Here is a 125,041-nt window from a genome sequence, read left to right on the forward strand (position 1 = left end):
GGTTCACCTTCTCCTTACTGCGCGTAAGCCACGTCCAGCTCCTCGCTGCACTCTGGATTTCCCTTCTCCGCGGCACTTACCGTGGTGCTGTGTGCAACTCGGCGCCTAGAAGCGACCGCCAATGCTTTCACAGCGGGCTGCAAGGGAACCAAGGAGCAGCACAAGCAGCAGTGCTTCAGCTTGCTCCTTCCGACTGCTAAGGGCACTTGGGAGGGCAAGCGAGAGTCAACCACCTTCCTCTCCTAGTAGCCTGTAACGTGGTGCACACAAGCACGGGACGAGTGCTGCTTCGTTCACCGCCCTCGCCCACGCCTGGCGCTGCTTTCACTTGCCGGCGGCCAGAAGCCGCTGCAAGGGCGCCACACAACCACAAGTGCGCCGGCAGCCAAGAGCTAGAGAACGCTGCTTCTGCCCAAGCCCGCCTAGGGCGTGCACCTTTGTTCTCAGAGCTCCGTGCAACAGTCTGCCTCTCTCGCAGTTCGAATGGAAAACGAAAGCTTTTCGCCTACCCCCTTCACAGAGATCCGTTGCCAGGACGAGAATGCCTTGTGGCCGGAGCTCCCCCCCGCCGCGAGGAAGCTGCTATTAGCACCGCGTTGCAGGGACACGTCTCGCTTCTTGACTACGTGCTCAGCGCTCTCCGAATTCGCCGCTAGCTCCACGGTCTTTCTCAGCTGCAAGTAGCAGCGCTCACAGTACATAGAGCTTCGCAAGGACCGAAGACCCGGAGGGAAGTATCGCACACGAAAATGTGCCAGGATAGAGACGTTCTACACTGAGTAGAGACACAGACAGACAGAGAGTTCTACACTGCCCCTTCTCGTCGGCCATCTTGTGCTCTGCTGCCTCTGCTGTGACGAATAGGTCCTTGAAAGGCGAGCGACAGCGGCTCTCCAGGCACTGAAAAGTCTAGTCCCTAGGGACTTTTCGATGTAAAACTTTTTCCACCTCCAAAAATACATGGGTAAGTCCTAAAAGTTTTGGTTTTCTTAAGAATAGTTTCGCCCAAGTTTTGCTGTTCTAAACACCCATGGTTTCAGTCTTCACTTAACTGCTTGTTTCTGTCTTTTTGGCTAGTGGCAATCTAATTCTAAGGTAACTAGATGTGTTGGAAATCCATAAATTACATCTCAAGTTAGATGGGAAAATTGGCTCGGAAGAAAATGGAATTGAGAATTTGGAAAGAATCCAGAGTGAGCTGATGTCACAATCCGAGATTCCCTTGGGTTCCAAATCCTTTCATTTGTGTTTTTGTGGGCTTTTTGAAGGCGGTGTACAGTTGAAGCCATGATTTAGCTGCGGTGAGACCTGCTCTGCTGTAAAAGCATTATTTTCTCAGTGAGCATGGACAACAGTTAGAGTGTCGTCTTTTAAGATTCCCTGCACTCCACTTATGGTGGCAAAAGCAGTGCCTTGACTGTAATCATAAAAGTGATTACAGCTTCATTGCTTTGACATCATGTAGGATGCTTCCTCCATCTGCTGTGGTCAGCATTAAGTAACAGATTTCTCAGTTTCTAGGAAGAGTCTAGCAAACAATCACCTTGCTCCTTCTCTTGCATTTATTCATCACTGCTATGCTGCTATACAGACAGGTAGTCTGTTTATGATTCAACAATTCAATGGGACATCAAGTAAATAACAAAGCAAAACTAACTACCGAAAGCACTATAAGGGCCAGAGATTAGCTTGGATCAAAACAGGTATTCTCCTAGCATTGTTTACAAACGAGTCAGCATGTGAAACAGAAGGCACAATGTAGTTTGTGCCTTGTTTTGGGCATGCCCGGAAGAAGGAAATTCTGATTTCACATACGGGAAAAGAAATGTTGACATTTGAATGAGATTGTTCATACCCCAGTAAAGGTTGCTTTGAAAGGTTGTGGAAGTCCTGTTAGGAAACATGGCTTTACAAGTCCTTTCCACCAGGAGACAACAGCTGCAGAACATCTGGGTGTGCCAGTGTTGAGAGCACCAGCAAAGATCAAAGTGGAGAAGTTGGTGAACAATGGCAGTGGCCTGGCGGAGGGCAAGTGGGGTGCTGGCTGTGGGACCAGGGGAGTCCTGACTGATTTAGGAGGCGTGTGATGGTCTGTGCCAGCAAGCAGAATAGTGCTGTGGCCTTGGCACACTGCTAATACTGGAATTCAGTGGGGTCACTGGGCAGGCTGAGTGTGTGAGCTGCTGGAGGGACCCAGGTTGCCCACATGTAAACATCCAGTCTCACTCTTGCCAGCCACAGAAAGGAGCAGGATGTGGCTGCTGGCGATGCCTGTCACGTATATGTAGTGTATATGTGTGCTATCCCAGCCTGCTGGGAACGCTTCTTCTTTGGGACTGCTTGGGCTGAGGGAGAGAAAGCAGTGGTAGTTTCTGAGGTTTCGAGTTTGCTCGAGTTTCTCAGGCTGTTTCTGGAGCCACCCAGAGTTCTCTTCCTTGAAGCATTTCAAGTCCTGCTAATTTTCAAAATTCAAACAGACACAGCCCTAAGCTAGTTGATCTGACTTCAGAGCTATTCTTACGCTGAGCTGTTGGATGATCTGATCTCCTGAGATGTCTTCCATCTCAGTTTATGACCTGGTTCTTGTGAAAAGTAGGATCTTTTAGCCTGGAGAAGAGAGGTTTCTGGAGAGACAGTATTGTGGCCTTTGAATATGTAAAGAGGGTATAAGACAAATGGAGAAAGACTTTTTAGGAAAGTTTGCAGAGACAGGATAAGGGGCCATGCTTTCAAACTGAGACTAGGTTTAGATTGGCTAAAAGGAAAAACTTTTCTACAATGAAGCTGGTGAGACACTCAAACGGGTGTTCCAGAGAAGTTGTGGATGCCCCATCATTGAGAGTGCTCCTTATCAGTTTGGATAGTCTTGAGCAATTTGATCTACTGTAAGATCTACCTGGCAAGGAAGTTGGACTACATGATCTTTAATCACAGACTGTTGTATGATTCCGTGGAAGACAGAATGCAGTAAAGTTCATATTTCAGATTTTGGCGCAGACATATTTATTTTTTCTCACTTTATGCATCATTGCAATGACAACTTGTTAGCTTCTGAAATGATTAGCTGAGATTGATTTCCTTCCTTAGTTTCATTTTCTCTGTTATTCCTTCACTCTTGGACTTTTTTTTTCACTAGATTCCCTCTTTCAGTAAACTGCCCTTAAGTATCACTTTGCTCCCCACCTGGCTTTTTTTTTTTTTTTTCAATGACACCTTTTCACTGGTTCGTTTTGGGCCTTTGCTGCTTGAAGTCCAGCAGCCTCCTTGTCTGAGCATTACGGAGCTTTCTTTACAGCTTCATCACTATGCAAAAAGCCATAAATTACTGTGTTCCATCTCACATACCATCAAGTATCACACTAATATTCCCTCTGCTGAATAGCTGGTTGGTTTACATAGACCAGCCAAATACCAGGAAATCCAGATGGCAGCAAGAATCTTGTAGACTACTCCCGCTGTTCATTTAAATTCTGGAGAAGTCACGTGAGGTATCACATTCTCTTGAAAGAAGTGTCTATCATCTCGGACATTCTAGAATGGGCTATTAATATTGTCATGAGTTTCTGGCTAGACTTTTTAGTATGCAAATTCAAATTCAAATGATCTGAAATGATAGAACTTCAAGAAATTTTTTTTCCCAGAATCGAAGTATGATGGAGTTCCATAGGGAGAATCTTAATCTTAGTTATTTTATTCCATCTCACATCATGGCTGGGGGAAGGGAGAAGGGAGTATCTTTGGGGGACAATGGGTTCCGGTGTAGTCAGTAAGCTGGGCAGAGGAGCCATCAGGTATTTTCTGTTGTTGGGCGGGGGGGGGGGGGGGGGGATTCGTGTGAACTCTTCCTTTCTTGTACCCTGCCACTAGTATTGTTGCTAAAATTGTTTGTTTTCTCATCCAAGTGACAAAATCAGCACACTTAATGAGGGATGAAGAGGGAGCAGCGACCTCAGAACAGGAGGAAGAAGAAGCAGAGCCTGCTGTCCTCCAGAAGAAAAAAACACTACCAGCCAATTTTGCATCATCTGTGAACTTCCTGGGCGTGTACTCTATCCCCTTGTCCAGAACACTGAGCAAGATATTAAACAGGACTGGGCCCAAGACTGAGCCTTGGGGACCAGCTGGATGAACTCTATTTCCCACCACTCTGTGGGCCTGGCCATCACCCAGTTTGTCACCCAGCAAACAGCCCACCCATGCAAACCATAAGCAGACAGTTTCTTCAGGAGAATGATGTGAGACTCATTGCAAAAAGGATCAGGGAGATGCCTAGGAAGAGTCTCAGGTGAATCCAGGAGACTATAGTGGAGGACTATTCAGTTTTCCAATCAATTTGCTTAAAAAACTCTACAAAACCGTAATAAACAAACAAACAAACAAACAAACAAAAAAAGCAGACCAAACAAACACACAGAACCCCCCAACCAATAATCCCCAAAGAGACAAAAAAAGCCCCCAAAAAAGCCCACCAAAAAACCCACCCAAAACTGAAAAAAAACCCCAAACCCAACACAAAAAATCAGGGTGAAGGTTTTTAGTAACTTTAAAAATAACAAAACAAAACAAAACAAAAAAAACCCCAGAAAGTCACATTTCTAAAGGTGCTGTCCCAGCCTCTTCTCTCAGCAGGGAGGACATCCTGAAGTGGAGCCAGTTGGAAGAAAGCGGGACAGGGCAGCACCTGGGCCATTGTCTCAGGACGGCCCTGTGGCTGCCCCATTGCCAAAACCTGGACACATAAATCAAACACAGGTATGCACATGTGCTTAGACACAGCAAAAATTATATTTGTCTGAAAAGAATACTGGTCCATTTCTATCACTGGAAAGAGCATAATGCCTCGTCTCAGCTTTCTTTTCAGTCATTACAAATGTTTCGAAAATAAAGGAGTGCAGAAAATGGAAATATCCAAGATCAACATGAGGACCAGTAACAAAGATTCCATTTTTGAAACTGCATTGGGAATCCTCTGCAGAAATTGACTCAGAGCTCTAAGATTTACAAAAAAGACCAAGAGGACTGGAGTCAATACAACACAGTGTCTGGAGACTTCAGCTGGTTACCTTGATTTCTCAAATATGATGGAGAAAGCACCTTAGCAACTACAGCTGCCAGTTCTCTCAGGGCCCTGACATGCCTCTGGGTGGGTCCCATGGTCTTGTATGCTCAGGTTCCTCAAGTGGTCTGAAAGCTGACCTGCTACTATGGGTTAGAATCAAGTCCACCAGTCCAATAACCTGAGAGATGTGGAAATAGTGACTGGCAGTAAAAATTGAGACCAACACTTGTTGAGTACCTCAGCCTTCTCCTTGTCTGTTGTCACTAGTCCTGTCTGGCTTATGGGGGTGGGGGGGGGGGGGGGAATAGGGGAGGTGTGATAGGTTTCTTTTCATCTTCCTTTTCCCACTGAAATACCCGTAGGTGCCTTTATTATTCTTAGTTTTGGCATGCTTTTCCAAATTCAGCTTCAACTGAGCCTTAGCTATACTGATCCCATCCTCACACACTCATGTGTTACCACTGTATTTTTCCCATGATTTGTCTCGCTGTGTATTGTCTGCATATTACCTACTTGCATCACATCTATTAATTTTCAATAACCTTCTGGCTTTAACTTGTTTTCAAAAAAAACCCTTTTTGAACCTTTCCACCTCAGAAATTCACCTGGGAAACCCCAAATCCCCAAAATTCACCCCGAAGTCCCCCCTGGGACGCTCAGCACTCACCTGGCAACTCCCAAAAGCCCACAAATTCACCCCAAAATTCACGGGGGACCCCCAAATCCCAGGGCTTCACCCCAAAATCCCACCTGCAACCCCCAAAACCCCTCAAATCACCCCCAAGACCCAGTCCCCCCAACACCTCCCAAATTCACTCCAAAATGTCTCCAATCCCCCTCAAAACCCTCCCAGATACCCCCAAATCCACCAAATTCACTCCCAGACCCATCTGGGACTCCCAAAAATCACCAAAATTCCCCGGAAAATCCACCTGCATCCCCCCAAATTCATCCCAAAATTCTCCCACGACTTCCAAATGCTCACCTGGATACCCCAAAATCGACAGAATTCACCCCAAAATACGTCTGGCATTCCCAAAACTCACCTGAGAACCCTAAAATTCACACGTATACCCTAAAATTCACCAAATTCACCCCAAAATTCCCCTGAGATCCCTAGAATTCCACAAATTCCCCCTAAAATTCAACTGGGACTCCCCACATTCCACAAATTCACCCCAAACCTCGCTACCCGGGATCCCCCAAAATTCCACAAATTCTCCCCCAAAATCAACCTGGGACCCCTCAAAACTCACCTGGATCTCCCCAAATCCCCGCCCCGCCCCGCCCCCCCCAATTCACCTGGGCACTCCCAAATCCCCAGAATTCAACCCAAAATTCACCTGGGACCCCAAAAACCTCCAAATTCGCTCCAAAATGATTGGCAACTTTACACACTCCATTTTCCCACAAAAGGATCTAGAGCCCTGTGCGCTTCGTATACAAACTAAATGCAAAAAAACTTTCTATTCATTCTCAGCAAAAAGACTTCCTATTCCTCCTTCTTTTGGACAAAACTGCCTTCACTTTCAAACTTATTCTCTTGCTCACTTACCTGCATAATGCTTAGTCCCTGTTCTGCATGCTCATTTTCTTCACTTTTACAAGGAATCCTCTCCTCATCTTCTTCTTCCTCTGCTTCTTCCATTTCCTGTGCCAAGATCACCCGTTTCTCTGTTAGATTTCTTTCTCCAGCTGATTTTTTGACAACTGTCCCTATCTTCTGGCACCGCTCGCTCGAGAGAGGCGATTGTCCCGCTCTGCTCTGGGCTGGGACTGCGCTCTCTTCAAGCCCTGGGGGCAATTTTGGATGCCACAGCGTCAGAAAGACCTCAGGCTATTGGAGAAATGTCCAAAGGAGGGACACAGGGATAGCGAAGAGGCTGGAGGGAAAGCCATACAAAGAGTGGCTCAGGGCATTTGGTTCAGCTGCAGAGAGGACACTGAGCTCACACCTCACTTGGGACCTCTCAGCTCCTCCCAAGGGCAGCACAGGGACAGCTTTGCTCTCTGCTCTCTGCGACCAGGGACAGGAGCCAAGGGAATGCCAGGAGCTGTGTCAGGGGACGATTAGGCTGGCTATCAGGGAAAGGTTTTTTTCCTCAGAGGCTGGTCGGGCACTGAATAGGTTCTCCAGGCAATGGGCACAGCCCCAAGGCTGCCAGAGATCCAGGAGCGTTTGGCCAATGCTCTCAGGGATGCAGAGGGTGGGACTGTTGGAGTGTCTGTGCAGGGCCAGGAGTTGGACTTTGACGATCCCTAGGGGTCCCTTCCGACTCAGGAAACTCTTACCATTTTCCCCTCTTTCCTCTCCTTGCACAATGCTCTCAGCTTACTGTTCCACCGCATGCTCCACTTCTGAAACCTCCGCTACTTCTTTCCAGTTCAAGCACAGTTCTACTGGTTACAATCCAAAGATAGACAGATTGAAAAACAACCAAAAAGAAACACCTGTTTGGAATGTCGTGGTCTTATCTGCATCTCCAGCTATGAAGTCGATTGTGCCTTGCAAGTTCTAAAACTTGCAAAACAACAACAACAAAAAACACCCACCACACCGTTTTAACATAGGGATTTGCCTTCTTCTAAGAAATCCATATCCCTTCTCAAAATGGATCTATTTCAGGAAGAGATCATCTTGAATAGATCACTTACTACCTAAAGAACCTGGAACACTCAAATCCGTAATGATAAGCCTGTTACCTTGTCGTTTTCTGTTCCAAAGGCAAATGCATTTGCTCAAGTGCCGTTTGTAACAAGGACAGAGCTCAAAGTGTGGCTCTGAGAAATGTTTTGGTTTCCCTCTCCTATCTCCATCAAAAGCACTTTCTTCAATGGCTGAAACAATACTTGATACAGTCTGAATTTTAAAGGTCATGAAAATTTTCTCCAAAGTGAAAAATTAATATAGCAGTCAGGTTTGAAACCAACGGGAATTTTTGTTTTACCTGTTTGAAGATTCCCTTCACACTAAAATGCTGGCTGATGGATACCTAGAAGAAATCAATTCCCACAAAATGCTTCTGGGTAAGCCATTACGTCATCCATTACAATTTGCTTCAGTGTCCCGTTCCTGTCCAATTGAAGGTCCCTGTTTAAGAGACTCAAGTGCGGAGAGAAATAAAATTAAATATGACTACAGTGCCTTTAAATCGAAATCGAACTTCCTGATCAATCTCATAAAACCTTTAGGCTAAATGTTGCCATTGATCTGTTTCTACTGAACACAATCACGTCCTGGCTTGTTAGAGATTAGTTCATTACAAAGAAAGAAACGCAGAGAAGTTAAAATATTTCCAAAGAAGCATTTGACATCCTTCCTTTTGGATGGGGAACCACACCAACACTGCTTACATAAGAGGTCAAATGACTGTCTTCCATGTTAGTTCTGCACTGTGCTCAGCGGAGCCTTTCTGGTTTATTTGCCTTTGACTTGGACATAAAGCTGAGTCTTGATTCAAGAAAAATCAATATTCACACTTGTTTTCATTTACACGGACATTGGCTTGGTCTCCTAAACAAAGAGAATGATGGGGAATTTTTGTACGAGTTCAGATAGGTAACATTCTCTTTCCGCAACCTGGCATTGTATTTTCACTTGGTCTGTTACCTCTGGCTTTGTTTTAACGGCTCAAATTATTAGGAAGAGTATCAAACCTCCAGCTCTAACCACAGTCCCACTGCGAGGTGTGTGAAGGTATGTGCATCTGCCCCTCAGGTCCACACTGCTCTTCTAATGTGCCTCTGATCGAGCAGGTAGGAAAGACCTCCTGGGTGTGTGAACAGTGCTGCTTCCTCTACGGCTTCAGAGCTGCTGCTAAGATCTTCAGGAAGGAGAGCGGTATTGTACCCATTTTTAGATGGTTTTCAAAGTTGCCGGTGCTTGGCTGTCTTAAACGTCTGAGTTCCTAGAACTTTGAATGAGATCAAATCTATGAGTGAAGAGATGATGGTGCAGACCAACTTCTGATTCCGGTGATCCAAGAATCTGCACTACTACTTTTACCTTCTGAATAAGGCATGGATGTGACGGTATGCACAGTAATACTGATGTGCTATGGTTTTTGAATGATAGCAGTCTTCCTTTGTCCCATTCCTAAACCGTGGGCATTATTTGCCTTAACCTTGTTCAGTAGGGACATTATTCTATATTCTTACATGAAGTGAAAAGCACTCTTTTTCCATACCTTCACACAACAGCATTAAAACAAGGCCTAAGTAGTACAACCAATGTTCAAAGATGCTCTACCTTTTAAGTTTACAAAACATACCAAATTCATACCTTGTTCTAAGTTGATCTCAAGAAGAAAGGGTGTTCTCCAAATACTCCTTCAGCTCTTCCTCACAGCTCACCGTTTGCCTTTTTTCTAAGATTGTATCCAGATCACTTTCATCATCTAAGGCCACATAAAAAAGCTAGTAAAAATGGTTTCGTAGATACTAAAATCTCCCCAGCTCTTTAGGATTCAAGGAAGTTAATTATGCACATATCTTCTACACCCAGAAGAGAAAGCTACCTCAGCAAAACTCATCGCCTATGAAAATCTTCCTAGATAATGAACACCTCTGACACTGCCACCCCAAGTTGGTGTTCTGAAACAATGAGAACCTCACATCCAATCAGACTCTAGACCTGCACAAGATCTCGTCATAGCAACTTGCAGCCACTTTCTACAGAAAGCAGCAGTGATCTCTATCGCTGTTGCCATACCAACAATAAGACAGGACTGTCCATTCAGCGTGAATCAAGCAGTTAGCAAAAATGCACCTGACAGAATGAAACTGAAGAGGAGAAATTCCCATCTAAAAGTCAAAGATTACATTTTTAATTTTATAGCAGGTATTTTGAATTTCAGAGGGCTCTTTGCATTAAGAAGTCCTGTCTTTATAGCACACCCTTGTTTTTATGTTTCTACCTGGATTATGGCCATTTAGCCGTCTCCTTCAAATCACTCCAAAGAAAAACATTCAAGTGAACAAGTTCTTTCTAAACTGCTGGAAGGTGAAATGAATGAGTAAGAGGATATGTAACATGATAAAAGGCTGCCTGGAATTTTACGACTGGTATCCAACATGGCGTCTTCTATCTGGAGAGTAAAAAAAAATCAGTCTCCAAGTAAACTGGTAAGAATGCGGATTCTCAAAACTTCTGTTTATTCTGGCACCATAAAGCACCAAATCACATTCTATAATTTATCCCTTTAGAAACAACTGCCCGACTTTTTTTATGTATAGAAAAGATTGGAAGACATTTGGGAGATCATTTCCAGCTCTTCCTGAAGTCTGATCTTAAGCAGACTGGGCCATACGTCATTCATCGCTATCCTATGTATTTCAGATAGAAATGATCATAAAAATACAATCTATTTCTATTACAAATAATAAACACAAGAATTATGAACACTTCCACATGAAACTCTTCCACACCAAACTGTTTCTCTGGAGTGTTTTGTCACACTATGGACCTCTTTCTAAGGTGACATCAATAGCCTACCACGCAGAAGGCATTGCAGGTGGGAGCACAGGAAGAACAGACTAATCCCAAGGAGTGATGAAGATATATGTCATCAAATAAAAGAAACGTACATCCACGTGCTCCACTTCTTCTTCAAACCTACATTTTCGTTTCTCAGTCATCTGAAGCATGTTGGAGTGCACAACTTCAGCATCTTCTGCTGTGCAAATGTTCACATCCAACAGGGTCATCTGAAGGAAAAGAAGAACAAATTATTGACATGCACAGAAGAAATACTGTGTGGCTTTCAGAGAGCCTGGCTAAACGTAGTGTTTCTTTTCTTGTGATGGACAGAGATAGATTCAGCCTCCCACATGCCATATTAGATTACTAAACAATACCATCTGGTTGGACACAAAGGGAGAAATTGAGGCAGAGGTGGAATTTCTTTCCCAAGATAAGACAGATTTAGCACAAGGGCTGAGGCTCCTTGCATCTTCCACATTCATGTAGGACAGCACTCCCTTCATTACTGGCATTTGTTACGGCTTTTCCACATTTCAAGCACAAATACCAACTACTACTGTGAAACCAAACGGATGGCTTACTTTTTGAACAGAGTAAGGCGGAGGTTAAAAAGGAATTCCACTTGTTATCTCACTGTCTGGTGCATCTTTACTCTCTCTAATGACACATTGGACCACGGCTATCACAGCCAAAAGCTGTGGCACTCAACTTGCACATCTGCCCTTTCTCCTGACATTTGCCCTCGACCAGCTCATACTGGATGCTCATTTTCTCCACGCACTCCACATTAGGGCTGTCTGAATGATACGGAACAGACCACAGTCAAAATTCCCATCTTTCACAGTGCAGTGTGACATGGAAACATGACAGAGGCCATGTGCTGAATCTCAGCACACGGAACAGATGCCAGCAGTGCCTACAGACACCAGACATTACCAGCCAAAGAAATCAAGACATTTTCATACACAGCTGTTTATCATTATGCTTCAAAGTAGCAAGGTACTTAACAATCGCTACCAACTTCTTTGCTACCATACAGGCTACAAACATCCCAACTGGATGTGCTCTGGAGCAAGAGAAGGCAGACACAGAGCGGGAAGGCATGCTGCAAGGACACAGAGAAAGGAAGTATCTCCAATACTTCCCCTCTTCTTCTCATACTTCCCCTCTTCTTCTCCAGGAGTTAAAAAGGAGTATTTTTGTATGACTGAGAAGGGATCCACGTCAAAATTAACATTTGATTTCCCCCAGATTCATTCTAACCGAGCCAGTTCCTGCTAGATCTCCCCATGCACAGGTGTTTGTACTGGCCAAAGGAAAGCCATGCCACAGGCAGCTTCTTTGGCTCTTACTGCCACCTCCAAGCAACTGAGAAGGTATGTGGCAACACACGGAACAAAGAATAGAGCAAACATGCACTCTCAAAGCAACCGTCTGCCTCATCGTTGCCCAGGAGAAAAGAAAATATTGCTTGAATTCCAGACTGTTCTTAGGATTTCCCGACCTACCTAGACTTTTGTTTCAATTCTCCAGAGTTCTGCACCATTCGTTTCCATCAGATTTGGCACGTGTTGGAGGCAACAGGGTGCTATCAAAGCAGGAAACAAGAGTCAGGTATCCTAAAATACAAACCAGTCAGTACTTCAAATATAAAATTATGAATCCGAATATCCATACTACTGGGCGTTCTTTTATTTACAGCCATCTTGGCAATGAAAATAAACCTGAGATTGTTGTTGTTCAAGGCCAACTGTTTACTGCCCGATAAGGAACTAACTGTCATCTACCTGGTTCCTACATCCACCGTAAAAAACCTCCCTGTAAAGATCGTAATGCATTGCACCCACACCAATGTGTCTTGTGTTCAGGATGGATATTCAAACGTAGCAACGTTAGATTTCTATCCAGACTCCTCTCTTCATTTATTCCGCAAATAAAATCCCACGCCATGGAGAAAAAAATGCCTTGACAAAAACACCAAGTTCTAGCTCTCCACCCCTCTTTGCCCATTTCTGCTATGTTTCGAGATTTACTTCTGCATTCCTCCATTTTTAGAGCCTGATCGCCACCTATTAAGTGTAGCTGGGGCACTGAAAATCAAGAATGCATTTTTTCCATTCAAAAGAGCTGTACAGAAATAGATGTAGACCCTGCCTTACTGCTGCATTTAGCAATCACACATTGACAGGAAGCAAAGTGCATTTTGTAGCCAAGTCCTTCATTAACTCCAGCAACAATTGTTTTCCTTTATGCTATACCCTCTTTTGCCATACCCGATATATTGCAAAACCTTCAGTCTCTCTTCACTGAGTACCATCTGCTCCTTTATCAACTTTTCCATTTCCATATTCACAGTTGGGGGATTCTGTATTTCTTCACTTGCCATAAATTCTCTGCAGGATGGAAAGTAGATATGTAGAATGGAATCACATGATATATGTGATATCATACGTGGTATCACGTAGAAAGAAAAAATGATCAAGTATTACTTTGATAGAAACCAAAAGTGAACACTAGCCTCTTGGTGTTGCTCATTGTCCAAAAGAAGACTGCCAAATTTCTGACCTGAAACTCTGAACTCCACACTTCTTTTGCATGAGCTTCCAGTCCCTTGCCATTTCAGTTGATGCCATTTTTCTTTCTCAAGCTCTGATTTCATTCGATTCAAGAGTAGCTTGGCAGTTGCCCTCTCATTATCCAGCAGTGCTCCGTTTATATTCTGTGTATTAAAAAACAAAACCAGAAGTAGAAGCAGCATACAACATGCAAAAACAAACCAAAAATTGTCTCTTCTACAGAAAATGAGGGGAGAAAAGAACACAAATGATAACCAATACCCTGCCAAGTAGAAATTTCTTCTATATTTCAGTGATTGATAGGCAGAAAAAAGGAATTTCATCTGGGGAAAGAAAGACATTCTAGGAATATTCAGACTGCTATCTTGCCCCAGGTAAAACATTTACCATGGCCTTAGCGTTAATGAGCTTGTGAACATCAGCTGCCAAGAGGAAGGACATTTCCTCCAGTTTCACACAATACTTGGTCAGTACATCTGCTATCTGTGCAATCAAAGAATACAGAAAAGCAACAACAATGAAAAGTAGAACTCAAATATCAATTTCCCAAGTTAAAATCTACATGAACAAGACAATTTTTCCATTCAAGTGAATTCGATTTAATTAATTCATTAACTACATAAGTAGCATTCTCACGTTCAAGAGTAGAATTCAAAGAATCGACGTTGCTTCTTCTGAGACATTGAAGCCTGAGTAGATCCCAACTTCAAATCTAGTAGGACGGCATGAAAGCAATACCTGCTACATTTAGTACATGTAAACTACAAAGAACATCTAGAACAGCTCTAAAAGATGCACAAACCCATGAACTTTGAAGGAGACGCTAGCAAGAAATGTGGAAATAGGCTTTATCTGCCCAGTGCTTTTCCCAAAAGCACGGGCACTCCTTGGCGTCAGTGAGAGTCTCTGTCTCATTACTCAGCAGCTGGCTTAGGGTAAAAAAGGATGCATGCAGTCACTTCATTCCTGTTCATGACATAAACTTACTGCATCATCATGGAAGCCATTTACTTGGAAATATAGCCTAAAAAATAGGTGTCAGACTGGGTACATATCTAGATTGCTATGAGCAAAACCAATTTCTTTTTAACAGGAAAGCCATACAATATGCCTGCCATGGCAAATATTAGTCTACTAGCCCTGCACTTCAACGGGCAGTGAGCAGTTCATGACACCAAGTTTACGTTTGGCAAGGAGACAGTCTATTTATTACAAGCCCCTAGTTCTAGAACCAAGAATTCAGGAGTTGCTCATTCCCAAGGAAAATCTGTCCATTTCATACCTTTGGGGTTTTATGCTTCTGTTCTTTACCTGTCTTGAGTGTGGCTTTCTTGTGAAGTCACTGATGGGTGTTTTTCCAACACATTTCTGCTGATTACATGGTAATTGCATGGCATCAGCAGACATCTCTGAATGTCTCTTGAAAGTATGCTTTTTACTCTTCCTAGAGGACCTTGTCTTCTTCTTTCCTTCACCCAAAAGGTGGGCTAAGTGAGCCTTCAAAGAACCATCATCTCAACAATTAGAATTCTTTCAAACCTACTGAATGGAGAACAGCGACAAAAAAATTTTAAAAAGACTAGTACGCGAAAGACAGCAGAAGAGAAAGGTAAAATAATGAATCCTACATGCCACGTGCATAACTCTCTTCATTCAAGGCTATTTTCAAAATGAGAAAAAAAAAAAAAAAAAAGATCATCTTTTCCTCAGAGAGGAAAAGTGGAGTAACTGGATTGTGTTGCCTTGCCTACAGTTACCAGAAAAGTCAACAGCTGAGTTGAAAACTCCTGAAGCTGGCTAACTACACCTCTAAATGTTTTACTACTGTGTTATGATTCTGTCTTCAGTTAATAGAACCCGATATACAACAAAGAGATGGGAGCACATGGAGATGCATTGGAGAGCCTACGCTGGAGGTAACACATTCATTTTTTACTCAAACAAATCCAAATTAGAAATGTTGAAAATTACCTGGGGCCATTTCAACAGCCAGCAAACTGACTAACACAACCAATCTTTGGCTTCTATTCAATCCTTTGCTTGTTTTACCTGGACCTTGAAGATCTGTCTGCAGCCTTCCTCTCTGCAAATATATCACACTCGTCCTATTGAGAACCCATGGCTCATCACAGCTGCTTCGCCACGCCTGCTTCCAGAAGAACTGGCAACTACAAGCTGGGAGCCAAGAGATACAACACTTCACTTGGAAAAGGGCCTTCCATGAATCCTAGAATCCCAGAATGGTTTGGACTGGAAGCGACCTTAGAGACAAATTATCTTCTTCCCACATCCTGACACGGGCAGGGACACTTTTCCACTAGTCCAGGTTGCTCCATGTCCGCTCCAGCCTGGCCCTGGACGCTTCCTGCCATGGGGCTCCTACACAGCCTCTTTGAGCAACATGTGCCAGGCCTCAGCACCCACCCAAGGAAGAATTCCTTTCCAATATCCCATCTACCCCAGCCCTCTGGCAGTTTGATGCTATTCCCCCTTGTCCTGCGAGTCCAGACCCTTTTCCAAAGTCCCTCCCCAGCTATCTTGGAGCCCCAGCAGGCACTGCAAGGGGCTCGAAGATCGATCTCCCTGGAGCCCTCTGTTCTCCAGATTGGACACCCTCAGCTCTCCCAGACTGTCCTAGAGCAAAGAAGCTCCACCTTTCAAAGCACCTTAGACGCCTCCTACCGGCCAAACTCGATGGCAACGCTGGCCTTCCGGGCCCTACGGATATCGCTTCCGGTGTCGCTCGGAGTCACTCCCGGCTCTCTTCCCGCCCCCCATGGGGCCCTCAGGCGATGCCGCTCCTACGCCACTCCTGCCGCTGTCAGACCAACGGGGGGGCGGGGGGCCAGCCCAGCCTCATCCACAAACCACACTGTCCTCGGCGGCTGCTGCGGGCTCATGGCGGCCCACACACCCGGAAGCAGAGCTCCGAACACAGAGGATCATAGCCCCACATTTGTGTTCGTCTCTGCACAAGGCAGGCCAGTCTTGCCATGCCCGGACTTTTCAGTTCAGCACGAGAATGAGAATACACCTGCGCCATGGGGGAGGAAACCTCTAAAGACTCCCTCATACGTGGTCGCTCAACTTAATGCCTAGGCACTTGCCATTCCTAAGGCTACACTAAAGCCTTTTTTACCTTGCGGGTAAGAAATGCCATTGTTCTGGTGTGCAGCTAAAGGCGCAGCACAGGCAGGCCAGGGCAAAAGCTGGGGCAGTGCCCATCCTCACTCCTTCGCTGTGCTGTACTCCATGCAGCTAGAGCGAAGCGAGAAGGACGCGAGGAAGAAAAAGGCGTTCTTAAAGTAGCACCCTGGCAGCAGCCCTGAAAGGGCGCATAACACACGGCGTCTCGCTGCCCTCCGTTCTACATCCTCGCGGCTCCCTTTGCCGACTTGCAAAAGTTGCTACCAGAGCAGAGGCGGCCAGATTGAAGAGGCAGTGCCTAGGTTCACCTTCTCCTTACTGCACGTAAGCCACGTCCAGCTCCTCGCTGCACTCTGGATTTCCCTTCTCCGAGGCACTTACCGTGGTGCTGTGTGCAACTCATCGCCTAGAAGCGACCGCCAATGCTTTCACAGCGGGCTGCAAGGGAACCAAGGAGCAGCACAAGCAGCAGTGCTTCAGCTTGCTCCTTCCGACTGCTAAGGGCACTTGGGAAGGCAAGCGAGAGTCAACCACCTCCCTCTCCTAGTAGCCTGTAACGTGGTGCACACAAGCACGGGACTTGTGCCTCCTCGTTCACCGCCCTCGCCCACGCCTGGCGCCGCTTTCACTTGCAGGCGGCCAGAAGCCGCTGCAGGGGCGCCCCACAGCCAGCAGTGTGCCGGCAGCCAAGAGCTAGAGAACGCTGCTTCTGCCCAAGCCCGCCTAGGGCGTGCACCTTTGTTCTCAGAGCTCCGTGCAACAGTCTGCCTGTCTCGCAGTTCGAATGGAAAACGAAAGCTTTTCGCCTACGCCCTTCACAGAGATCCGTTGCCAGGACGAGAATGTCTTGTGGCCGGAGCTCGCTCCCGCCGCGAGGAAGCTGCTCTTAGCACCGCATTGCAGGGACACGTCTCGCTTCTTGACTACGTGCTCAGCGCTCTCCGAATTCGCTGCTGTATCCGCAGTCCTTCTCGTCTATAAGTAGCAGCGCTCGCAGTACATAGAGCTTCTCAAGGACCGAAGACCTGGAGGGAGATTGTAGGAATCTCCGCTTTGGGACGGTCGGGACAAACTCAGGCGCTCCTTGTATTCTGGTCTTAAAGTTTGCAGTTTATTTCGTAGGGCGTGGGTATATGTAAGCCCCTTCTAAGAACTGCAGCCGCAGCTCAGAGCAGGGTGGAGAGAGATACAGTGAGAGTAAGAGAAAAGTACTTAAGGATGCAAGAACGAAGAAAGTAAGTGCCTAAGAAAGTAATAACATAAGAGAGTAAGAGCATAATAGTGATTTTCCCCTTTAGAATACATTAAATCTTCTTTTATGTTGAATATTCTAATTTCCACTAACCAATCTAATACAAGATACAAATTCTCTAACATTTGCCTGCAAGCTGTAGGAATCACTATATTAGCATGTTTTACTGCTTTTCTTATATCTAAATTTTATCTGGGACTCTTCCTGCCATGCCTAGGGAGGATGTCTGTTTGCTCTTTGGTATTTGCAGCATCTAACTTTATCTAAACAAAGGGGCCTTCAGGCATTCAGTTGCTTTCAGACACACAGTCGAAAATTGCTACCATTTCTATTTCGCTTATATTTTCCATATTCTCAAAGTATTTTGCTAAGCACTCGTATTTATAAGGTTTCCCTAATTCATCCTTCCCAACAGGACATGTTCCCAAGACAGAAACACGTTCTTCATTCCCCGTTCTCGTCGGTCAGCTTGTGCTGCTTTGAGGAAATCCTTCCTTGAAAGTCTAGCAAGCGCTTCTCTGCTGGTGCATTGCGCCGAGTGGGAGCTCGTAGGTACTTTGGACTCCAAGCAGCAGTGAGAGGCCATGCTTTTACATAGAGCTGAGGCAAAGGCATGCATGGAAGCGCTGCAGAGCTTAACCTCCTCGTTTGACCATACTTCTGTCCGGACCGCAGAGAGCGAAGAACAAAGCCTCAGAACAGCAGGCTTGCAAGCTCAGTGCAGTCCATAGCAGACAACCAGCCAAAAATCTCCTTCACAATTACTTGCAACTCTTGATGTTCTTATTGCTTGGAGAAGGAACGCACAGCCGTTGCAGCCCGTGGCAAAACCAGGGGCAATGCGCTTCCTTTCACTTTCAGTGTGATGTAGTCCAAACAGCTTGGGCTATGCGAGAGGGAGGCGACGAAGCAGAAGGCTTTCGTAAAGCACCCCTTCTGTCAGCAGCCCTAAAATGGCTCACAACATACTGCGTCTCGCTGCCCTCCATTTTGCATTCTCGCAGCTCCGTGGCGGACTTGCGGAATTTGCTAGCAGGGAAAAAAGCGGGGTCAGAAGGAAGAGCCTGGCTGAGCTGCACCTTCTTGTTATTGCATGTAAGCTGCCTCCTGCTCCTTGCTGTCTCCTGTATTTCCCTTCTCCGCGGCATTTACCACGGTGCTCTCTGCAACTCGAAGCCTAGAGATGGCTGCAAATGTTTCCACAGAGGGCTGGAAGAGAACTAAGGAGCAGCCAGCTACTTCTTGTAGCCTGTAACGTTGTGCACAATAGCACACTCTTTTATCTGTTCATTTATTGCCTTTGGGAATGTATCGCACTTTCATTTTCCAGAGGCGACTATTGGTGAAGGGGTCTCCCAGAGCAGTGTGCTAGTAGCTTAGCTCTTGAGCACCACTGCTTCTGCCGAAGCACGCCTGGGGCGTGCACATTTCTTCTCACCACTCCGTACAACATTCTTCCTCTTTTCTATTGGGAATCTAAAAGGAAAGCTTTTCTCCTACGCCTGCATAGATAACTGTGTCAGGACGAGAAACATTTTAGCCGGACCTTGCCCCTGACGCAATATCTTTTGGACTATGAGAAAAGAAGGAGAGCATTTTTTGCATGTAGAGCTGAGGAAAATCCGTGCTCAGAGATCTGCACTTAAACTCATGAAACCTGCCAAAATTTCCAGGATTTCTGGGAAAAACTTCAGGAAAAATGCAGTCTAAAAACCAGGAAAATCCCCAAAACTTCTCACTAAAACTAGGAAATATCCCCTAAACATCTTATGGAAAATGTCCTGTAAAATCCTAAAATGTGCACTAAAACGCCAAAACATCTACCAGAATTCCAGCTATTTCTGGGAAATATCTCAGGAAAGAACTCCTTAAAAATCCACGCGAAAATATCCGTTAAAGTCCGACAAATGATAATTGGGATCCCGTAAACCCGCACTGAAACGTGCCAAACCTGTGAAAATTCCTGGGATTCCTGGGAAGAATGGAATTTTGACAGGTTTGTAGTGTTTCAGTGCAGAGTTTAGGACTTTTAAGATCATTTTTAGTGCGATTTTTGGGCACTTTTTTGGGCATTTTTAAGTCACATTTCCCCCAGATTTTTTGCCCACCCATTTTCCCGTTCTTTTTTCCACAGAAATCCTTCAAATCTTGCTGGAGTTTGGGCAATTTTTGTGGTTTTTGCTTAGATTTTAGGGTTTTTGGCCATTTTTAGTGTGATTTTTAGGGGATTAATGTGTTTTTTCATGTAAATTTTCAGGGATTTTTCTAATTTTTTAGGCTGAATTTTCCCCGATGTTTTCCCAGAAATGACTGGAATTTTGGGATTTTTATGGTGTTTAAGTCCAGTCTTCGGATGTTTCAGTGCAGTTTTTCTGTGTCCGGTGACTGATTCTAGGACATTTAGGGGGATTTTGGGGATTTCTTTTTGATATATTAGTGTGGATTATTAAGGAGTTCTTTCCTGAGATATTTCCCTGAAATCCTTGGTAATTTGGTAGATTCTGGGTGTTTTAGTGCAGATTTTAGGATTTTTATAGCCAATTTTAGTATGATCGTTGGGAGGTTTTGGCCATTCAAGATGCGATTTACAACAGATATTTTTCCCAGCCTTTTTCCCGGTATTTTCCTCAGAAATCCCTGGAATTCCCTGGAATTTGGCTGGTTTTGGGACTTTTTGTGTGTGTGTGTGTGTGCATGCACGTGCAAATTTTAGGAAATTTTGTCCATTTTTAGTGCAACTTTTAGGAGATTTTTGCATTTCTTACTGCAAATTTTTCAGGATTTTTCTGGTTTTCCAGGCTGAATTTTTCCTGATGTTTTTCCCAGAAATTTTCCAAATTTTGGCAGGTTTGGAGTGTTTAAGTGCAGATTTTAGGACTTTTTGGGCCATTTTTTGTGTGATTTTTTTCCTTTTTTGGGGCCATTTTAATTCGGATTTCCTCTGGATATTTTGCCCACCCAATTTCCTGTTTCTCTTTTCCTCAGAAACCCCCCAAATCTCTGAGGATTTTGGGGAAATTTTTGTTTTTTTAGTACAGATTTTAGGAGTGTTTTGGCCATTTTTAGTGCGATTTTTAGGGGATTTTTGCATTTCTTAGTGTGAAATTTTTGGGATTTTTCTTGATTTTTGGGCTGAATTTTTCCTGATGTTTTTCCCAGAAATCATCCGAATTTTGGAAGGTTTGGGTTGTTTCAGTACAGATTTCGATCTGCAGTGATGGATTTGAGGACTTTTTTGGGGGATTTTTTGGGCTATTTTAGCGTGGATTTGTAAGGAGTTCTTTCCTGAGATATTTCCCAGGAATCCTCGGAACTTTGATAGATTTATGGGTGTTTTAATGCAGATTTAGGATTTTTGAGGCCACTGTTACTGAGACTTTAAGGAGATTTTTGTGTTTCTTAGTGTGAATTTTTGGGGATTTTTTTGGGGTTTTTAGGCTGAATTTTTTGTGATGAAAAAATGATCAAACTCCATAGAATTCCTAAATGATATCCAGATATTTTGTGATATTTTCACAGGAACAAAACTGCTTTGTGCTTCCAAACCATGTGTGAATGGTCATAATGGTAATAAACTAAGGCTATTGGAAAAGAATTTACACCCAGGGTGTTCTTAGAGCAGGGTTGACAGCCTAAGAGACCATTTTTACTCAGCTGGCAAGGCAAAATGTCTATGGCCATGCGTCTTAATTAGCACCTGAGCTGGCAGAGACGTAGGCTGTTGTAATGTCAATAACTGAGCTCTGATGTGTAATCACAAAGTAATTTGGCATAGCTGGGCACTGTTACTCCAGAAACGCTCACTCCATGTTCGTTCTGATCTCTTGCAAGTCTTCTCATGTTAATGGTTTTCAGTGTATTTTAGGTGGCCGTAAAGAAAGTGAGTCTCCGAAAACAGTCCCAAAATGAACTGATCTTCAATGAAGTCCTAGTTGTAAGGGACAATAAACACCCCAGTAGTGTTAACTATTTAGACAGGTGTCTTGGTTTGAAAGACAGGTATTTGCTAAAAGAGACAGGGGCCTCTTTTTGAAAAGGAGAATATAACCACCCCCCCCTTCACTTTACTATGATTTTGAAATTAAAGGGCTCTCGGGGGAAGATATGGGGGTAGGAATACCAGTTCTTTACTGATATAGATATAACAAGGGAAACAAAACACAACAACAATAACTGCGAGATCAACAACAACAGAGCAGAAAACCCAGTAAACAGTTGTCTCGGTTGTGGAAACCTTTCCTCTGTTGCGCTGCCGGCCAACTCTCGGTGAGCAGGGAGGAGATGCAGTAGTTCCACGTGTCTGGAGAGACGCGTGAGTGGGTCCCAGATGGGAAAGGGCAGAGGGGAGACGCTGCTCACGGATCCCGATGCTCCAAAAGGATGTGCTGAAGTCAGCAGGAGATGCAGGAGAGAAGACAGCATCCAAAGAGGGAGATTGCGGGATCCCACAGCGAAGGAAGCCAGCTGCCCCGAGTCAGGATGGCAGAGCAATGTTTCTAGCGACCGTCCTTCTCCAAGCCAGACGAGCAAGAGAGACAGAGCCCCAAAGAACAGGCCCCTACCCCCCTCTCCCCCCCCCTGCGAGAGAAACGGTTACCTTAGCTATCTGAGCTTGGGTGTAGCCCAAAATACTTAGCATAACAATGGGGAAAATTCCACAGAAAGAAAAGGGAAAACTTCAGCCCCCACCAACAGGTAAGTAGTTCTAGTATTATTGCATGAATGTTCATTTATATTCTACAAGACAAAGGTTAATAAAAAACCTCTTCGGATATTGCTGGAGAATTGAACTTTTTGCTTTTATTTGTCTATTTGTATACAATATATGGGAAGACAGTGAATTTTGTTTGCGTTAATCTTTTCTAGCATGCATTGTTGGAAGTCTGTTTTGAAAAACCTGGGTCAGCCCTATCTGACTAAAATAACAGCCCTTAAGTTCACTACTTTCATGTGGTTTTGTTGGTTTGGTGTTGGTTCGGGTTTTTCTTTTTTTAAGGAGAATGTATTTTCTGTGTTTTATTATAAGTGCTGATAAATTATAATAGAAATTATTTCCCTGCATTTTTCACTTTCTTGCCATCTAAGACATCTCAGTTTTCATGGATAGGCCTTTCTCATTAGACTGCACAGATTCCAAGTAGTGCATACCTAGAAGGAATGCCTCTTCCTTTTATTCCATTCCTGGAAAAAGGAATAAACTGTAGTGTTTTCCTAAGGTAATTTAGCTATGCACATTCATCTCCATGCTATTGTTTCCTTCTTTCAGCTACATTGTTGGGGATGAACTCTGGATAATTATGGAATACATGGATGGAATGGGTGCTTCTGATTGTTTGGGCATGCAGGTACTTCTAGACAGGTGGTAAGAACAGGAGTGATTTCATGTTCAGAGCTTTGTTTCTGTGTTGCTTTGATAATATGAAGATGCAAGAGTGTCTTAGGTGGAGGGCTGGCCAATACAACTGTTGTGGTGCTCTCTTTTTAAAAAAAAATTATTTACTTTTCTCAGCTTTGCCTCTTTGAGCATTTTCCTGGAGCCTGTCTCTATTGCATTCCTTACCTGTAAAAACAAACATGCTGGTAGCAGAATTTTAAGCTAACAGCAAACGATTGTTAGTCACCTGGATAGAGAGAGCCCATGCCCTGCAGCAGTGATCATTCTCTCTGTGTTTGCAGGGGACAGTCTGTTACAACAATTGACATTTCTCTTTCAAGGGGTAATATGTCTTCACCTAGAAAGATACTGCTCTAGTACTGCTGAAGCAGCAGACTCTTCCTTCTTGAAAACACTACGTACTGCCACTACTCAGCTTTCATCTGGAACTGAGGTCCTTTCTTGGTGATGAAATCAGGTCATTAATTTTTACCCTCCCGTTTGTTTTTTATCTATCAGTGCCTGCAAGCACTAAATTCCCTTCACTCCAACCTCGTGATGCATAGAGATGTAAAAAGTGAAAACATTCTTGTCGGAATGAATGGATCTGTCAAGCTGGGTAGGTATTCTTGGTCAGGCACAGCATTCCTGGGATGTGGGGTGTGGGACTGCTTAAGACTGACCACCAGTTCCCCAAGAATGATGTCTGTGGGAGTGCACAGAGCACTGCTGCAAGCTATGAGTGCGGCTGCCCTGTGCAGAGAGGTCTTGAGAGAAACAAGGTATCAAGAGTGGCTTTGGTTTGTGTGAGACCTTTCCAGAGGGTAGGAGTTAAAGTCTTAAACTTCAAGTGAATAAAAGCCACTGAGTGAAATGTGGAGGTTTCTGGAAGTGATCGATTCCATACACTCACAGTTACCACCCTGAGGAAACAGAGCATGGCTGCTTTTCCAGCTAGATTCAACACCACATTCTCATTCTTTAACTTCGTTTCTTAATTCAAGCTGGCTTTAACAGCACTGGGTTTCCTCCTCAGCCGATTCTGGCCTCTGTGCTCAGATGACTTCTGAGCAGAGCAAGCGGAGTTAGATGGTTAGGACGGCTCACTAGATGGCACCAGAATATGTGAATAAGGATGCATATGGGACCAAAGTAGATATTTGATCCCTTGGCATTGTGGTGATAGAAATGCTGCAAGGTGAGCCACCTTACTCAAAGGAAATTCTTCTCAAGGTAAGGTGCAAATACTAGCAGATGTTACTGTCTCTCTAATCTGTCCCATGCTCTGTCTCCCATTAGACTAAATCACATTCACGTCAGCTTCACTAGTTCAACCAAGGCCCATCTACCAAAAATTGTCCTTGGAGCAAATCAGCATCTGGGGTAGTTTTGGTTGCATCAGTGGGAGAACCTCAGGAGTGTCACATTCCAGTTAAAAAATGTCTCATTTTGGCCTTCAGTGATGCTTCAAATTTCTCTTGCATTTTTTGAACTGTTTTTGAGTTTTGTCTCTGACAAGAAATGTTCAGTGGTAAGTTTTTTGAACTGGATAATTTGTATGAAAAGCATTTCAACCGCATCTGCAGGCACGGAACCCTTTTCAGTCTTGCACCAGTGCCAATTACCTGAGTCTTTTAGGAAGTTCCTCTGGTTCTAGGAATGCCTTAATTTTTCATTACCAAATCCTTTTCTAAAAGTATGTTTTAGCACAGGGATTAGCTTCATAAATGCATTCACTTGAGTATTAAAAGTAGCAGAGAGTTACCGAAGGGATATTAACTAGAGAGTTACCATATTCCTTTTTCTGATTAGACCATTTAAAGTTTTTCTTTGACCATGGAAATGAAGCTGATTGAGAATTTGGAGTCTGATGAAAGACAGTTGCAAGTGGCTCCTGTCTGCCTGAGTAGCCATTTTCATCATAAAATATTTGTGGATGTAACTAATGTGTCTGTGTTGAACTGAGGTTCCAAATGTTTCTCTTCCTTTAAGAAGGAATAAGTTGATGGATTTCCTTTTTGACATCTGGTTACCATTTTTAGCAAAAAATTTGACAACCTTTTTTCAGGGAAGCTGTGCTTTAGAGACGAGTGAGCACTTCAGAGATGAATTGTATGCAACAACGCCTGGAAATAATGTGGTTAGACCAAATTAATGCTTTAAAAGAGCCTGCAAAGCCTGTAAAGTCAATCCTCAGGGCATGAAAATGTGCTTTTGGCTGACATAGTTCCTACTAAGTGGGTCAGCCCATGAAATCAGCTGACAAGGCAAGATAATTTGCATATCAGAATAGCTGTGTCTGCTATTTTGTAGGCTCTTTTTGTTCGTGCAGAAAAATCATCTCTAACCCTCTGATGGGGAAGAAATTGCCACTGGAGGCTGGAGCTTAAGAAATGGGGTCTGTGTGAGCACTTAGGGATACGAAAGAATCAGGAGGAGTCTTGTGCTTTCTTTTTCTCTAAGCCGGGAATCTCATAGCTAAGAGAGCTACCAAAGCTGTAGAATGCTGAGCAACTGTCTGCTGTGTTCCTGTTCTGAACTGCTGCGTGCAGACTGATGAGGACTCTCAACGGTCTGCTGAGCAACTTCTGCAGGTACAATGTGAGGCAGCTGCAAGTGAAACAGGCGTCCAATGGATCTGTTTTCTCATCAGCAAAACTCAAAGCCATTAGATGGATTCCACTCATATTAATGCCCAGTCTGGGTGGTTTTCAAGAGAAAACTGAGTAGAATCATAGAATACTTTGAGTTGGAAGAGACCTTTAAAGGTCATGTAATCCAACTTCCCCACTATGAGCAGGGACATCTGGAAGTAGATTAGGTTGCTCAGAGCCCTGTCGGACCTGACCTTGAATGTTTCCAGGGATGGGGCACCTAGGACGTCTCTGGATCACTGCTTCCCATTTTTCTTCACTCTTCTTATAAACAGTTTCTTCCTTAGACCTAATCCGAACAGATCCTCTCTTGATTTAAAAGCATTTCCCATTTTTCATAGGCCCTGATAAAAAATGTGTCCCCATCTTTCTTAGAATGCTTTTGAAGCATTGAAAGGTCTCAGTAAGGTCTCCCCAGGGCCTTCTGCACACTGAACCACCCCAAGTCTTGCAGCCTTTCCTCAAAGGAGAAGTGTTCCATCCTCTAATCATTTCTGTGGTCCTGTTCTGTGTTTTGGTAGCATGTTCAGTTTTCCCTGGTGTCTAAAGAGCTGCAGTAGGATGATCCCAGGTACGGAGGGCTGAAATGGTGCTGGTGGGGAAGGAACCCAACAAAGCCATCTCAGCCAAGCAATCCAAGACTTGGCTGTGGGAAGGGGTTGTTGAGGGGCTTTGAGCATCAGAGGGGCCTCAGCTTGTTCATCCCCACTCTCAGAGGTTTCTCACACGAAAGCCACATTTTTTGAGGTTTCTGCCACCAAAACAGGGAAAGATGAGTGGGACTTGTCAGAGCCCTTGTTGCTGCCTGGCACAGTTGAGTAGATGAGAACTGCTGCAGGGCTGCTGCCAGGTTTTGTGACAGATTGGGAGCTGCAGAATATGCCACTTGGCTGTTCCTGCTATGAAGGTGCCAGCCAGTACAGGAGGTACAGGGGATGCAAAGGTAGATGTTGCTCTCCCTGCAAGCCAGAGCTGAGTCCATTAGTGCTCTACCACTTGTCTCCCTGCTCTTACTGCTAAAATCTTCAGTGGTCTTCAGATGAAGACGTGGGCCCAGATCGTACTGGGATGAACAATTCTTAGCTGTCCTCAAGTTTATTGAAAAACAGCTTATGCGCCTCATCTTTTTTGACAATTAAAATAGCCCATGCCAAAGAGGACCCCTAAGTCAATATTTTGTGTTTCCTGAAAGTGGAAAATTCCTGGACTGCAAGCAGCATTCTCAAAGTCTTGGCAGGGCAAACACTGTGTCAAGCTAGAGACACCTAGATAAATGGATTTATAGAATTATGAGCCAAGTATTCCAGGTACTGGACATATGATAGCAAGGTACATTAAGATGGAGGTGCAGATAGTTCCTTCAGACCTATTTCTGTATCTTTCTGGTATCTTGCAGAATAGTGCTTGAGACCATGAGGAAATGAGTTTGGAAAGTCGTGGTTCATTTGTTTTCTTTTCCTTTGGGCAGCATCCATTTTTACTCTCAGCCAAACTTCTCTTCAGCCTCACCCCTCTAAATATTGCAGCAAGACAGGTGAGGGAGGACAGCAGATGCAACAGTGATGGAACTGCTTTGTCCAGTGCCAGTGATGAGTGGCTCTCAGAGTAAAAACTATTTAAAACCTCAATTCCTTCCTTCTCACCCTGTGATTAAGTTGTACATTCACTCTTTAATTGTCACTTGTTTCTTAAAGATGCAAAGTCCCATTTTGTTGCTGTTGGGGCAGACACAACATACAAAAGGACACACTACATCTCAGAAGGCTAAAATCCCGTTTATTACAACAGCCAGCTGTCTTTTATACACTCTATAAAGTTTACACTTTGTTCATTGGTTACAATAGATCAACATAACATTCATTGGTGTAAAACCATCTCCACCTCTGTTTTTCACAAAACCTTTCTAAAACTACTTTTCCCAACTGACACCACCTGCCTTAGTCCACTCGTGTGTTGGTCACCCAACTAGCTGGTGAGGCGGGGGAAGCGACAAGAGTGGCCCTCTCCCAGAGTTTCTTGGAACCCTGGATGAGGGTAAGGCACTGAGCCTTAGTAGCGATTGTCAGTGTTGGGAAGAAGTAAAGAGTCGAGAGGGTCCTTTCAGGGTTCCAAGGGTTTATTGGAGGAATGGGTAGGGGGACAACTGGAGTCAAGGGGTGAATACTGAGAAAGGCGAAAAGAATAGCTCCACACGATCTTAAATACCTCCCCCGTGGGAGGATACCATACATAGACCAATAGGGAGAACTTAGGGGTGTAACAATGGGAGGGACTTCAGATACAATAAACCAATGGGAGAAAACATAGGCGGGGTTCAATATACAGCATTCAAGCATATAACACAGAACATGTAACTGACTTAGAACTTTCCAGAACAACAGGCATGGCCAGGGGGGATTGACAACTGAGTGGGCTTGGGCTAAGGTGATCGACAGGGAAAGGTCTGGAAGAAAAGGCAGGGTTTAGGGGTAATTGACACAACTAAGGCATGAAGGGGCAACCTGGAACAGACCAAAAAAGAGGGGTGCAACACAGGGAGAAACCATTCTTAACGAAAGGGGAGAACAAAGCTATAACAAGGGGAAATAGCAAACCACAACACCCAGCTGCATGTTTTTTCTTCCTTATCTTCTTCTCTTCTCAGTCTCCATACCAACGACCTTGGTAAAATTATTTTCAGAAGTAAACCTTATCAATTAACTCCCTCTGGCTCACAGACCAGTTGTAAGCCCTCTCCACAACCCCCCCTTTTTAAAATTTATTATAAATGAGAGACAAAAGTGTCTATATTCAGCAAAATTTAGATTGTTTTATTTGATATAGAAAGAGCAAGCAGCGTGCTGGGGAACGTGAGGGGTCACCACCCACTCCACGTTCCACTGAACCTCGGTTTGCAGCCTCTTCTTATACTGTGGTTACTCGTTGTTCACAAATTCACAAAGGTTTTGGGCGATAATCAGTCACAGATAGCCATCTGATCCTTGTAGATGAGCACCAGGGAAGTTCTGGAGGTCTGGTCTTTGTAGATAACCACCAGAGAAGTTCTGGGAGTCTGGTTTTTGGGATAGGCAGTATTGATCAGACAAAGGCAGGAAGGGCTTTTTGGGAAGTCCGATTTTGCAAGCTGGTAGCCGATACAACTTATTTGAAAAACATAACATATTATAATGTAACATAATACAACATAATATAATATAACATAACATAACAAGGTGATTTTAAACAGAATTATTTAATCATATAATTTCCTTTATCTAGTGTCCATGCTTCACTTTAGAGCTTAGTATTCTGGTTTATACAAACCCTAATGCTTTTGTGATTAACACGAATCTTTTATCAATTGTCACAATTTCCCCACTTCTCTTTTTTATTCCATTGATTCGTGTTCTGGTTTCAAATTTTGTCAGTACTTCTTGTACTAGATTTAATACATCTACTGCCACTAATTTTGTTGCTTTCTCAGGGTCTATTGGTATTGTAGCAACTTGCATTCCTTGAACCACCGACTGGATTAGTTGAATGAAGCATGGGACAAGGGATGAACAGTAGTCTTAATAATGCACATGTTAACATAAACCTTAATTTTTTCTACCAAGCTCCCCCTAACAGGTTATTTCACTAATTATTATTAAGCATAGAGTTCCAGGTTTGTACAGGTACATGGGCTATTCGTTTTATTTTTTTCTTTTGCAATTTTAGTAATTACTTTACTATTATCATTAATTTCTAAGCAGCATTCAGAATTATTAAACTTCTTATACATTCCTTTTCGATATCTTTGTTTGATTTCACTGTAACAACTGTTTTGGCCTTAATTCTTCTCTTCCTACTTCCTTGGCCATTGTTCAGTCATCTGCATTCCTCTACAGATTTAATAGTGAGTTAAGTTCAGTAGTAATTTCTTAATTTTACAAATAAATTTTTTCCCATGGTGGGTAAGTCCCGTTAGCTGAGTTGTTGTTTTATTTTTTCATACAAGTTAAAATTTCCCCCACGGTTTGTTCTTGTTTCTTTGAATATTTTAGTTATAATTTTTTTTTATAAATTCCTTCTTGTAGTGATCTTGCACTCCTTTCTGATCTGAATATCCCTACATACCTTCTTTTGTGAAGCAGAGGTATGTCTCTCCTACTGGACAACTTTGGCATGCTGATGGAGCCCACCCTCCTTTTCCTAAATTTGTGGCTACCCAGTAACTTCTTCCCATAATAGTGCAAGTTTCTAAGCTGTGTTTATTATAGCAGGCCAAATTGATATGTGTATGGAAGGCAAGGGTGGATACCATGCATCTGCTGTAACCTAATTGTCTGGTAACACTTGGAACAAGCCTCAGCACTATTTCCTTTTATCATTAGCAATAGGATGACTCCCATGACCATTTTCATCCCTCTGCCTCCCTCAAGGCCTACAGGGTTGCTTCCAGTAGCCGAGGTTTGTTTAATCTTCTCAGCAGCAGGGAATATGTCCTGGGGTCTTCCACTTTGTTTTTCTCTTTTGGTAGTGTTTTTTAATTTTGTTCCAGCTTTTAGCTTTAACATTCTAGTACGAGGTACAGCAGTAACAGCACGGTATACGCAACCCTTTCCGGCACTTTCTTGCCAATACTTCTGCTCTGGCTCTCTTCTTTTTCCTTATTTCATTCTCAAATAACTCCCACCAGTTATGATCATTAATTTCAACTTCTCCTTGTGCTGATAGGGTATTAAGTACCTTAATAGTTTCTTTACATTAATTTCTTTTACACTGGACACATAATGCTAATGGGGGATACCCACCATAGGAATGACACCACTACAACTTAGTACAATATGGACTTTTTTTTTATTTTTTTTTTTTTTAATGAACAGGCTACAATCACACCTCTTTTGGTGACTTAAAAGACTGCATTAATTCTTCTAGGGCTTGTCCAAAGAGATTGGGGGATTCTGTGAAGCCCTGAGGCAATACTGTCCAATCCAGTTGTTGTTTTCTGCCCTTATCAGGATCTTTCCATTCAAAGGCAAAGTAATCTCTACTTTTTTCCTCTAATGGGCATGCCCAGAAGGCATCTTTTAGATCTATTACACTATACCAAGTGTAGTCAGGGGACAACTGGTTTAAAAGAGTGTAAGGGTTTGCTACTACGGGAAATTTGGTAACAGTTCGCTGATTTATAGCCCTCGAATCCTGTACCAATCTGTAATTCCTGTCTGTCTTTCTGACGGGCAGAATAGGAGTATTATGTGAGGACATACATGGTTCTAAAGCCCCCTGTTGCAAAAGGTTTTCTATGAGAGGCTTAAGGCCCCGTCTCCCTTCCAGTGATATTGGATATTGATGAACTCGGATAGGTAAATCGGGATCAGTGATTTTCACTTTGATAGGTTTCATTTTTAACTTCCTGTCTTGGCTTAATTTTGACTTTCCCGGACAACGCACCAAATTAATGTCTTGAGTTTGAGTTGCCAATTTGAATAAACTTATTTTTCTTGTTGTGAGACAGAACCAGGAGCAAAAGAGCAAGGCAGGCCTAAAACTTGAGAGAGTATAAAAGAAAATTTATTAACTACACAAACAAAAAGAGAGGGAAAAAAAAATTTCAGAATAAGATTTTTTTAGATCACTCCTTCCCTCCCTCTCCCAATCTTCATAACAACAAAACAAACATATAACAAATACTTCAGTCAGTGCCCAATGTAGTCTTTCTCAGTTCACTCCTGGAGAGAGAAGCTTCTTCTTGTTGAAGTTGTAGGGATTTTTCCTACAAGAAGGAAAAAAACCAGTTCTCTTGTGGTTTTATCTTTCACGATTTGCATCCGCCCGGGAACCTGCAACCGTGACGCTCCTCCCAACTCTACAGCCGTCCCAAAGCTGTAGATGTGGGCCATGTCTGCTCCATGGGGTATTACTTTTAAGAATGAAATGTTCAACCGCAAAGATTCTCTCTGTCTCCTTTTTCTCTGCTCAGGCTTCATCTTCAGAAAACCAAAATCCCCTTCTTTTCTCAGGACAGAAATTCTCAACACAGGTGCTCTTTAGTCAAATCATCTATTAAATGGAACATTTCCATCCCCCCATGTCTCTTTCCATGGTTTATAGGAATATTCAGTACATCAGTTCATTCCTACAATTTCACAAAAAGATTTTCAGCCATTTCAGCATCTTCTCATTCTCCTTCCATCTTAAAACCTTAGCTCTTACATCACTGACTTTAGAAATCTTCTTATTCCCTTTCATATTCAAAGGAAAGGCTGGAGGCTTTGCAAATCTTATCTGAACACTAAAGAGTTAAAGTTTAACACAACTACAAGAGTTGGGCCAGGCTCAGGCCGCGCTGGGGGGGCAGCTGAGATGTCAATCAGCCTTTCTGGGGCTGGGCTGCAGCCCCACACTGCTCATGGCCACCCGGGCAGGCCCGGCCCGTCCGGCAGCAGCAAGAGTCGGCCTCCCCCCACACCAGAGCCGCAGGCCCGTGGAGGAGGAAGCTGTGAAGGTCTTATCACACAACTTTTTCTCCCTCCGGCCATTGGGTCCCCCTCGTTGGCAAACGGGGCCCAAGCGGCCTCCCGAGCCTCCCCCCCCCCCCGCATGGGGGAGGGGGAAGCTCGGGTTGATGTTACCTGCTCAGCCGCCGGAAAACAAAGAGAGTCAGTTCTGGATTACCTTCCTCAAAATGAGTGTTCACGGAGCGAACTAACTTTCTCCAATTGGCTGTTGCAGGTATCCCAACCCCCACAGAGGAAATTCCCTTAGGAAGAATCTTCTTCCTAAGTCAACCTATCACACTTCCTTATTTCTCCAGGGGTGTACCACACCTTAGGGCGTATTTGCTCCTCGTCCTTTTGGGTTAAAGCAAAAATTTTAAGCTGCTTTTGGGATACTTCAATTTTCAAATTCAATGCTATTATTAAATTCCTCTCCAATAAATTATTTTCTGCCTCTGGCAGTAACAGCAGATTTTTTAATTCCATTTTGGTTTGGGTCTCAATTTGCACAATTTTAATAATAGAGACCCGAAATGGTTCATCTTTTGCTCCAACTACAAGTGCTCTTTTTCTACTAGGTTTACACTCTTTTGGTAGGTGTTTAATTGTGGATTTTTCGGCTCCTGTATTTACTAAAAATTCCACCTCTTTTCCTTGGGGACCAACCCTTAATTTTATCAAGGGCTCTTTGGATAGTATGGTCCTTAATGCATACAGCCCCTGACACCCCTATTCATCCTCCTGGAACATTTTTTCATCCCGTATCCGTTTTTTATAATTTTTCTTTATATGACCTTTCTTGTTACAATAAAAGCAGGTTCGCCTTGGTGAATTATTTCCTGCTTCATTTCTTTGTTTTGGTGGGGGTTTTCGTGGTTTCCCTCCTCTCTGGTGATACTATCTCTCCTGGTATTCCTTTGACTGGAGCGAGTTCTTAGAGCTATGGGAGTACCAGGAGGAGAAGTGGGTGCGTGGGGGGGTCCCCTGTATTTTCTGTATTATACGGAGGTGGGAGATTATCGAGGGGTTCCTAGGTAACCTCTTTTTTTTTTTTTTTTTTTATCTTCATCCTCTTTTTCTTTTAAAGTATATATCAAGGATGGCTTGGACTATGCTGCTCACAGGGCAGCATACTCACATTCCTCTCTGTTAAATGGCTCTTTATGAGCCACATATGTGTTTAATGCCTGACAAACCCAACCCTCAAATGATCCGAACATGGGCCAGTATAGGTTATCTTTATGGATCATTTCTCTGGTCCATTCCACCATGCAATATTGAATCAATTTTTCTTTACTTTTTCCTCTGTATACCGCCCCTGTGTCCCAACATCTTAATATTACTCCCAAAGGGCTGCCTGGTGGCGTTTTTGGCAACCTACTTGTTTCGTCTTTATTTTCCCAGTCTCCTTGTGGACCAAATGAACTTGAACCTTTTTGTGGGTCCCTGGGACTCAGAATCTTACTCCCTCTTTGTCCCATTTTTACCTCAAGGGACCGTCTTCAGGTGTTTGTACTCCCCGATGTGTTCCGCCTGAACCCCCACCTCTCCTTGTGTCAGGATGGACTGGAACCTGCCTCTACCTGGGCTGGGATGGGAAAAGCAGCTTTTCCCTTCTCCCTCCGTGACTGGTGTGTTGCAATCTGCTTTTCTTTTCCCCCCCTCCCCCTTCCCGGGTCCTGCCTTTGCCTGGACTAGGATGGGAAGGACCTAGCCTCTACCTGGGCTAGGATGGGAAGGACCTAGCCTCTACCTGGGCTAGGACAAGTAAAGCAGTCTCTCCCTTTGTGCTCACTCGCTTCGTCCGGTCACCGGCCAGGTCCCTCGCGGGATGCTGGAAATGCGGATAGAAGGACTCCGCTCTCGCTTCGCAGCAAAGGCCACGTCCCATTCAGGCAAGCACACAGTCATTCCCACCAAACCAGACAGATACTTACAGTTCGATGCTCCTGTCTGGGTCTTCGTGCACGAGAATTACAGGTGATTTTGCCGCGGTCTTCCGGGGAGATTTTCCTTGCTCAGTCTATATAGTGCGGTACGTCGATGGGTCCCGAGAATCACTGACGAACCGGGGCCACAGTAGTGGGGCGCCTCCCCGAAATTGCAGTGCCTCTCAGGGCTCCAAGGACATCCCGGGTTTCGGCACCAAATTGTTATAAATGAGAGACAAAAGTGTCTATACTCAGCAAAATTTAGATTGTTTTATTTGATATAGAAAGAGCAAGCAGCGTGCTGGGGAACGTGAGGGGTCACCGCCCACTCCACACTCCCCAGCGCGCTGCTTGCTCTTTCTGTATCAAATAAAACAATCTAAATTTTGCTGAATATCGAGACTTTTGTCTCTCATTTATAACAAATTTAAACCAAGAAAGCAGCTGCTAAGGACTTTTCAGGGCCCTTCAGGAACACAGCTGCTAAAAATTTTTCAGGGCTCTTGCAAAAATCAAGACAGCAGGGGGACAAAACAATACCTCAGTTTGCAAGGAAACTATTCAGTAACTCCCATCTTCAAATTTAAAATATTCCTGTAAACTGACTCACTGCGATCTGACAAGCCCATACAATACATACTCTCAAAACCCTGGATCCATAACCATGAGCTAAAAACAAAAGTTACATTAACAAGACACGTAGAAAATGGATTTTCAAATACTCTTACAGACTCCGCAATCTCTTGATGACACATTTGTGGCAGAATGATACCTTCACTTTTAGTAAAGTAAATTTTCCTCCACATAGAGTTACACTTTGTGGCCTATAGACCAAGTCATCTGTCCATTCACCAATTAGAACTAAGCAGCATCCACTCAACTTCACAACTCGTTTCCGCTATCATAATGGGCAACCAACCTAGTTGCTTAAGGTATGGACTTTTATCTACTAGTTCAACACCCTTATGTAAAAGCAATACCTCTCCCCTAGGTACATTAAATTCCTCTATGTTGGGGCAGTAAATGCTATGTGAAAGGAAATGGTACAAGATACATTACTCAGTACTGCCAACTTCTCTGTAGAGGAGTACAAAGAACTAAAGCAAAGGTAACATCCACCAATTTAAATTTATGTTTTCAGCATGAGTCAATATCCCCATTTACTTTGCCCTAAATGATCATCTGCACAGTGTGTTCTTTAAGAGTCCATGCTTCAATCCACCTGGTGGCCAGTGTCTCCCACACATTCTGCTTCGGTTATGAGACCATCCATCCTGTTCCAAGTATGGCTTAATACAGTGAGCAGCAACCCAACAAGGGCCATTCTTTGTCAAAATGCAAACATCACTCTTCCCCATGTTATTAATTCCACTGGGCCAGTCCACATTCCAGTAATTAAATCCTTAACCCATACCTTAACATCCTTATGAAAATTTGGCTGCTTAGAATTTGAAGAAGAGAAACAATGTAATAAAGGAGACGACTGTGAATCAGGTGAAGGATGCAAGAAGTTTAACACATAAGCAGTTTTATCCAATCTCACTTAAGGTGGTTCCCCTTGCATTCTCTGTTTTTGTCTTTGAATCTGGAGCTTCAAAACACCATGAGCACATTCAATATTTGCTTGGCCTGTTGGAGTATGGTGGATACCGGTAAAATGTTCAACAACTCAGGCATGAAAAAATGTTTGCAATTTCTGTGAAACATATGCTGGGCTGTTATCTGTTTTTATATGCAAGGGAACATCTACAATCGAAAAAGCATGGCAAAAATGACAAATAGCATCTTAAGCTATTTCACCGGCAAATGCTGATGCAACGATAGCATGAGAAAAAGTATCAACTTGAACATGAACGTACTTTAAACAAACAAATTCAGGCATTTTTGTAACGTCAGTTTGCCATTCTTGCAAAGGGAGTAAACTCCTAGGATTGGTACCATAATATTGCAAAATATGGGTCACATGACAATCAGGAGAAGAAGAAATAACTGATTTTTCCCCTGAAAGGGAATATCCCTGGTTAAAGTCAAAATAGAGTAAAAAAGCAAATGATATGTTATTTGGCCTGTAAAATAAGACAAAGCAGATGGTTTTGAAAACCACATTTGAAATACCATAACAATGTCTGCAGGCTTTGATGATGATGTCTGCAGAAAAGTTCATAAAATCCTGGAGCTGTTTTCTGGGATGTGAAAGATAAAAATATCCACTCTGCGGTTTATAAAGATAAACTGCAGTTTATCTTCCCACTCATTATTCCATTGACACAATATTCCACATGGTACTTCATGATCTTTTAAGAGAAATAAGTACACCCTAACAGAAGGATCTATCCTGTTAACAAATTTGCATGTCAAAGCTAGTTCAATTTCTTCTAAGGCCTTTTCTGCTACAACAGTCAAATATCTCTTATCAGTAAAAGAAGTAGTTCCTCATAGTAATTCAAATAAAGGTTGCATTTGATTATTAGTTATCCCTAAATATGATTAATCCAACCTATTGCACCAATCAATGTCTATGCATCAGTAACAGTTTTAACTTCAATTTGACAGGTTGAGACACAATCTGAGTATTGGTTATTATCAACCCCAAATATTTCCAAGGCATTAGCTGCTGTACTTTCTCTGGGGCAAAAATTAAGCCAAAAATCCTCAAATTTATAACAGCACATTGTTCAAGAGCTGACAATTGTTGTCCATTTTTGGATGCCAACAAGATATCATCCATATAATGATAGCAATAGCAATTGCTAAATTGCTCATGCACCTTTGATAAGGCCTGCATCACAAACCATTGACAAATAGCTGGAGGATTTTTCATTCCCTGGGGTAGAATTTTCCACTGATATCTTTTGCTAGGTCCAGCATGATTTAAAGAAGGCACAGTAAAAGCAAATTTTTCCTTATCTTGTTTAGCCAATGGAATAGTAAAAAGCAATCTTTTAAATCAATGATAATTATTTTCCATCCCTATGGAATCATTGTAGGTGTGGGAAGACCTGGTTGTAAAGTTCCCATCATGGCCATCACAGTATTTATCTGCCGTAAATCATGCAAAAGTCTCCATTTTCCTGATTTCTTTTTTATCACAGAAACGGGGGTGTGGAGACCTTGAAAGGCATTCCCCAGTTAGGGAATGCGAGAGGCCTCTCTCAGCTGCCCTCTCTGATAGCAAACCCTGTTCTATCAGGCCAAAGCAACCCCTGTTCTGTTCCCTGGGTCAGCCCCATGCCCTCTCTGTCCCTCAGTCTTTCAGTCACTCCCACCCTGTTTCCCTGTTGGCTCATTGCCCTAACCCTGTGTCACCCCCATGTCCCCTGGTAATTGGTCTCTATTACTTCTCCCCCTGCCCTGCTCATCCCATGTACTTAACTAGACCCTCAGACCAAGCTTTTGCCTTTGCCTCTGAACCCTGAGAAGACTGTGCACGCGCTAAAATAAATATCTCTGCGAAACACCTGCAACGGCCCTTCCTGCTTCTTTACCTGCATCCATTTCAACAACTAACCAGACCACAACACAGGGGTATTCCAAAGGCTGAATGAATCTTCAATACGTCCAGCTTGCAGCTGTTCTGCTACTGAATTTTGGAGGGCAATAAGCTTTTCAATAGGGAGGGGTTATGATCAATCCAGACAGGTTTATCTGTTAACCATGTCAAGGTCACAACTGGACACATAACTGGACACTTAAGGCCCTGCAGCACAGTGGACCTTACTAAAAGCCCATAGTGATTTTTGCACCCCATTGAGATAAACAATTTCGTCCCCATAAATTATACAGGGCAGTGGTAACATAAGGCCTAATGTTAGCTTGTTGGCCATCAGGATGTTTCACGTTAATTACAATAGCAGATAGACCACCTACAGTTGCACCACCCAACCCTATGACTCCAAAATCTGCTTGAGTGAGGGGCCCCGATGAAGGCCAAATAAGCTGTGAAATGATAGTCACATCTACTCCCGTGTCAAGCAAACCTGTGATAATTATGGTCTCTGGATGATGTCCCTTGGCTGTGGCAATGCATTGTTCTTCCAGATGATGATCTGTCACTATTTGAGTCCAAAATACCAGAGGTGCTCCTGTAGGTCCAAAACCTCCTGTGCCACAACTCTGATCCACTGCATTGGGAACACAACTTACAAAAGGAGTAAGTTGCGCAATACAAGTTCCTTTTTAAATAACAACAAAAGAGTCACTAACTGATACCATAGCATAAATTTGTCGCAGATAATCAGGATCAATAACACCTAAATGGAAATTAATACCCCGAATACTGCTACTAGATCTTCCTACTAAAAGAGCACTCAAATCCTGTCCTATAGGACCCTAGGCACCAAGGGACACCTTAGATATTTGTTTTGTCAAAATAGTCACTGTGTCTGCGACAAGTATATCAATCCCTGTGGAGCCTCTCGTGGCTCCTGAATATTGTTCGCAAATGGTTGACGTCGCAGGGCTGAAATGATTAGTGGCTGATTGTCGTGGTATTTGTGTCCCCACATGCCCCCTCACATTCTTATTGCCATTTGCCAACAGTTGCTGTCCATTCACATGATATTTTGATTTGCATGAATTACTAAAATGTCTAAATCTACCATAACAATTACAAATCACTTTATTGTCTCGGTTTATCTTAGGCTATACCATTTGCTCATAATTGCATGGGCACTGTGCCATCAAATGCCCTGACTCTCCACAAGTAAAGCATTTCTGTGAAGGTCTTAGGACCGCTGCCAAAGCAGCCATCTTATGTGTAACGGTGCCAACTTTCGAGCAAGCAGTTAGAATATCAGCTAATGAGCGACCTCCTGGCCTATAAATCCTGGTTAGTAAAAGATCCAGCACCCAGTGAAGCACCAACCCCCAGAGCACTATGAGGGTTGTGCTAGGGCAAGTGCATGGCCTCCAAAGCCTGCCTGTCTCCAGGTGTTCTGAAATACACTATATTGTACTGGTTGAAACAAAATCATAGCAAATACATAATTAAATTACCTTAATAAATTTGTGAAGCAAAACGCAAGCAAACAAAATAATTAACACAATATTGTCTGCCCATGCTGTGAAATTTGATGTACCAGTTATAGCTAAATTTCAAATAACTGTAGTAGATAAAACTCAAGATTACAGAACCTAGATAATTGCTCTTCAGTCTGGACTTGAAGATTAATTGCCCTTCTACTAGCATGTAAGTAAAACATTTCCAAAAAAAAGATTCCCGGAACTAAAGGAACATAAGCATTATCCACCTATAAATATTTTTAAATAAAAGTTTCTAAATAACCTAATAAAAAACCCATTATCAATTTAGCATAACTCTATATGGTAAATTTTATCAGCATTTTTGTTAAAGAAAGTAGATCTTCCCATGTTACATACACACAGATAACTTTAAATCTCTCCAGTAACTCCTAGTAAAATCACAATTCACCAAAAAGACAAGGTCAACTATAACAAACATATTTCAATGTGTCTTTTAGACAGTCCAATAACGGTACATCATAAGTTCAGCAAACAGAGCTGGTTGGCTGCTCTCCAGCAGGTGCCGGGGGGTGAAAGAGCAGAGGGAGGGAAGAGGGGGGTGTGGGGGGGAAGGCCATACTGCACTAGGGGAAACCGAGTGGCGCAGGCCTCTGGGGGAGGCAAAAGAGCTCTGACGGGTCAGGGGGACCTCCCAACCCAGGCGACCAACACAGTTATATGGGTTTTTTTTGTTTTTTCCCCTTTCTTCGTCCAGTAAACACCAGCAACTCAACTGTTTTAGCTGTATTGGCACTTTGCTTTCCGTCAGATTGTGAACTGTCCTTCTCATTGTAGTTTTATCTCTCATTATCCGTAGGCAGAGGAAAAATTTATGATTTTGTGAAAACAAGTGGTGTTACGCAGAGGGCCTCTATGAGATAGGTGGTAGCAACCGCAGCAGCCACTACAACTTCTCAATCAGCTTCTAATTGCAGCAATAAATTTTTAAGTAGCTAGTTAGTGATTTTGTGGCTATTTTGTCTCCCTTTGTAGCTGCCACCCGTATACTCGCCCTACCTACGTTTGGACAAAAAAAACAGTTTGTAGCAACAAAGTTGCAATGTCTATTTATCGTATTATATCAAACTTCTGCAGCTCTTCTCCCCTTTAGATATCACATCCCGTAATCTTTTTCTTCAATGTCTTTCCAAGCACTAAAGGTAGTGCTTGTGTCAGTTTTAAAGTCATGTGACACGGTTCAAAATAACTTGCTACAGAGGGCATGGTCACTGGTTTCAACATCTCTTCTTTCCAATAAAGCTTTCCATGTCGACAGGACAATACTTTCTTCACATAATAAATTACTTCCCATTTTATCCCAGCAGCTCACCTATACTCCAAATGCCAAAGTCGATTAGGTCCTGACCTGCTGCTGGCCACCCTCAGTGCAGCCATCCTGCAATCCAATTACAAATCATGTCCGGTGTTACCAGATGTCGTTGTTGGGGCAGATGTGACATATGAAAGGATGCACTACATCTCAGAAGGCTAAAATCCCATTTATTACAATAGATCAACATAACTAACGTTCATTGGTGTAAAACCATCTCCACCTCTGTTTTTCACAAAACTTTTCTAAAACTACTTTTCCCAGCTGCAGGTATTTTCTTCCTTATCTCTTCTCTTCTCTTCTCTTCTCTTCTCTTCTCTTCTCTTCTCTTCTCTTCTCTTCTCTTCTCTTCTCTTCTCTTCTCTTCTCTTCTCTTCTCTTCTCTTCTCTTCTCTTCTCTTCTCTTCTCTTCTCTTCTCTTCTCTTCTCTTCTCTTCTCTTCTCTTCTCTTCTCTTCTCTTCTCTTCTCTTCTCTTCTCTTCTCTTCTCTTCTCTTCTCTTCTCTTCTCTTCTCTTCTCTTCTCTTCTCTTCTCTCTCCATACCAATGGCCTTGGTAAAATTACTTTCAGAAGTAAACCTTAACAATTAACACCCTCTGGCTCACAGACCAGCTGTAAGCCCTCTCCACACCATCTATAGGGGTCTTTGGTATGGTTTGGGATTGGAGAAGGGTCTCTTTTATTCCTAAACTCCAGGCTGCATTGCTTTTGGAATATAGTCCACTGGATGGTTTTTGCCCAGTCATGGTCCTCCTAGATAAGGAAAAAAGCACATACACGTTTGCCTTTCCAACCAGACAGGAATGAAGAGCAGGGCAGACAAAATATCATGTGGAGATGCAGGCTTTCAGCTGTAGCTCTGGAGGATTTCAGTTCTCAACTATTGGATTTGTAATCCTAATATTTGTAATCCTAATCTCTTTGCCTGGATAAGAGTCTTACTCAAATGAAAAAGCAGCAAGATCAGTCAGTGCACTCTGAAAGGGCCCATCTGATGCAAAGCTGTCATGGGAAATGTGAGGTGAGAGCAGGCCTAACCATGGACAGCGCTGAGCCCCAGCAGACCCCTGGCAGAGCATAGAGCAGCCTCAGCATTCACAGCCTGGAAGAAGGAGTTTGTAGCAGCAAGCAGCAGCGACCAGCCCAGGATGCTTGCCTCTTCCTGGGACCAGACTATTCATCCTGTATCAGAGCCAAACCGGCAGTGGGCTGCTCCCAAGAGGAATCATAGCCATGCGTAGCCATGCTGTGAACTGCACAGCCTGGTGGGATTGGCCAAGTTGAGTCTGTGCAGGCATAGAGAAGCACCAAAGAGAGGGAAGTGGTGGTGTCACTGCTGAGGAGGCTACAGAAAAGTAGAACTGACCAACTGAATTAGAAATAAAGGACTTAAAATACCTGGGTTGCTTTCTCACTTCCAGGATGACTCCACAATGAGAGGGAGGAACACATCTGTGAGAAGCCATCACCTGCAGGACAAGGAAGAGTCTTTTGCCAAGACTTAAAGAAGAATTTTGGGGCTAACAGGACTTCAAGATGCAATAGTGAAATTAATGAGTTTTACTATCTGCTTTTGTCATAAACTTATAGTCATGTGCCATATTCCAGATGTCACCTGCCTTGTTTTTTTACCATTTGTTTTCTTTGTTTTACTTAATTTACATAATTATGTTTTGGATAATGAATCTAAGAGGGTTTGGATTGGTTATCTTTTATAATGTGTTTTTATGTTTTATAATATGTTTCTATATTTATAATATATAATGGTTTTTATATGGTTTACTATGGTTTTTATTTGTTTTATTACGTTTCATGTTTTTTGTTAGTTAAACCCAAATTTGTTTGCTTCCTTCATGTTCCAAATGCAGCATTGACTTGTGTTGTGGTTTGATTTTTTTCCCTTTTCTTTCTGTGGAATTTTTCCCATTTTTATGATAAGAATTTGCAGCTACACCCTGGCTCAGAGAGCTAGTAACAGTTTCTCTCGAAGGGGGTGAAGATAGGAGGAACACCGGAAAGGAAGAGGTGGGGGCAGCTGCCTGCTCTCGCTCTCTTGCTTGCTCGTGGAGTCGGAAGAAGGTGGCTGGTGCTGCTACCTAGCACCCTGCCCGCAATCCCAACGCTGGGAGCCACGTTTTCCTGCTGCTAGACATCGCACTTTTGTCTTCCCGCTTCATCCTAATACTCTCTGAGCACCACGACTGACACCGTGAGGGGGGGGAGTCGCTCCTCCATCCCTCTCACCCCTGGGCCGCAGCAGCCATCACTCCAGCCCTCTTCGACTGCGCAGGACCTGCCTTGCCCACAGCACCGGTAACTGAAGGCAGGGAGAGGGAGTTTGCGGCCAAAAAGGACTGGAACTGAGTTATACTCTTCTGTTTTGTTGTCAATTTTTATAGCTGTTGTTGTTTTTTTGTTGTTTCCCTTGTTAGATATATTAGTAAAGAACTATTATTCCTATCCCCATATCTTTTGCCTGAGAGCTCCTGATTCCAAAACTATAATAATTGGAAGGGAGGGGGTTGCACTCTCCATCTCAGGGAAGGGGCTCTTGCCTTTTCTTATCAAATACCTGTCTTTCAAACCAAGACAACTTGGAAAAAACCCAGGTGCTCACTTTCTTCTCTTTGGAAAGAACCCAGCCCCTCTCTCAGTAGGTGAGGAGTGTGAAGGTGGATCCTTCTTCCTCCAACCTGTGGGATTTTGCAATTTATTCCTATGAATCCCAAAACATAAGCTTGAAACTGCAGTCCCCTTCAAGCCCCTTCAAGGACTGACCCAGGTTTAACTTGCTGTTACATGCAAGCTGCTTTGCTTTCCAGTCCAAATAGAAACATTTCCTTCATTTTGCTCTTTCGAGTCCTTTTGCCATGGGGTTCCCTGGGAGCGGATGCCAGGGTCTTGCCTAGTTTATTTTACCACCCTGTTCTGCTCCCTGTATTCCCTGTGGTGCTGCAGCCCCTGCTTCTGTGGCTCTCCTCACTCCTGGGAATCTGACTAGCAGCACATGACCCTCAGGTTTCAGCCCTCTGAAGACAAGCAGTAGGTTTTAGTCCAGCAAGACAGAATGAGTCAGCCCCAGATCCCATTGCACCATCTGTGGTGGAATGTTGGAAATGAAATAACTTTCCAAATTAATGGTTTTAATTAACTTCTTGATTAATTGTTCTAATAACCATAAGTAGTGTATTTGTCTTTAGCAATTTTCCATTTTAGCCAGCATGTACCTAGGACTTTTTTATGGACCTGTTATATTGTTGTGTGATTATTAGCTTCCCAAAAGTTTTAAAGTTTTGATAAACTAACCCAAATAAGCTTCAATGAACAAAACCCTGGAGGGTTCAAGGCTGGACATCTGGAATCTAGAATTTATAGCCCTCCAAGGACATGATGAAGCAAACAGAAGATAAAGAAGAGACTAACAAAGATGATTTAACATGTGCTGGAGACTCCCTGCCTGGGAAAAAGATAATAAAAACACTAAAAGATGTGGACAAATTAGCATGAGAAGTGATAAATCAATAAGCAATAGAAGATAGAAGAATAATCAATGCAAAAATTTAGGTAATTTAGAACCAAAGAACATTAACTTCTGTGGACACACACATTTAGAGAGCTAGGAAATTACAGTTTGAGAATTTTTTCTCAGGCCGAAACTTCTCCTGCCTCTCAAGTCCATTCCCAGACTGATAAGCTGATTGTGGCTTCAGTTAGGGAGGAACTCTCCCAGGATGATAGTATGGTCAAAACAGAATGGAATCTGGTGAAAAACAGAATGGAATTCATAATAAAAAAAACCCACTTGGTTTTCTTCCCGTGGGACACATCCTGAGGTATGGTCTCATGGATGTTTTTCCCAGTTGTCCAATGAGCAACTCTCCTGTCTTAGCTCCACGTAATATGCTTTAAATACAGGCTGTCCATTCAGTAAAGTTGGCCTTTTTTCTCTAAAGAGGTCCATGTGTGTTGCTGTTCTTGCTGTCTCTCCCTCTCTCTCTCTCTAGCGCAGTAACCACAAACTTCTTTGCTAAAAATGTATAAATAACTGAAAAGTTTTTAAAGTCACACACATCTAGGTGAAGCACCTGGTCTGAAATAAACGAATGCCTACTCCCTAATACTACAAAAAGTGTTAGAGAGTTTCATTCATCTTGATGTTTTTGGCAACATAGTGGCAAGTCTCTGGGAATCAGCGGGCAGCAAAACTCCAGAAACTGTCAGTGAGCAAGAGCTGGAGTGACTGCGGGAACAGGACAACGGGCATTTCAGCAGGAATGATGGCAAAGTGAGCAACATCCTCATGCATACACAGACCAGACCTGTCAGACTATTCTTCCTCCTGGGGGTTCCTTCCATGGTGTGTAAGCTCCCAAATGCATCTTTTTTACCCAAGAAGGTTTAGAAATGGGATTCAGAGTGCTTACAGCCATCTGCCACGAAAAACAGGAAAATCATCCCTATTACATGCAAAGACAAAATGCAGAGTCCAGGCTGGCACAGCTGACACAAAAGGCTGGCAACAAGCCAAGGCTCAAAGCCTGGCTGGGGACACGTTGGTGCTCGGCTCTCCTGTGAAAAAGAACCAAACATCAGTGACCTTTGATGTTTTATTTTGGCTTGTTTTTGGCTTTTGGTATCTGTCTTCCCATAGGAAAGAGGATCTGGGGTTCCAGGTTTCTCAGCTGTTCAAGCCTGAAGTGTGAAATAAAAACTACTACTTAGAACATTTCCAACACTTGCACCTGCAGGTGATTCTGGGCTCAGAAGGGCAGGCTCAGTTCAGTAAAGCTGTAAAGGCAGCCACTGCAATGAAAAGTTCTTGAGCAGTTCACCAGCCTCCATCCTGTGGCTGCCTCTGCCAAGAAATGTAGACAAACATTTCCAAGTCCAAGTAGTGAGTGTTTCTAAGGAATAATTTTCTTCATGATTGGTCATTTAGGTCACACCTACATAGGCACTGATACTCAACCTAAGAAAGCAAAGGGATAGAGAACTATTCTTACTAGATCCAGAAAGCACAGGGTTAAACGTCATCTAAAGGAAAGGTAAATATTGGATCTGTCATGGGCTTGTGTTTTTGTTTGGTTTTTTAAAATATTTTTGGGAGGTTTTTTGTTTTGGTATTGGTTTTGTTTGTAAAATTTTATTTTATGGGGTATGCTTTTTGTTTTGTTTTTAATTACCTGTGACTTCCCAGTTTAAAAACAAAAAGAATAGACAAAGATCTAGGCCTTTGCTATTTGTCTAGTTTTGAAGCCATGCTAGCATTTTTAATGGCTCTACACAAGTTTTTTCCAAGCTGAAGAGTTCTCCAGCCTCAGGATCACCAGTGATTAGTGCATGAGTCCACCAAGAGCAGTGGAGAGAGATCACCTGGTCCAACTCCGATTGTGAAAGCTGGGAGTTTGCATATTGTCATAATGCAAATAATCTCTATGTGTCAGACTGAAGGAAGAGTTCTAAAGAACTGCTTGATTAGATCAGGAACTTTCAAATTCTTTGACTCTACAGCCACAGCTTTTCCCACTTACTAATGATTATTAATTAATGTAGCTGGACATCAGAAAATGCCCCAAAGCACTCCACAGAACCAATGGAGGACGCACTGTTGGCATTCTATAGCTCTACAGCTCACATTTGAAGTATACTTTTCTGGCAAGTATCCAAAAAAATGCAAAATCACTTTCTTTATAAATCTTCCACATGACTTTTCCTCAGGATACCAAACATCTAACAGCAACAAGAGGCAGAAATAGTACTTACAATTCTGTAATGCCTTCTAACACCATATCTAAAATTCCAGTTTCAAGGGAAATGATGCCCAGAATCCTAGGAATATTCCAACAATGCACTTATTGCTCTTCACCACAATATAAATGCGTGAACCTATGTCACAGGTTTTGTAAATAAACGCACACCAAAAATAATTGAAGGGTATAAGACATTGAATTGGAACATATATTTTCCAAACAAAACTCCCTGAAATTGTGGATGGCAAAAAAAAAAAAATTCTTATGGACACTGGGAAAACACACTTAACGAAAAGTTTCCTTGCAGACGTGACTGCTGCCGGTACCAGCTCCTGCTCCAGCCGGGCAGTAGCACCAAAGGCGGCCAGAGGAGCTGGCGCCCCTCTCGCCCCGCCCCGCCCCACCCCGCCGCGGCCGCGCTCCCTCCCCGGGGCCGCCTCTCCCTCCCCCCCGACCTCGGGACCGTCCCTGCCCTGCCTTCGTCCGGGCCCACCCACCTTTTTCTTCCCTCCGCCCGGCCCTGGGCCTGCGCCCCGCCGGCGGCAGCGACGTGGTGCTGTGCAGTGACGGAGGCGCAGCCATGTGGGTGGTGGCACTGGCGGTGCTGCTGGCGGCTGCGGGGGCTCAGTACGAGCGCTACAGCTTCCGCAGCTTCCCGCGGGACGAGCTGATGCCGCTGGAGTCGGCCTATCGCTACGGGCTGGACCAGTACAGCACCGAGAATTGGCCCGAGAGCGTCAGTTACCTGGAGGTCAGCATGCGGCTGTACCGCCTGCTGCGCGACAGCGAGGCGTTCTGCCACCGCAACTGCAGCACGGCCGGGCAGCCGCTCTCCGCACCCCCCGCGTCCGCCGGCGCGGCGCTGGAGGAGCTGCGCTTCCTGTCTGGGGTGCTACGGCGGGCGCAGTGCCTACGGCGGTGCAAACAGGGGCTGCCCGCCTTCCGACAGGCGCAGCCCGGCCGCGACCTGCTCGAGAAGTTCCAGCGCCGCGAACCCTACAAGTACCTGCAGTTCGCTTACTTCAAGGTGAGTCCGTTCCCACCATCCCTCCCCCGCCTCCGGTGCTTCTCCTCTCCCCCGCCTCCCCCCTCCGCTCCTTGATTCCTCCTTTCTCTTCCCATCTCTCTGCCCTGCCTCCGCTTCCCCTGCTTCTGTCGCAGGCTGCGCTCCCCAAAGTCACGCCTGGTGCGGGTGCCCTCCTCCAGCCATGCCAAGCGCGCCTGTCAGTGTCGTGGTGGAGGGAGACAGCATGATGTGTCCCTGCACATGGCGTGTCCCAAGACAGTCTCGAGAGACCCCAAATGCATCGTGCGCCCAAATGCTAGAAAAACCTTTTGTTATGCCGACTTCTCACCTAGCCCTCGGAGCAAGTTACTCTACGCCACAGTCTCATTCCCCATCACCTCCTCCACACCAGTTGTCATCTACCTCACCTCCATTTCTTCACTGCCCCGTGGTAGGTCCTTTCCCCCCTAGGCTGCCAACCCTACACTTCGTAATGCTCTCCTTGACAAGTTGTTTCCTCCCACTTCTGTAACCCACAGTGGGATTCATGTATGCCTTGTCTTTCCCCCTGCTTACCCACATACCATCCAGATTGCTCTTCACTCGTTTTTGACAATTCATCCAGCATGTCCCCTAGAATCAGCCCTTCCAGTTCTTCCTAGACATCTGGCCATTGGACACTGTCTCTGTGTCCAATAGCTGTGTCATTCCTGCCCCTCTCATCTTTCCATCTACCTTGTTTTCTAATCTTCTCTGGAACCTTTTTCAGACTCTTCATGTCACAGCTCTGCTATTGCAAACGATCTTTACTACTTCTCCTTCAGCGTGTCCACCTTCTTCACTTGCTCGTTTCTGGTCCATTTCTATCAAGTGCAGCAGCCCCCAGTCTGTGACTTGCAGATGGCCTCATGCTTGGAAAACTCCCGTTTCATTACAGCTGTGAGAGGGAAGGAAGCAAAAATTGACTGCTGAAGTGGGGCACTATAATGCAAGCCCTGGAATGGTATTTACCTTTTCCTCTTGTGTCAGCAAAGACTGGGAACACACTCTTCTCTTGAAAGATTTCATCCTGTTTTTCTAGCTTCTTGTCATTCTTCTGTCAAGGATCTAATTGATTATTTTCTCCCTTCTCATCTTCACTTTCTGTTCTCTATATCTAGGTCCATCTCTCCTGCCATCCCTTCAAATTCTGCAGTTATTTGCATTTGAAATAAACAGGGCCTCTCTGTGGGAGAGGCCTTTAGGTATTTTGCCTTTAGTGTCTGTTTATATTGTGTTTCATACCAGATTTGTAGTCCAGCTCTGAGCCCTTATCTCTCTCGGTGAATTCTCAATAGGCCTTCTAGAGCTACAAACTACTTCATCCAAAGGACTTTTTCCTGGCTGATGGTTTCTGTGAAAGAGGAAGAAGCAAGAGGGAAATGCTTTATGTAATTTTTTAGAGTGACAATGTGTGTATTCAAATTTTTCCACAGAGAAATTTGCCACGTTATAAGATTCTGGGAGTAGCTGTTCCTGCGCTGCTGCTTGCTCCTCTGGAGGGAGCTTTCTCAGAGCCGTTGAGTTCACTTAGGAGAGTGTTTCTACAAAATCTTTTTAAATTTTTTTACTAAGAGGTGAAAATTGAAACCAAGAGTGAATCATGGACCTGAGTACCAGTGAGAACTTGTCAGCCTAACAAAGAAGCAGGGTTACAGCTATAGCAAAAAGAAACCAGGCATTTGACATAGCGCAGCTGAGATTTCCCTTTGCATTTAGCACGGTCTGGGCTGACTGGAAACACGTAGTTTTGGGACAACCCAAATTGGCAGAGTTCCAATGCTCTGGGTGTTACACTCCTAGCGGCACAGCAGCACTGGGTGGGTCGAAGGCTTGCTTCTGTGCAGCCGTTTCTCAGGTTCCTTTCCGAAATAAAAGGGCACCTTTTACGGATGGAAGCAGAAGGGTGCATGTGCACACGTGCCTATGATTCTTGCTTGTTGTTTCAAACGTGCACTGCCAGAAGCTATTTCACATGTGAGGTGGAATTCTGTGTCGCCTGTCCATCAATACACTGAAAGGGCTGATGTGGATTGTGGCCTAGAAAAAGGATTTTAATGTTTCACAAATACCCCATACTTTTGCTTTCTCTCTCACTCTTCCTAAATATGTGCAGATATACTATATAACTTACGAAAATATACATGCGTGTGTATATATATACAATTTTTTAAAATCATAGATAGCATGCACACAGAAGTGCATATGTGTTTGGTACATGCTGTTGTAAATGAGAAGTATACACTTCACAAAGTATATCTAATAGAGATTAAAGTTAGTGTAAAAATGGGCACAGAAAATTGCTTTAGGACACAATTTTTGACCAAGTCTCTGCAAATATAAACATATAAATATATAAACAGTGGTGACTCAATATCCATAGATTAGCATCAATACTTGCTGTGAGATTAATCCCTCTCAGGAACCCTGGTATAGACTTTTGCCTTGTCAGCTCTATGAACAGGGGATGGCAAGGAAAAAAAACCTCATCTTTTTGATTTACAACAAACATCTGCTATCTGCAAAAATAATAGACTTCTAAAGTTAAAATAAAATTGTTCATAGTCATGCAGCTAGGAGTAAAACTGAGAATTATATCAGTTTTACTGTACCATTGTATCTACTGAGACTGTGCTCTTGGTATAAGCAAATTTATGAATATGCAGGAAAATTAACTGTGAATGTTTGAACTGTATTGTTTTTTGTTTTTTTTTTTTTTCTCCAGTTAATCTTTTTTAACACCTTCTTTTCCCTATCCCTGTTTAGGCTAATAATCTTCCAAAAGCTGTTGCAGCAGCTCACACATTTCTTCTGAAGCATCCAGATGATGAAATGATGCAAAGAAATATGGCCTACTATAAGAGCATACCTGATGCTGAGGAGCATATTAAAGACTTGGAGACGAAGCCTTATGAGGTATGCTTACTCAGGAGAGTCTGCTGTTTTGGAACTGTTCTATTACTCCTCTTATTGGGTGAGATTCAGGAATCTCATTTGCTTATATGTTCTCAGTTCTTAATCTCCCTCTTCCTGTTATCTCAGTCATCTTTGTTCTGCCTTCTTGATGCATTCAAGTAATTATTACCTCTCCTGCACTTCATTGTTCCATAAATGAGTCACAGCAAATCAGACAGTGCCATGCCTGAAAGCTGCTACATGCAGATCACTGCTAGAGCTAAGCAGGTGTGTAGTTATCCAAATTCATGAGTACTGTAGTGGCACAGCTGAAAATAGCTCAGACATTTGGCTTTAAGATTCCATTGAAAATCTCTGTCACAGCCTGTGCTTTAGACTCGCACTGTTACTTCTCTCCAGCAGGCTTTTCTTTTGATTGGAAATGGAATTACATACTCTGCTCTCTAGGAAATACCGGTTAAAATTCGTTAGTCTCCAGTATTTGTTGTCCTCACAGCATCTGGAGAGCAGCTCATAGAGTCATCCAGAAATGTGGAGACATCATTTACTGTATTTGAGTTTACGTAACACTTCTCGTGGTCCAGTTACTGTGGATTCATTCCTGCCAATTTTTCAGAATCTCTTTGTCAGGGCTGTGAGAGCATACAATGGTGACAATTGGTGGACGTCCATCTCGGACATGGAACTAGCTCTTCCTGATTTCTTCAAAGCCTATGATGACTGCATAGCAGCCTGTGAAGGCTCGCGAGAGATCACAGATTTTAAAGACTTCTATCTTTCCGTTGCAGGTGAGTGGTTAGTAATGAAGGAAAGATGTTCCCAAACCATTTCAGTTTATTCATAGGATTGGTTACCCAAGTCCTGTTCCTCAATTTAGGCCAGTAGGCGTTTATGAGATTCAAAACTGCTTGAGTTTGGGTTTACTTTTTTGCTCTCTTCAGTAACATAAATGAGGTCTATCAGGAAATTGGAGCAGAGATCTTACATTAGCATGGAAGTTCTGTGTCAGAGTAAAATAGATGTGTAAATAACAACTGCTCTATCTGGGTAGCAGTGGTCATCCAGCCAGGTCTCTTGACCATCATTTCAGTATCAGGTTGGCCACCTTTGAATTCTGTGGTTAGCCTGCCTTTGAAGTCAGCTCTGTGGTTTGTGTAGGTCTGGTGATCTGTATCTCCTTTCTCATAAACGACAAGGTTCTGTTGGCTATTTTTAATCTTTCTTACATTAGAGTTTCACTAGTAGGTAACATCTATATTTTTTGTGTATAGCAAAAAAACCCCAAAACATTGCTTTGCAAAGGAAATGGGATATCAGCTTTTTTTGATTGGTGTCAAAATGGCGCATACACATTTCCTATGCTCTTTGGCAGCAAAAGAAACAAATAATTTCTCCAGTGCTCTGACAACTCAGTATGGTTGACAATATTTTTTGTGGAGAACACCTACATGTTTTCTCAATAAACCTAGAAATTCTCTTGCATTTTTTATGTTCTAAGTTACGCTAAGGAAAAGCATTCCACCTTTTGTCGTAAAGCCATAATACGTCTTGGTGAGGGGAAGCTTTTGTGAAGTATGTTTATACATGAGCAGCTTCAGTTTCTCATGATGTGCAGCTGGTATTCACTAATACAGCTGATATGGAATAACTATTGCAGGCTATTCCTCAAGCCTGACTTGCTCTTGAGCAAAACAGGCAGGTATCTAGGATAGCAAATACAGAGTAAAGAGCAAATCACAGGCAGTAAAGCAAGGAACACGAACTTTCTTCCCCAGTGGGTCAGAGCTCTGATGTCAGGACAATTCCTAAGCCACTGTAAAGAATAGTGTCTATGCTCAGCCGTGATTGACACTTACTATCACCCTCCCTCTTCCTCCTTGGAAGGAAAGGACAATTCCCAGCAGTAGTGATGGGAAAGAAAGGTAGGAATTACTGCGTGATGTCACCATGGCCACATTAATGCATTTCAAGTATTTTGCTCTTGAGATAAGAACATTCAAATTTATTTGCACTGCCTGGGCTGAACTGTGCTCGTATTCCAGGGAGAAATATTCTGCCTCCAAGGATCTGCAGGAGGCAGATGTACATGCTTACATATGCTGCTCTTATAAAAGATAGGTCTAGTAATTTCATTTGGCCAGTTGTTTTTAGTTAGTTTCAGGAGCTATTTTTAGTTAACCTCAGTGTTAACCTCTTCATGTTAGGAGTTGTCAGTGATGAAAAGTGTTCTTTTGTCTTGGTCAGAAATTTGCTGCACAACCTTTACTTTCTTTCACCTGTCAAATGTGCCTAACAGGGAAACTAAGACTTTAAAATATTTTTTTACGTCCTGTTGATGAATGCGATGTATCCATAAAATGCTTGAAATTTTTTGCTGGAAGGTTTTCTTGAAATGTGTTTTCTTGAATATAAAATTCCTGTAGTCCTATATTGCATTCTATATAGCGATTTTTAGACTGGGTAAGCTTGTGAACTTATATGTTCCTGGCATATTCTACTCTTTCTTCTCTCTTAAAGCGTCCAAACTGATCCCATAACACAGCCATCTCTGGAAGTTTATTTTGCAATCGCCTGCTGTATCTGTCTGTGACACAGTTATACTCAGCAGCATGGGGACATTATTTGTACAATAATGTAATGAAATTGCAGAGGCTTGCAAAATTTAGAAAAGAAAGCACTGTTAAGTTTACAGCTAGGAAATAATGCAATGCTGTGTAATACTATGAAAAACCGACCACCACATGCTGCCTGTAGGTATCAATAAAATCTAAGTGCTCAGTTCTCTGGAATTCCAGCTCTGATGCCTTAAAAGTCAGCCACACAGATTTTCACAGAAGGACCTAGTACCAACACTTGCTTCCTACTTCAGATGTAGTTGTAGATTCTCAGTACTTCCAAGCAGGAAGATCCAGAAGCGCATTATAAGGCCAAATTTTAATGGGTGACTAATGGGAGGTATTACAACAGTTCACTCTGTGTTTTCCATACCCTCTGTTACTGTTTACTTCCTTCCAGATCATTATATTGAAGTCCTTGCATGCAAAGTGCAGTGTGAGAGCAATCTGACACCCATTATAGGAGGCTTTGTCGTTGAAAAATTTGTGGCCACCATGTACCATTACTTGCAGTTTGCATATTATAAAAGTAAGTAGTAATTTATTGTGCTTAAATAATGCTGATGTTGGATGATGTGGGACAGATTCTATTCATAATATTTTCCCTCTAATTTTATGCTTTAGAATGTAAGTAGTGGCCTCCAGAATCTGCTTTTTAAACTGTTCTGGGACAGAAAATCTAAGTTTCCTCGTGTCTTTTGCTCCCTGTTATCACTGTAGTTAACAAACATGGGACAGAATTTCTTCCACAAAAAACCTACAGTGTATTTCATACTATTTGCTTTTTTCTAGTGGATTTTTATAATCTTGTTAGAATGGAGCTAAATGGGTTTTGAAGGGAGGGGACCACTTAACAGAAATGATAGTGTTCGGTGCTCAGTGATGACATATTTGATAGGTAAATTAATCAGTGAAAGTTGTGGTTTCTTGAGGAGCTACTTGCGCTGTAAAGAACAGTTTTAGCTCTTACAGCTGTTCCTGCAGGCTCCAATATCAAAGGGAAAGCACATCAGCCATGTAGCATCAAGCCATTAATGACTCTTGCTTGTATTGTTTGGCTACACACTTTACACCTTGACTCTTCCCTCTTTATCAATCCTAGTACAGATAAGTAGGGAGGGGATTAATATATTTTTGTTTATTTTTTAAATAAATGTCCCAGTGTGTACCACCAAGCTGTGTGGTGATACTGGGATACCTGGGAGGAACATTTGGTTACGATTTTCATAGAAAACCATCAGAGGTTGATGCTGAGTTGATTTTTGAATCATGGCCTTATGTGTTTCAGAACACAAAAATAGCATATTGTTTCTGGAGAGCAAATTTTTTTTCTCTATGCAGCTGGTGAGGAGGTAGAGTATGGGCTCTGTTTCCATTTGAGTTTTCCAGAGCTTTGATAATAGTAGGAATTTCTTCATTTACCTTACCTGGACTTTTTTGGTGTGTGTTTATTAAATAGTGAATGACATGAAGAATGCAGCTTGTTGTGCTGCTAGTTACCTTCTGTTCGATGAGAAAGATGAAGTAATGAAACAGAACATGGTCTATTACCAGTACCACAAAGACAAATGGGGACTTAAAGAGGAAGATTTTCAGCCCAGATCGGTAGGTGAATGACTTAAAATGCCTTCTAGACACATTCAGATATTTCTCTTAAACTCAGTGAGAAAATGTAGGATATCTGCTGTTTCTGGAGTTTAACATGCTCTGTTTTACTAAAATTATATAGGAAGTTGTACACAGAAGTGTAGTGTGTTATGTAAACAGTGGATGTCTTTATAACTCTTTCTGTTGAAATATACTACGATAGCATATAATATATGATAAGTCAACTCATGCTGGTACTTCTCTGACCATTAAACATATTTATATCTTTATGTACCTCTATAAATAAAGCAGCTGGTCCCTGAAATCTCTGATGATGAAATCTCTGAGTGACATTCAGGCTTTTGTGAACCATTATTTGCCAACACATAGTTTCCCACTTGCTTGTTATTTCAGATTCTGTGGGCATTGGAATGTGTCTGAATATGGTTACTCCAGATAAACTGACTTTCCACTTACTCCATTTAGAACACAGTTGGTGGATGAGGATGGAAAAAGGCTCAGGACTGTATTGCATCTAATTATCTAAATTCAAATGCTTGCTGCAAAGAAGACACCAGTCCGTCCAGTAACAATTGTTGTCTGGCTTTGGAAAACTATTTTAAAAATAGGTTTCCACGCTGTTCTTAAATTTCCATGTCCAAGGAAATTTTACAGCCTGGACTGTGACATCAAATTGGATTTTCCGATGTTTCTTGTTACCAGGATTTAAGTCATACAGCTAAATTGTGATGCTTAGTGACTTCTTAGGCATCAGTCATATGGGCTGTACAACTAATTAGTCATTAGCAATACTTGTTCCACAAATTGAATTTAATGCCTTCTGGTCTGCTTCTTAGAGCACACACTTTATTGGCACAGTGGGAACCCAGGCCTGCCCTGCAGGGCCAACTGAGACAAAAGGCAGCAAAAATACATTTGGTTTTTTCAGGCAGCAGCAGCAAGCCTGAGCTCACAGCAGAAGGGGACTGCTCTTTTCCCACTGCTTTTGAGTGCAGAATGGTGCTTTATAACCATATTGGAGACAATGTTTCATGGTAGTGGGAGTGAGGGATAGCAACAGTGGGAAACTGCAAAATGCAGACAGATTTGGCATACATGTGCAGAGAGGGCAAAACAACGGCCCTACACATGCACTCTGAATGTTTCATTGATAACTTCTGGAGCTGGGGACTACAGATAATTTGATTTTAAAATGCAAAATATTAAATGCACACAGCTGTATTTTCTTGTTCTTTGATCAATGTAGCTATCAACAGAAGTTGCTTGCCGTCCTAATCACTTGCCTTGAATATCATAATGCTTCTGGTTTACTTTCAAGAAGTGGTAATGAGGTGACAGCAACATTTGGCTCTGGCACTAACCTTTAGATGTTCTTGTGAAAGAAAGAGTCTCCTGTTTTCTTCCCCAAAATGAGTTAAATGGAACAATAAAAATAGATGAAAGTTGGTACTCACAAATATGAGAGAGTGAGACTGAGCTACCCTCTGCTGTCCGGGCACATAGCCGGGAAGTGAGGAAAGACAGGTGAGTGACCTCGCAGAGTTTCCCTAGCGCAGGCTCAGGCTGGGATGTTGAGTCATTATCATGCAAAACTGCTCAGTGTGTTTCTTTCCCAGAACTGACTGCTGCCATATGCCAGCACAGGGAGACAGAGGCTTTCTCCTGTCCAAAGCCTACTGGAATGCAGGCACAGGCTGCTGCTTAGACCTGGCAGTCTCATTCCTTATTCTCAGATTCGCCAGTGCTTTGAAACATGAGAAAGAGGAGACTACTTTGTTCTTGCAGTGGGGGAGCCTGTGCTTAGGAAGATCTACAGAAGAGTTTGGAATATGCTGTTTGCTGTTTCCTTTCTCAAACACTGTGAACCCTGCCTGGGATCTACCTTTATTAGGTCTGGGTCTGACTTCACTAGAGTAGTTTCAGGAGGCATGTGATGACACTGCCCTGTCTTGCTACCCTAAAGTAACAGAAATTTGGGTTTTTTTTGGTAGGAGGCAATTCGATACCACAACGTTACTACACTCCAGCTGGAAATATATGAATTTGCAAAGGAACATCTGGAGGATGATGATGAGGTGAGTTTTCTAGAAATGAAGTCATGGTAAAAAAGCAACAATCATGTTTAAAGTGAAGATGATACATAGCTGTAATTCCAGGATTTAACTAATATGGAAAAATCTTCTTGTAACCACGACTGATTTATAATAAATTTTTGTTTGGTAATTGGAATATAAGAATAAACTCAAAGAACATAATGTACCATTAAAAAAAAACATGGATAGAATTAGCATGAAGGTAAATATATAACGCACTGAGCTGACAGTTTTCGAGTTGTAACACCAGGGAGCAGAGAAATGGTGTATATATATTTAAACCAAATGTTTTTCTGGGTTTGGTGTTTTGAGGGGGCCGAGTGTTGTCAATTTTTTTTTTAAATGTTGTTTAAATTAGATTTAAAGGTCCTTATGATTTTGTCCAGAAGTAACCACCTAAATTGTAGTTTTTGTCCAAAGGAAGTCTTGTTGTCTGTTATTTTTTTCTGCTGGCATTTTGATCACCCAGTTGTGCTTTTTAAATGGTTGGAATTCATGGTCAAATAGCATATAATGACTACTGTTTACACTGGAAAATATTTTAAAGGGATTTTTTATTTTGGTGCAAGAAAAGAAGTTTAATGGTTGAAAGGGTGTTTCCTTCCACAACTGAAATTAAAGTATAATTCATGGGAGGTTTTGGATTGCCTTTTGCTTTCATTTAGAAGTTTAAAAAAATCTTCAAATGGTGAAATGTTACTGGCATTAACAAAGAAAGAGCTTTGCTTAGTTGTGACATGAAGCAAGGGTACCTGTAATGAGCACTGCCAAGGTCTTTCTTAGTTAGGAAAGACGAAGATGGTTTAAGTTAAAAAAATGAAAACACCTTTACAATTTTTGTTATCCAACACGTAGGGAGAGAGAATATTTTACAGCAGAGAAGCAATGTCTGTGCTGCCTTCAGTATTCTTGTGATCTGAAAACAACTCTATTTGAAATTCCATTGCAAGGTTACCAGACTTCAGGAAGACTTTCCATTCTGATAAAACCCCCTGAAAGTCAGTTTAATAAGCTTGCTTTAAGGTTGAGCTTAGATGAGGACTAGTCTGTATGGATTTTCATCAAGGTGTGAAATACTTGAGCACTTTTCATACTCCTTGTTGATTTGTGCTTTGACCATGATGTTTTCCTGTGTTAGGCATCAATTTAGTTTGTACTTTTTTTCTTCTTTCCTATCTGCTGCTTCAAAACACAGGGATGAGTAATTAAAGAGAGGGTGAAGAATAAACCATTTTGAGGGTTTTCCCCATATGTTTAAGAAGAAAGGGTTATAGAACACTCCAACCCTCTACACTGTGTGTAGAATAAACAAGCATTAATTTGGTGGTATTCATTCCTGTAGCCCCTTTCACCAGGGCTATGACAAATGACCTTGCAATCTGCAGGAGGGTGGTGCAGTGTAAACTGCAGTTAAATTTTTGGGCTGACAAGGAAGTCACATTACACTGGATTATATGTTTGGATTAAACAACCAAAATTACTGGGCCTGCTTATGCCACAGATATCCCTACCTCACACTCTCTTTGTATTAGGAAAGTTACCATTCTTCTTCTCAGGGGAAAAGCTGAACAGCTTCTGTGCCCTCCCTTGCTAGGGCCCAAACACCTGTGAGGGATGGAGGCTGTCCATGCCTCTGGCTTTTGGTAGTGAACTCATAAATCGCTGGCTACCAGAACTTGTCTTTGGCTGCAAGAGACTTCCAGTTAGTACAGACAGAGCAGGAATAGCACAAAGGTAAAACCACGACCTTGCAGTTTCTGCTCTATGGGCAGGATCTGGTAGTATAAGTGGAATTTTTTATTTTGTTTAGTATTTCTTCTGGCACAGATAGAAAAGTTTGTTCGATAGGAATGTTGAAAACTGATTAATACCCTGGATAAGGTATTGCAGTAGAAACTTTATTAAAAATTGTTGAGGATGGAGGCAAGCTCTCTTCTAAGTGCACTCTGTTTATTTAAACCATGTACTTCTTGGGCCATAGGCCATACCTTATTTGAGTTTCTGTTCTCCGTGTTTGCTTTTTGTGAAATTGTTTGTGGGCTAGTAAGATAGCCCACAAGATAATCTGCAGGGAAAAAAAAGTCTTTTTTCCTTGATGGAAGCAAAAGGATTGATGTGGCAAGAAGATCCCTTCCTATGTGAGTGCCATTATTTTCAAGTGGAGAATCTCATTTTATCCAGACTTTTCCATGGTCCCATATCCCAGATCAACCATGTGTCTTTCTAAATCCCATTAGCAAAGCAAGTGAAAACATTTGGCTTCTCCAGGAATACATAGCAGTAATTGCAGGGGCTGGAACAGGCGGTAATGATTTTTGCATATGTTACTACAAGAAATACTGTTCTGCTTGTGTTACTCTATCAATATTTTTCCACAAGGAAATGAAAAACTCTTAATTCAAACATTTAACACAGTAGAGATGACAGAATATTAGTGTCAGCTAGCTACAAATTGCTTTTAAGAAAAAGTAATCATTCTTAAATATCCTTGCAGTTTTCCACAGGGAAGTTAAAAGAACGTTACAGTGTTGTCATCTTAGTTGGCCATGGACAGACAGGCTTCTTGATTTCTGTTCAGATCAAAGCTATCATGGATACAGCTCCTGGTACTGCACAGATTTAAGTGGCAAACTGAAATGCTTTTAAGAGCCAGACATGCTGTTAGTGTAGATGTAACTCCAGCACCACAGTAATTGTATGAGACGTGATTTTGGCCCATAAAATCAGTGTTCTTGTGGAATTTTTTTTGGAGGGTGATAGCTACTTAGCTGTTCTAAATTCCATCAGAACCACAAGTATTTGGCGAGGATGAGCCTACAATGTGATTTTTCTTTCAGTACTTAATCAGTAGGTTGGCAGCATTGACCCACTTTTTTGGACACCTTTTTTTTTATTTGTATATAGTGTGTGTTCCATTTGCGTGAAATTAAAATGCTCTGTGTTTCATCACATCCATGTAATGCAAAGAAGAATAAGTACTGAACTAATGTGACTGGTGGAAAGAGGACATATGGAATAGCATCAAAACACAAGGGCCCCAGTGGAGTACTGATAGCAAATAGAAATCTGAATTCAGCCTATTTTTCTGTTTGGGAATTGCTAACAATGTACTTAGAGCTTTATTAACTCATTCCTTGGATATATTCAAATGATTTACACAAGTGTGCTTGTAACAGCAAGTTGTAAGTGGAGACGTGTAAACTCTGCCCTGCCTGTGACCTCAGACCAGCACAGCTCCAACAGCACAGCTGCCCTGAGAAGAGCTGGTGGCAGCTGTTTCAAAGAGAGTTGCCAGCTAATGGGCAGTGTTGTGGTCCCTGTTCAACATACACTTTTTTAAAGAAAAAAGAAGATGAGGGATTTTTTTCCGTCATAATTTTCTAGTGGAGATTCTTTCCATATGGCTGGGTCTTTCTGCTTTCTCCTCTTGCTTTTACACCACTGGATGTGTGTTTTGGTCAAAGGTGTTCTTCCTCCCATTAAAGCCACTTCTTATGGGAAGCTTCCAGTATGGTTGGGCTTAAATGTTAGGATGGCCCTAAGCTGCAGGTATTGGCATTAGGAAGAACTTCTACTGCCCAGATTCTCTTAATCTTCTGCATGCAGCATAAAGCAGGCAAGAGAGCATAAGTACATAAGTAGAGCTCAGAAACAAGGCCACTGGAAGGCTTCTGCTTTCAGTGTAATTGGAACAATTGGGTTGACTGATGTTTTATAGGCACTATAAATTATAATGTTAAAAGGAAAGCACATTTATTGGTTTACTGTAAAATACTACTGTAAAAACTGCAGTGTACTGTAATCTCCCCTAATATTTGGGAAAGGAACAGTTAAAGGTTCAGAATAAATTGTTAAAAAGAAATGGAAAAAAATTTGAGAATGTAGTTAATAGTCATGTAAAAACCAACTAAGCTCTCTTAATACTGAAAAAAAAAGCCCAAAAGCATGTGGCAGTTGGTTACACTGTGGACTAAGTATCTGAAAAAGAAATAAGTTAAGGGACAAATAATTTTTCTGCAAAAAGAATTGAGGGATTTTCTTTTTTTTTCCCCAGCTAGAATGTCAGGAATGTCCAGCCTGGACTGTACAGCTTATGGAAGTTCTGACAGGGCTTTGAGGAGTTTAACAGTGAACTCTCAGGTTTTAACTGAAGGTTAGATCAAGAAACTCTCTTGGTCGAAGGCTGAATAAACCTTTCAGGCTGAGCCACTCATTGACACATGCCTTACTGTTACGCTGATATAATGTTTTTCCCCTCCAAAACATTGCTGGCCAGTGGGCTGTGTGGTAAGTATGTGCAGGCTCTGTTAGGTCCATGGAGCAAATGTCCTCCACAGTCAGCTGTATCAAACCTTTGTCTTCACTCTTGCAAGGTGATTATTTGTTCTTGAACAAAATCTGCTGGTTTTCATAACCTAATCCTTGTGGCTACTCTCATTACTTACTAGGGCAATTACAGGACAGTAATTAATTATAGGGCAGCTAACTCCTCACCTAGAGGCCACCCTTCTCACAACCCAATCACCTAGACCCAGTGCATGAAGGAATCAAAACTGTTGCTCTCACTGTTGAACAAATACCAGTCATTGAGATCTTTGAACTTCAGCAAAATTTGAATTTTGGTCCTGAAGGACAACCGAGGGACATTTTGTGAGATAAATATTTTCCTTCTAAGTCATAGATTATAAGGAAACAAAGATCCAGCCAGTTCTTCACTCTCCGTGTGTTGTCTCTTAAGGCTGTTTGTTGGATGAGTTTGAATAAAAGCTGTTTCCTATTAATTGACTGATAATCACACATAAAAGCATGTCCAGAATAATAATTTTCTGTGGATCTTAATTCATTCTAGAACACTATCTTTTATTATCTTCTCTGTTGCTTCCCTGAAGATAGGGTTTGTTGCTTCCCTGAAGAAGGAATATCCTACTGCAATACATACAGAATCCCTATAGGAGAGGCCATCAGCAGATCTGCATTGGAAAGTATGGGTTATTATAAGAAAGCTAGTGGTTTCCCATAACTTTTCCAGTCCATACTGAGAAAGGGCAGAACAGATTATAGGGGAGGCAAGGACTCATGAATGATTCATGCTTGCAGTTGCAGAAGGCAATCATTGCAAGCAATGGCAAGGTGTCTGGGTCTGTCAGTGAGCAGTGTAACTGCTGCTTGCTACTGTTTTTAAATTATGTCTTGAAAGAAAAGTTGGTGCTGGACCATCAGCCTCAAGTGTGCCATTGCAGAGACAGGTACTTGTAGCTCTTCCTTCTTGCTGTTTTGTTTTAATAGTTGGCTAGGAGTCTCCAAAGTGCAGTTTCAAAGTACAGTTTCTCTAAAAAAGTTGTTTTGTGAGTGTGAATGCGACATTTAATGTTGCATAAGGAAGGGCCTTGCCCAATGTATATCATGGTCTTGGACACTCAGTACACTGAGGTACTAAGTGAGGAGTTTTGCATTCTTCTCCTTTTTAGGTCTTTTTTTTTCCTCCAATGCTCTAGCTTCTCTTTTGCTTATGCCTCAGTCTCACTAGCCTGGGTTAGTTTATTCAGAATTAACCAAGTACGCTGTTTTAAAATTATTTTTTAATTATAATTAGCCTACTCACATACCCTCTTTACCCTCTGTAAAACCTTCTTAATTACTGTGGCATAAAATTTGTTCTTTCTGTCTGTGCCTCTGTTCAGTTGTTAATCTATGCCAAGAGTGCTCACTTTCCATATCTAGCAGATAATTAGATGTTCCAGTTGGACAGATCAGCTTCTCTGATTCCTCCTACCACTCACACCAGTCTGGGAACATTCCCCTTTTTCTGCTTGATATCACACCTTCCATATTTCAGGTTATACTTGTTCCATCTTTTCCCATACATCCTTGGTCTGTCAGTCCCACATTGCACTGGCCGTCCCTGAACTAGGAGAGGGAAGAGGTTGGTAGGGAGATTGTGGGGGCCCCAGGGCTGCTCAGTCTGTACCTGGCAAACCTGGAGGACATGACTGTGGACCAACGGCCAGGCACGGAGGAAATGCTTCCCTGCAGGTGATCAAGCAGCTCACTAGTGTGTACTTTCCACTTGTTGGCTGCCTAACTATCACACACAGTTGCTCTGGCAGCAAACCCTTCTCTTCCGAAGAATACCCAGACTTCTTGTCCTGTTTTCCTACCTAGCAGCCAGATGGCTTCATCGCCCTTTGGGCCCTGGATTGCTCAGTATGATTTACATCAGCACTGGGCTGGAGCAATGCATTTATGTTACCTGCATTGGAGCTGGTGGCCGTTGTGCCCTCGAGTAGCTGGCAGTGGAAAGAATTTTGGGTTTGCAGCCGACTTTGCATGGAAAATTGGATGTTTTTTCTGTAAAGGTAGGGAGGAGCCAAAGAGCACAGCCTGTGACCGGAAGGGACTCTGCCTCACTGAGGGAGTAAATCATATCAAAGACTCATTTCAGACTCCAGGTCTGCAGGCATAGATCAGCACGAAGTTACTAGGTGTCAGCAGACAGAAGGCTTTTTTCCATGGAATGACCACCTGTGGAATATGTACTGAGTTCAGCCATGCTAAATGTCTGGTGTGAAGTGAGTGCTAATGGGACAAGGACATTGATCAGCCTGGTCACAGCTGCCAGTGTGACAATGTGATCGCCTCCTCTGAGGCAGCGTTATCACCTTTTCATTGGGCTGCCAACCACTGTACAACTTCAAAATATTTTACATTTCGATGATGAAGGCACAGGCAAAAATATTTTAACGGGGGTTTTGTTTGTCATTAATCTAGAGATTTTGCCTTTTCCAAAATAACCAACATCCAGGCAATTATTCAGTTGTATTCAGTTATATCAGCATATTTTATGTATATTGTTTCAGCAACTGTTTTTATATTTTTTGGCATATTTCAGCCTCTCTTATTCCTAAGTACATCTAATCAGACTACAACAGCTTCTGCAATGCTTTCCTTTAGAGCTCAGTTTCAGACACTAGAGATTTCAGGTTTGTTTGGGTTTTTTTTCCTAATACTGTTGCGTTTAAATATCCTATTTCATTTCTTACATGTTTCTGGATTTGAAAACATACCAGAAATTAAAAACTTGAATTTTGTCTGTATGTTGTGTGTCTTCTGAAAAGTTCTATCTTAGTGATGAGTGTGACAATAATATGAATTTGGATACTTAAATATTTTTAACAAATTCAGAGCACAACAAATTGCCATCCTTCAGGACTTGCCAAAATCACTTCATAGTTGCAAAATCTCAGTGGTCTTTTGACATGGAACTGTGAAGTAGGGAACAAGAACAGCAGTTATTTCAGCCAGCTTTCCTCCTGCTTTTATTTTTGTTTGCTTAGTTTCATTATTTCTCTCACGGTTAATCATACTTCTTAAAAGTGTGATGTTATTACTTTTTAATCACAATATCCGTAATACTATTATCTTATTCAAAATAGGAAAAAATTCCTCTTATTGTTTTCATTGACAGAGTTTTAATTCCCTTTTCTCAACACAATAGAAAATGGTAAAATTTCGAGTCTCAGAATGTTTCTAGAAGATGTTGTCTTTCTAAGGAATGCCTATTTAGACAACAATGTGCTAAAAATGTAATTGGGATTGTAAACATCAATTCAACAGACTTAGAAGCTTAATGCAGTTCACAGAGACTTGGAATGGGTGGTGAAGGAAAGAAGGAAAATAAACCTCCAAACAAGGGTGACTTGCTTTCAACGTAACTGGTAGAAGTTCTCATTATTTTACATATGAGAGTGAGTATGATCAAGTTTTCCAGCAGAAAATGACAATTATTTTTGGAAAAAAACTAAGTCACATCTTAAGACTTTTTTAGACCATAGGTTTATGTCAAGAAAGAAAGGACGGGTTTAAAGAAAACAGAGTTAAATTAAGAGTTTATCAGAACATTGTAGTTACTAGAGTAAAAGGTTGGAAATGTGGCATTTGAGCATCTGCATCTTTCTACTTTAAGTTGTATCAAAAAGTGAGTATAGGCATAGGTAATCCCACAGGGTCTCCCCTCTCAGGCAGTGTTTCTGAACTGTGCATGGAAGGCAAACCAGAAAATACTGGTGTTTCTGAGGATGCCAGCAGATGGGCTGCTACAGTTAGTTTTGAGTAGCTTTGAGCTGCTGTTGGACATGTGCTGTTGACTACCTGCTTTTCACCACTGAAGTTGTTACCTTGTGCTGAAAGTGATCACAGAAGGTTTTTAGCTCAGTTACTATAGTTTATTTGACAAAACAGTAAGTTCCAGCCAGTGGAGCTGTATCATGCCAGAGTACTCAGGCTTGACTGCAGGAAGACATTTTACTAAGGTATAAGACACAGAACTACATTAGAAATCGTTTAAATAAAGTTGGATTGCTACATTGTGTTGGTGCCCTGTGTTGGCAGAGTGGAGCTTGTAAATTTTCTAGTCTGAATCTAAATCCAGTATATTTGTTTCCAGTATGGAAAACATTCTAGTATCTCTGGTTCTTCACATTGTTGCTGCATTGAAGCATGGCTTGTGTAGATCTGTGGTTGAAAACGGAGAAGGGTGTTGAAGGGTGTGACAGGGGACATAAACAGTTAAGGAAGACATACAAAGTCAAAGTTCTGGTTCTACAAAATGCTTTGGCTTTGAATTTTGAAGCTTTCTAAATTTTTTAAATGTTTTATGGTGTTCTAACAACTTCCTAACTTAACAGATGCTTTAAACATTTATTCCTCTCTAAGTTTGAGGATTCCATTGTCTATTTAAGTACCTGTAAAAGTACAAGAGCATTTACTGTGAAGTGTATAACATTTTCTCCTTTAAGGTCTGTGTCGCTAAAAGTCTTGTGCTAAGTCTGTATGGGCCATTTATCTGCATTGTATAGATTTGTTATACTAGTGTCTGCATGAGGGTGTTAAAAATATCCCAACACCTATTATTGCAGTTTATTTTTTTATTAAAATAGCAGAAATTTCCCACCATTTTTGGGGGGTTAATTTTGTTCTGTTAAATTTAATCATTTCTAGGGTGAAGTTGTGGAATTCCTTGATGAGCTGTTAGAAGTGGAGGAAAAGAAGGAATCCTGATGAGTAAAACTACTACAAAGTATTTTACAGAAGTGAAGATTCACCATTTCTCCTTACTATTGTTTTTGATCACCTGTAGTTCCAGTTAGATATAATTTAAAGGTGCTTCTTTAAGCTGCATCTTTTATCCCAAGATCCACTCCTGAAAGGTCACTTCTGTGCTGCACTGGCTTTTCTGTGAGCGTGGCTTTTCACTGTGCAGAACTGGTTCACATGAGTTTCCTTCTTGAGCTTTCTTTCCCTTCTACAAACACAACAAAACAGACTATTTCTGTTTCCTAGCACGGCACTAAGGCTCCTCATTTCGGTGCTGTTCTACTAAGTTGTAGCAGTACAGCTAAATTCTCAAGAACCTTTGTCAGATTATGAGCTATGGAAGACATAACAGTTCCCCTTTCTGAGCTATGAATTGTATTATTTATTTATGTCTTTTTATATGATGGTGAATAAAGTGATAATGAATCCCAGTGCACCTGAAAGATATTAAGATATTAAATGTACCTGAAAGATATTAAGGTACATTTAAATAGCTGAAATAAGGTTATTAACAAACACAACTAATGATCTTGTAAACATTGCTTAAAGAATTATGAAAGCAGCATTGATCTTTCTTGAAAGCTAAATTAAATTCCACTGTGTGAAACTGAGAATAAAAATAATTTTTTTCTTCCTACTAGTTCTTACTCTTTCTGTTGAAACAGCCTGTGGTCCCTGTTGATATGGGGCCAGTCTTGTACGAAATACTGGTGATTGATGTATTTAGTATTCTCTTCGGTTAAAAAAAATTTCGTGTTTTTTTTCTGCCTAGTGGGACTATCTGCATGGTTTTCATCCAAAGGTAAGTACAGGTGGAAACTGAGGTGATTTTCAGTGGAATAATGAAAAATATTTACATGTGAATTCCTGTCCTTTTGATGAACTGTACAGCAGATGATACAGATGTACAAATGGTACAGACCAAATAAAGGTGTGATGGAGAAAAGTAATGAATTAGTGCCTAAGTCTACTGAAGAGCAAAAATCCCCTTGAACTCAGAGAAGGATCCAGGATTTCATCTTCTGCTTTCCTCTTTTGTTTTCAAGGATCAAGTCCTGCAAGTGGTTTCATCCTGCTTGCATCAAGAGGAGATAAGCATTCAGTACATATGAGCATCCAGATGAGCATTCACCTATGATGGAACTGTAATTCAGCTGAATGGAAGTGAATTAGAAACCCTTAATCTGCTTGGAGTTTTTAAAAAGGCAAAACGTGATCTACATTAGCTTGCCAAGTTGTTGCTGCTATAGTTTATCTAAGTTGTAGTAGTCTACACTGTTGAATATCTATAGGGAATAAGAAGGAGAATCCATAGGATGAGGTTGCAGTGTCCTTCAGCATATGAAATATTTGAATTTGAGTGTGAAAGATGTGGAAGATGAGATTGTCTTTTGTAACTGCTTTAATATAAATCACAACTAATCCACTGAAGTTGATAGGCAGACTGTTTTAATCTCAAAATGAAAATCTAGAGAGCCTTTTAACTTTAGGAGATTTGCCCAGCTCAGCTTGTGGTAAGGAGACCAGAATCTGTTTTGCTGTGTGCCTTGAGCTGACAGAGGGTTGTGTGTATCACATTTCCTCATGGTTTTGTTCTACACAGTATTTGCACTCCGTTCATTGTAATTTTATGTAAGAATTGAAATTTGCTTTTGAAAGTTGTTTACAAGCAGTTGATTGTAAACCATCATTTCACCCCATGAAATACATGTACTATCCTACTGGGGTAGCTTCTCCAATTTATCCTTAGTTTTCTCTTGTTGGAGGTATGTATATGCTCAAAGGAGAGGTTACTGCTCTGGAGTCCCCTTTTGTCCTTTTGCCTTCCAGCCTGAATGGACAACTACAGATTTTGTCCTCAAGAGCTCAGCCAGTGATGAGGGGAGACCTCATTGCAGTCTATAACTTCCTTGTGAGGGGGAAAAGGATGGGCAGGTGCTGATCTCTGCTCTGTGGTGACCAGTCACAGGAGCCAGGGGAATGGCCTAGAGCTGTGTCAGGGAAGATTTAGGCTGGATATAAGAAAAAGATTCTTCACCCAGAGGGTGGTTGGGCACTGGAACAGGCTCCCCAGGGAAGTGGTCACAGCACCAAGTTTGACAGTTCACAAGCATTGGGACAATGCTATCATGCACATGGTGTAACTCCTGGGGTGTCCTGTGCAGGGCCAGGAGTTGGACTCCATGATCCTTGTGGGTCCCTTGCACCTCCTAATATTGTGTGATTTTATGATAGTCAATAGCTTCATCTTTGATACTCTAGTATTCAAATCCAGAAATCTCACCATTAAAAGGTGTGGAGCTGGCTGGAGATTACCTTTGTTTTACAGCATTTTTAGTTCACCTTTTTGCTATCACCATTTACCAAACTGACTTCAGAGCTCTGCCAAGCTCTGGCTGTTGCCTGGCTGTTTGTTTCTGTGATGCTCTGTGGTGCCTCAGCTGCTGTGTGCTGTTTGTAGGTACTGCCGTGCAAAGCCTCAAAGGCTCCAAGAGTGATGGTTGTAATTCAGGTTCCTGAGCCCAAGGTGTTCCATGACTGTACATCCTGTGTGGAAATACCATGTGCATAAAGCTCCTAATCAGATGTTGCCTGTTGGTGGAACAAGTAGTGTAGACTGCAGTAGGTACTGCGAGATGAGAGAAAATAAGTTCCAAGACCTCTTTGTTCTGCACCCAGAATTATTTCTCTCCAGTTAAAGAACTCCATTCTCCATTCCAGCACTATTTGTCTGAGATTCCTATTATGTTTTTTAAAGAGCAAAGAACATGGTAAAACACTGCCATATTTTCACTCCACCAGTAAAAAGTAAGTACCAGAGTTACCTGATTCGTGATTTGACTTCAACGGATTACAGTGGGTATATGTTTGGTGCCTATGAACCCTGATTTTTCCTCTTCATTGAACAGTTTTTCAATGGTTATTGCAAGTCTCTCAGGTATTATCAATTTTCTGGCAAGCTTGTGGTTTGGTCTTCAAGTCTTCCTTAGCTTTTCACATTCACTCATTTCCTCACCTCTTGATCTTGCAGATAAATTCCCCTCCCATTGTGCCTTCTCAGGTGGGGATTTCATGGTTTACTGAGATGTCCATTAGCCAATGGTTTGTTTTTCTTACGCTTCGTTAGAGTAAGTCTGATGTCCATTACCATTCGATTTAACTTGAGGAGGCAACTGATACTCTTGTGGCCTCATGAGATGGCACCATGATCCCTTTTTCATTTTGTTTGAGTGCTGGATTTCTTTTTCTGTCTTTCTTAATTTGCACTTTACATTCCAAGCCAGTTCCATCTTAATAAGTACAAGTAGTTCTCAAACCCTTGTTCTTTTCTAATGAGAAATAGCTCCTCTTCCAGTTCTTCAGTATTTATTGTGGCTTTTTTCAGCATTCTCAGGTTCTTGTAACTGATTTTTCCTGCTGCTATTGTTAAATGCCAACATTTACATATGACTGTAATAGCTTAGTGTCTTTTTTTCCACTTCTCTGATCCTGCCAGCTCTTTTTGGGAGGCAGTAGGAATATTCCTGCCTCCCTTCTGCCACCCCAAATTCCTGCAGTTGTGAGTTGTCTGCCTCAGATGTTAGCAGCTTGTGCCTAACCTGGTGGGATATTTAGATTTGTCTCCACTTTTGGCAAGATTTACAGTATGATGCTGATGGTCGTGGGAGCATCATCTTGTTGAACACACCATGTTCATGTGACAGGTTTGAATGCAGCATTGGTATGTGTCTCTGTCCACTTTGTTGGTAGTATTGCAAATTGTAGAGCTGTACAGCTACACTTCCTAATAAGTATTCACATTTCTAAAGCAAAGCTGGCTATTCTCTAGCTGCTGTTGGCCTCTGATGCTCTGTCAGTGCTCACAAGCAAGTCTGCAATAACTTGATCTGCATGTTGTTCCATCACCACTTAGAGGCGAATAGTGGGTGAAGTCCGTCTGGCAGATTTGTAGCACGGGGGCTACATGCATGTGAGTCCTGAGCTTGTTTTCTTGTTGAATGGGGTCCTACATTATGGGGAACTGCTTGGAAGCTGAAGATTTAAACTGAGTCAGAAACAGTGTCACACTGAAGTGGATATTTGTTAGGTGAAAAACACCTAAACACCTGACTGCTGGCTGTCAGGACAGTCTTTTATGTAAGAACTAAAGCTTGGGTAAGGGTAAGGGCTTAGGTTGAAAATCAGTGAATTTCACAGACTCTGCTGAGAATATAATCCTTTTCAAATTAATGCTTACTCTTACTATGGCAATTCTTCTTATTATCCTTGTGAATTCATCCTCACAAATGGCAACATTCATTAAAAAAAGGTAGGATAGTAGTGATTGTTCTCCTCAAAGCTTAGTTTTGCTGCCATAAAAGAGCATTTCAGGCTGCATACTTCTGTGCCTTGGCAATTCCAATTGTCAATAAAATCGACTATGAAAAAACATTCTTTTAGAATTATCAGTTCTGGCAAATTCAATGGGAATACAAATGTCCTGCTGGGCCCTTTCATTTGCTGTAGCAATCCTGCAAGCAGACCTTCGTTACTTCTGTTGACAAGGTGTTGTATTGCACTGTTAGTTTGGTAAGTACAACTGTTCATGGTTGTTATGGTTCCGTTGTCCCGTATCGGTCTGTGACATGGTCGAATCTTTCCTTTCACCCCGTCCTGTCTGCGGCGTCCCACTCTCTCTCTCACCCTCTCTCTCTCTCTCTCTCTCTCTCTTTCTTTATTACCTTGTTAAGGCTCATAAATACTAAAAGCAAATTCAAATTGCTCAATTTTCCAGAGCTTTACTGCTTTGGAATGCTAGAATATAAACCCAGAAGATAGTCAGTTGTTCTTAATTCACCTGAAGAGCCCATCCAACCAATGAGGTGTCATTTCTCCATACTTTCTGGACAAGCTATCCCCCTGAAAATCTGATAGCATGTCCTGCTTTACAAAGTTCTTTCTCAGTAGACTGTTGAAATCAATACCCACCATTTATCTTCACATCCTTTACAGTGAATTATTGATCTGTGTTGATAATGGAGGCACACTTAGAAAATATTTCCATTTCAAGAGAGTCTTCATGAAAAACGGTTTAAATAGCATGCAAATTTCGCAGCTCTGAAAATGGAGTTGTGATTAGACGAAGATTTGTTGATTGTAAAAGTACAAGTGTTTATTATGGCTGATACTGAGAATAAACAGTTGCCTGCATATGCCAGCTACCATGGAAATACGTTTTTAGGTTCTAATGGAGCTGTGAACCAAAGCTACTTCAGTTTAAAAAATTCAATACTTAAACTGTGGGGAGGAGTAGTCAGTGCCAGAGAAAACATTCCCATTTAATAATGTTTGAACATAGAGCTGTGATGCAGTTTGTAGCAAGGCAGTGAGAAAAACCCACAACTAATCCTTCATTGCAGCTGTCTGAACTTTTGGTCATCTGCCATGCTTTAAACAGCGACTTCTTTTTCCTGGTGACTCAAGACTTGAATGGCCTAGTGTGGAGAGTTTAAGCTCTATACAAAAAAGGAGTTAAGAAATAGCCAAAGTAAGTTGGGTTGCACACCGAGCAAATCAGGGGTTTGTATCTTGAGTCCTCTTCAGTGCCTAGGAGAAAATATTAAAATAAATAGATACTTTTTTTTTTTTTTTGGCATGGAAATATTCACTGATTTAGGCATCCATCTCTCCCCCTTCCCCTCTTTTCTCTCCTTAAAGTACTTTTGTTATATGGAAATTAAATTCTGTAGAGAGTTCAAATTTTGAAGTGTATAAATGATAACCTTTCCTGTAGAAAAACTTTCTAAGTTTATTTGATTATTTTAAACTTTTTCTTCCTATTGATATATCTCATGGGTAGGTATTTTCAGCATCATGAAGTAACACATTTTTTTTCCTGATTAATTCTATTGCAAAGTAATGGAACTTGTTTACTTTCAAGTGGAAATATGGGAGTCAGAGAAGTAATTTTATATGACTGCTAAATTTAAAGGAAAATTTAAAAGGGGCTTTCTGCTTTTGGCCCATTCTCACTATCACTTGTCTGAAAAATAATTAAACATTTACATATTCTCCTGAGCTGGTGGAAACCCTGTAGTTTGACAAGTCTTATGATGGTCTGATAATTTATTATTAAGGGTAATTTTTAAATGGTCATTCATAGTTACTTTCACATAAATGTATTATGTTTTATCTTTGCATTACAAATTATTGGGTATTTAAAAAAGGTAAATCATTGAAGAAAAAAATCAATCTATGCTGGGTCCAATGCACATGGCAACAAATCTCCATCACAATAGCTTTTGAGGTACAGAAAGCAATAAGGCAGTACAACACAATAACCATAATTTGTTAAGGCAAGCACAGAACTTGAGGGGATTTCAGCCTGAGAACTTAGCAAAAACCTAAAATGCATGAGCCCAGTGTTTCTGTACAAGGGAGAGCAGCCTCCTTTTGGTTGCATGGGTTTGAACCTCCAAACACTGCCAGTAGCTGTGATGTCACACCCCACAGTGTCCCTTTTCAGCCTGCTGAAGCAAATTTGTAGTCTCTGTCTAGACATCGTAGCACAAGGTCTGTATGAAATGGGGGCCAAGTTAAAAGGTTAACAAAGGAAAAGAGAGGAAGTGGAGATCATGTCTCACTCTTGACCCCAGTGAGCAAATTCTGACCAGACTGTTATAATATGTAATTTCCCTGAAAGAGAATGATGCATGCTTTTATCACAGAGTAACAAATCAATGGCTGGATGTCACCATTACAAAAGCACTTCTGGTATTCTCCCAGGTTTTTTTCCTCTCCTAATTTCAATATGCAGCTGCCAGTTTGAGCTTTGATTCCTAAGCAATTCATCGCCTACTCTATTTTGACCTTACCATGTTAAGATTTTGTATTCATTGTATAAGGTATATATTGTTTGCCAATCCCGTTATTGGTGATTAGCCAAGTTTCACACACAGAAAGAAGTCTAAATCAAATGTATCATTGAAGAACTGTTTATCCCCATCTGTTTATTAGTTTTCCCAAACTCCCTGAATCATTCTGGTAAAGTGAGAACTGTGAATACAAACAGATGATGCTGCAAAGGAAGGTAGATGTTCAGAAGAAGAACTGGGCTGGCAGTCTAAGCTAAAAATTTTAAGCTAGTATTTTTAATAACAATTTGTCTTCTACAAGAATTATGAAAGTATCAGGCCTGTCTTTTCTCTGTAAACTTGTGGGCAAATTGGATGATTTGCGCAAGAACACATGCACACACTTCATTTCCTGGTGTTTTTGTAACTTGAGTTTTATTTAAATACCTCCAAAGCATTTATGTTAATGTACACTTTCTTCTGGTTCATGAATAACAAGTGTTTCTAAGTCTCAAATGAGATCCTTGTACAAGTTGTGTTTGTAATTATATTTTGAGTCTCATTTTACATATTCAGTTCCTGGGACGAATAGAATTGACTTTTCATTTTGAATGATGCTACACAGAACTGTAACACCTACTTGTACCTTTCAGTAAAGCAATGTTTTTAATGGATGTTCCTGTGTTTAGTTTTCAACATATTTCCATGGGATTACAGATGATGTGTTTTGGTTAACAATCTTCATAAAGTTGCTTGGTGGGAAATTCATTGTTGGGTTTTTCTTTTTTAACTGCTTTTTAAAAAATAGTTTACAACATAAATTCTAAGTTATTTCATAGAGTAGAATGAATTAAAAGCAAAAAGCCATGCATATGTCAGAGACATATTTACAAATCTGTACAGTTTCTGTAATTTTTATTTTCTGTGGCTCTTGCCTGGCAACAAGATTCAACTCTTACCCTTCTGAGGTAACCCATAGCCGTTGTCTAAAAATACTTTGTTTGGCTTGCCTGCCCTGAGATCGATGGCTGCATGTAAAATGGGCCCAGTTCTGTGCTCCATTTCATAAAGCCTACCTTCCATGGAGTTAGCAGTGATTACCACTGCAACTCAAGCCAAAAAGTGGAATGAACTCCACCCAGACACCTTTTACTACTCTTTGACTAAGGCTGAATGGCTGAATGAATTTCTGACCTGCAGATTATTCACAGTTGCCAGACTTCCTCTTGTTCATTCAGAAATGTAAGGAAGACCCCATACTAAACTCATATGAACTATGCTAAGGGATTCTAGAAAACAGATTCCCCTCTATTCCTGTTTATGTTCAGAACCATTGGAGATGGGATGTCCTGTTGGAAAAGCCTCAGTGCTTTTACACCAACACCCAGTCTAGAAGCTGAGTGCATTTTATCAACTAGATGCAATTTATTTATTTCCCAGGTCTGCTTTATCTTTAAAACCACAATAAGTGGCATGCAAAGGGGCTGCCTATCTCCCAGAGCCAATGTCCACCCCTCCAGCCAATGCAAGAGCAGAATGGTGAAAAATCAGTCCTTCCACAGTTTTTACATGGCGAAAGTATTACATATGGCTTCAGTTGCCAGAGGTACTACTGGCTGTGTATTAAAGTTCAGTATTTTGGTCAGTCAACATTGTGTTCAGAAAGCAGCCGACTTTATATAGGATTCCCCTGGAAAATGCTTTATCAGTGTTTGACTCTGTAATGAGAGGCTATTCATCATAAACCTGGATTCAAAGGTGCTCTGCCTCCTCTCCTGCTCATACTCAAGGAAGAATGGCACTTACAGTATTCTCTGAATTCCAGGGAAACATCATCATTTCTACAGGAAGATTACTTATAAGAATGGTATTTCTTCACTAAGGCTAAAAGAACACCTTCCAGAGAAGTAGCATAATGATCCAACATTTGTGGCTTGTTAAATTCACAACATTAAAGACAATTACTTTAGTAGTCATTGCAATACTATCCATTAAAGACTGGTAGCAAATAGTTTTTAAGACACATCTGGTAATAATTTGTTATGGTGGTTTATCCTGACCAGCTTGGGCAGGTTCTAAAAAAGGAACAAACACCAAGTGTGTGGTTGCTCCAAAAATATCCTTCTTCAATTCTTTTCTCCTTCTTTTCCAGTGAGGACAGACCAAAGAGGCCTGATCAACCCTACCATTACATTATAGCCAGGTAGCACAGAAATTAATTAATCAATTTATTATTAATAGGAGCAAAATGTAAAAGCAGAGCAAATTTAAGATGTACTACTGAGCACACTGTGTCCTGCTGGTGTCTCCAAAAGACTCTTGTGATAGAAATATACAGATTATTTAGCTCTAAAAATTTGAATATGCTAGATGCACTTTCAAAACAATGAAACCTTTTCTGTCTTCTATGTTCTTCTAGCATTCTTTTTTCTTCTGCTTTCTGCGCTGCTGGATTTTAGCATCCATGAGTCATGTGATTCTTCTAACATGAGTATCTCTACCAAAAGGCCCCTGATTAAACTTTCTGCATTTCGATGTGTTGGTGGTGGTAGTGATGTCTAGACTGACACCTTCCATTTAGTTTATAGACAGAATTTTTCTGCTGCCATTTTTTTAAAAACCACACTGCCAGAATAGCTGCAAACAGTAACGAACAGAGAAGAATCACTATTACTGCTATGATAGCACCTTTATTTGGCTTGGGACAATCCTCTCCCTCACATGGCTCAGAAGTGGGGACAGGCTTTTCACCAAGGCCCTGGGTGAGATTTTCTTGCTCAGCTAATTCCTGAGACACTGTGTCAGTAAGGATGTCTGGAGCTGGTGCAGTGGTTGCTACTTGTTGTGGATAGGTGGTTGTGTCTCTTGGTTGTATGTATGGAGTGTGATCAGAGGGGCTGATGGTCACAGAGGTTTCTGACATGGATGTTTTAAAGCTGGTTATGTCAAACAGCATCGTTGTAGTGGACTCCTGAGTCACAGTTTCCAGAGATGTATCTGGATGTTCCCATGTGCCATCATCATAACCACTGCTCACACTAAAGTTCTCCAGACCACTCACTGACACAAGTGGTACCAGTGTCTCTTTAGCCCCTTCATCATCTACCCCTGCTGTTGCTGCCACAATCTCTGTTAGACCCTCCTCTGGAGTTGAACTGCCATTTCCCAGTTTTCTTTCTTCCACGTGATTTGGTTGGTCAGTCGTGAGGATGGTATCATCTTCTGTTCCCATTGAACCATCAACTTTATCACCCCCTTCATCAACCTCTACCACCTCTTGTGTTACTGGATATCCATCTAACCATGATTCGTCAGTGATGGCAACTGTGTCCATCGCTCTCTTTGTATCATTAGTTATGAAAATGGGTCCAATGGGGAAATCCTCACTATCATAAAACATTTTGACACCAGGTTCATCATAAGCTGTCTTCACTCCAATGTGGTTATCACCTTCAGAAAACTGTGCTTTAGTGGAATCATCTGTCTTTTTCTCTGATTCAGGCTCACTGAAAGTTTCTGATGGAAACCAAAACAAGTTTTTTTGGCTTAAGAGTGACACAGGGGACTCAGTTGGTGCCTTGCTTCCTGTTTCAGAAATGTCTGTGTGCTGAGTAGCCCCTTTGGTACTTCCAGTTCTTCCTTCCTCTGAACTTTTACTGAAGGAAAGCTGTATTTGTTCTTGCTCAATTTCCTCTTTGCCATTGCCATGGTCATTCTCAGTGATAGGCATTGATCTGTCGTCAGGAAAGTTATCTTCATAGTCAATGTGTGCCTCAGTTTCATCTAGAAAAATTTTTAAAAAACCTCATAAGCCAACATTTAATTATCTGGAAAAGCACTGAGCTAATTTATTACAAGAATCCAAGAAGAAAAGTTCAATAAGAAGTGTCTTCTAGGCAGTATTTCTCATTCTGTGTAATTGTTTATTTGAAAAGGGCATGATCCTTGAGCTGATACTCAGTTTCAAGGTTCTTTAAATATCACAATAGGTGTCATTGCTAACTGCTAAGATCTTACCTTTCCAGGTTTAAAAATGCATATAAATAACTCATTGTCTGCATTTAGAAGACTTCCTTTGCTTATTGTTTTTTCAAATCTTTTCTCTCCCTGGTATGACTCCTTATAAGATTTGAGGAAAAAAATTCATCTTATTCAAGCAAGAAATGTGTGTGGAGAGAAAGATTTAGCAAAAATTAATCAATTAGTAATTTGTAATAAAAAAAATACCCCAGACAAAACTAAAAGTTTTACAGCAACTTCATCCCTTGTGAGCCAGATGATTTTAAAGAATTATGTTCAGTACCTTATGCTCAAGATATCAAGGCATGTTTTTATCAGTATACTGCTTTTCTTCAATCCCCTTGGTGTTACAACACCTGGGCCACAACAGTATTTCTTGTTTCAGCTGACTCAGGCAGACTCCACCACCAAGGCTGACACTGAGTTCTGCTTGTTTTCATCTGAAGAAAGCAGAAGGCATCCCACAAGGCTGGAAAACTGTCTCAAACACTTAAAGCCTAACACCTAGTTAACACGATAATCCTGTCTGTCACGGATCAACTCTCAGGGTTCCAATTTTAAGGTATGAAATGTTGCCATGGAGAAAAGAGAAAAACAAAACAAAACAAAATTGTTAAAGAAACTGAGTGCTACAGAGGGGCAGATTAATTGCAGATCTTGAGTTTGATTTAGAAATACTCAACAGACCTACCACTCATAACAAAAAGACAACGCAGAAAGCTAAAATTTTGAATTTGAATGGAATAGTGCATTGTAATTTATATTTCTCCCACTATTCTAAAGCCTTAGCTCAATAAAAAATTTTCCAAACTAGATAGAGTGGTTAATTTTCAGTTCACGTAAGTTTTTACTCCATAGGAAGTTGATATAATTTCTGAGATTTATGCTGGCATTAAAAGTCATAAAAAGTAGTGCCTTGGGATATGGAAAATAAACTGAATCACGGTGAGAATTTTTCTGTATTACAGATCACTGTATTAACGTAAAGCCTTATCTTTTTTTGCCTTTTTACAGTCAACTGATTTTGAATTACATTTTCATCTGGGGCCTACCTCAATTTCCACCTGAGTCACTTTCTCCTTGGAGTCTGCTTTCCAGACTTCTGGCGGAACAATATTTGGTCTACTCTTAAGAAAGATTAGAAATATTGTCAATCCAGTCTGACCAAAACCACTTAGTGGTGATACAGTTCATGCCAGCTCACTTTTTGCCAGGACAGCTTAAGCCAGGTGCCAAAACAGAATGAACATTGGCAAAAGGTATTTTCCTTAGAATAGTGTCTGGGTCTACCAGAAACCAAAGGAATCTTACAAAGGAAACCCAAATGTGTGACCCAAATAGCCTGAAGAGTTAATATTTCTGTGAAAGCTATCATGCTAAAGAGCTGGATGTTCTTAGCAGGTCCTCTCATCTCACACAAGTGCCAACAACAGGCCTCTCACCTTCCTGGTCCCAGTGTCCTCATCTGCTTGTATAATCCTCTAGATCCTCTCCATCCTCTCCAAAGCAGGAAAATCTTATGTCTCGTTCAAGGATGATTCAACAGTCAGGGGAATACAACTCTTAGAGTGGAAAGCTTCCTGGTAGGACTCTCACTTTTCTAATTAATCCTAAAATATTTTCCAATAGTATTTCAGTCTTTCACAAATTAATGGAAGACACTGCTGAATACCAAGGCACTTTAGCAGCATAGTCACAAAGCTCTGCACAGCACTATCTATCACAATGCAGCACTTCTACTAACAGTCAAACATTAGTCTCATTTTGTCCCTTCTCTTACTTTCACTTTAGAATTTTTCTACCTGACTGGCACTCTCTTTGCATGGAAATGGTGCCTCAAACTATTTTATCCTCTACTCATCCAGACTTCTGCTAGAAGCTGGTATCTGTCATGCCTGCATTAAAGTTCAGTGTGTCTGAGGACAGCCTATAGGTATCTGTGGCATGTATATGAACTAGAACATCATAATGTGAGAAGTCACCATTTATGAACTGCTATGGTCATTGTTTCCTTTTTTTAATTGAATCATCACAACAGTCTGTCTTCACCTCTGTGTCTGTTGTAACCTCTATTTTTGGCTCTCATTTACTTTCTACAGTAATCCATCTGAGGTTCAAACAGTAATTTTTATGTTGTGGTAAGCAGGCACACACATCTGCAAACAAAAATTACATCCACATGCTTGTGTTGTTTCCTCCAGACCTACTTTTTAGTTAGCAGTATGAATGGGCAGCTAGTATTCGTCTCATTGGCCAGTACTTTATGTGTGTGAGTAGGTCATTGGTGAATGCTTAACAACTGTAGTAATATGCTTTTTAGAGATTTTGAAGCTCTTTCCCTTCAATGTTTCTTCTGCCATGTAGTTTCAGCCCTCTAGCAGAAGGTCCTATGGAACCACATCAGGAAAAAACATGTGCTTCCAAGAAAGTGCAAGTCCCCATCTATCAGAACATACTAAAGGTTTGTTGAACCATCAATCGAGTCTCCATCCACCATGCTGCCTTTAGGCATGATCCTACCTGTAGAGAAGTGAATTGGTGTTTTCTTAATGTAGAGCTGGGGGAAGAAACTGCTCATTGTGCTTTAAAGAGATCCTGAGATAGGAGCTCATTATGCACTGCTTGTCACCACATAAGGGAGTCTTGTTCCCTCTCACAATCAGATTGTGGCCCAAGTTGTAAAGCTGCTCTAACATATTTTCATGTTCGATCTCCTGTGTTTGTAGAGTTTATAGCAAAAACTATCAACATAACTAATGTTAGCTTATGAGATGCCACAATGAAAGCAACTATTGAGCTCTCTAACCATCAAAGGAGATACAGACCCCCTTACTCTGGAGATTTGATTTGGATGATCCTTGATGGACTTACACAGTAATAATACTCTATTCTTTCTTCTGGGCCTCAGACCTTCAAATGGGACATGGACTCAGTATTTAGTGACACCGTATTGCCATAACAATCTTTTAAGTCAACCGTGAGCTTGATTTTCTGGGTTTAGATTGTGCAACTTCTGCATTTTTTTTTGCTCACTTCTCAGCACTTTCCCCAACTTTCCAGTTCCCTGAATTTTAGTTTTGGTACTGAAGAGCAACAGCCAAACTAGATTCAGCTCCATCTCTTATCCAAAACATTGTAACCATTATTTATACACATTTTAAAAACTGCTAGCAATTGATTTAAAAGTGATTGCATCTTTCTTTCTACCTAGGTAGGTCTGGTTTTAAGAAGAGACAGCCCTGAAATTAATTTATCCAAGATCAAAATCTTTCTCTATTTGGTCATTGTTCTGTCTTGACCCTCTTCTGGCAGACTTAAGGATCAGTGGGTTTTAATTCACTGTCTGAGGGATTACTGAGTCTGAAATGAACATTTTACAGCAAGAGATGCTGAAATGACATACTACCAGAGATGTAAAACTCAGTTAAAAGTTAAAATCTTTTTAATTCTTAATTAATTATTTTTGGGAAGCATCCAGTCCTATAGAGCTTTCATCTCCTTCAGTTTTTTATTCTAATGTGAAAACAGTGACCAAACATAGAGACAGGTAAAAACAAAGACCCTGGTCTTCCACACTCTAGGATCAGTTTAATTTTTCTTCTAGATATCATATTGGCATCCAAGCTCTATTTTGAGTGTTGCTATTTTGGACAACCATAAAGTGCTCTGCATATTTTATGGGTGTATTTTTGGAGAACAGGAAATTGAAATCTGATTCTATATAGACCATCATTATAATTATTTGTATGGTATAAAAAAATCTTTAGTCTAAGAATCTCAAAGTAGCTACAGCAAACATTAACAAGACAGCATCTGTCTTTAAGAATGGAAAGGAAAAGTGCATGTAGACTGATTTGCCTAAGATAAATCACATTTGTGAACTACAGCTTCTCAAAGAATTATCCATTTAATTTTGATCAGGCACAAAAACTTCTCTCTAGTCGACCACAGTATGCGAGACAGAAATTGTGCCTTTTGTCTTTTGCAATAGCTACAAAAAGGAGGATCATTTTTATTCCAGTAGAAAGCCTGCTAATATAAATAAATAACCCACCAACATTTTTAAAATTTATTCCATTTGGCAGAATCCGTTCATGCCAGATCGATACTTTACATTAATCTAATACAACCTTTCAGTGACAGGCCTGAAAAGGGAACCAAATTTGCCATGACAATTGTTTTGACAGGCCATGGGCATATTTGCTGCTGATTATATTTGTTGCTAATTGTATTTGTCTGTCACAAGTCTTCATTTGCACTCACAGAATGAACAAAAAAAAAAAGCATTCTCAAATAAGATCAAAAGCCAGAGACATTTTGCTTGATTCCCCACATTAAAAATAATAATAAAAAAGAAGAAATGGTGCTAGTTAGTTGTGCTTACAGACCACATGAATGTGAACCAACATAATTCTTGAAAACTCAGAAAGCAATGTGTGAAGTAATGAGAATTGTTGAGCCAGGCAAGAAGACTGGTAGCTGCAGATTAAGTGGTCAAAGTCAGCCAAGTCCTCCTTACACTGACGTCAGAAGAATGGTCCTCAGCATGGAAAAGTTGGACTACCTCGAAACACACTAGGTTGTATCCAAGTGTTGTGATTGGAGAGATTCCTTAGATGTGTAGAAGTTATAGACTCTCCTGCCACAAGCATATAGCAGGAAAAACCCAAAACAAAAATGGATAGATATATTACATCCTTCTGAGCCAGTTTTGGGGCAGAGATGGAACATGATTTCCCAGCCATCCCATCTGCCTTCTCTTTGAGGAAGCAAACCTTAGAGAATGCAGCCTAATGCAGTCCAGCCCTGACCCCTGCCACTGAAGTGTTGGTATTAATGTTTCTGGTATTGAGCTCATGGTTTATTTTGGGAAAAAAAAAAATTTCATTTAGCAATTGTCAGTTTAGTCTCTGTGCTTGCAGGACAGCCACAGCATGGTACATATACATCTGCTTTCAGACCTTACTACAGTATTCTTCAGGATATGTTTTGCCATATATTTTGCGTTACATGTCTGTTTGATTATATACGTATTTTTTAAATTTTAATTTGCAAATCTGCTGACTGTATAGCTGTACATTTATATCCCAGGTACTGGAATGGACTGTATCTCTTCTCACTGAATCAAAACAGACAGGAAAGATGATCACAAAGAGACTTCAAAGAACATTTAACTGCTTTATTTAGGCACTATGATGATAGTTCTGTGACTACATATTTGCTCTGTGTGAGCAAGTGGGAATGTAAAGCCAGTCTGATGCTTTTCCACTAACAAGAAAAGCACACCATTATTGCTGTTTAGTCTGATATTCTGCCTGGACAGCTGGGTATTATAATGGGGCAGTTATCAAGTAGTACAATGGTACTCAAGGTGCAACATCCACAAATCCTGGCAAGCTTTATAAATTGGATAAATGTCATCACCCTTCTGCAGATGAGGTGGAGTAAGCAGCAGAGAGCAGTATAGTGACTTGTCCCTAGTCTCAGAGACATTGCAAGATGTAGGAACAGGCCTTATAGCTGTTAATGCTCTGACCAGAGTTTTGTCTCCCTGGTCCCGTTTTGTTGGAGTAAGAGCATCAGGACCATTTTACATTTCCCGGTTGTTCACCCAGTGCAGATGCAGAGCAAAGGCATTGTATCATCTTACTAAGCTCTAAACATAGCACTTAAATATTCAGTAAAGTGTCTTCACAAACATGTTTCCCTTGATGTCAGCCAGCTGGGACAGAAGTGGTCCAGTCTGCCAACAGGAATATAAATTCTCCATGAAGTCCCATCATTAACTTTCATGATAGAGACGGTGCCCTCTTGCCTCAAAGCACTTAAAAATCAGTCTGTGTGCTAACTTCTGGAGTATTTAAAAATCGTTCTTCTCTCTCCTATGATGCCAAAATATTGGTCAACTCTAAATCAGGCTCCTTTTAATTAAATTCCTTTTTTTTTTTTTCTTTTTCACTAGATTCTTACTTTTTTAAAAATAATGAAATCTAGTATCACACATTTTGATCATCCTGTGAAGTCTTCTTTCTTAAGGAATTGTGTTCAGGAGGATTAAATATATAATTATTACTTGAACAATTATTTTCTATCCCATGTCCTTAAAGCGTTTGAAAAGCATTAATCAGAGAAAGACCCTCAGCATGAAGTCTACATGTAAATAATTTTAAAAATCATAACCAACAATATCACATCTGCTCCCAAGTTTCAGTGTTGATGTTTGTGATTTTACAGCCACACTTTCCTATTTTTTTAAAATATTTTTTCTCTCCCCTGTGGCTATGTGAAAGGCTTGAGCAAAACAGGGGAAATAGATTATTTATCCAGAGAAAACAGTGAAGCACACACAGCTTAAATGGTCTGATTATTTCCCTTCCTTCCCTTGGTGTAATACAGCTTTATGTCTATCTGTGATGAAGATAGCATTTCCACTAACCTCAGTAAAGAAAAAAGAATTCTCAATTTAGTTCAGATTATAGAAGATACAGACCCACTGTGTTAGTTGAAGATGTCCCTGCTTATTGTAGAGGGGTTGTACTAGATGACTTTAAAGGTTCTTTCCAACCCAAACTGTTCTATGATTCTTTCTTCTATGATCAGATGTAGGTACTCTTTCCTCCTTTTTCCCTTCCATGTTCTTCCTTGATGCCCTGCATTATTTTGCATAATCATCTGAATTGCTGTTTGTAAAAACAATTTTAGAAGCTGAAACGGTTCAGAAAAACACTGGTGCTGTCGTTGTTTATTTTTGTGTATCTATACCAGTTAGATGGGTTTGAGAATCTGGTTTTCTGGTGCACAGACATGACCTATTTCTACTAAGAATAAGTTTGAACTTTTCTCATTATTATATGCCTGATGGTATATTAATGAATAAAAATAACTCCTTGCAAGCCTCTGGACATTAAGGAATATATAGGTTTTAAAACAGATATACTAACTCCAGCCCATATAGATAGCTCAGCTACCCAACAGCTGCCCATTCCTTTGCTTAAAAATTATCTGTTTTGCCAGGAACATTACTTTAAATATGTGATAGCCTTCTCAAAAAATACTAAAATTTTCTGATGACCATTCTTAAATACTGAAAAAATGGTGGGTTTATGCATTGATTAAGGTAACATGAAAAAGCAGAATTCAGATTACATCCACACCTGAACTGATGGCACTGTTCAACCTATGTTTAAACAAGGGGAAAGTTAAAAGACTGCTGTAGAATTTAACTAACACATAAAGGTGGATTTTATTGAGGATTTAAATTAAGGAAATATCGTTTTACAATTTGCTTGAGGGTTTTGTGGTTTGGGTTCTTTTTAGAAGAATATTTTCTTGTGTCAAGTTATTTGGTAAGAAAATCCACCTTTCATTCTTTTTAATGGAGTAAATATCTGGGCAACTATTCTTGGGTTTGTAGATAAAAGTCCTGGGGGCATGTTACAAGATGAGAACTATTTGCCTATTGGGGCAAATTTAAAAATCATACGCATTTTTGGTCACAGTGTATTTGAGTGGCACAGGCAGCTCTCCTAACTTAATGTTCCTAACTTTAATGCTCCTAACTGTAATGTTCCCAGACTAACAAAAGGAAGCAGCATTTATCATATGTGTAAGGGCAGAAGCTCAAGGGTGTTAAAGCTAAAGGAAAGGCCTAATAAAAGCTCTGATCAACCAGTGGCTTCTTACAAAAAGCCAGGGGACAAAATGAAGAGCTTAAAAGATTTTTTTATTTTGAATGCATCCTTCTACCCTGAGAGAAACGTTATGTTCATATAGGTATAAGAGAAAGTTATCTTTTCCTGAGGTTTCTTGGACATGTCTACCAATGGGATCATAGAAGTCCTGTTGGTCCAGCTAAGACCTTCACTGAGACCTTCACTGGGCCTGCAAGTGCCCAGGGCACACCCTACAATCCTGGATCTATGTGGTTAGGCTGCTGGGAAGTTGTGCCCTCCCAGCCGGATGCTCGGTATGCTGAGTGATCTCACCTTTGACACAGGCCTGGACCTGCCCATACCACTCCCCACAGCTGTTGCAGAGCAGCGTGAACGCTGTCTCCTTGTTGCCCATGATGTATCCCTGGGCACAGACATACAGGAGCTCGTCCCCCATTTCAAAGCCAGTATGGCCATGCAGGATGGTGTGGGGGAAGGACGGTGGGTCCCCACAGGGCTTGTCTGGAAGAAAAAAAGAGATGATGTTGTAAAGACTTCGCAATAGTCTTTTAATGCAGTGCTAACAGCAGTGCTGAGGTTTCCTGAGGATAAACTTATACATGTCCACAGAAAATTGTACACCTCATCTGTTTCATGTCCTTATGTCCTTTCATTATTTCCAGCTGTAACTGAGAAGGTATAAATTGGGCTATAACTGTGATGCCATAATCCTGATATTATTGACGTCTGACAGTCATGCATCTAGAAGGGCTTTGTTTTGAACATGGAAAGAAGCCAAATCAAAGCTGTCTTTCCTGCCTGATTCTACAAAAGCTAAAATAAGCTTGGGCGGGTTGGGACTGGAAAGCAACTTGGACACAGTTATTTTTCTTAACCACAGAAATGCTTGTGGAATTGTCTAAGACTGGCACTTTGAACTCTCCTACACTGTAGGAAGCCAGAAGAGGCTGAGCAATGGCCCAGTCCACACTCACAGAAAGAAAAGTCCAGGTGAACACCAGTTAGTTTTCAGACTATCTCTAATCTTCTAGCCTTTCTCAAATCAGGTGTCTTCCCAGATATTAAAATCTTCCTTCTTAGGCTGGAGACACCCTAAAATAAATAGTGACTTTGGCTCATCAGCATAGCTCTGTGAGAGCTATGTTGTCTGTGAGAATCTGAAAAGCTTAATTTATACCAGGGTATAAGATTCAAAAAGATGTTTGATAGTATTTTGCTGACAGCATTAGAAGCCAGGAAGAAAAATTATTATGAACAAGAACAAACTGGTTTTTGTTGCATTAAAGAAGGGCTCAGGGGAGGCAGGCTGACAGCTGCCACCACCAGTGTAAACTGAATTTTAACTCTCTTTTTCAGATTTGAATGATCTTGGCCATTGTTAACAAGGTAAATCAAGATTTTCTAGAGAACTTTTGAGCACTGTGGATTCTCTTTCCTCAAAGACCTTCCCCTCTGAAAAGAGCTCTTCACAAGGGGTTTGCCATGTCCCTTTTTCCTCCATGTTTTTTACAGTCCTTTTTGGAATAAGTACCTCTTGGTTACAGAAAAACAAAACAAACAAAAAAAGTATAATGCAAGAACGTGGATTTTACCAAGAAACCCAATGGGCAAAGACTGCAGTGCTGGTACAAATTATCATTTCTATATTCTTTCTCAAATCTGGGACTTTTTTCCAGTGGTTCTAGAACCCTTATTGGCTGTGTTAGAAAAAACCAACTATTCCTCTTGCCAAAGTAACTGAAGATCCAAAACCTGCTTTTGTCCAGATACAGAACAACCAAAATTAAAAGGCTCATAAGTTCTGGTAATTATATTGGGTAAGGGAAACACACGGCTAGGTCTATGTTCTAGTATTGATCTCTCCTGTTGAAATAGCATGCTTTGGTACAAAAATCTGATTGCTTAGCTGGTAAAGCAAAGATGATGTTCCTGAAAATACTTTTGTTTGGAAGCTGAAAAGACTCCAAGACTATGTTCCTAGGCATGCAGAAGGAGAAACGTCTTCAAAGAGCACCATTTCTATTTTGCTAGAGTCTACTTTTAGGACATCATCACCGCAAGATCTTGCAAGCAACAGTTCCATTAACACCAGTTCACGTCCAGAGTTTTCAATGGACCAATGGCCTTGACAGAAAAGTTTCTTCAATCTTCCCTCTGCAAAAACTTAGCCTTTCCTGGCTTTTTCCAGGGACGTTCTGCAAAACATTGTGAGTCTCAGGCTGCAGCTTTTCCCACCATCTACTCAGTTCTGACCCAGGCATAGGTAAATACATGCTTATTTAGAAATATTTTGTATTTATTTTGTGAGTTGTTTCTCTTGTAGTGAAATGAAAATCCTATGATAAACATCCACACTCTGTGAAAGTTCCATTGAATCAGGCTTTTGGAAATTGTCTGATAGACCTGACTAACCACTTCTCAAACGGATATGCTGAAAAATACCTGCCACTAATGTAAGGGACATGCTACTGAAATCAAACTTTGAAGCCTGTTCTCTGTACTGTACACACACATACACACACACACACACACACAGAAATATAGATATATTGTGTGGGGTACAATGCAAAAATGTGTATTCTCTCACAATCTGTTAAAATGTGGGAGGGGTGGTGATCCTTATCTCTGTGGGAGATATCCTCTGATGATGTGCCATCTGATAAAATCAGGGGGATGATCATCGTTATCTTTTCACAACCCATCCTTCCTCCAGAAGATATATTCCATTAATGGGCCATTAAGTCCTATTGTGCGACTGATAAGATTACATCATCCCATTGGGAGATGCTCCAGCCAGGGGGAGGAGCCAAGCCTTTCCTACCTAGATAAAAAACTGGGGTTTGGGATGCGAAGGCAGTCCTTTCCACTGGATCCCAGAGGAAAGTCGGACCTTTTCCACATCATCGCTGGACCTTCGGAGGAAAACTGCACCTTCTACAGGAGCACTGCTTCAACTGTCATCCAGGAGGACTGCAATCACCATTTATACTGGCTGCTACCAAGAACCTGACTGACAGGGTGTCAGGTTGTATTCTGACTCTGTCAGTGGTTTATCTTTTATATTATTGCATGTATTTTATTTTTTCTCTTTTTTCCTATTAAATTGTATTACTGACTTCGAGTCTCTCACTGGTTTTGATTTCAAACCAATACAGATATATAGATATATAGATATATAGATATATAGATATATAGATATATAGATATATAGATATATAGATATATAGATATATAGATATAGGTATAGATATAGATGATATAGATATAGATGTAGATATAGATATAGATATACACACCTTCAGAACTTAGTGGGAGTTATGCACATGCACACTGACTGATAAAACAAACTTTTAAGGCTACACAAAGCTCAGTTTATATGGAATCTTATGGAGGTTTGATATCCAAGAAGTGAGGAGCAGTTAGCAGTTAATACCTTTCCTGTGAACTAGTTGAATGAATAGAGATTTATGTGGATGAAAGGTATAAAAGTTATTTTATTGCCTCACAGAAAGGCTACAGAGCCTCACATTTCATGTATTTTATTTATGTAGCCACTTCCATCCATACCAATGGGACCTGTGTATCTGTTCTGAGGGAAGTGTTGATCCCAAGGCTGTATGGGACAATTATACATCACAGTTTTTTTATCTACAAAGCCTTGCTTCATTATCCTGTTGCCAGAAGAAGCAGAAAAGCAACACATTAGCTAACTATGGCAAACAGATTCAAAAAGCACATTATTACTTTCCTGGAAAGAAGAAAGCTGAAGGGATTTTTGCAGTAAAATTTGACAGCAGACATGGTTACAGAATTATGAGAGTGTGAAAGAGAGATCTGGCTGATGCATGAATAGAAAGAAAAGCAGAGATTTTAAAGATGTTCATGGACTGACACTGTATGGGGAACTCTCTCTCACGCGAGACTTTGTAAGGTTATTCCTTTGCTGCAGAACATACTGAGTGACAGCATGGACAAGCATAAGTGAAAGCTTATACACTGCAAAGACAGACTCAGTTCCTACATCCATTTTGCTGCTGTCCTCTCCTGTATAAAATGTACAGGAATTTTCCATGTTACAGTATCTTGTGGCTCCTTGTCCTGCTGCAGTCTCAATTGTTAGGACAATTCTTGCTCAGTCTTTTGCCAAATCTGTTCCTTCTGGTGTACATACAGAATAGCATAGCATAGCAACTATAGCAACTGGCATAGCAGCTCATCAAACTGAGCCACTCTGGGGACAGGCTTCATGTTTTTGTCTGTAGCCTTTGTTCCAGGAGCTGGAAGAGCATGGGTTTCTTTGGAACAACAGTCTGTGCTCAGTGCTAGCATTCAGGCCATTTTCTTGCTGAGAGAGAGGAGGCAGATCTGGGCCACAAAGTGTGACAGAGGATGTGTTGGCAGAGGCTTGTTATGTAGAGGAACAGTAGTGGTCTTTGTTAAGTTGACCACAGGGGTTGCCTGCAGTGGTGCTGCTGGGTAGATGAGGGCTGTGCTTCTCCATCCATTTGGAGAACTGATTTTTCCCTCATCTATCCTCCCACAAACCAACGTATTTCCTTGCTACTGGCTAAAAAATTAGCCCAATTCATGCTGCCCAGTAGAACAGATGCATCTGCTTGATACTTGAGGGCCATCCAGCAGAGCACCAAGCAGGTCCCATGCTCTGTCTGCTTATGTTCAAGATCATATCTTAAACCTGAACATTTGAAATGGGTTTCTGGACATCATGACCCTTCCAGAATTTTCTACATGTTTACACCAAGGTCAAACTTGTAACAGGCCTCCATATACTGATAACTGACCTCCAGTAAGAGAGGGACTGGGCTTCAGAGTAAGACAGCACAGAACAGGTATAAGGAAATCAGTTAAAGTTCACCGGAGATACTCATGTCTGCAGTAATTTGGCACAGAATGTCTCCTGGAGTGAAAATCACCATTGCAGTCAAGAAAGGCCTCAACATACACGTGCAGAAATCAGAACAGAGTCAACATCTGGTGAATGAATGGGAATATGACATAGCAAAGATATGGGTGTTGAGCACAGATATGTTAGGGCTAGTGACAGTTCTGGTTACAGACCTCTTAGAGACTCAGTAGCTTTTTTAAATGGGACTAAAGAGATCTCCTGTTGATTGAATTAGCCGATTCAGTCATGATTAGATTTAGGAAAAATACCTCCTCAGAATAGTAACTTTAACCTCAGAGCATATGTGGAAAAGAGTTTGTGACAGGTCATTTATGGCGAAGAGTTGGCACATGTCATTTTAAGAACACAGCAATTCTCCTCCCCGATCCAGATTACACCAGAAGCATCTTCTTTAGTTGAACTATGAGCATTTCATCAGTCTGTAAAGATGTTTTTTTTGAGATGTCTTGATAAAATACTCTCTACAGAAAGGATAGACTGAGATCAATGCAAAAAAATCAACATGAAAAAGATGTAGACTTCAGCTTCCACATCTCCTGGCAGAACCAGGAATTTACTGAAATCTGATTATCTACAATTGCTGCTTTAACTGTGCACCACGCTCTGAAAGCTGACATGAGACATCCACTTTGACATAAAATATCTCCTGTTACAACCATCAAATTTAGCGGAGTTTTTTCCAGAGAGGTCACTGGAATTTTTAGGATATCATCTTGTCATTAAGAAATTAGAAAATGCAACTCTTAATGGTCAGACCTGTGAATGAGATAAGTAAGGATGTCTATTTTTCTTCTTAGTTGCAGAGCTCCTAAAGTATATGGAATTTTTCTGTTTGGATAAATGAGTACAAAAAAATCAAAACTCAATTATAGCCAATGCAAGTGTTGCTTGTAAGCTACCAGTGCCGGTATTCCAACACCTCTTACATCAGACAGGGCTTGAAGGGCTTTATTAGTTAAGTGACATCACCAGAGAAATGAGAATTAACTGTCAGCTATATGCAAAGCCATGAAAAATAAAGCTGTAGCACTAAAAACCTTGTATCTATAGCAGAGCATGACAAATACAAAGAAATAGCTCAAATATTACACAAAGCAAACAGCAGTTTGATTGCTCTTGTAAATGACACAATGTATTTGCTGTAAAGAATACACTAATTTCTTTTTTTCTTACTGCTGAAAAAGGATAACTGAAATATGTACATAAGCCATCAAGCTTTGATGGATATCTGGAGCCAGCAGTCGTGTTTTAAAAAGTTTGATTTGCATTTACGCTGTACTCTACTACAAGTTGCGGCCTGTTTCGTTTTCCTGTGGTGCTAGCAAATCAAGGCCTTGTGGAACAGATCTTATTTGTTGCCTGTAAATATCAGTGGATCACTGAATGAAAGAACCAGTAAAACATTATTAACAAAGAGATTTTTCCTTTGCTGCAATAAAAAAGAAAAGCAAGCAAGCAAGCAAAGAGGATTATACATACATATGTGGAATTGAATGGTATGCGTTATTACAAAAAAATAAGGCAGGAAAAATTCCAGCTTTCTGGTTTTCTTGCTTTACCTACTTTATACTTTGAGGTATTATGAACATTGATAGAAATACACACTCTGTATGCCAAATCTAACTTATGTGTGACACTGCATTTTCGGAATTGGCAGAATCTAATATATTTTTAGATATCTTTTGGCACTCAGGGCCCAAGAGGGAAACTTTCTGATCTCAGCAGATCCTGAACTGATACAAAGTTGTCCTTCTGACTCTAATGGCTGCATGAAACATGTGTTTATGAGAAGATGGGAAGACACATTTCTCTGTACTGTGAAAACTGCAGTTATACTCAGAGCATTCATAAAACATTATAGCTACATCTTTCCTTGTCAAACAGAACCCTTAGAATCAGTTCCCCATAAAAGATAACTCTTAGTCTCAACAATTGCTGTGATTCTTCTGTGTGTACAGATAAAAATCTATTTCAGAAACAGAACAAAAAACTGTCACTCTCTTCAGGACTTCTATTTTTAAAAGCCTGATGCTGTAAGCACACTCAGCTCTTGCTGAATCTGACTACTGCCCCGGTGTAGGGACATGACGAGATGTCTCCTTAAGGAATTTGACTCCACTCATTTGCATGGTAAATGTTAATTGAGTGAAGATTAGTTATAAATCAAGGAATAAAAAGTGAATTTGTCATGGTTTGTACTAGAACTTTCATGGTGTTTTGACATGCATTCTGCACAGTCCTAACATCTAAAGGTAGAGTTGCAAAGAGTTATTAATGTCAGCTTAGTTTCTGAAGTAGAGGTTGATGTGACTGTTCCCTCTATTTATTTTCAACCTACCAGTCTGTCTGAGCCTTTGGCTCTTCTCAGCCAAGTCTGACAAAGAAAGAAAACTGCTGTCTGCTCATTATTATTGTTGGATATAAAAGAAATGAAAGGGCTTATAGGTGCCAGTGTAAGAAACCCGAGATTCACCACTTTCAACAGGGCAAAACAACCCGCCTTTTTACTTACATGTATTACTATATTATAACTACAAATGTATAGATTAAAAGTGATGTCCACTTTTCTAAGACTAAAAAAAATATTCATGAGGTTTCAAGTAAGAAAAAACTCATTAATCCAAACTTAGATATGTAGTTATTAGCCACATGTACTTAAGATCAGAACAGATATGCTGTGTGTGAGGTTGTGGTGCGGGGTTTGCTCTTGCTGCTTCTTACTGGATATTTGCTAAAACTGGAAGTGGCGTCCCTGAGGATGTTCTTTCATGAGACAACAGCTCTGCGCCAGCTTGTGTGTTACTATTGTAATGTTAAGGCTGTTTCCTTTCCAGACTTTGCTCTTTTCATACTAGCTACAAACCAGGCTCTGCTGCACAATTTCACTTAAATCTTTTTGTTCAAACATCAGCTCTGCATCCCAGTTTTTAAAATATATTTAAAGAGGAGGGAACCTTAGAGTCATCCAGAAATGTTTCTGTGTGTAAGGACTACTTGATGAGTGCATTGGGATGGATGATCATCCCGTTCTGTCGTCAGAAAATTCCCTGCCTTCTACAAAACAAATTCTTCATAACTTGTACATTCTTTGCAGACTGTCTGAATTCCCCCAGAGTTTAAAGTATGCAATTTCTGAGTCCTATGTAGTACTCCTTTCCAGCATAGTGGTGTCTAGTTACGTTCTTGCCTGCCCCTTTACCGTGAGTAGTAACCAAATGCAAAAGGTAAACACAGCTTCTTTTCCGAGATCCAGCATTTACGTGTAAGCTCCGATGAAGCAGGTGGGGACAGACAGGGGAGCACAAGGGCACAATGGAACAATAGTGGCCAGAGCAATGATTTCAGCGTCTCACAGCTGTCCCAACCCACTGCAAGGTTTTTCTCGAGGGGAAGACAAAAGAGATTTGAAGGAAGACAATGTGAGAGTTTTTCAGATGTTTACAGGGAGCTGGTCCTATGTGTGAGAGGCATCATGGAGAAAGCACAAAGGTGCTTGTGTGACCACATTAGCAACTGCGTGACAGAGCTGGCATTGCTCACAGCAACATGGAGCCTGGAGTTGATATCACAAAGGTTACTTGAGAGGATGGTAAAACTCTGCTAAAATCATTCTTTCTAAAAAGAATGATTTGGTATACTTCAAATATGCATCACCTCTGCCACACTTCGCTTCAACAGTATTTTCATCCACACTGCTGCCACTGACAGTTTATCAGAATGCCCCACCCCTGTGAACTTACTGTTTCTCGGTAAATGCCATCAGCTTACCCTTGCTTTTTTTTTGGAAATCAGATGCAAAAATTCACTGCAGACATCAACAATCTGTTTCGGGGGTTCCCAAATTTCTTTATAAAATCCTGCCTAAATAAATCAGTAACAATATACTTTTTGCCTTCAGAATTCATCTTTGTTTGTGGGTTCTGGAACTGAAATATTGAAAAATTAAAGCACCAGCTTACATTGGAAATAATTTGGTTTTCAGAATCATCTGGGAAACATCAGCGCCCCTAGCAACCTGGTCTACACTTGTTTAAAAAACACCCAAAACAAAGCAAAACTAAGCTAAAATGGAGGTAATAAACCTATTTGCACACAAATCTTGTATACTGATAGATATAAAACAGGGTGGTGTGTTGCAGGTCAAAGCCAGCTTGCTGAGTTACATTCAGCTACAGTGCTGAGTCACTGACATGCTTTAGCCATCTCCATCATATTGGTGCCAGATATATTCCTTACCATAAAATATGTTCTGTGAGCACCAAAATGGGTTCTGCCAGATCAGTAGTGCTGTTCAAACTCACTAAACTGCAGCAAAGACAAAAGATAATACAATTTATTTGCTGCAACCAATGCCTTTGCAGCAGCTGGCTCTTGTAGTGGGCAATCACTACAAGGATTTATCCCTTAACATTCCCTTTTTCTCTCTCAGCAGTAGAAAAATTGAAGGCAAAATGTTTAATGTTGCAAGACAGTGACGACTCTGCATTATTTCAAAAATATATCAGTGCTGACCTTCATCCTTTATACAAAAAGCATCATATTGGTCATTCACAAAGGGATCGGTTTCAATCTTAACATCAATGGCTTTCATGCTCTTCAGTTTGCTGCCCATCTTTCTGCATATAATTATCCTAAAATAAAAAAGAAAAAAAAAATCAGAAATCTTCTGGAGTTCTACATGCAGGTGAAATTTGGAGATTTTTTTATCAGAGTAGTCAGGCTTTAGCCTCAGCTTACTGTTTCAGCATTGGCACGTAAAGTAGTAGTGTGGGAAGATCTATGAAGAAAAGTCAAGGAAGAAGTAGAAGTAATTAGAAAAATGTTTGCTGTAGATCAGTTCAAGGCATAGGGATCAATAAAGGATGTTTATCTTATTATATTCTGTAATAATGCTAAATATCAGACATATACCCTATTTAAGACCATATTTTGCTCTCACATTTCAGCAATACATATTCCCATGGATGGCACCTGGATAGAAATGAATAGGAAACTCAAGATTTGATCTGAAATTTTATAAATCATTAGCATTTACATTAAAGAACCATTAAGGCTGAATATTTAACTGCTCAAAAGCTAACACAGGCAAACTCAGAAAATCTAGCTTGGGTTCTTGGAAGAAAAACAGCTTCTAAATTTTATTTTATTTCTTTTTTAATAGCAATTTCACACTTTTGAGTAAATTCCATTTCTTCTGGTTTCTTCTGGTTCTCAGCAATACCTTATCCATCCTGTTGCCCCTGATAGGCTTGAAGAAAGGCATTAGATCTGTATTGGATTTTACAACCCTGTAAATGTTGCTGATGAAGTAAGAGTTTACTGATTGTCTCTTCTCTCAGCTGTACTGGCTGCTTAAAGCCAGCAAATGGAAGAGTTTGTTGTAGAAAATACTGGTTTTATTGTTACACTGAAGGTTAAAAAGGCTGGGAAAGTCATTCGAGCCCAAATTTTTGCAGCTGGATATTAATGTTGTGGGTTTATATTTTTGTGGACAGCAAACTTGAAGAAATGTTGCATAGCCAGCTATTCTAGTGAAAAGAAGATAAAAATCCTTTCCACAGAACAAATCCTTCCAGTGGAGGAAATTTATCATTTTGTACTGTGCAATGGTTGAACTAATGTGCCATCAGTCCTCCACTAAATTTGAGGAATGAGATAAAATAAAATACAATAATATTAAAAAATAAAGTAAATAAAATGCCCATTCATTGAGAGTGGAAAAGATCCAGTGGAAACCCAGTATTTTATCATGCACGTAAATATTATATAACGATTTCTAGAAATAGGCTGAATTATGGTTATACAGACTATTTTCATTCAGGCGTGTGTTAGCTTTCAATTAATTAAATAGGTAACTTTAATATTCTTTTAATATAAACAAGCAAAAGTAACATGAAATGAGCTGTATGGTGGTGGTCACGCATATGCATGAGAATGGTTCCTGCCACACTTCTCCTCTGGAAAACAACATGATGTCATTTCCTGCTGAACGCTCCTTTACAATTTCAAACCAAATATGCTTCCTTTGTAAAGAAAGCTGCACTTGATTTTTTGAGGGAAAAGAAAAAAAAATCCCTATTTAACGGTAACACTGTCCTTAGAAGTTTTAAATCCAGTTGTCTCAGAATTTAATAGATTTAAAGTCTGAGACCTCTAAGTCAGTAATTAAGCACTTAGACAAAAACAACTTGGTCTGCCAAAATGAGTTCAGATGACTGGGAGGATCAGGACATCAATTAGAAATTTTCTGTATGTATATAATATTCACATATTGCTCCACTGGGTCTGACAGTGTCTAAGAGAATGACACACTTATGCCTCCCTTCAAAAATTAACTCATCAACCTTAATCTTTCCAATAATTACTCAGTTGCTTAGATATCTGGATCCATTATGTCTTGCAAGGCTGAGTAGACAGATAATGATATGATTGTAAAAAAATGTACTTCTCATCTGTAATTTTGTACTTTAGGCTTCAGGCTCCCACTCAAAAAAAAAAAAAAAAGAAAAAGAAAAACAAATCTGTTTTGAAGACTGTTACCATCATAAAATTCTGGTCTCTGAAAATCAGGCCACACTCATTTCTATGTTCTATCAAAGACTAAAATTCCTGACACTTGGAAGCCACTTTTGAAATTCTTATCTTGAATTTTCTGATTTCTAATTCCAATTTCTATATTTATGTATTTTGCTTCTGCCCAAAACACTGTAATTTCTTTATCAGTCCTTCATCAGGCTACAAAATTATCTGTGGGTGACACGTCCTTGGTACAATGAGGTCATGGCTCATGAGTAATATCGCGAATTTAAAGTGCTAGCTTTTATCACTTTTTTCAAATATTGTACAATAAATTACACATTTGTAATTGAGAGATTTCATCAATTAGCTAATTCATTTTAAGAACCTTTCTCAGCTGCTATCCAGTGTGACCAAACTCACAAAGGTGTACCTTGCATATAGTTTCAACATTACACATAAAGAAAGGCTTTAAATTAAGATCTTTAACATGTATTTATATGTATCTGCTACTGAGGACTTTAGTTGGGATTTTTGGCGCATTAAAATTTATCTGATTAAAACTGCAAGCATCCTAATGCAATCCGTCTGAAATGAAAGAAATCTTGCCTTGTACACAAGACATAGTGCTGGGTCAATAACTGGACTTGATTATCTCAGATGTCTTTTCATACCTTAATGATTCTATGATTCTAAAAATCTAAAGAAAAAAAACTATTTAGTCTCTTTCATTCCTTCTTCTCTGACAGTGGTTTCCTGCTTCAAGCTCAGTCCTGCAAGCTTTAAACACCTTCAGTAATTTGTTAAGTACCTTCTTTTAGTATCTTCAGTAATCTTTTATTGCTGCTGATGACTAGAGTTTCAAGAGTGCTCAGCATTTCTCAGTAGCAGGTCGATCAGATCTGCAATGTCTATGACTTAGAAATAGTCTCTTTGCAGTCAATAGGATTTCAGGTACAACTAAAAATACACATTAATAGTTTATCTTCTGAATTCTTGAGGGTTCCCCTAAATCCTAAAATGCTAGCTTTTAATCTATAATTAGAACTTAAATACAAAGGTACACTTTTGTTGCAGTTCTAAAAGGTAGAATGTGATGGTTTTAAATTTGTTACAATTTCATGACTGAAAAATGGCTACCAATTCAGAATTCATAATCTTGAAATTTCTTCAGCAGCAGCACAGCCATGCTGAAATACGAGACGGAAAAAAAAAAAAAAGCAGTAGCAGTTGTCCTACTCTTTCCAGCACCCTGCTGAGAGGTGTTGCTGCCTGGTTTGTTTCTTGACTGCTTCATTGCCCTGAATGCATCATGGCTGAGAGAATGTCACAAACTTTATACTTTTTAAGGTATACATCCACTTACACAGCCATTTGGAAGAATGTGGTCACTTATGCTTAATTCTATTTATGGATACTTTCATGCATTAATTCAACTTAAGCTCATTACTCAGCATATAATGTCATCCGATGCCCAGAGCACTGTAATGCTTGATTTTGTGCCTATTAATAAAGAAACAGATTTGATTTTATTTTCTTTCTGTGGAGATTTCTGATGGAGATGTGCTCAGAAGAAACATACTGAATTTGAACAGCATATCACCCATAACAAATGTCTGTGATCCACATCTGCCTGAAACATTCATACATCCCTGAAAATTACTCTAACATGACTGTGATCTCAAAATCTCAGCGTAAAAATCAATCAGAAACACTATCACCATAGACCATGAAAGTACCACATTTTATCCAGTAACATAAAAAAGTGGTTGGTGGTGTTGACAGCAGCCCTTTCTCTCTGATGAAAAATTGGAAGGTGCCTAATGGTGTCTCCTTTGTTTCCTTGACAAACAACTGAGAATCTTGTCAGTCTACTGCTACTTAGCTTGTAAGGACAAACTACTTCGTGATGCCTCTTCTCCTCCCAGAGAGAAAACAAGAGACCGGGGATTCTGCACTGTGTTGAACCTCAGCTTAACTCCTATATACAATACAATTCATCCAACTAAGAACAATTAACAGTCCTTCTTCTGTATCCACCTTGGAATAAAAGATTAGAGCTTGGCCAATCTGATCATTGTCTTCCTGTGCCATGACTCAGATATTGCAGAATGATGTGCACATAAAAGAAAAAATCTGATCTGTAGCACAATAGGGCATGAATCAGACTTCCCAGGAACCTTCTGCTTACTCTTGTGCTACTTGCATTTTTTTCTAATGTATTATGTAACAAATGAGTAATTGGTATATTTTGCTCTTCTTTTAATTCCTCTGTTCAAAGATGGAAATAGCAGAAAAGCTGTAGTGAATAGTATTTATTTTACAATATGCCATAATATGCCATAATAAAATAGGTATTAATAAATATAATTATATGCTCGAACTGTTGTAATTATAGATTATGTCATAAATTGTATGTATGTATGTATGTATAATAAAGGTATTTTTAATAAAGACATGGTATTTTTATATAAATTATAACTTTTGTTTATAGTAGTATCCACTGATAATTTCGCTTTTCTTTCTTTAAAGAAAATTACAAGGCAATTTTTTAATATTTGAAAATTTTTCAGTAAGCCCAAGTTAAAACATGGATTTGACAGCTGAGATATGGGAAAGTGTGATCCATCAGCATAGAAAACAGTAGGTGGGATATTTCTTGTAGTTGCTACTTTATCCACCAGTTGATTTTAGGTTTTGTAGTCTTAGCCAATAAATTCACTGAACTGAGTCAGAATGGTCTTATGACATTGATTCATAGTAGTATGAGCTTGCAGTATCTTCGGCTCAGAAGAACATCAGTAACTATGTATTCGTTGAGGCACTGTGAAAGTCTGGTTCATAGCATACTGTAAGAAACCTTCCCCTAATTAGGAAGTTAAAGACTTCATCGCTTTTCTTAGTAAAGATAAATCTTTAACATGTTGTGCTAATTTTTTTTCGTGGGTCAATTTTACTCTTTCTGTTTCAGTAACTAGGTAAGAGGAAAAAACCAACAGTAGTCTAGGAGCCAAAATAAGGGATTTTTATTCTTAGTCTTTCCCCTCTGTATTTTGGGATATTGCAAATTACAAAGCTAGCTCTGATGAGGAATAAAATATAAATGACATGTTCATGATTACCAAAGGGAAGAAAATTTCCCTGAAAGTCATGAAGGGGATTGCAGGTGGGCTTTGGAAAGTCCATTGACTGGGAAATATAGAGGCTAATTTGGCTGGATGTGACCCAAAGAAAGCAGCTGCTAAGTGTGACATTCCAACAGCAATACTGCTACTGGAAATATAAAAAGGATGTCTTACCAAGGCAGAAACCAATACCTTTAGATTCTTAAAAATATACACCAAAATGCAGTCTTTTGTGCTTAAAATTGTACAAATGACTACTGAAATAATAAGGCCTCTGTTCATTAAATAAATGCAGGCTTTCATACTGTAGCCTAGTATGAAAGATTTTATATAGCCATTTTACTCTAATATCACTAGGTATAATATATAATTTGAGCATTCTTAGTGCATGTAAAGGAGAATCATGCTACTTCCTGGCCTGGACTAGTTGAATGCTCAATGACATGTCAAGCATCACTAGAAAGGTGATTTTACCCAATTTCACTTTACTGGCGCCAGTTTAATCCACGGCTTTTGTAACAGAGGTTACTGATTAGTTACCAAAGGGTTTAAAAAAATGCAAAAATATTTTCTGAATGCTATTAATTTACAAAGAATCCTCATTCTCAGAGGAAAGGGTTTCAGATACAAAAAAGCATTAGAGTGATTCTAAAAAAAGGCAAAATATGTAAACTTCTTTTGAAAAGTAGAAAATCAACCTCATTAGAACTATCTGGCAAGTTAAAATCCTGGTATTAGCCACTCTAATGCATTTGCAAAGAGTAAGTATATCCTATTTCTGTCTTCATTTGTTCAGATAAACAAATTATCACCTTTAATTTCCTTTTGATTAATGAGGTGCTTTTTTAGATTAATCCTAATCTGAGCCCAGACCTTCTGGGCTTGCATGTGAACAATCATACTATTGCAGGTGATGTCTCACTGGTGCTTCATTCAAGCCCTTCAGCACTGCACTCTCTCCTCTGGAATTGCTGCTGGATGTCTTTTAGGATGATAGTGTTTATTTTTCTCACAAATTTTACATGAGTTACTTCACTTTACAACAGGCCCACTGCTATCCTGTGCTCTATGACTACACCCAGCTCTTTCTCTTGCTCTGCCTTTCTTGCTGGATTAAGGCAGAAATTCCTATAAGTCTTCATAAAATAAAATAATGTTACATTGCACCCCAATTTTGTTACTCCATCTCTAAAGTCAGGCTTGCCTTCCTGTTCAATATTGTGATTTTCCTTGGTCTTAGGAATGATTTCTAACCTGGCATTAATTAATTTCACCAGCAAACCCACGCCTTTTGTGCCAAAGCTTGCTAAAGTTTTGCTAAATCCCTCAGAGTTTGTAAAAAAAACCTTCCAGTAAAAATACAATATAAATTAAGTGAGTCATATCTCACTTAATAAATGGCAACTCTGAGGACTGTGATGCTACAGTTCAGCAAATAGTGGTTTGGGTACTTGTCCTAGAAAATACATAAAAAATATGTATTTTCTTTTGTGCAGTGCTTTTCCTCAAAAAGTAAATTTTCTAAAAATTATTCAATTATTGGGTTGTGTCTTTTACAAGAAACATAGCTGTCATACTTTGTCCATGCTGTTGTCCCAAGTTATGCTAAGAAAAGATTTGCTTCTCTCTTTCCAAAGCTGATGGAAATGGCTCATGTCTACATTGCTCAGTGATATCATCCCTTAGAGTAAACTGGCCATGCCCATTTCCTAAATTCAAGTTTCTTGGCTGAACTTTATCTAGAAATCCCTATTCCTGAAACACAATCACTTTGTTTTTACCTTGCATGAGACTTTCTAAGATGATTGACAAGAAGCAGCAAAAGACAAATTCATCTTCTAGGAAAGCATGATACAAGATGTGAGCTGTGGGACTAGAATTTGTGACATGAAGGCATTTCGTAGTCCAAGACCTCCTCAGACAATTTCATAAGCAACTTCAGCATTTTGAATTGAACCGTGTCCTGTCAGTTATGTCTGGATTTTACTCTTGAAGGGAATTACTTGACCTGCCTCAAATACATGTCTGGGAACAAATTCATGTGCATTACAACCAGTCAACAGAGCACAGCTTAGAAATAAAACCAAGAGCTTGCCAAAGTGACATATCACCAGGACTGCTTCTCTGGAAAGAGCAAGTGGGCCTGTTTTAGCATGCACACCTGGATGAATTTGAAGGGACCCACAAGCCCAAGGCTTTACAAATACATATGAGAGGACTGGCAAGGGTTAGCAACTGACTCTTTCTTCCATTCCTTGGATATTGCTTTTTTCTTTCCCAGGAAATGTGCTTTTATGACCATACTGTCAGGTATTGGGCAAGTTCCACACAGTCGGCAGAAAAATAAATAGGTAGTCTTGTGAAATGCCATATTTGAGCCTTATTATTACATTTCCCACTGGTGTCATCTGGAGTGAGGGCCCTGTTGTGTTTGACACTGTAGAAACATTCCAAAGCACTCAGTGCAAAACCAAAAAAGCTAACAAAAAGAAGGAAAAATAGAGACGAAGTAATTTTCCTAGTAGCAAACATCTGGTCTGTGGTCAGCTGAGAAAAGAAACCCTGTCTTCAGACTCTCACAGCAGAGCTTATTCTAGCTGACTCTGCTTACTCACTCCAGACTTATCCCCTCTGGAATAAATCCTCCAGGGACTGGGTATGAACCAGCCATGGGCAACTTCACACAAAGGAGCAGGTTGACAGCCCTGCAAGAGGTCTGTCATAGCAGAAAAATTCTATGCAGAGCTTCAAATCTGTTATAGAAGACATCTATGTCTCCATTTCTTTGTAGGCAAATAAGGAACAGAATAGGGAATAGGACAGATTCAGCTTTTCCATCCTACAAAAGCACTGGAAATGAGTAAATTTGTTATGGGGATGTTAATACAGGGTGTTGAGGATGTTTAACAACTTCTAAAATAAATAGCTGTTTTCTAATGTGCTGATATTAAGACAAATTGTGTCATGTTCATTTCCCAACTTTCAAAAACCTCAGAAAAGAAGTAAAGACCCTACAGGACATGCTGCCCAGTGCTGGAAGACTTGATACAAAGTTTTCCAGTATGACATCTGAATTCAAGAGATGGCAGTGAGAGACTTTCAGAGAACTCTACCACCTTTTTTCATTTATATTCTGGCAGATCAATTGATGGTTTTACTGACTCACTTGTCTGACATGCAAGTAAGTTATAAGAGTGTCATTTTTAGTATAAATAGCTATTAGGGCTCATCTGACAAATGAGACTTGCCTAATGACATTTCATCTCATGAAATGCAGCAATGTGTAATGCTTTATAAGTTACACATGTCAGGACTGACTTGTAAATGCTTCACTTCTGGCTTGCTGGGAGAAGTTATCCCTACCTACTCTTCAGTAGCTCTTCTCAAAAAGTTCCCAAAGCTCTTGGACTGCCAGGACTAGTCTCTGTAAAGAGCCCTGAAACATGAAGTGGGTTGTCCTGAACAACTGCAAGGTCAAGACAAGAACATTCCCTTATTCCTGTGAAAGAAGTTCTGTCTCAGGCTGCTTAAACCACAAAACCATCCAGTTTATTGTGTCTTTGGATTTGCTGGCAGGGCTCTATTTGTTTAAGCAGTTTCCATTCTGCATCTGTTGAAATTAATCATATTCATCAAGACCTGCTGCTTGGGCTAGCCCAGTTTTCAGGGACTTAAGTGGGCATATTATATATTATAATATAGATGATCTGCCTTTACATGAGAGTCATCAGAAATTTGACAGTCACCCAAACTGGGCTGGGTCTTTAGTCCAAATGCTCCTCTTTGCTCATAGAAGAGGTACAGCCCAGAGAGAAGGCAATATAAACATGTTCACACTGACTCAGTGATATGCCTCTGCCATAACAGGAGAAACTCCCACAGGTTTCCAGGCTATTAATTGACTGTAAAAATAATAATAAGGACAAAATAATCAACAGGGATGGATATATTTACCAGGAGTGGGACTGTAATTACTTGCTAAAACCATAAATAGTCATCAGAAGTAAACAAATCACAGACTTATGCAAAACCTGGAGAATGGATCTAGCAGTGAAAAAGTCCTTACATGTCTGCTAGAGCTCCTGTTAAGTTTTAAATCTGAGTGATGAAAGGAGGGCTGAAGCGTGTCAGAAAATCTGCAACACTGTAATGACTTCAATCACATAATTTGTTTGTGTTTACTTCTACTGCAAATGTCTAACCCGTTTTTCCTCAAGGGAAAGACTGGGATACCTTCTAGGTACCAAATAAATAAACTCAACCTCATTCTTCCTGGAATTAGGAACTTCTTTTATCATGCTCCCTTGTATTCATCTCCTTTCTGATGTACACAGTCCAAGAGGATACGGTAGAGTATTTGACTAAAACTCTGTGATCTGCATTGGATACCACTCAGCTGCTGGGAGGATTCCAAGGTTTTAGATCCAACTTATAAAGTCCTGAACAGTTCTGGACCTGGCAGATGTGGGGAGGTCACCTATCATTCAAAGATGTGGAGGTTCATCAAGATAAATACACAAGGTGTGCCCTGATAAGAGTCCTTTATTTTGGAAATAATTTTCCATACTTCTCTAACTTGTGGGCATGCTGTGAAGCCTGATTTCCCTTCTCTGGGTTATATTAGCTAATTGTGGAGAGGTTTTTCTGTATACTAGCTATTCTTTATCCCTGCTGTCATGTTTCCAGTTATCAAGTAAATGCCCAAAGTATTGAATCAGTACATTTCTAAAAATAAATAACTAATTTAGTAAAATCATTTGAGTCCCTTGTTATTAGATTTTCCATTACTTTAGTAATTCTTGGGCCCTTTTTTGAGACACTTTCAGTTGCTTTCCCAAGATACAGTGACAATTCATATAGTATTCCAAAGAAGGCTATTACACTGACCTATACATTTTTTTTCATATTCTTCATCCCCTTCCATAAACACTCCAGCAACTTCTTTGTTTGCTTGAATGTTTGTTTGTTTGCCTGTTTTTACTACAGCTACAGTCTGAAAGAGGTTTTCTTTGTGCTGGTGATAGAAATGTCCTCATATCTTTCCTGGCCTGACAGAGGTAAATCAGAGCCCCGTAAAGATATTTTCAAGTAGATTTCATGTTCCTCCTGCATGTATTATCCTTTTGGCATCATTTTACCCTTTCATCTAAATTTCTCTGTAAGTCTCTCTATTGAAGCTGAACTTGTTCAACTTAAACAACTTTGTCTCATTTGCACACTTTGTGCTTGACTGCTCAGTTCTTTCTACAGAGCTGCATTAACTTACAGCTAAAACAGATTAGCCTTTTAGCCTTTTTAGGGAGTATACAATTGCTATTTTCCCCCAGAGCCAAAAATATCCAGTTCAATAAAGCAAGTAACATACTTTCTGGTGCTTGGCCAGCCATGGGTAAAATAGCCCCAGAATATAAAATTCCAACTCTGAAGAACCTTTCCCTCTGGTGAAGCTTTCCAGTGAAGGTCAGACCTGGTGACTGACTGCACAGCAATGGTGTGCTGATAGGCCCCCACAATGTCCTTTCTGATAAATAGCTTAGAAACTTCCATACTAAGGGCAGGTTTACTGGAGGAATGGAGTACAGCAAGTTAGAAGGGATGAAAAGTCTCCATTTTCTTCCCATCCTTATGATTTGTTTTTATCATAGTACACAATTTTGATATTGAAAATATTCAGTCCACAGCTGATCTATTAACAGTCACAGCTCCAGTGCCCACAGCACAGGATCTCACTGGACTAACTAGAGGTACTGCTTAGATTAAAAAAGCCATGATTTCTTCTCCTACCCATCATCATTCCTTACTTCCAGAATACAGAGGTTGTATAAAAGACCCTGTACAACAACTTTGCCACGGTCTTCTTACAGTTATCTAGTTTTCCTGTTCTTCAGCCTGCAAGACATCTCAGCAATTGTCTTGAGAAGATGATTTTTAGGGTTTAGATCCCTGTCTTTTATCTTGAGACACTTTGGGATTTTTTTTTTTTTTAATGACCAAAAGTACATACTAATGAATTTTCAACAATTTTTTCACCTGGGAAAAATATGTTTAGAAAAAATGGTTACTTTGCCTTGAAATTTTTAAAATATAATATTTCATTAATAGTAATTTTCTGTCCTTTGGAAATTTTATTACTAAAAATACAGAAACGCCAATGCTTACTCAAAAAACTGGTAGCTGTCACAAAATCTAATAATATGCTAAAATTTGGAGATTTTTTTTCATAAAATAAAAATTTATCAACATTGAAAATAGTTTTGATACACTCCTTCTGGGCAATTCTGGTATGGTCCCAGCTTCAGTGATATCAGATATACCCTCAATGTCTCCATTTACATCCTGCTTAAATTAGTCTCTACAGAGGCAACAATGCTTCATGCAAGGAAAAGCTCAGCCAGGGGAACATGTAATTCAGCAGGAAAGAAGAAGAGGATATTGTATCAAATCTGTGGAATCTTAATGTGAGACTGATGAACACTTGTGTACCTGCAATATTAGCTGTAAAAAACTAATTCTTGGGGCAGAGTGGCAAATTTAGCTATAGGTCATGGTGCTTGAATTGTGGCCAATGTTTTTCAGCAAATCTTAGTCAAGGTGGAAAACTTGCTTGACAGCCATCATTCATACTTCCCAGAAAGTGTTATGCCGTTGTCCTTACCCAGCAGAGCCACTGGCGAGCCATCCTGTGGTGCAGCCAGCAAAAGAGCAGTCCAGAACAGCCCTTTTCAATTCTTCTGCAGTTGCTAAGCGAGCACTCAGGTCAACACAAGCTTTCTCTGCTTCAGCTAAATACAGACCCTGAGAGTTGTTCTTGGACTCAAGTGCAAACACTTTCCCTGCAACACCAAGAAAGGACATGTCATCGATCATGGACTTGTACTTAATACATATTCAACAGAAATATTGCAAATTATCACCAAATAAAGCCTTCATGCTTTTACTAAGTTTATTTAAATGGCCCACTTTTTTTTTTTTTTTGGAAAGCCTAATTTAATCAAGACTGTAAGTATCCTGGTGTTAGCTTTTCTTTTAATTTTGTCCACCACCAGAAAAGCAAGACTGGCTAAGCCACTAGTCATTCCTAACTCAGAGGAGAAGCTTGTCTTGTCTTTTTATGTCTGTGCTTAAGATCTGGAGAGAGAGAAAGTGTGATACTCTCTCATATGCACATATAAAGTCAAAGTCAGAAAGAACACCTCCTGTAGGTTATTAACACCAGAATCCATTGCTAAATATTTTACAGTTACTCTACAACAACTACAGCTATAAAGCAAGCACATGCCAAAAAGCCAGTATTGCAGCCCTGTCTTCCATACCAGAAATAGATTTATACTTACTCTCTAAAATCAAAATTATGTCATTCTATGACATTGTGTATCTACATGCAGACTGCTTCATTATAATGTCTTTTTGGAAAGACAGACAGAATTTTTTATTAATGGAAGACTTTTTTTTTTTTTTTTAATGAGCACAAGAACATATTTGGGATAACTTTTTTTGGTGTTATTTTTATTTTCCGTTCAGTTTATTTTACTTTATCTAATACTGGAAAAGCTGAAAGGGTGAAAGTTAGAGGTTTTGGCAACTGGGAACAATTCAGTTCGGGTTTTGGCAATGAAGCTTGCAAAGTTACTGGGTTTAGGAATAAATATACTAGCTGGGTGCTCCAGAAAAAGAAATAAACAATGAGACAGTTTGCAGCTGACATTTAAGTTGCCATAAATACTTTTTTTAACTAATGATAACATCCCTCAGAATACCTTCTAGATTTCAAAGGTACAGACTGAGATTTCTTGCAGTTGCATGTAGAAAATTTTTAAGCACTTCTCATTCAGTAAATGCCTGAAGACACTTTTTATGTCTTATTTCCAGAGTGGATCAGTGGTAGTGGGTATATGAAGGCATAACTTCCAGTACATGCCAAGTGTTCATTACATAGCCAGCTTCACATTCATAGGAGATACTGACCAGTATCGGGAATCCTTCAGACTGATTCAGCCTGGTTCTGTACCAAGTGCCACTCTCACCACATACTGTTTCAAGAAATTGGTAAATCTGATTCTTATACTAAAAACAGGGAACTTACACAGGGTAGGTTTGCCCCTGACAGCTTTCTGTTCTCACCTGTGTGCAGCTAAACCCACTAGAAGAATCACAGTCCTTTCATCAAAAAATGTAGTTTCCCTGAAGTAAACATGCCATTTGTGTTTACATTAGCTAGCAAAGGCAGATGAGTCCCAATAAAGACTCCTACTTTGGTGGGAATTCTACATGTGAACAGCAAGAAGTAATCTTGACTTGGGAAAATGGAAATGTAAGTAAGTCTGACAAGCAGCTATGAGAAGGAAATTCAGAGTGCCCAGAGTGATTTTCCTGAGGTAATTAATAGTAACTGACAAGGAATACAACCAGAAACACCAGTCAGTGTGATAGCCACTATGTTGCATAATCTTTGGATTCTCCACTGTAATCAATACCATTAACTATAATTAGAATGGAGGGGTTTACACAAAGTAGTGAAAGCAGCAAGCCTCTACATTCCTGAGTACACAAACACCAGGATTCTTTATATGTCCCAAATAATGCACATGACACTAATGTAGCTCCTGTTTCCAAAGCCTTGACAGACAGTGAACTGTGCGTGGCCTAGGGAGAGAGAAAGTATAAATAGAGAGGTGGTGGTTTTGAGTAGCCATTCTTAGGTTGCAAAACAACTTTCACTCCTAAAGGAAAACAAGGATTAAGTGTAATGCTTTACAAGGTTTTATCCCAGCTAAAAGCCTGTCCACATTCTACATTTCACCATTTGACTGTCAGGATTGAGGTGCATCATCAAAGACATTTAGGGCAAGTTAGAGCCACATCTCCCAGATCCTATTTTTGCTCAACTTCCTGGACTCTGGATCATTTCACCTGCAACCTCTGCAGTCACTATGCATGCTCACTACTTATGACTGGCTTGACCAATAGGGCTTCACGTAATCCAAATTTAGCCAAGAGATCAGCTCCATTTTGGCACAATTACTAAAGCTTTGAAATTAGCATATTTTTAATTTCAGAAGTGTCTCAGTACAGCAGAGGAATTGCCATCACCCTTTCCTGACATGCTCTGTCTCAGACAAAGTACTCTGCAGAAAACTATGGCTCATACTTGTGGATATTTTAGGAGCTGTGAAAAGACAAAGGAGGGAGTCAAAAAAAGTGGAGGCAACTCCTGTGCAGGATTCAGGATTTGAATCCTTGTTCTCCTATTCCAGTGCAAATGGAAAAAAATTCAAACCCCCTGAATTTGCACTGATATAATTGAAAACTGCTACAATAACACATATTATTCTCCAGTAACTGCACTGGATGTGACACACCATGCTACTTCAGAGCATGAACAAGCCATTGGGGGAGCCTTCTGTCCATTCGACCTGGACCTGAACAGCTTTGAGCAAACACATTTCAATTGGGAAAAAAAGCTGCAAAGCAAAACAAAGCTGTATTTTATTTCTGCATTTGCCTGGGTATTTCTGCAGCCTATTCGTGCTACAGCAATATGTGCCATGGTAAACAATGGTCAAAAGAAATCAATTAAGTTCTGAGGCTTACACCTTCACAAGACCTCGACAGCCGTCAGTTTTATTGCCTACTCTCTGTCATTATTTTTGTTTGAGATAATAAAATGGAAGTTTTCCTCAGGGAAATATATTACAACCAGTTTCAGATGTTTGACTGTAACAGGGGCCAGTCTGAATTTCACAGGTTTTTTACAACACATATTCGAAATCCCTTTAGCGGTTTGCAACACATTCAGATACCTTCAGTTAAAAATAACAAATACACAAACATGTATGTGTCACTCTGAATAATCCATTGGCAATTAAGTGAAATTTACACGTATTAGAAACTAGCACAATTATATTTTCACCCACGCCTTAAAAAATGAGAAGGTGGTTTTTGACTGGATCAGGCCAGAATCTGCTATCCTGTTTCATACTCTCAGATCTTCTTAAACATATAGCAGTAAATTTTAAAGCTGACATATTTTCATCTGTTTTAACCCAGATGTCTTACAGGAGAGTGTTACAGTTGTTTGCTCAAATATTAATATTAGGAGAACCCATTGAAGATCAAGTTAATAGCAGACTTACACATCTTTCACAATGCTACTTAGAATTCAAATAAAATTGCAATCCACAGTATTATAATAATGTTTGACAGCTGTAAAGCACTTTAGATATTCTGCCCTTTCATTCTATAAATGTTTTTACCACATTTGAAGTAAATTTGACAAACTGTTGAATGACAATTAAAATCTGTCATGACCTCTGCCTTAAAATTATCTCCAACTTTTTTTTCCTTTCTCCTTTAGAAGATGCCTGTTTAGGAATTAAGAAGTTAGTTTAGTTAATTTTATGGAAATAATTAAAATTGGAATGTGCCCTGAAAAGACAAGAGGATCTTCAGGTGAAGGCTTTTTAGCAAGGGAAATTATTATTTCTGCTCGGTGTCCTAAAGTTCTGTGAAGAATCCTTTTTCATGGATATACTTTTCCACCCTCTTCTCATTTCAAAGGCATTTTGCTAGGGAAGGCATACATCTGAAAAACAGAATCACAGTTTTGCCTACTGCAACATAGTGCAGTTGTCTGACATATTTCTTTTCCTTTATGCTTAATGAAATGTAACTCTCAGACTTTACAAGACAGGGTTCTGTTGTACAAATGGTATACATGTATACATTCTACTCGAAGTAGTGGAAACATACAGGCAAGATAATATTTTCCCTTTCCTTTGCCATACTTTGTCATCAACTGAAAGAAATTTTAGTTAAACAGGAAAAATACTCTGAGAACAAACAAGAAGAGATTTTTATTGTCCTGTAATGTTTAAGTTCTGTTCTCTGGACTAATGCAGCAAACATCAATGCTAGAGGATTAGGGTATTGAAATAAAAAAATCCAGAAATGGGCATAAATCTATTGCAGCTGTGAAAGTGGAAAAATGTGACCAATGCAGCATTGCTGTCCCAGGAAAAGACAGAGTTGTTTCAAAAGTAAGCCATGTTCTGGTTTAGACAAGTTGAATTGTCATTATCACAGGCTGAATCTTTAAAAGGGAATTAGGCTACTGGAAACTTTCAAGGGATGCAACGTTTCAGGATCACCATCAGCGAGTAAAAAGTCCCATTTCAGAGGAACTGGTAGCTGGTGCTTCAGCCAAATCCGTGTCCTGATCACATCCCTCAGCAGTGAAGTGCAGATGAAGCTCGTGCAGAAAGGTGAGCAGTCATTTTCAGTGTGTGTGGCACTGAACAGAAGAGATTATTAAAGACTTTCACTTCTTGGATTCCATTCTTCAAGTACCTGCATAAAGTGACACATCTGAAGTGGGGAGATGGGAAAGTTCTTTGGAGAAAAGGTACTTTTAATTATAAGGAGAGGTCTCCTAAAATATAGCTGTCTTCTTAATCGTGTTCTGGCTTTGTTTAATTATTCTTATTTCCTCTGGAAAAGTTCGCTATCCTGTCATTTTGTTGTAATAAACTAATCTTAGCCTTCTGAGATCTTATTTCCTTTCTTTGCTTAAGCCCAGGATATTAGTAAAGTCTCAAAAAGCTCTGAATCAGAAGTTTCCTAATGCGAACTGGGGCGTGTATTTCAGCTTCTTGTTTAAAAAAAAAAAAAAAAAAAGGCTGGTTTGGGATTTTTTTTTTTCTTTTGCAATTACACACTTCAACATACAGCTCTCATTCCAGCCATAGCAACCCAACCCAAACTGAATGGGAGACTCACCATCAGCCTGAACAGAGATGATCTGAAGTACAAAGAAGACAGATCCTACGCCCTGGAGAAAGGTGAGAGAGAATCTCTGAGAGCCTGGAGCCATTGCCCTGTTGCAAAGCCCTCAGCTGCAGGATGTTGGCTGCCGAGGCTTTTTCTCTCTCCTCCTCTGCACTTTCGTAGCGGGGTCTGTGGTGATGATTTCAAGGAGCACTCTCCCTCGGCAGGATCCTTCGTCTTGGGTTTGCACTGAAGGCGGGAGGGGTGGAAAAAGAAAGAGGGAGGGAGAGAGGAATCCTTGGCTTGGCTACTGTGAAAGGGAGGGGAAGCTGTGGGGGGGAGATGTCCAGCCAGCTGGGGTTGGGGAGAGGCTTTGTGCAGCCCAGTCTGCAGGGCAGCGCACACAGAGGACTGGTATGAAAAGTCACATTATCCTGCCGGTAAATACCTAATGGATCACGGTGGAAGAAATGCAAAAGCCAGGAGGGGGAGAGAAGGGGGAAAAGGAAAAACGACGAGCAGCAGTAATCCCTGTCTGAGAGGAGAAGGGCAGCTACATAGCTGGTGCTGGTACACGGTGAGTTTGTGGGCTTAGCTGTGCATCTCCAGTGGATGGGTGCAGGCTTGGGAAGCATTTTCCTCTCCTCAGCAGTGCCTTGCTGAGGTCAGTGGCTGCTGCAGCAAGAGTGATGGTGCTCAGGTGAGGTGAAGTGCAAAAAGGCATGGGACCCTGGCCACCAAACCTCCCTGAAGAACACCACTGGGATGTATTAATCCTGCTATTTCAGATTCCAACTTCGGGATGGGCATGAGGGACTGGAAGTTGAAGTGGGGGTCCATTAGCTGGTCTCTGTCAGCATTCCTGATCCAGATGAATGGTCTTGGTTATGTTTGAACACTCTGAAAGCAGCTGATGAAGGGAGTTTCCAGTTCCCACTAGCACTTACAGAACTGACATCTGTTCCTCATTCTCATTCATTTTATATTTGTCCCAACACAAGTCAAAAGAAACCCCCACAATGAGCGGAAACATACTAGTGGTGATGCCAGGATTTATTAAGCTAAAAATATAAACAGTATAGTTTTGTGTTGCTGTTGGAACTCAGCAGGGTCAGAAATGTTGTTTTCATATTCCCATCTTATTTCGCTTTTATTTCAGCTTCTTACATTTTTTTCCCTTAGAAATGTGAAGCTGGGCAGAAATGTTCAGACTGGCAAGAAACTATGAACCATCAGGAGCAGAAATAAGGAGCTGACCCTTCTCACTGCCAGAAGCCCTGGTGTCCTACAAGGCAAAGTACTGATAGGCAGCTACAGGCATGGTCTGATAATGATGAACTTGTGCAGTGTTGGTTTCGGTCTCACAAAAATGACTCAGGCTCAGGAACTCCTGTGTAAGAAATTTAAGGAAGCAAGCAACATCATAGCAATAGAAGTTACTAAAATACCTACATTTGATGAATTTGGGAAGATGATGCTTTGATCCTGTTGACTTTAAAAGAATTGTAGCCTTCTTTCTCTTCTCTATACCCATAACTGGGATATGAAAATACATGCTGAAAACATGCTGTTAGGTTTCAAGTAGCTTTGAATTTTCTGTTATCCAGAGAATAGGAAGGGCAGAAGGGTTTTGTTTGGGTTTTTTTTTTGCATTGCCTTGCCAGCCTAATAAGGATTGCCTCCAAAATTAGAAGGATGGGGAGTTTCTTTCTGACTTCATCCTTAACATAGAATGGTTGGCATTATACAACTACAAAAGTGCATCTCATTTCAACAGAAACTCCATTCTCTGTATAACAGGAATGAACATAAAATGTGACAGAAACGGAAACAGAAAATCGTAACATGCATTGAGTTTATGTTTCTTTTACTAGCAACATAGCTAATGGCATGAAATGCAGTTTTAATGCTCTGATATACCAATAGTTCTACCCCTATTTTAAAAAGTGGTGGACACTTTCAGTGAGACAGCAAAGAGATTCCATGAAATTGTGTAAGTAAACACAGCAAGACTCACAGACATTAACAGAGACCTGACATTACCACAGCAATAGCTGCAGGTTTCCTGGCACTTGTCATAGCGATGATGACTTTTTTGGCCCTTTGCTGTCCATAGGAATTTGGCCAAAGCAGGTTGAGGAAAGAGCAGTACCTTCTGAATTTCCACCTAAAATTCCTAAGGCCTGTTGGATTAGTTTTTCTATAATTGGCTCATTTCCTTGTGCTATTACATGTAAAGGCATGTTGCCACTCTGACTCCTGTCTTGGAAAATCTCAGCTTGTATTCTTGAGTAGAACATCCTATTGATTTTAAAGAAATACCACATAACCACAAGATCTGTTCCTTTTTGAAGGCATGAACATTTTGTAGAATGACCTGGCTTCTTCCTGCCATCCCATCTCACTATAAAGTAAGTCTGTAAGTGCAGAAAGGTAAGGATATTCACCAGTTATTAATTCCTGGAATGTAAGTATTTCACTGCTAAACAGTTGTCCTTCTAGTCTTATATTTCTATCAGCAAAAATTCCTGCTCTTAATGTATTTTGGAAGATTTTTCTAAAGCTCAGCAGTGTTTTTATACTCAGAGAGGTTTTATACTTAGAAGATATGCATTTTTTTAATTGAAATCAACATTAATCAAGAAAAAATCCTACTTTTAGAATCAAATCCCTCTTGGAACCAAAATCTCAAAATGAGATCTGGAAGTTAAAATGCTTAGAAACAGATATAACCTTTTGCTCAGAATCTCTCTCATTCATGGCACTATAGTAACACACCAGTCAGACTATTCAGCGTATAAAATACAATGTATTATGACAGATTACAAAAGATTAATTGTGCCTGCAGCTTTACACCACTGATAGGTAGATAGATTGTGCCTGCCTTGGGAGCAGTGAAGGTGCCAATTTTATAAAACAGTGCTTCACTATGTGCAAACTTTTATGCAGTGAGTAAGACAAGGGAAGGCACTGGGTTATAAAGCATGTACATACACATAGGAATGCACACACACAAGACACTTGTGTGCTGTGAAGCACGCAGTAAAATTTTGGTCATCTACTACCTGAACAGCATCTGTGCACATTTGCATCTGGAACATGTCATTCAAGTTAGAGTAGATTTTTCAATAAAACACCTAAAAGAAATAAAAGTGAATAAAGGCACATTTGCAAACAACAACACATGTATTTACAGTGGATATTATTGTATTTGTTCTCTTCATATCTACTACTAGGAATATTTACTTTCTTTAAATACTGTAAACATTGCTCCAATTCAGCGAGTTCTAACACATGATCTTGAGCCTTTTCAAAATAAGGACTAGAGTCCTGAAGTCTTGAACAAGTAGACACTCTGAAACATTTGCTATCTCAAGACAAGCTGGGCAGATGTTGTGAAATTTGTTAAAGTGCTGCAGCTAGCCAAGAAACGGTCTTTGAATAATGTTGGAAAATCATAGCAATGGTCACTTTTCGTATCAGAATAAAGCATAATAGAAATAAAGATTCTGGTCAGAAAATACAGCTCTGTCTTCTGTCACTAAAGCATGAGATTCTGTTTTACTTGATTCTCTGCATAATGCAATAGATTCAGATGTTGACAGTGCATAATTTAGCTTGAAGAACTGAATTTAAATGTAATATAGGCTTTAGGTTTACTTATCATCCTAAATTTTCACTACTTTGTTTTCAAGAAAGAGATCCAGATTAATATAAGAGTGTCTTGGTTTGAAAGACAGGTATTTGCTAAGGAAAGGCAAGAACTCTTTTTTTCTGAGATGGAGAGTGCAACCTCTTCCTTTCTAATTATTATAGTTTTAAATTAGAGGCTTTCAGGCAGAAGATATGGAGATAGGAATAACAGTTCTTTATTAATATATTTAACAAGGCAAACTGCAGAAACAACAACAGCTATAAAAATTGACAACAAAACAGAACAGTATAGCTCAGTACCAGTTCTTTTTGGCCACAGGCCAAACTCTTTGCATTCAGTTGCCGGTGCTGTGGGCAGGGCAGGTCCCGCGCAGTTGAAGAGGGCTGGGTGATGGTGGCGGCGGCCCAGGGGTGAGAGGGATGGAGGAGCGACTCCCCCCTCATGGTGTCGGTCGTGGTGCTCGGCAGAGTGTCCAGAGGCAGTAGGATGAAGCGGGAAGGCAGCAGAGCGATGTCCAACAGCAGGAAACGTGGCACCCAGTATTGGGATGGCGAGAAAGATGCTAGGTAGGAGCCCAGACCATCTTCCTTCGACTCCACAAGCCAGCGAGAGAATGAGAGCGAGAGCCCAGGTTTCTGTCCTACTTTTTTTTCTGGTCTCCCCCTATCCCCCACCTCCTTGCAAGAGAAAACTATTGCTACTAAGGCGTAGCCACACTTAGCATAACAATGGGGGAAATTCCACAGGAAGCAAAGGGAACAATTTAACCTCCAACAATAAGCGAGGTGGAGACTAAATTGCTCTAACCAGCATGATTATTAGAATTTATAATGCGGTCTGGAAATTTTGAAGTCCTGTCTTTAGCTGAAGTTGAAAGGAGCTAAATGCAGAAATAACTGGGGCATACAGTTTGTTCAGTGCTCTACACTCAGTTGCAGCATCTAAACAGAACTATGGCACTATAGGATAACTGTAATTATTTGCGGTGATCCATGCCCAGGTATGAATTTCCATTTCCAAACTTTCAGATACCAGTTGATCTATGCAACCAAATAATTGGTTTCCTATGGGCCAGACACGTTAAAAATGGCTCTCTGTAGATACTGGTGGATTGTGGAATCCAAGAGAATTTGGGTTCTGCAGCTTAATAGTGCATTATCTTGTAAGCCTGCACAGCCTCTCCAGCCTCTCTCTCTTCACATATTAACAGAGAGAACCAACTTTACACATGATTCTGATATGCTCTTAGTAAATCAACATAAGTTCTTTATAGATACTTTCGTAGTATCAATCATTATAATGGGGAAAGTTTATGCCTTGTGCCCCTGCTAGAAGAGAGACTGTCTTGGTTTGAAAGACAGGCATGGTCTAAGGAAAGGCAGGAGTCCCTTTTTCTGTGATGCAGAGTGCAACCCCCCTCCCTTTTAATTATTTTAGGTCCAATTCAGACGCCTTCAGGCAGGAGATATGGGGATAAGAATAACAGTTCTTTACTGGTATCTAACAAGGCAGAAAACAACAACAGGTATAAAAATTGGCAACAGAACAGTCTAGCTCCGCTCCAGTCCCTTTTGGCCGCAGGCCGTCTCCCTGTGCTGTTACCGGTGCTGTGGGGGCAGGGCAGGTCCCGTGTGGTTCAAGAGGGCTGGGTGATGGCAGCCGCGGCCCAGGAGTGAGAGGGATGGGGAAAGTTACTCCCCCCTCACGGTGTCGGTCGTGGTGCTCAGCAGAGTGTCCAGAGGTAGTAGGGTGAGATGGGAGAGCAGCAGAGCGATGTCCAAAAGCAGGGAGCGTGGATCTCAGTGCTGGGATGGCAGGGGAAGATGCCAGAAGGCTGTCTTCCCACTCCAACGAGCCAAGCAAGAGAGAGAGCCCCGCTCCAGACCCCCCGTCCCACATTTCCTTTTCCGGTTCCCCCCCCTCCCCCTCCAGCCACCCCCCTACGAGAGAGCATTATCTGTTGTTTTAAGGTGTAGCCACAATTACTTAGCATAACAATGGGAGAAAATTCCACTGAAAGAAAAGGGCATAATTCAACCTCCAACAGAGACATAAAGAATTATGACTTGTCTTCCCAAGGACCATGTAAAGGGATCTGAAAATACCTAATAGATTATATAGTATTTACATACAAGCACTGCAATGACATCTCCTAAAGGATATGGAGTCTGTGTGACTGAAAGGCAGGCAGGGAACCTTGGTAGTACTGTACATCTATTGTTTTCATGGATAGTACACCTACTGTATACTGGGATCCAAACTTATTCTGCAGCTGTGTCCAAGCTTCTAACCCCCAAAAGCTAACTGGAAACATGAGAGAAAAAAGTGGGAGAGAAAGATTTCTTTGTTTACAAAATGTGAGTTATTAGGCAATGGCAACACGACAAATATTTTTCAGTATCTGGCAGTCTGCAACAGTCTACTAGCTGCAGGGAACTTTTAATTTTATTTATACAGAGTGTTTGCACCTAATTAAATGCAAAAGTAGAAATGTTCAGAACGACCTGAAAGTGATTCAGGGAGCTGACAAAAAAGGAGAAAATTTTTTATAAAGGAAAAATACGCATTTCCTCCATTTTGTGGGTGGTGGGTTGAACATAGGGACCTGTGTCATGGAGCTGCTGACTTTAAGGAAGAGTGTGATTCTTACACATGCTATGTGTGGTCAGGCATTGTCATGTGACCAACTATGATCCTCATATGAATCATTGCCATGTAAAATGTAAAAAATCACACTTCATTTCTTGGAGACTGAGCAGTCTCAAGAAAAGAATGAAGATATCTAGTCATAAAATAGCAGCTGCAATATTAGTGATATACAAAATTAATTCAATTATTTTTTCTGACAAATAGAGTTAAACCAAACTTTCGGCTGCTCTTGGTTGGTGTTATTTGGCTGGGGGAGTGTGGTAAATTTTACTATCTTCTTTTTTTAAGGCCTTGAAGCAGTTTAATAGATGAAAGTTATGCGGCAATGTAGAAAATGATCCAATTTTACCCAAATGGTTTATTTTTGTTCTCTGTGGGCATCTGTAAAATTCTAGGTGGATAAGAATCTAATACCTTGTGGATAAGAATTTAATATCTTGCCTAGATTTCTATGTTTAGCCTGCAGACAAAACACACCCATTTTACTATTTCATACAGTTTCTCACACTCTCCAACCTTCTCCAGCCATGATCTGCAGTTAGATGAGAGAGAGCAATTAAATTCAAGGCTGCCTGCAACTACTCAGTCTATAGCTGCTGAATGCCTTAAACTGTGGATATGTGGAATGGCATGAGCAAGTATGGATGTGTGGCTCATCTCACAGTCCCAGAGCAACAACTAGATGAAAGACAGTCCCTTCCTGAGGTCTCACTGATGCTGTGAGTCTCCTCCAAAGCAGGCTGCTCACACCAGCACTTGTACTTGAATCAGCAGATGCTGTGCTGCATCCCCTGAACACACGCGGCCACTAGGGACAAATACTCAAGAGCTGACCTACAGTATTTATCACAAAGCCTTACACCGTCTCCATCCACTCCCCATCTAAGTGCCTCCAACCACCTGCGAGCCGCACTGCATGGAGACAGGGCCATTGGCAGGAGGACTTTGGCCCCAGCAAAGTTGCCACCTCCCTGGCACACAGCACATAGAATGGAGTTTCCTTCCCCTTGCAGAATTGTGCTACAGAATCTCCACTTTGGTTTTCAAAGGGACACATCCAGTCCTTCCATTTGCAAACAGATCCCTGCAAATATGGAAGAAGGAGGAATCTCTCAGAGCTGCAATTGCTCTCAACCAGCTGTGGAGAGTAAGGCTATGGTTGTAGTGTTTTTCATGCTTCCAGCATAGCAATTAATTTGACGTTTATTTTACCAGTCACCTAATATTTTGATATTTGTCTCAGCTTCGTTCTCTAGCTATTTTCTAGCAGTTAATTTAACTGCATTCTAAGGTATGTTCCCTGGATCTTAAGACACCCTAATTTCTTGTCAGGTGTTATGTTCCCTGGGCCTTAAGCCACCCTAAGTTCTCTGGCCTCTAGTGCTATGTACGACATAGGGTTCTGTGTCACAGAGTCCTGGCTGGTATTCAAAAGCTAAACTGCCAAAAAATTTACAAGTTGACTAAACTGACTTGACATTTTTTGTGCCTCCTGGGAGTGGGTCGCCAGTCTATTTTTAATCATTTAAACAGCAAACCTCTTAAATACAACCTGCCTAAACACCAACATTTTACAGCACCAACTGGTTCAACTAAAATCTGTTTATTGGACGTTTAAGTGGCTCAACCTGTGGCACTGATCCACCCCACAGGTTCTCAGCTGCTGGGGGTATGACCAAGTACTGTGTTGAGCAAAGGCAACTGAAAAAGTACTTCGCGTCAGTGCCTGGAATTAAAGGTCCTGGTGAAAGGAATAGCAGAGCCAAAGGGAGTACCGGGCTCTGGTGAAGCAGAAGGTTTTTATGGCAGACTGTCACAGTAACCAGCCGTGGTATAACCATGAAATGTGAGTTTTGGCCTCTATGCTTTGCAGTTTACAAACCTTATACAAGAACTTGTGATAGTGCTTTGCGCTAAACCAGTAGTATTTTTAAGTAGAGTTTTATGCAGACTCTAAAAGGCTGTATTTTCCTAGTTCCACATGGGGAAAATGATATTGCTCAAATGCGCTGTAGAAGTTAGGATAATGCTGTCATGTTTCCTAACTCAGCAGAACTAAGTACAGGGAGCTGAAAGCAAGGCTGTTGATATAAATATTTGAAATGCTTTCCCTCCTTGCACAACCCAAGCATGCCATTACCAAGAACACTATAATTTTTGGTAAGACAATAAAGAATAGGAAAATGGGAAATGCTGAAGAAGCTTTGAGTCTTTCTTGTCATAGCTGCTCATTTGTACTCGGGAAGAAAATAACCTTCCACAATCCCCATCTTCCCTTTATCCATACCGCATGTTTTCAGATCAGACCTTTTTCACACCTCTCCATGATCTTTCCAAGTACTTGAGAAGCATGGAACTAAAGCATTTGGGGGCATAAGGCTTCTGTGATATATATAAAGATTATTGGAAGAATTAATATAACAGAGAGTAGATTAGAAAAGCTGAGACTAGATTAGAAAAGCTCATGCAGATGCTGATGTTTCCAAGCTACTGTGGGAGTTTGGAGAATTGAAGCATGGAGAAGAGGACAGAAGGAAAATTCTCAAGCTCTTTTGCTCTTAGGCTAGGGAAGCCTAATTTCTGTTTTCTCAATTCCCCTACCGCCATCTTTTCAGAACATATTTTTATTAGGCTCCTCTCAATCTATTCTCTATTCTATCTATGCATATTTTTGCATCTTTCCTCCATCATTTCAGCTTCTGAGTCTCATGGTGACACTCAGCTCTTCTGGTGGGATGTGTGGGTGTGGAGGTGTGGGTCAAACACCCAAGCAACTTATATCAGCAGACCTGCCTGCCATCAATATTTAGGGTTAAAATAGTAACCATAACTATAGTTACAGTAGTTAGGGTGCACTTTGGGAGCATCACCTTGCATCTTCTCCCTTTCAAAGCACCCATCAGTTTGTGTAAGGAAAATGGGTACACAACATTCAAACTACATTCACGCTACCTGCCAAATACCATCCAAAACACCTGAAGTTCACTACACTTACATCCTTGCAATACGTCCAGTCATCAGGAGCTGACTAACAATTGAACAACTGTTAAAGCAAACCCCATAACCCCCTAATGGTGATGGAGGTTGGGCAATAACATAATTTGTGCACCAAAATACGGTCTTAAAAGCCTATGAGTTACTGTCAGTCCCTTGAACTGGTCAGCTCTTGCAAATGGCTTTGAGTTGATTAAGGTAAGGAGCTGTAATTGGTGTGCCCACAAATGCCAGGCTACTAACATTGCAACCACTGATTTTTATTACCCACTACAACAATAGTATTGGATTATTATTAGCTAAAAAAACCCCTGAAAATATAAATACGTTGTTACATTAAATTTAAATGGACACCAAAACATGCTTTTTTATCAATGGAAGTAGCCAGGATATTTTTGATATTAAAATATTTATTTAGAAAAAAAAAAAAAAGACCTCTTATCCCTCATTTGGTCAAGGAAAAAAAAAGAAGAAAAATCAACACTGTGTGTCCTCAAAGAATTGATCATTTTAAGTCCATAAGTAGAAGGAAATTTGTAATTACTCTGTATTCCTATTGAGAAGATGAGTAATTTTTTTAACATATTAATCATATATTTCATTTGCAAACAAAACTGAACCCTGTCCTGAAGTCCGGAACATCTGCAATTTGTAATTGTAAAAAGAAGCTGGGAGAGGGGAGTCAAAACAGAAGCTTTTTGTTTGTACATGCATGCATGCATGCACACCCACATGTGTGAGTGGGTGTGCTCATGTGGGTGTAGGAGAAGGAGAAGGAGGGAGAGGAAAAAGGAGAAATATTTTCCTTGGTTCTTTATTTTTGCAGCTCAGGGCAATAGCTGATTTCCAGGCATGAATCTAATGTTGCAGACTTCATCATATGCAGATACTGCCAAAACTACATATGTTACAAAGGCTTCCCACTTGGAGAACTTTCGTATTTTTTCTCTGTGCCTTATAAGCATGTGATATGTTTCATTAAATGTATGGAAAAGATGCTCAAAATAATCAAATTAAGTAAAAGTTCAATATTTGCAAAAAATGTCTATGGGATACAAAGGTTAAATAGCAAGCTATTTAATTAATAAAGAAATAAATAGAATATTTTGCTAAATAAACCAGTATTTAATTATACAATAAATATTACCTAATTTCAGTAGCTGAGGTATTGTTGACCAAGTTACTTTACTAAAAGCCAATTTTAAATCAGCAAGGAATTACTGAGCAACACATAATTCCTGAAATAAGTCCTATCTCAATATTGTTTGGTGTTTAGCCATAGAATATTTATCAATCCATCTTTTCTTTTTATTTGCCTGATCTTTTTCCGTGTCTTTCTATTTGTTGCCTTTGCAGAGCACAATAGTAGTTACTACTAAGCCAAGCAATCTTAAGGGAGGAGAGTTGAGAGAGAGCTTTGCATGTGAATGCCTAGTGCAAATATTATGTGCTTTTGTGTGCAATAGAGAGAAGTTCATGAAAATTCAGTTTTTATTCTGTGTTTCAACCTTTTACTGGTCAGAGTTGTATCACAATAGCCATCTTATCTTCTCATCCAAGTCACAGAATCAATGCTTCTCTGGTTATATATTCATCACTCAGTGAGAACACTCCCTTCCAGGTAGATTGTACACAAGGAGCATTATAATTTTGGCTTTGCATTTGAAATCTGGGGGGGAGGGAGGGGCGGAGATCCCCACATTTACCAAGATTAAATATGACTCACCAACTACAACAAAGCTAAATCCAACATCCCTAACTAATAACACATTAATTACTCTTCATTCCATAGGGACACAGGATATGTGGAGGGGCTAAGCAGGTACTAAACATGACTCATCTATTTCACAAGCTGTAAGAGTAGATGATTGCAAAGAGAACATGTTATGGCTTATGTTACAGAAATCTTGCAAACTCATTGACAGATTTAAAAGAAGATGGGAGGCAGTTCAATGTACATTACATAGACTGTCTCTGATTTTTGGGGCAGGGAGAGAAACATAAAAGAGGGTAATGGAAAGACAGTTTGACATCACGTGAAAGGGATAAGAATGCTACAGGAGACACAGTAGCAAAAACATAGAGAAGAGTAAAAGGGGAAGAAATTCTAAAATAGAGAAGAACGTTTTACTTTGAAGAAATAGCCAGACTTCTATGTTTTGCTGAATTATTCCTTCAAATCTTCTTCAAGTCATGTATCACATATAGTCAGGCTATCAAAAATCAGACTGTGATAGCCTTCATCAGAGTTACACACCTGCTAAAGAAATTCTGCAGATTTAATTTCAGATCTAAGAATGTTATGTGTCCCTCCAACTCAACTCTCTAAAGATTTCTGAATTTCAGGTTAACTTAGCCCTGTAGAAGACTCATAAATGCAGAACTACACAAGTGTGCAGCATTTAGAAGTTTGTCCGAAGGTCCACCTGCTGCTGCCCGTTTGCTTTGGCAGCACTAATTCTTGGTTAAATATTGGCAAAACTTCAAATAATTAATTACAGATACATAGCTATTTATAGCCCTGAGAGATTCCAGAGCTCCCAAGCTGCTGTCATACTAAAGGGCAGGTATAGGCAGAATTATCTTTGCTCTTTGTTAGCTTTGCTTTCTCCTCCTAAATCTTTCCCATGGTGAATATTTCCATCTTCCTGCTTCATCCTGGTTTCCACCCTTGCCCTCCTTTCTCTTCTTTGTTTCCTTAAGTTGCTGCCTCTCCTTCCCTAACTCTCCATTCTTACGTTTTAATTCATACTAACTTGTCCACTTGTCCACTTCTTCTTCTGTCTTGCCCTAGCCTACAGGAAACAAAACAAAACAAGATGAACAAGATGAATGATTTCACCTGCAGTAAGCTTATTGTATATCTTTGGTACATTAAACCTTAGCACAGGGCTAGGCTTGAGAAATTGTAATTTTTATTTGGAAAAGAGAAAGCAGCTTTCTAGCACACATGGTTTCTGAGAAAACATTATCTGAGCATACCCCAAAGGTTAAGACACTAATGGCAAATAAAAGGAACCTCAAACAGATTAATTTTTAATCCGGAACGCAAATAAAAAGGAACTCCAAATTGATTATTTTAAGCCACCTCATCATGTATGATTTTGGAACACTTAGAGCTGGTAACAGTGTAGCACAGATCAAGCAGAGAATTTGCCAAAATTCAGTCTGAGCTTTCTCCATACATTTGTTTCCTCTTCTACTCTTTCCTTGAATCTTAGTGCAGGATTTTTTAAGACTGGCTGTTAAAATCTGTTGCCTGCAAAATAGCAGTGTGTACCCTGAAAATCTGTGAAAAGAAGAAGTGATAATAGAAATAAGGAATAGAGGAATTTTATTACTGTTCTGCTTCCTCCTTTCTCAATTCCCAAGTGTAGATGGGCCCTGAGTCTGGGTCTGAAAACAATGTATAGTCTTCTGCCTTATTTCTGTGACTGGTCCCTGTCTTGGCTTGCAAAGCAGGATGTAACCATCTGTTGAAACCAGGTGGGGCAGTGATCTTTATCTTTTCCACAACCCATCCTTCCTCCAGGAAGATATCTTCTGTTAACGGGCCATTGAGTCCCACTGCATGACTGATAAAATTACATCATCCCATTGTGAGATGCTCCACCCAGAGGGAGGAGCCAAGCATTTCCCATCTAGATAAAATCTGAGATTTGGAATGTCAGAGCAGCCTTTTTCCACTGGATTCCAGAGGAAAACCAGGCCTTTCCACATCATCACTGGACCTTCAGAGGAAAACTGCACCCTTCTACAGGACCACTGCTTCAACAGAACCATATCTGTCACTCAAGGAGGACTGCAGCCACCACTTAAATGGACTGCTACCAACACCCTGAGGTGTCAGGTTGTATTCTGACTGTCAGTGTTTTGGTTCTTTTTTTTCTTTTGTATTACTGTACTTTTTATTTTAACTTTTCCTAGTAAAGAACTGTTACTCCTATTTCCATATCTATGGATATGGATATGGATTGAGAGCCCCTTAATTTCAAAATTACAATAATTTGGAGGGAGGGTGTTTACATTTTTCATTTCAAGAATGGCTCCCGATTTTCTTAGCAAACACCAGTCTTTCAAACCAAGACAGTCCTCCAGTCCTCTTGTGATCACAAAGACCAAATAGTAGCGAAAAAGAGTGGTGGTGTGACAACACTGGCAAGTGGTGAGCATTATTTGCACTCATTCCCAGGAACGTAAAGGGAATGTTCTAAGACACAGCGCCATCTTTCTTCACCTTGGGTGTGAGGTGTATTTCTTAGTTTTGTCTTTAACAGCCTCAAAGATATCTCAGTAACAGCTTAGCTTACATTAAAAACTTCTCCAAACTTGACCATATCTTTGTGATGGGTGTTTAGCTCTCATCAACCTTTGTATTTTCTATTTTATTTTGTTATGAGAGGGAGCAGGAAAAATTACAAACCTGTAGTGATCTTCCCAGTTCTCAGTTGTTTCCTTCTGTTTGTGTAGGCAAGGTGTCTGGCACCTTGGAAATACTGCACAACATGTGCCTCTCTATCCAGCTGGTATCTTATTTTTCAATCACTTCCAGGCATGAATAATCTCTTCCATCCTGAGCTCATCTAAAGCTCAGAGATCAGAAATTGTGGAATCCATAAGGGAAATAGCATACAAAGAAGAAAAACAGCTATTTATAATTATAGTGACTGGGGTTTTTCCACGAAATTCTTATTTTGTGTATTCCTCTGCCCACGGTGTTTCAGTTTCTGGGGCCAATAGTTTGATGGATCTGAATTGGAATGACGTGCAACACTGTCGGGGCAGAAACAAATGCAGAAACCTTGGCAGCGCTGCTGTTGGCTGCCTGCTGGGGTTGAGCATATGGAGGCTAATCGGCAGTGTAGCTCAGGAGTTAGGGCTCGACTGCTGAAAGCAATCCATGGAAGGAGTTCAGCAATTCCTGTCCAAGCAGGACTAAGCATGAGGATTTTGTGGGTGCATTGCAGAGGTGTGTGCCTGCCATGATGACATACATGGTGTGAGGAAGATGAACATCTCTAAAGGCTCCAAGCAATGCCTGGAGATCACAGATTCAGGTTCACCTTTCCAGAAGTGCACCAAGCTCCTTCTGCGTGTTAACACCACTCTGTTCCTCTTCTATGTGCAGGCACATCTGTCTCCTTCCTGAACATTCTTGCTCTTTCTAAGTTTTCGTGTTACTGAGTAAATGGGAATAAAACAGGCTCTAAATTTACCCTGCTTCTTTCCTGAGCTGCACAGGAAGAAAAGGTGCTTAAAGTCTGCAGTAATATCCAAGGCTGATTGGTGCATTTAAAAAATGGCAGAAAGTGGCCTTTGAAGCAGCATCTTTTCAAGAGTCAAAGGGTCTCTCAGAGATAGAGCCAAGCTGTTAGAAAATTTTCTGACTGTAACACTAATTTGTCCTGTTCTTAGATCTGCCTCCCTATTTTTCAAAGAGCCAAAAGTTATCTAGCCAGGCATCCAGCTTTTATA

At 40.7% G+C, this 125,041-nt stretch overlaps 2 protein-coding genes and 2 long non-coding RNA genes across 7 annotated transcripts; 1 reads left to right on the forward strand and 3 right to left on the reverse strand.

Annotated features, from left to right (window-relative positions):
* Positions 1-28,325: 28,325 nt before the first annotated feature.
* Positions 28,326-34,249, reverse strand: LOC148225198 (uncharacterized). The gene is made up of 2 exons (XR_015804265.1): positions 33,946-34,249; positions 28,326-31,284 (listed from the first exon to the last, which is right to left on the reverse strand). It is a non-coding gene; the product is annotated as an uncharacterized LOC148225198 (long non-coding RNA).
* A 49-nt stretch (positions 34,250-34,298) lies between these two features.
* Positions 34,299-46,613, reverse strand: LOC148225199 (uncharacterized). Of its 2 annotated transcripts, none has more exons than XR_015804281.1 (3): positions 46,539-46,613; positions 41,690-41,760; positions 34,299-41,044 (listed from the first exon to the last, which is right to left on the reverse strand). It is a non-coding gene; the product is annotated as an uncharacterized LOC148225199 (long non-coding RNA). The 2 variants fall into 2 exon arrangements; XR_015804275.1 differs by lacking the exon at positions 46,539-46,613 and adding an exon at positions 44,611-46,362.
* CRTAP (cartilage associated protein) lies at positions 46,477-72,918 on the forward strand. 3 transcript variants are annotated; one of them, XM_088166315.1, is made up of 7 exons: positions 46,477-47,068; positions 49,853-50,002; positions 50,619-50,790; positions 53,018-53,146; positions 54,077-54,222; positions 56,217-56,300; positions 66,458-72,918. In XM_088166315.1, the coding sequence occupies exons 1-7, from the start codon at positions 46,622-46,624 to the stop codon at positions 66,521-66,523; spliced, it is 1,194 nt and encodes a 397-aa protein (XP_088022441.1). In that variant the 5' UTR covers positions 46,477-46,621; the 3' UTR covers positions 66,524-72,918. The 3 variants fall into 3 exon arrangements, with proteins under 3 accessions (XP_088022441.1, XP_014743128.1, XP_088022437.1); XM_014887642.2 differs by lacking the exon at positions 66,458-72,918 and adding an exon at positions 65,316-66,048; XM_088166311.1 differs by lacking the exon at positions 66,458-72,918 and adding an exon at positions 63,208-63,623.
* Positions 72,661-110,627, reverse strand: SUSD5 (sushi domain containing 5). The gene is made up of 5 exons (XM_014887619.2): positions 110,281-110,627; positions 105,161-105,338; positions 93,377-93,495; positions 84,250-84,438; positions 72,661-76,027 (listed from the first exon to the last, which is right to left on the reverse strand). Exons 1-5 carry the CDS (start codon positions 110,372-110,374, stop codon positions 74,760-74,762), a joined length of 1,848 nt encoding a protein of 615 aa, XP_014743105.2. The 5' UTR covers positions 110,375-110,627; the 3' UTR covers positions 72,661-74,759.
* Between the last annotated feature and the right edge of the window lie 14,414 nt (positions 110,628-125,041).

Source organism: Sturnus vulgaris, chromosome 1, assembly GCF_052056855.1.
Source record: "Sturnus vulgaris isolate bStuVul1 chromosome 1, bStuVul1.hap1, whole genome shotgun sequence".
Taxonomy (NCBI): domain Eukaryota; kingdom Metazoa; phylum Chordata; class Aves; order Passeriformes; family Sturnidae; genus Sturnus; species Sturnus vulgaris.

Excerpts from the sequence above, each read along its gene's own strand:
- CRTAP (XM_088166311.1), top strand. The coding sequence starts at position 46,622 with ATGTGGGTGGTGGCACTGGCGGTGCTGCTGGCGGCTGCGGGGGCTCAG. Across the intron at positions 50,791-53,017 it reads CTTCTATCTTTCCGTTGCAG|ATCATTATATTGAAGTCCTT; the intron begins GTGAGTGGTTAG and ends ACTTCCTTCCAG. Across the intron at positions 56,301-63,207 it reads ATCTGGAGGATGATGATGAG|CCTCTCTTATTCCTAAGTAC; the intron begins GTGAGTTTTCTA and ends GGCATATTTCAG.
- SUSD5 (XM_014887619.2), bottom strand. The coding sequence starts at position 110,374 with ATGGCTCCAGGCTCTCAGAGATTCTCTCTCACCTTTCTCCAGGGCGTA. Across the intron at positions 105,339-110,280 it reads CATCTCTGTTCAGGCTGATG|GGAAAGTGTTTGCACTTGAG; the intron begins GTGAGTCTCCCA and ends TTGGTGTTGCAG. Across the intron at positions 84,439-93,376 it reads TTTTTGTATAAAGGATGAAG|ACAAGCCCTGTGGGGACCCA; the intron begins GTCAGCACTGAT and ends TTTTTCTTCCAG.